General features: G+C 37.1%; 3 protein-coding genes across 6 annotated transcripts; all 3 read left to right on the top strand.

The window, feature by feature from the left end:
* The first annotated feature begins 59,493 nt into the window (after positions 1 to 59,493).
* On the top strand, positions 59,494 to 62,943 carry psme1 (proteasome activator subunit 1). Its single transcript, XM_072680285.1, has 11 exons — positions 59,494 to 59,700; positions 59,956 to 59,988; positions 60,103 to 60,165; positions 60,249 to 60,350; positions 60,485 to 60,539; positions 60,689 to 60,789; positions 60,904 to 60,972; positions 61,100 to 61,167; positions 61,343 to 61,397; positions 62,443 to 62,529; positions 62,679 to 62,943. Exons 1-11 carry the CDS (start codon positions 59,662 to 59,664, stop codon positions 62,757 to 62,759), a joined length of 753 nt encoding a protein of 250 aa, XP_072536386.1. The 5' UTR covers positions 59,494 to 59,661; the 3' UTR covers positions 62,760 to 62,943.
* Positions 62,944 to 92,272: 29,329 nt separating this feature from the next.
* pck2 (phosphoenolpyruvate carboxykinase 2 (mitochondrial)) lies at positions 92,273 to 111,442 on the top strand. Its single transcript, XM_072678989.1, has 10 exons — positions 92,273 to 92,924; positions 95,077 to 95,292; positions 96,972 to 97,156; positions 97,498 to 97,704; positions 100,951 to 101,138; positions 101,293 to 101,455; positions 106,610 to 106,825; positions 108,826 to 108,963; positions 109,794 to 109,889; positions 110,675 to 111,442. The coding sequence occupies exons 1-10, from the start codon at positions 92,887 to 92,889 to the stop codon at positions 111,148 to 111,150; spliced, it is 1,923 nt and encodes a 640-aa protein (XP_072535090.1). The 5' UTR covers positions 92,273 to 92,886; the 3' UTR covers positions 111,151 to 111,442.
* Positions 111,443 to 118,333: 6,891 nt separating this feature from the next.
* On the top strand, positions 118,334 to 136,743 carry pak1ip1 (PAK1 interacting protein 1). Of its 4 annotated transcripts, none has more exons than XM_072680274.1 (10): positions 118,334 to 118,552; positions 120,292 to 120,454; positions 122,417 to 122,537; positions 123,954 to 124,028; positions 124,117 to 124,169; positions 124,331 to 124,476; positions 130,192 to 130,289; positions 132,819 to 132,915; positions 136,118 to 136,232; positions 136,395 to 136,743. In XM_072680274.1, the coding sequence occupies exons 1-10, from the start codon at positions 118,475 to 118,477 to the stop codon at positions 136,514 to 136,516; spliced, it is 1,068 nt and encodes a 355-aa protein (XP_072536375.1). In that variant the 5' UTR covers positions 118,334 to 118,474; the 3' UTR covers positions 136,517 to 136,743. The 4 variants fall into 4 exon arrangements, 3 of the variants coding, with proteins under 3 accessions (XP_072536375.1, XP_072536374.1, XP_072536376.1); XM_072680273.1 differs by having other exon boundaries at positions 136,392 to 136,743; XR_011979727.1 differs by lacking the exons at positions 136,118 to 136,232; positions 136,395 to 136,743 and adding an exon at positions 130,419 to 130,835 and having other exon boundaries at positions 132,819 to 132,899.
* The last annotated feature ends 7,436 nt before the right edge of the window (positions 136,744 to 144,179 follow it).

Below are 144,179 nucleotides of genomic sequence, written 5' to 3'. Positions count from 1 at the left end.
AGACGGACCAAAACAACATTTCCATTAAAAAAAAAAAGGAAATGCATTCATTTTCTCTGGTTTTCTTTAAAACATGATCAAAATGCTTTTCCTTTGTTTAAAAACACGATTTAAACGTGGTAAACTTATTTCTGAAAGTAGTTGACCTTGTAAGATCAAAATACAGCACAAAGAACTGAAACGGTGATGTGAAGCGTTTTCTTGAGTTTCTGGAGTGCAGAAAAGCTTTCTTTGTGTGTTAGACGGACCAAAAAAACATTTCAATTTAAAAAAAAAGAAAATGCATTCATTTTCTCTGGTTTTCTTTAAAACATGATCAAAATTCTTTTCCTTTGTTTAAAAACACGATTTAAACGTGGTAAACTTATTTCTGAAAGTAGTTGACTTTGTAAGATCAAAATACAGCACAAAGAATTGAAACGGTGATGTCAAGCGTTTTGTTGAGTTTCTGGAGTGCAGAAAAGCTTTCTTTGTGTGTTAGACGGACCAAAACAACATTTCCATTTAAAAAAAAAGGAAATGCATTCATTTTCTCTGGTTTTCTTTATAAAATGATCAAAATGCTCTTCCCTTGTTTGAAAACACGATTTAAACATGGAAAATTTATTTCTGAGAGTATATGACCTTGTAAGATCAAAATACAGCACAAAGAACTGAAACGGTGATGTGAAGCGTTTTGTTGAGTTTCTGGAGTGCAGAAAAGCTTTCTTTGTGTGTTAGACGGACCAAAACAACATTTCCATTAAAAAAAAAGGAAATGCATTCATTTTCTCTGGTTCTCTTTATAACATGATCAAAATGCTCTTCCCTTGTTTGAAAACACGATTTAAACGTGGTAAACTTATTTCTGAGAGTAGATGACCTTGTAAGATCAAAATACAGCACAAAGAACTGAAACGGTGATGTGAAGCGTTTTGTTGAGTTTCTGGAGTGCATAAAAGCATTCTTAGTGTGTTAGACAGAGCAAAACAACATTTCCATTTAAAGCAAAGGAAATGCATTCATTTTCTCTGGTTTTCTTAATAACATGATCAAAATGCTTTTCCCTTGTTTAAAAACACGGTTTAAACGTGGTAAACTTATTTCTGAGAGTAGTTGACCTTGTAAGATCAAAATACAGCACAAAGAACTGAAACAGTGATGTGAAGCGTTTTGTTGAGTTTCTGGCGCGCAGAAAAGCTTTCTTTGTGTGTTAGACGGACCAAAACAACATTTCCATTTAAAGCAAAGGAAATGCATTCATTTTCTCTGGTTTTCTTTAAAACATGATCAAAATGCTTTTCCTTTGTTTAAAAACACGATTTAAACGTGGTAAACTTATTTCTGAAAGTAGTTGACCTTGTAAGATCAAAATACAGCACAAAGAACTGAAACGGTGATGTGAAGCGTTTTCTTGAGTTTCTGGAGTGCAGAAAAGCTTTCTTTGTGTGTTAGACGGACCAAAAAAACATTTCAATTTAAAAAAAAAAGGAAATGCATTCATTTTCTCTGGTTCTCTTTATAACATGATCAAAATGCTCTTCCCTTGTTTCAAAACACGATTTAAACGTGGTAAACTTATTTCTGAGAGTAGATGACCTTGTAAGATCAAAATACAGCACAAAGAAATGAAACGGTGATGTGAAGCGTTTTCTTGAGTTTCTGGAGTGCATAAATGCATTCTCAGTGTGTTAGACAGAGCAAAACAACATTTCCATTTAAAGCAAAGGAAATGCATTCATTTTCTCTGGTTTTCTTTATAACATGATCAAAATTCTCTTCCCTTGTTTTAAAACACGATTTAAACATGGTAAATTTATTTCTGAGAGTAGATGACCTTGTAAGATCAAAATACAGCACAAAGAACTGAAACGGTGATGTGAAGCGTTTTCTTGAGTTTCTGGAGTGCAGAAAAGCTTTCTTTGTGTGTTAGACGGACCAAAACAACATTTCCATAAAAAAAAAAGGAAATGCATTCATTTTCTCTGGTTCTCTTTATAACATGATCAAAATGCTCTTCCCTTGTTTGAAAACACGATTTAAACGTGGTAAACTTATTTCTGAGAGTAGATGACCTTGTAAGATCAAAATACAGCACAAAGAACTGAAACGGTGATGTGAAGCGTTTTCTTGAGTTTCTGGAGTGCATAAATGCATTCTCAGTGTGTTAGACAGAACAAAACAACATTTCCATTTAAAGCAAAGGAAATGCATTCATTTTCTCTGGTTTTCTTTAAAACATGATCAAAATGCTTTTCCTTTGTATAAAAACACGATTTAAACGTGGCAAACTTATTTCTGAAAGTAGTTGACCTTGTAAGATCTAAATACAGCACAAAGAACTGAAACGGTGATGTGAAGCGTTTTCTTGAGTTTCTGGAGTGCAGAAAAGCTTTCTTTGTGTGTTAGACGGACCAAAAAAACATTTCAATTTAAAAAAAAAGGAAATGCATTCATTTTCTCTGGTTCTCTTTATAACATGATCAAAATGCTCTTCCCTTGTTTCAAAACACGATTTAAACGTGGTAAACTTATTTCTGAGAGTAGATGACCTTGTAAGATCAAAATACAGCACAAAGAAATGAAACGGTGATGTGAAGCGTTTTCTTGAGTTTCTGGAGTGCATAAATGCATTCTAAGTGTGTTAGACAGAGCAAAACAACATTTCCATTTAAAGCAAAGGAAATGCATTCATTTTCTCTGGTTTTCTTTAAAACATGATCAAAATTCTTTTCCTTTGTTTAAAAACACGATTTAAACGTGGTAAACTTATTTCTGAAAGTAGTTGACTTTGTAAGATCAAAATACAGCACAAAGAATTGAAACGGTGATGTCAAGCGTTTTGTTGAGTTTCTGGAGTGCAGAAAAGCTTTCTTTGTGTGTTAGACGGACCAAAACAACATTTCCATTTAAAAAAAAAGGAAATGCATTAATTTTCTCTGGTTTTCTTTATAAAATGATCAAAATGCTCTTCCCTTGTTTGAAAACATGATTTAAACATGGTAAATTTATTTCTGAGAGTAGATGACCTTGTAAGATCAAAATACAGCACAAAGAACTGAAACGGTGATGTGAAGCGTTTTGTTGAGTTTCTGGAGTGCAGAAAAGCTTTCTTTGTGTGTTAGACGGACCAAAACAACATTTCCATTAAAAAAAAAGGAAATGCATTCATTTTCTCTGGTTCTCTTTATAACATGATCAAAATGCTCTTCCCTTGTTTCAAAACACGATTTAAACGTGGTAAACTTATTTCTGAGAGTAGATGACCTTGTAAGATCAAAATACAGCACAAAGAACTGAAACGGTGATGTGAAGCGTTTTCTTGAGTTTCTGGAGTGCATAAATGCATTCTCAGTGTGTTAGACAGAACAAAACAACATTTCCATTTAAAGCAAAGGAAATGCATTCATTTTCTCTGGTTTTCTTTAAAACATGATCAAAATGCTTTTCCTTTGTTTAAAAACACGATTTAAACGTGGTAAACTTATTTCTGAAAGTAGTTGACCTTGTAAGATCAAAATACAGCACAAAGAACTGAAACGGTGATGTGAAGCGTTTTCTTGAGTTTCTGGAGTGCAGAAAAGCTTTCTTTGTGTGTTAGACGGACCAAAAAAACATTTCAATTTAAAAAAAAAGGAAATGCATTCATTTTCTCTGGTTCTCTTTATAACATGATCAAAATGCTCTTCCCTTGTTTGAAAACACGATTTAAACGTGGTAAACTTATTTCTGAGAGTAGATGACCTTGTAAGATCAAAATACAGCACAAAGAAATGAAACGGTGATGTGAAAAGCGTTTTCTTGAGTTTCTGGAGTGCATAAATGCATTCTCAGTGTGTTAGACAGAGCAAAACAACATTTCCATTTAAAGCAAAGGAAATGCATTCATTTTCTCTGGTTTTCTTTAAAACATGATCAAAATTCTTTTCCTTTGTTTAAAAACACGATTTAAACGTGGTAAACTTATTTCTGAAAGTAGTTGACTTTGTAAGATCAAAATACAGCACAAAGAATTGAAACGGTGATGTCAAGCGTTTTGTTGAGTTTCTGGAGTGCAGAAAAGCTTTCTTTGTGTGTTAGACGGACCAAAACAACATTTCCATTTAAAAAAAAAGGAAATGCATTCATTTTCTCTGGTTTTCTTTATAAAATGATCAAAATGCTCTTCCCTTGTTTGAAAACACGATTTAAACATGGTAAATTTATTTCTGAGAGTAGATGACCTTGTAAGATCAAAATACAGCACAAAGAACTGAAACGGTGATGTGAAGCGTTTTCTTGAGTTTCTGGAGTGCAGAAAAGCTTTCTTTGTGTGTTAGACGGACCAACACAACATTTCCATTAAAAAAAAAGGAAATGCATTCATTTTCTCTGGTTCTCTTTATAACATGATCAAAATGCTCTTCCCTTGTTTGAAAACACGATTTAAACGTGGTAAACTTATTTCTGAGAGTAGATGACCTTGTAAGATCAAAATACAGCACAAAGAACTGAAACGGTGATGTGAAGCGTTTTCTTGAGTTTCTGGAGTGCATAAATGCATTCTCAGTGTGTTAGACAGAACAAAACAACATTTCCATTTAAAGCAAAGGAAATGCATTCATTTTCTCTGGTTTTCTTTAAAACATGATCAAAATGCTTTTCCTTTGTTTAAAAACACGATTTAAACGTGGTAAACTTATTTCTGAAAGTAGTTGACCTTGTAAGATCAAAATACAGCACAAAGAACTGAAACGGTGATGTGAAGCGTTTTCTTGAGTTTCTGGAGTGCAGAAAAGCTTTCTTTGTGTGTTAGACGGACCAAAAAAACATTTCAATTTAAAAAAAAAGGAAATGCATTCATTTTCTCTGGTTCTCTTTATAACATGATCAAAATGCTCTTCCCTTGTTTGAAAACACGATTTAAACGTGGTAAACTTATTTCTGAGAGTAGATGACCTTGTAAGATCAAAATACAGCACAAAGAAATGAAACGGTGATGTGAAGCGTTTTCTTGAGTTTCTGGAGTGCATAAATGCATTCTCAGTGTGTTAGACAGAGCAAAACAACATTTCCATTTAAAGCAAAGGAAATGCATTCATTTTCTCTGGTTTTCTTTAAAACATGATCAAAATTCTTTTCCTTTGTTTAAAAACACGATTTAAACGTGGTAAACTTATTTCTGAAAGTAGTTGACTTTGTAAGATCAAAATACAGCACAAAGAATTGAAACGGTGATGTCAAGCGTTTTGTTGAGTTTCTGGAGTGCAGAAAAGCTTTCTTTGTGTGTTAGACGGACCAAAACCATTTAAAGCAAAGGAAATGCATTCATTTTCTCTGGTTTTCTTTATAACATGATCAAAATGCTCTTCCCTTGTTTGAAAACACGATTTAAACGTGGTAAACTTATTTCTGAGAGTAGATGACCTTGTAAGATCAAAATACAGCACAAAGAACTGAAACGGTGATGTGAAGCGTTTTGTTGAGTTTCTGGAGTGCAGAAAAGCTTTCTTTGTGTGTTAGACGGACCAAAAAAACATTTCAATTTAAAAAAAAAGGAAATGCATTCATTTTCTCTGGTTCTCTTTATAACATGATCAAAATGCTCTTCCCTTGTTTTAAAACACGATTTAAACGTGGTAAACCTATTTCTGAGAGTAGATGACCTTGTAAGATCAAAATACAGCACAAAGAACTGAAACGGTGATGTGAAGCGTTTTGTTGAGTTTCTGGAGTGCAGAAAAGCTTTCTTTGTGTGTTAGACGGACCAAAAAAACATTTCAATTTAAAAAAAAAGGAAATGCATTCATTTTCTCTGGTTCTCTTTATAACATGATCAAAATGCTCTTCCCTGGTTTGAAAACACGATTTAAACGTGGTAAACTTATTTCTGAAAGTAGTTGACTTTGTAAGATCAAAATACAGCACAAAGAATTGAAACGGTGATGTCAAGCGTTTTGTTGAGTTTCTGGAGTGCAGAAAAGCTTTCTTTGTGTGTTAGACGGACCAAAACAAAATTTCCATTTAAAAAAAAAGGAAATGCATTCATTTTCTCTGGTTTTCTTTATAAAATGATCAAAATGCTCTTCCCTTGTTTGAAAACACGATTTAAACATGGAAAATTTATTTCTGAGAGTAGATGACCTTGTAAGATCAAAATACAGCACAAAGAACTGAAACGGTGATGTGAAGCGTTTTGTTGAGTTTCTGGAGTGCAGAAAAGCTTTCTTTGTGTGTTAGACGGACCAAAACAACATTTCCATTAAAAAAAAAGGAAATGCATTCTTTTTCTCTGGTTCTCTTTATAACATGATCAAAATGCTCTTCCCTTGTTTTAAAACACGATTTAAACGTGGTAAACCTATTTCTGAGAGTAGATGACCTTGTAAGATCAAAATACAGCACAAAGAACTGAAACGGTGATGTGAAGCGTTTTGTTGAGTTTCTGGAGTGCATAAAAGCATTCTTAGTGTGTTAGACAGAGCAAAACAACATTTCCATTTAAAGCAAAGGAAATGCATTCATTTTCTCTGGTTTTCTTTATAACATGATCAAAATGCTTTTCCCTTGTTTAAAAACACGATTTAAACGTGGTAAACTTATTTCTGAGAGTAGTTGACCTTGTAAGATCAAAATACAGCACAAAGAACTGAAACAGTGATGTGAAGCGTTTTGTTGAGTTTCTGGCGCGCAGAAAAGCTTTCTTTGTGTGTTAGACGGACCAAAACAACATTTCCATTTAAAGCAAAGGAAATGCATTCATTTTCTCTGGTTTTCTTTATAACATGATCAAAATGCTCTTCCCTTGTTTGAAAACACGATTTAAACGTGGTAAACTTATTTCTGAGAGTAGATGACCTTGTAAGATCAAAATACAGCACAAAGAACTGAAACGGTGATGTGAAGCATTTTCTTGAGTTTCTGGAGTGCATAAATGCATTCTCAGTGTGTTAGACAGAACAAAACAACATTTCCATTTAAAGCAAAGGAAATGCATTCATTTTCTCTGGTTTTCTTTAAAACATGATCAAAATGCTTTTCCTTTGTTTAAAAACACGATTTAAACGTGGTAAACTTATTTCTGAAAGTAGTTGACCTTGTAAGATCAAAATACAGCACAAAGAACTGAAACGGTGATGTGAAGCGTTTTCTTGAGTTTCTGGAGTGCAGAAAAGCTTTCTTTGTGTGTTAGACGGACCAAAAAAACATTTCAATTTAAAAAAAAAGGAAATGCATTCATTTTCTCTGGTTCTCTTTATAACATGATCAAAATGCTCTTCCCTTGTTTCAAAACACGATTTAAACGTGGTAAACTTATTTCTGAGAGTAGATGACCTTGTAAGATCAAAATACAGCACAAAGAAATGAAACGGTGATGTGAAGCGTTTTCTTGAGTTTCTGGAGCGCATAAATGCATTCTCAGTGTGTTAGACAGAGCAAAACAACATTTCCATTAAAAGCAAAGGAAATGCATTCATTTTCTCTGGTTTTCTTTAAAACATGATCAAAATTCTTTTCCTTTGTTTAAAAACACGATTTAAACGTGGTAAACTTATTTCTGAGAGTAGATGACCTTGTAAGATCAAAATACAGCACAAAGAACTGAAACAGTGATGTGAAGCGTTTTGTTGAGTTTCTGGCGTGCAGAAAAGCTTTCTTTGTGTGTTAGACGGACCAAAACCATTTAAAGCAAAGGAAATGCATTCGTTTTCTCTGGTTCTCTTTATAACATGATCAAAATGCTCTTCCCTTGTTTGAAAACACGATTTAAACGTGGTAAACTTATTTCTGAGAGTAGATGACCTTGTAAGATCAAAATACAGCACAAAGAACTGAAACGGTGATGTGAAGCATTTTGTTGAGTTTCTGGAGTGCAGAAAAGCTTTCTTTGTGTGTTAGACGGACCAAAACAACATTTCCATTAAAAAAAAAAGGAAATGCATTCATTTTCTCTGGTTCTCTTTATAACATGATCAAAATGCTCTTCCCTTGTTTGAAAACATGATTTAAACGTGGTAAACTTATTTCTGAGAGTAGATGACCTTGAAAGATCAAAATACAGCAAAAAGAGCTGAAACAGTGATGTGAAGCGTTTTGTTGAGTTTCTGGAGTACAGAAAAGCTTTCTTTGTTTGTTGGACGGACCAAAACAACATTTCCATTAAAAAAAAGGAAATACATTCATTTTCTCTGGTTCTCTTTATAACATGATCAAAATGCTCTTCCCTTGTTTGAAAACACGATTTAAACGTGGTAAACCTATTTCTGAGAGTAGATGACCTTGTAAGATCAAAATACAGCACAAAGAACTGAAACGGTGATGTGAAGCGTTTTGTTGAGTTTCTGGAGTGCATAAAAGCATTCTTAGTATGTTAGACAGAGCAAAACAACATTTCCATTTAAAGCAAAGGAAATGCATTCATTTTCTCTGGTTTTCTTTATAACATGATCAAAATGCTTTTCCTTTGTTTAAAAACACGATTTAAACGTGGTATACTTATTTCTGAGAGTAGTTGACCTTGTAAGATCAAAATACAGCACAAAGAACTGAAACAGTGATGTGAAGCGTTTTGTTGAGTTTCTGGCGCGCAGAAAAGCTTTCTTTGTGTGTTAGACGGACCAAAAAAACATTTCAATTTTAAAAAAAAGGAAATGCATTCATTTTCTTTGGTTCTCTTTATAACATGATCAAAATGCTTTTCCCTTGTTTAAAAACACGATTTAAACGTGGTAAACTTATTTCTGAGAGTAGTTGACCTTGTAAGATCAAAATACAGCACAAAGAACTGAAACGGTGATGTGAAGCGTTTTCTTGAGTTTCTGGAGTGCAGAAAAGCTTTCTTTGTGTGTTAGATGGACCAAAACAACATTTCCATTAAAAAAAAGGAAATGCATTCATTTTCTCTGGTTCTCTTTATAACATGATCAAAATGCTCTTCCCTTGTTTCAAAACACGATTTAAACGTGGTAAACTTATTTCTGAGAGTAGATGACCTTGTAAGATCAAAATACAGCACAAAGAACTGAAACAGTGATGTGAAGCGTTTTGTTGAGTTTCTGGCGCGCAGAAAAGCTTTCTTTGTGTGTTAGACGGACCAAAACAACATTTCCATTTAAAGCAAAGGAAATGCATTCATTTTCTCTGGTTTTCTTTATAACATGATCAAAATGCTCTTCCCTTGTTTGAAAACATGATTTAAACGTGGTAAACTTATTTCTGAGAGTAGATGACCTTGTAAGATCAAAATACAGCACAAAGAACTGAAACGGTGATGTGAAGCGTTTTGTTGAGTTTCTGGAGTGCAGAAAAGCTTTCTTTGTGTGTTAGACGGACCAAAACAACATTTCCATTAACAAAAAGGAAATGCATTCATTTTCTCTGGTTCTCTTTATAACATGATCAAAATGCTCTTCCCTTGTTTCAAAACACGATTTAAACGTGGTAAACTTATTTCTGAGAGTAGATGACCTTGTAAGATCAAAATACAGCACAAAGAACTGAAACGGTGATGTGAAGCGTTTTCTTGAGTTTCTGGAGTGCATAAATGCATTCTCAGTGTGTTAGACAGAACAAAACAACATTTCCATTTAAAGCAAAGGAAATGCATTCATTTTCTCTGGTTTTCTTTAAAACATGATCAAAATGCTTTTCCTTTGTTTAAAAACACGATTTAAACGTGGTAAACTTATTTCTGAAAGTAGTTGACCTTGTAAGATCAAAATACAGCACAAAGAACTGAAACGGTGATGTGAAGCGTTTTCTTGAGTTTCTGGAGTGCAGAAAAGCTTTCTTTGTGTGTTAGACGGACCAAAAAAACATTTCAATTAAAAAAAAAAGGAAATGCATTAATTTTCTCTGGTTCTCTTTATAACATGATCAAAATGCTCTTCCCTTGTTTTAAAACACGATTTAAACGTGGTAAACCTATTTCTGAGAGTAGATGACCTTGTAAGATCAAAATACAGCACAAAGAACTGAAACGGTGATGTGAAGCGTTTTCTTGAGTTTCTGGAGTGCATAAATGCATTCTCAGTGTGTTAGACAGAGCAAAACAACATTTCCATTTAAAGCAAAGGAAATGCATTCATTTTCTCTGGTTTTCTTTAAAACATGATCAAAATGCGTTTCCTTTGTTTAAAAACACGATTTAAACGTGGTAAACTCATTTCTGAGAGTAGTTGACCTTGTAAGATCAAAATACAGCACAAAGAACTGAAACAGTGATGTGAAGCGTTTTGTTGAGTTTCTGGCGCGCAGAAAAGCTTTCTTTGTGTGTTAGACGGACCAAAACAACATTTCCATTTAAAGCAAAGGAAATGCATTCATTTTCTCTGGTTTTCTTTATAACATGATCAAAATGCTCTTCCCTTGTTTGAAAACATGATTTAAACGTGGTAAACTTATTTCTGAGAGTAGATGACCTTGAAAGATCAAAATACAGCAAAAAGAGCTGAAACAGTGATGTGAAGCGTTTTGTTGAGTTTCTGGAGTACAGAAAAGCTTTCTTTGTTTGTTGGACGGACCAAAACAACATTTCCATTTAAAGCAAAGGAAATGCATTCATTTTCTCTGGTTCTCTTTATAACATGATCAAAATGCTCTTCCCTTGTTTGAAAACACGATTTATAAGTGGTAAACCTATTTCTGAGAGTAGCTGACCTTGTAAGATCAAAATACAGCACAAAGAACTGAAACGGTGATGTGAAGCGTTTTCTTGAGTTTCTGGAGTGCATAAAAGCATTCTTAGTGTGTTAGACAGAGCAAAACAACATTTCCATTTAAAGCAAAGGAAATGCATTCATTTTCTCTGGTTTTCTTTGTAACATGATCAAAATGCTCTTCCCTTGTTTGAAAACATGATTTAAACGTGGTAAACTTATTTCTGAGAGTAGATGACCTTGTAAGATCAAAATACAGCACAAAGAACGGAAACGGTCATGTGAAGCGTTTTTTTTTTTAGTTTCTGGAGTGCAGAAAAGCTTTCTTTGTGTGTTAGACGGACCAAAACAACATTTCCATTTTAAAAAAAGGAAATGCATTCATTTTCTCTGGTTTTCTTTATAACATGATCAAAATTCCCTTCCCTTGTTTGAAAACACGATTTAAACGTGGTAAATTTATTTCTGAGAGTAGATGACCTTGAAAGATCAAAATACAGCACAAACAGCTGAATCAATGATGTGAAGCGTTTTGTTGAGTTTCTGGAGTGCAGAAAAGCTTTCTTTGTGTGTTAGACGGACCAAAACAAAATTTCCATTTATAAAAAGGAAATGCATTCAATTATCTCTGGTTCTCTTTATAACATGATCAAAATGCTCTTCCCTTTTTTCAAAACACGATTTAAACGTGGTAAACTTATTTCTGAGAGTAGATGACCTTGAAAGATCAAAATACAGCACAAAGAGCTGAAACAGTGATGTGAAGCGTTTTCTTGAGTTTCTTGAGTGCAGAAAAGCGTTCTTTGTGTGTTAGACGGACCAAAACAACATTTCCATTAAAAAAAAAGGAAATGCATTCATTTTCTCTGATTTTCTGTGTAACATGATCAAAATGCTTTTCTCTTGTTTGAAAGCACAATTTATACGTGGTAAACTCATTTCTGAGAGTAGATGACCTTGTAAGATCAAAATACAGCACAAAGAACTGAATTGGTGATGTGAAGCGTTTTGTTGAGTTTCTGGAGTGCAGAAAAGCTTTCTTTGTGTGTTGGACGGACCAAAACAACATTTCCATTAAAAAAAGGAAATGCCTTCATTTTCTCTGGTTTTCTTTATAACATGATCAAAATGCTCTTCCCTTGTTTCAAAACACGATTTAAACGTGGTAAACTTATTTCTGAGAGTAGATGACCTTGTAAGATCAAAATACAGCACAAAGAACTGAAACAGTGATGTGAAGCGTTTTGTTGAGTTTCTGGCGCGCAGAAAAGCTTTCTTTGTGTGTTAGACGGACCAAAACAACATTTCCATTTAAAGCAAAGGAAATGCATTCATTTTCTCTGGTTTTCTTTATAACATGATCAAAATGCTCTTCCCTTGTTTGAAAACATGATTTAAACGTGGTAAACTTATTTCTGAGAGTAGATGACCTTGTAAGATCAAAATACAGCACAAAGAACTGAAACGGTGATGTGAAGCGTTTTGTTGAGTTTCTGGAGTGCAGAAAAGCTTTCTTTGTGTGTTAGATGGACCAAAACAACATTTCCATTAAAAAAAAGGAAATGCATTCATTTTCTCTGGTTCTCTTTATAACATGATCAAAATGCTCTTCCCTTGTTTGAAAACACGATTTAAACGTGGTAAACTTATTTCTGAGAGTAGATGACCTTGTAAGATCAAAATACAGCACAAAGAACTGAAACGGTGATGTGAAGCGTTTTGTTGAGTTTCTGGAGTGCAGAAAAGCTTTCTTTGTGTGTTAGACGGACCAAAACAACATTTCCATTAAAAAAAAGGAAATGCATTCATTTTCTCTGGTTCTCTTTATAACATGATCAAAATGCTCTTCCCTTGTTTCAAAACACGATTTAAACGTGGTAAACTTATTTCTGAGAGTAGATGACCTTGTAAGATCAAAATACAGCACAAAGAACTGAAACGGTGATGTGAAGCGTTTTCTTGAGTTTCTGGAGTGCATAAATGCATTCTCAGTGTGTTAGACAGAACAAAACAACATTTCCATTTAAAGCAAAGGAAATGCATTCATTTTCTCTGGTTTTCTTTAAAACATGATCAAAATGCTTTTCCTTTGTTTAAAAACACGATTTAAACGTGGTAAACTTATTTCTGAAAGTAGTTGACCTTGTAAGATCAAAATACAGCACAAAGAACTGAAACGGTGATGTGAAGCGTTTTCTTGAGTTTCTGGAGTGCAGAAAAGCTTTCTTTGTGTGTTAGACGGACCAAAAAAACATTTCAATTAAAAAAAAAAGGAAATGCATTAATTTTCTCTGGTTCTCTTTATAACATGATCAAAATGCTCTTCCCTTGTTTTAAAACACGATTTAAACGTGGTAAACCTATTTCTGAGAGTAGATGACCTTGTAAGATCAAAATACAGCACAAAGAACTGAAACGGTGATGTGAAGCGTTTTCTTGAGTTTCTGGAGTGCATAAATGCATTCTCAGTGTGTTAGACAGAGCAAAACAACATTTCCATTTAAAGCAAAGGAAATGCATTCATTTTTCTCTGGTTTTCTTTAAAACATGATCAAAATGCGTTTCCTTTGTTTAAAAACACGATTTAAACGTGGTAAACTCATTTCTGAGAGTAGTTGACCTTGTAAGATCAAAATACAGCACAAAGAACTGAAACAGTGATGTGAAGCGTTTTGTTGAGTTTCTGGCGCGCAGAAAAGCTTTCTTTGTGTGTTAGACGGACCAAAACAACATTTCCATTTAAAGCAAAGGAAATGCATTCATTTTCTCTGGTTTTCTTTATAACATGATCAAAATGCTCTTCCCTTGTTTGAAAACATGATTTAAACGTGGTAAACTTATTTCTGAGAGTAGATGACCTTGTAAGATCAAAATACAGCACAAAGAACTGAAACGGTGATGTGAAGCGTTTCTTTTTGGGTTTCTGGAGTGCAGAAAAGCGTTCTTTGTGTGTTAGACGGACCAAAACAACATTTCCATTTAAAAAAAAGGAAATGCATTCATTTTCTCTGGTTCTCTTTATAACATGATCAAAATGCTCTTGCCTTGTTTGAAAACACGATTTAAACGTGGTAAATTTATTTCTGAGTGTAGATGACCTTGTAAGATCAAAATACAGCACAAAGAACTGAAACGGTGATGTGAAGCGTTTTCTTGAGTTTCTGGAGTGCAGAAAAGCTTTCTTTGTGTGTTAGATGGACCAAAACAACATTTCCATTAAAAAAAAGGAAATGCATTCATTTTCTCTGGTTCTCTTTATAACATGATCAAAATGCTCTTCCCTTGTTTGAAAACACGATTTATAAGTGGTAAACCTATTTCTGAGAGTAGCTGACCTTGTAAGATCAAAATACAGCACAAAGAACTGAAACGGTGATGTGAAGCGTTTTCTTGAGTTTCTGGAGTGCATAAAAGCATTCTTAGTGTGTTAGACAGAGCAAAACAACATTTCCATTTAAAGCAAAGGAAATGCATTCATTTTCTCTGGTTTTCTTTGTAACATGATCAAAATGCTCTTCCCTTGTTTGAAAACATGATTTAAACGTGGTAAACTTATTTCTGAGAGTAGATGACCTTGTAAGATCAAAATACAGCACAAAGAACGGAAACGGTCATGTGAAGCGTTTTTTTTTTTAGTTTCTGGAGTGCAGAAAAGCTTTCTTTGTGTGTTAGACGGACCAAAACAACATTTCCATTTAAAGCAAAGGAAATGCATTCATTTTCTCTGGTTTTCTTTATAACATGATCAAAATTCCCTTCCCTTGTTTGAAAACACGATTTAAACGTGGTAAATTTATTTCTGAGAGTAGATGACCTTGAAAGATCAAAATACAGCACAAACAGCTGAATCAATGATGTGAAGCGTTTTGTTGAGTTTCTGGAGTGCAGAAATTCTTTCTTTGTGTGTTAGACGGACCAAAACAAAATTTCCATTTATAAAAAGGAAATGCATTCAATTATCTCTGGTTCTCTTTATAACATGATCAAAATGCTCTTCCCTTTTTTCAAAACACGATTTAAACGTGGTAAACTTATTTCTGAGAGTAGATGACCTTGAAAGATCAAAATACAGCACAAAGAGCTGAAACAGTGATGTGAAGCGTTTTCTTGAGTTTCTTGAGTGCAGAAAAGCGTTCTTTGTGTGTTAGACGGACCAAAACAACATTTCCATTAAAAAAAAAGGAAATGCATTCATTTTCTCTGATTTTCTGTGTAACATGATCAAAATGCTTTTCTCTTGTTTGAAAGCACAATTTATACGTGGTAAACTCATTTCTGAGAGTAGATGACCTTGTAAGATCAAAATACAGCACAAAGAACTGAATTGGTGATGTGAAGCGTTTTGTTGAGTTTCTGGAGTGCAGAAAAGCTTTCTTTGTGTGTTGGACGGACCAAAACAACATTTCCATTAAAAAAAGGAAATGCCTTCATTTTCTCTGGTTTTCTTTATAACATGATCAAAATGCTCTTCCCTTGTTTCAAAACACGATTTAAACGTGGTAAACTTATTTCTGAGAGTAGATGACCTTGTAAGATCAAAATACAGCACAAAGAACTGAAACAGTGATGTGAAGCGTTTTGTTGAGTTTCTGGCGCGCAGAAAAGCTTTCTTTGTGTGTTAGACGGACCAAAACAACATTTCCATTTAAAGCAAAGGAAATGCATTCATTTTCTCTGGTTTTCTTTATAACATGATCAAAATGCTCTTCCCTTGTTTGAAAACATGATTTAAACGTGGTAAACTTATTTCTGAGAGTAGATGACCTTGTAAGATCAAAATACAGCACAAAGAACTGAAACGGTGATGTGAAGCGTTTTGTTGAGTTTCTGGAGTGCAGAAAAGCTTTCTTTGTGTGTTAGATGGACCAAAACAACATTTCCATTAAAAAAAAGGAAATGCATTCATTTTCTCTGGTTCTCTTTATAACATGATCAAAATGCTCTTCCCTTGTTTGAAAACACGATTTAAACGTGGTAAACTTATTTCTGAGAGTAGATGACCTTGTAAGATCAAAATACAGCACAAAGAACTGAAACGGTGATGTGAAGCGTTTTGTTGAGTTTCTGGAGTGCAGAAAAGCTTTCTTTGTGTGTTAGACGGACCAAAACAACATTTCCATTAAAAAAAAGGAAATGCATTCATTTTCTCTGGTTCTCTTTATAACATGATCAAAATGCTCTTCCCTTGTTTCAAAACACGATTTAAACGTGGTAAACTTATTTCTGAGAGTAGATGACTTTGTAAGATCAAAATACAGCACAAAGAACTGAAACGGTGATGTGAAGCGTTTTCTTGAGTTTCTGGAGTGCATAAATGCATTCTCAGTGTGTTAGACAGAACAAAACAACATTTCCATTTAAAGCAAAGGAAATGCATTCATTTTCTCTGGTTTTCTTTAAAACATGATCAAAATGCTTTTCCTTTGTTTAAAAACACGATTTAAACGTGGTAAACTTATTTCTGAAAGTAGTTGACCTTGTAAGATCAAAATACAGCACAAAGAACTGAAACGGTGATGTGAAGCGTTTTCTTGAGTTTCTGGAGTGCAGAAAAGCTTTCTTTGTGTGTTAGACGGACCAAAAAAACATTTCAATTAAAAAAAAAAGGAAATGCATTAATTTTCTCTGGTTCTCTTTATAACATGATCAAAATGCTCTTCCCTTGTTTTAAAACACGATTTAAACGTGGTAAACCTATTTCTGAGAGTAGATGACCTTGTAAGATCAAAATACAGCACAAAGAACTGAAACGGTGATGTGAAGCGTTTTCTTGAGTTTCTGGAGTGCATAAATGCATTCTCAGTGTGTTAGACAGAGCAAAACAACATTTCCATTTAAAGCAAAGGAAATGCATTCATTTTCTCTGGTTTTCTTTAAAACATGATCAAAATGCGTTTCCTTTGTTTAAAAACACGATTTAAACGTGGTAAACTCATTTCTGAGAGTAGTTGACCTTGTAAGATCAAAATACAGCACAAAGAACTGAAACAGTGATGTGAAGCGTTTTGTTGAGTTTCTGGCGCGCAGAAAAGCTTTCTTTGTGTGTTAGACGGACCAAAACAACATTTCCATTTAAAGCAAAGGAAATGCATTCATTTTCTCTGGTTTTCTTTATAACATGATCAAAATGCTCTTCCCTTGTTTGAAAACATGATTTAAACGTGGTAAACTTATTTCTGAGAGTAGATGACCTTGTAAGATCAAAATACAGCACAAAGAACTGAAACGGTGATGTGAAGCGTTTCTTTTTGGGTTTCTGGAGTGCAGAAAAGCGTTCTTTGTGTGTTAGACGGACCAAAACAACATTTCCATTTAAAAAAAAGGAAATGCATTCATTTTCTCTGGTTCTCTTTATAACATGATCAAAATGCTCTTGCCTTGTTTGAAAACACGATTTAAACGTGGTAAATTTATTTCTGAGTGTAGATGACCTTGAAAGATCAAAATACAGCACAAAGAGCTGAAACAGTGATGTGAAGCGTTTTGTTGAGTTTCTGGAGTACAGAAAAGCTTTCTTTGTTTGTTGGACGGACCAAAACAACATTTCCATTTAAAGCAAAGGAAATGCATTCATTTTCTCTGGTTCTCTTTATAACATGATCAAAATGCTCTTCCCTTGTTTGAAAACACGATTTATAAGTGGTAAACCTATTTCTGAGAGTAGCTGACCTTGTAAGATCAAAATACAGCACAAAGAACTGAAACGGTGATGTGAAGCGTTTTCTTGAGTTTCTGGAGTGCATAAAAGCATTCTTAGTGTGTTAGACAGAGCAAAACAACATTTCCATTTAAAGCAAAGGATATGCATTCATTTTCTCTGGTTTTCTTTATAACATGATCAACATGCTCTTCCCTTGTTTTAAAACAAGATTTAAATGTGGTAAACTTATTTCTGAGAGTAGATGACCTTGTAAGATCAAAATACAGCACAAAGAACGGAAACAGTGATGTGAAGCGTTTTTTTGAGTTTCTGGAGTGCAGAAAAGCTTTCTTTGTGTGTTAGACGGACCAAAACAACATTTCCATTTAAAGCAAAGGAAATGCATTCATTTTCTCTGGTTTTCTTTATAACATGATCAAAATGCTCTTCCCTTGTTTGAAAACATGATTTAAACGTGGTAAACTTATTTCTGAGAGTAGATGACCTTGTAAGATCAAAATACAGCACAAAGAACGGAAACGGTCATGTGAAGCGTTTTTTTTTTTAGTTTCTGGAGTGCAGAAAAGCTTTCTTTGTGTGTTAGACGGACCAAAACAACATTTCCATTTTAAAAAAAGGAAATGCATTCATTTTCTCTGGTTTTCTTTATAACATGATCAAAATTCCCTTCCCTTGTTTGAAAACACGATTTAAACGTGGTAAATTTATTTCTGAGAGTAGATGACCTTGAAAGATCAAAATACAGCACAAACAGCTGAATCAATGATGTGAAGCGTTTTGTTGAGTTTCTGGAGTGCAGAAAAGCTTTCTTTGTGTGTTAGACGGACCAAAACAAAATTTCCATTTATAAAAAGGAAATGCATTCAATTATCTCTGGTTCTCTTTATAACATGATCAAAATGCTCTTCCCTTTTTTCAAAACACGATTTAAACGTGGTAAACTTATTTCTGAGAGTAGATGACCTTGAAAGATCAAAATACAGCACAAAGAGCTGAAACAGTGATGTGAAGCGTTTTCTTGAGTTTCTTGAGTGCAGAAAAGCGTTCTTTGTGTGTTAGACGGACCAAAACAACATTTCCATTAAAAAAAAAGGAAATGCATTCATTTTCTCTGATTTTCTGTGTAACATGATCAAAATGCTTTTCTCTTGTTTGAAAGCACAATTTATACGTGGTAAACTCATTTCTGAGAGTAGATGACCTTGTAAGATCAAAATACAGCACAAAGAACTGAATTGGTGATGTGAAGCGTTTTGTTGAGTTTCTGGAGTGCAGAAAAGCTTTCTTTGTGTGTTGGACGGACCAAAACAACATTTCCATTAAAAAAAGGAAATGCCTTCATTTTCTCTGGTTTTCTTTATAACATGATCAAAATGCTCTTCCCTTGTTTGAAAACACGATTTAAACGTGGTAAACTTATTTCTGAGAGTAGATGACCTTGTAAGATCAAAATACAGCACAAAGAACTGAAACGGTGATGTGAAGCGTTTTCTTGAGTTTCTGGAGTGCAGAAAAGCTTTCTTTGTGTGTTAGACGGACCAAAACAACATTTCCATTAAAAAAAAAGGAAATGCATTCATTTTCTCTGGTTCTCTTTATAACATGATCAAAATGCTCTTCCCTTGTTTGAAAACACGATTTAAACGTGGTAAACTTATTTCTGAGAGTAGATGACCTTGTAAGATCAAAATACAGCACAAAGAACTGAAACGGTGATGTGAAGCGTTTTGTTGAGTTTCTGGAGTGCAGAAAAGCTTTCTTTGTGTGTTAGACGAACCAAAACAACATTTCCATTAAAAAAAAGGAAATGCATTGATTTTCTCTGGTTCTCTTTATAACATGATCAAAATGCTCTTCCCTTGTTTGAAAACACGATTTAAACATGGTAAATTTATTTCTGAGAGTAGATGACCTTGTAAGATCAAAATACAGCACAAAGAACTGAAACGGTGATGTGAAGCGTTTTCTTGAGTTTCTGGAGTGCAGAAAAGCATTCTCAGTGTGTTAGACAGAGCAAAACAACATTTCCATTTAAAGCAAAGGAAATGCATTCATTTTCTCTGGTTTTCTTTAAAACATGATCAAAATGCTTTTCCCTTGTTTAAAAACACGATTTAAACGTGGTAAACTTATTTCTGAAAGTAGTTGACCTTGTAAGATCAAAATACAGCACAAAGAACTGAAATGGTGATGTGAAAGCGTTTTGTTGAGTTTCTGGAGTGCAGAAAAGCTTTCTTTGTGTGTTAGACGGACCAAAACAACATTTCCATTAAAAAAAAAGGAAATGCATTCATTTTCTCTGGTTCTCTTTATAACATGATCAAAATGCTCTTCCCTTGTTTGAAAACACGATTTAAACGTGGTAAACTTATTTCTGAGAGTAGATGACCTTGTAAGATCAAAATACAGCACATAGAACTGAAACGGTGATGTGAAGTGTTTTGTTGAGTTTCTGGAGTGCAGAAAAGCTTTCTTTGTGTGTTAGATGGACCAATACAACATTTCCATTAAAAAAAAGGAAATGCATTCATTTTCTCTGGTTCTCTTTATAACATGATCAAAATGCTCTTCCCTTGTTTGAAAACACGATTTAAACATGGTAAATTTATTTCTGAGAGTAGATGACCTTGTAAGATCAAAATACAGCACAAAGAACTGAAACGGTGATGTGAAGCGTTTTCTTGAGTTTCTGGAGTGCAGAAATGCATTCTTAGTGTGTTAGACAGAGCAAAACAACATTTCCATTTAAAGCAAAGGAAATGCATTCATTTTCTCTGGTTTTCTTTATAACATGATCAAAATGCTCTTCCCTTGTTTGAAAACATGATTTAAACGTGGTAAACTTATTTCTGAGAGTAGATGACCTTGTAAGATCAAAATACAGCACAAAGAACTGAAACGGTGATGTGAAGCGTTTTTTTTTGGGTTTCTGGAGTGCAGAAAAGCGTTCTTTGTGTTTTAGACGGACCAAAACAACATTTCCATTAAAAAAAAAAGGAAATGCATTCATTTTCTCTGGTTCTCTTTATAACATGATCAAAATGCTCTTCCCTTGTTTGAAAACACGATTTAAACGTGGTAAACTTATTTCTGAGAGTAGATGACCTTGTAAGATCAAAATACAGCACAAAGAACTGAAACGGTGATGTGAAGCGTTTTGTTGAGTTTCTGGAGTGCAGAAAAGCTTTCTTTGTGTGTTAGATGGACCAAAACAACATTTCCATTAAAAAAAAGGAAATGCATTCATTTTCTCTGGTTCTCTTTATAACATGATCAAAATGCTCTTCCCTTGTTTGAAAACACGATTTAAACGTGGTAAACTTATTTCTGAGAGTAGATGACCTTGTAAGATCAAAATACAGCACAAAGAACTGAAACGGTGATGTGAAGCGTTTTGTTGAGTTTCTGGAGTGCAGAAAAGCTTTCTTTGTGTGTTAGACGGACCAAAACAACATTTCCATTAAAAAAAAGGAAATGCATTGATTTTCTCTGGTTCTCTTTATAACATGATCAAAATGCTCTTCCCTTGTTTCAAAACACGATTTAAACGTGGTAAACTTATTTCTGAGAGTAGATGACCTTGTAAGATCAAAATACAGCACAAAGAACTGAAACGGTGATGTGAAGCGTTTTCTTGAGTTTCTGGAGTGCATAAATGCATTCTCAGTGTGTTAGACAGAACAAAACAACATTTCCATTTAAAGCAAAGGAAATGCATTCATTTTCTCTGGTTTTCTTTAAAACATGATCAAAATGCTTTTCCTTTGTTTAAAAACACGATTTAAACGTGGTAAACTTATTTCTGAAAGTAGTTGACCTTGTAAGATCAAAATACAGCACAAAGAACTGAAACGGTGATGTGAAGCGTTTTCTTGAGTTTCTGGAGTGCAGAAAAGCTTTCTTTGTGTGTTAGACGGACCAAAAAAACATTTCAATTAAAAAAAAAAGGAAATGCATTAATTTTCTCTGGTTCTCTTTATAACATGATCAAAATGCTCTTCCCTTGTTTTAAAACACGATTTAAACGTGGTAAACCTATTTCTGAGAGTAGATGACCTTGTAAGATCAAAATACAGCACAAAGAACTGAAACGGTGATGTGAAGCGTTTTCTTGAGTTTCTGGAGTGCATAAATGCATTCTCAGTGTGTTAGACAGAGCAAAACAACATTTCCATTTAAAGCAAAGGAAATGCATTCATTTTCTCTGGTTTTCTTTAAAACATGATCAAAATGCGTTTCCTTTGTTTAAAAACACGATTTAAACGTGGTAAACTTATTTCTGAGAGTAGATGACCTTGAAAGATCAAAATACAGCACAAAGAGCTGAAACAGTGATGTGAAGCGTTTTCTTGAGTTTCTTGAGTGCAGAAAAGCGTTCTTTGTGTGTTAGACGGACCAAAACAACATTTCCATTAAAAAAAAAGGAAATGCATTCATTTTCTCTGGTTTTCTTTATAACATGATCAAAATGCTTTTCTCTTGTTTGAAAGCACAATTTATACGTGGTAAACTCATTTCTGAGAGTAGATGACCTTGTAAGATCAAAATACAGCACAAAGAACTGAATTGGTGATGTGAAGCGTTTTGTTGAGTTTCTGGAGTGCAGAAAAGCGTTCTTTGTGTGTTAGACGGACCAAAACAACATTTCCATTTAAAAAAAAGGAAATGCATTCATTTTCTCTGGTTCTCTTTATAACATGATCAAAATGCTCTTGCCTTGTTTGAAAACACGATTTAAACGTGGTAAATTTATTTCTGAGTGTAGATGACCTTGAAAGATCAAAATACAGCACAAAGAGCTGAAACAGTGATGTGAAGCGTTTTGTTGAGTTTCTGGAGTACAGAAAAGCTTTCTTTGTTTGTTGGACGGACCAAAACAACATTTCCATTTAAAGCAAAGGAAATGCATTCATTTTCTCTGGTTCTCTTTATAACATGATCAAAATGCTCTTCCCTTGTTTGAAAACACGATTTATAAGTGGTAAACCTATTTCTGAGAGTAGCTGACCTTGTAAGATCAAAATACAGCACAAAGAACTGAAACGGTGATGTGAAGCGTTTTCTTGAGTTTCTGGAGTGCATAAAAGCATTCTTAGTGTGTTAGACAGAGCAAAACAACATTTCCATTTAAAGCAAAGGATATGCATTCATTTTCTCTGGTTTTCTTTATAACATGATCAACATGCTCTTCCCTTGTTTTAAAACAAGATTTAAATGTGGTAAACTTATTTCTGAGAGTAGATGACCTTGTAAGATCAAAATACAGCACAAAGAACGGAAACAGTGATGTGAAGCGTTTTTTTGAGTTTCTGGAGTGCAGAAAAGCTTTCTTTGTGTGTTAGACGGACCAAAACAACATTTCCATTTAAAGCAAAGGAAATGCATTCATTTTCTCTGGTTTTCTTTATAACATGATCAAAATGCTCTTCCCTTGTTTGATAACATGATTTAAACGTGGTAAACTTATTTCTGAGAGTAGATGACCTTGTAAGATCAAAATACAGCACAAAGAACGGAAACGGTCATGTGAAGCGTTTTTTTTTTTAGTTTCTGGAGTGCAGAAAAGCTTTCTTTGTGTGTTAGACGGACCAAAACAACATTTCCATTTTAAAAAAAGGAAATGCATTCATTTTCTCTGGTTTTCTTTATAACATGATCAAAATTCCCTTCCCTTGTTTGAAAACACGATTTAAACGTGGTAAATTTATTTCTGAGAGTAGATGACCTTGAAAGATCAAAATACAGCACAAACAGCTGAATCAATGATGTGAAGCGTTTTGTTGAGTTTCTGGAGTGCAGAAAAGCTTTCTTTGTGTGTTAGACGGACCAAAACAAAATTTCCATTTATAAAAAGGAAATGCATTCAATTATCTCTGGTTCTCTTTATAACATGATCAAAATGCTCTTCCCTTGTTTGAAAACACGATTTAAACGTGGTAAACTTATTTCTGAGAGTAGATGACCTTGTAAGATCAAAATACAGCACAAAGAACTGAAACGGTGATGTGAAGCGTTTTCTTGAGTTTCTGGAGTGCAGAAAAGCTTTCTTTGTGTGTTAGACGGACCAAAACAACATTTCCATTAAAAAAAAAGGAAATGCATTCATTTTCTCTGGTTCTCTTTATAACATGATCAAAATGCTCTTCCCTTGTTTGAAAACACGATTTAAACGTGGTAAACTTATTTCTGAGAGTAGATGACCTTGTAAGATCAAAATACAGCACAAAGAACTGAAACGGTGATGTGAAGCGTTTTGTTGAGTTTCTGGAGTGCAGAAAAGCTTTCTTTGTGTGTTAGACGAACCAAAACAACATTTCCATTAAAAAAAAGGAAATGCATTGATTTTCTCTGGTTCTCTTTATAACATGATCAAAATGCTCTTCCCTTGTTTGAAAACACGATTTAAACATGGTAAATTTATTTCTGAGAGTAGATGACCTTGTAAGATCAAAATACAGCACAAAGAACTGAAACGGTGATGTGAAGCGTTTTCTTGAGTTTCTGGAGTGCAGAAAAGCATTCTCAGTGTGTTAGACAGAGCAAAACAACATTTCCATTTAAAGCAAAGGAAATGCATTCATTTTCTCTGGTTTTCTTTAAAACATGATCAAAATGCTTTTCCCTTGTTTAAAAACACGATTTAAACGTGGTAAACTTATTTCTGAAAGTAGTTGACCTTGTAAGATCAAAATACAGCACAAAGAACTGAAACGGTGATGTGAAAGCGTTTTGTTGAGTTTCTGGAGTGCAGAAAAGCTTTCTTTGTGTGTTAGACGGACCAAAACAACATTTCCATTAAAAAAAAAGGAAATGCATTCATTTTCTCTGGTTCTCTTTATAACATGATCAAAATGCTCTTCCCTTGTTTGAAAACACGATTTAAACGTGGTAAACTTATTTCTGAGAGTAGATGACCTTGTAAGATCAAAATACAGCACATAGAACTGAAACGGTGATGTGAAGTGTTTTGTTGAGTTTCTGGAGTGCAGAAAAGCTTTCTTTGTGTGTTAGATGGACCAATACAACATTTCCATTAAAAAAAAGGAAATGCATTCATTTTCTCTGGTTCTCTTTATAACATGATCAAAATGCTCTTCCCTTGTTTGAAAACACGATTTAAACATGGTAAATTTATTTCTGAGAGTAGATGACCTTGTAAGATCAAAATACAGCACAAAGAACTGAAACGGTGATGTGAAGCGTTTTCTTGAGTTTCTGGAGTGCAGAAATGCATTCTTAGTGTGTTAGACAGAGCAAAACAACATTTCCATTTAAAGCAAAGGAAATGCATTCATTTTCTCTGGTTTTCTTTATAACATGATCAAAATGCTCTTCCCTTGTTTGAAAACACGATTTAAACATGGTAAATTTATTTCTGAGAGTAGATGACCTTGTAAGATCAAAATACAGCACAAAGAACTGAAACGGTGATGTGAAGCGTTTTCTTGAGTTTCTGGAGTGCAGAAAAGCTTTCTTTGTGTGTTAGACGGACCAAAACAACATTTCTATTAAAAATAAAAGGAAATGCATTCATTTTCTCTGGTTCTCTTTATAACATGATCAAAATGCTCTTCCCTTGTTTTAAAACACGATTTAAACGTGGTAAACCTATTTCTGAGAGTAGATGACCTTGTAAGATCAAAATACAGCACAAAGAACTGAAACGGTGATGTGAAGCGTTTTCTTGAGTTTCTGGAGTGCATAAAAGCATTCTTAGTGTGTTAGACAGAGCAAAACAACATTTCCATTTAAAGCAAAGGAAATGCATTCATTTTCTGTGGTTTTCTTTATAACATGATCAAAATGCTCTTCCCTTGTTTGAAAACATGATTTAAACGTGGTAAACTTATTTCTGAGAGTAGATGACCTTGTAAGATCAAAATACAGCACAAAGAACGGAAACGGTCATGTGAAGCGTTTTTTTTTTGAGTTTCTGGAGTGCAGAAAAGCTTTCTTTGTGTGTTAGACGGACCAAAACAACATTTCCATTTTAAAAAAAGGAAATGCATTCATTTTCTCTGGTTTTCTTTATAACATGATCAAAATGCTCTTCCCTTGTTTGAAAACACGATTTAAACGTGGTAAATTTATTTCTGAGAGTAGATGACCTTGAAAGATCAAAATACAGCACAAACAGCTGAATCAATGATGTGAAGCGTTTTGTTGAGTTTCTGGAGTGCAGAAAAGCTTTCTTTGTGTGTTAGACGGACCAAAACAAAATTTCCATTTATAAAAAGGAAATGCATTCAATTATCTCTGGTTCTCTTTATAACATGATCAAAATGCTCTTCCCTTTTTTCAAAACACGATTTAAACGTGGTAAACTTATTTCTGAGAGTAGATGACCTTGAAAGATCAAAATACAGCACAAAGAGCTGAAACAGTGATGTGAAGCGTTATCTTGAGTTTCTTGAGTGCAGAAAAGCGTTCTTTGTGTGTTAGACGGACCAAAACAACATTTCCATTAAAAAAAAAGGAAATGCATTCATTTTCTCTGATTTTCTGTGTAACATGATCAAAATGCTTTTCTCTTGTTTGAAAGCACAATTTATACGTGGTAAACTCATTTCTGAGAGTAGATGACCTTGTAAGATCAAAATACAGCACATAGAACTGAATTGGTGATGTGAAGCGTTTTGTTGAGTTTCTGGAGTGCAGAAAAGCTTTCGTTGTGTGTTGGACGGACCAAAACAACATTTCCATTAAAAAAAGGAAATGCCTTCATTTTCTCTGGTTTTCTTTATAACATGATCAAAATGCTCTTCCCTTGTTTGAAAACACGATTTAAACGTGGTAAACTTATTTCTGAGAGTAGATGACCTTGTAAGATCAAAATACAGCACAAAGAACTGAAACAGTGATGTGAAGCGTTTTGTTGAGTTTTTGGAGTGCAGAAAAGCTTTCTTTGTGTGTTAGACGGACCAAAACAACATTTCCATTAAAAAAAAAGGAAATGCATTCATTTTCTCTGGTTCTCTTTATAACATGATCAAAATGCTCTTCCCTTGTTTCAAAATACGATTTAAACGTGGTAAACTTATTTCTGAGAGTAGATGACCTTGTAAGATCAAAATACAGCACAAAGAACTGAAACGGTGATGTGAAGCGTTTTCTTGAGTTTCTGGAGTGCATAAATGCATTCTCAGTGTGTTAGACAGAGCAAAACAACATTTCCATTTAAAGCAAAGGAAATGCATTCATTTTCTCTGGTTTTCTTTAAAACATGATCAAAATGCTTTTCCCTTGTTTAAAAACACGATTTAAACGTGGTAAACTTATTTCTGAAAGTAGTTGACCTTGTAAGATCAAAATACAGCACAAAGAACTGAAACGGTGATGTGAAGCGTTTTGTTGAGTTTCTGGAGTGCAGAAAAGCTTTCTTTGTGTGTTAGACGGACCAAAACAACATTTCCATTAAAAAAAAAGGAAATGCATTCATTTTCTCTGGTTCTCTTTATAACATGATCAAAATGCTCTTCCCTTGTTTGAAAACACGATTTAAACGTGGTAAACTTATTTCTGAGAGTAGATGACCTTGTAAGATCAAAATACAGCACAAAGAACTGAAACGGTGATGTGAAGCGTTTTGTTGAGTTTCTGGAGTGCAGAAAAGCTTTCTTTGTGTGTTAGACGGACCAAAACAACATTTCCATTAAAAAAAAGGAAATGCATTCATTTTCTCTGGTTCTCTTTATAACATGATCAAAATGCTCTTCCCTTGTTTGAAAACACGATTTAAACATGGTAAATTTATTTCTGAGAGTAGATGACCTTGTAAGATCAAAATACAGCACAAAGAACTGAAACGGTGATGTGAAGCGTTTTGTTGAGTTTCTGGAGTGCAGAAAAGCTTTCTTTGTGTGTTAGATGGACCAAAACAACATTTCCATTAAAAAAAAGGAAATGCATTCATTTTCTCTGGTTCTCTTTATAACATGATCAAAATGCTCTTCCCTTGTTTGAAAACACGATTTAAACATGGTAAATTTATTTCTGAGAGTAGATGACCTTGTAAGATCAAAATACAGCACAAAGAAATGAAACGGTGATGTGAAGCGTTTTCTTGAGTTTCTGGAGTGCAGAAAAGCTTTCTTTGTGTGTTAGACGGACCAAAACAACATTTCCATTAAAAAAAAAAAGGAAATGCATTCATTTTCTCTGGTTTTCTTTATAAAATGATCAAAATGCGCTTCCCTTGTTAAAAACACGATCTAAACGTGGTAAACTTATTTCTGAGAGTAGATGACCTTGTAAGATCAAAATACAGCACAAAGAACTGAAACGGTGATGTGAAGCATTTTCTTTAGTTTCTGGAGTGCAGAAAAGCTTGCTTTGTGTGTTTAGACGGACCAAAACAACATTTCCATTAAAAAAAAAGAAATGCCTTCATTTTCTCTGGTTTTCTTTATAACATGATCAAAATGCTCTTCCCTTGTTTGAAAACACGATTTAAACGTGGTAAACTTATTTCTGAGAGTAGATGACCTTGTAAGATCAAAATACAGCACAAAGAACTGAAACGGTGATGTGAAGCGTTTTGTTGAGTTTCTGGAGTGCAGAAAAGCTTTCTTTCTGTGTTAGACGGACCAAAACAACATTTCCATTAAAAAAAAAAGGAAATGCATTCATTTTCTCTGGTTCTCTTTATAACATGATCAAAATGCTCTTCCCTTGTTTAAAAACACGATTTAAACGTGGTAAACTTATTTCTGAGAGTAGTTGACCTTGTAAGATCAAAATACAGCACAAAGAACTGAAACGGTGATGTGAAGCGTTTTGTTGAGTTTCTGGAGTGCAGAAAAGCTTTCTTTGTGTGTTGGACGGATCAAAACAACATTTCCATTTTAAAAAAAGGAAATGCATTCATTTTCTCTGGTTTTCTTTATAACATGATCAAAATGCTCTTCCCTTGTTATAAACACGATTTAAACGTGGTAAACTTATTTCTGAGAGTAGTTGACCTTGTAAGATCAAAATACAGCACAAAGAACTGAAATGGTGATGTGAAGCGTTTTGTTGAGTTTCTGGAGTGCAGAAAAGCTTTCTTTGTGTGTTGGACGGACCAAAACAACATTTCCATTAAAAAAAAGGAAATGCCTTTATTTTCTCTGGTTTTCTTTATAACATGATCAAAATGCTCTTCCCTTGTTTGAAAACACGATTTAAACGTGGTAATCTTATTTCTGAGAGTAGATGACCTTGTAAGATCAAAATACAGCACAAAGAACTGAAACGGTGATGTGAAGCGTTTTGTTGAGTTTCTGGAGTGCAGAAAAGCTTTCTTTGTGTATTAGACGGACCAAAACAACATTTCCATTAAAAAAAAAAGGAAATGCATTCATTTTCTCTGGTTCTCTTTATAACATGATCAAAATGCTCTTCCCTTGTTTGAAAACACGATTTAAACGTGGTAAACTTATTTCTGAGAGTAGATGACCTTGTAAGATCAAAATACAGCACAAAGAACTGAAACGGTGATGTGAAGCGTTTTGTTGAGTTTCTGGAGTGCAGAAAAGCTTTCTTTGTGTGTTAGACGGACCAAAACAACATTTCCATTAAAAAAAAGGAAATGCATTCATTTTCTCTGGTTCTCTTTATAACATGATCAAAATGCTCTTCCCTTGTTTCAAAACACGATTTAAACGTGGTAAACTTATTTCTGAGAGTAGATGACCTTGTAAGATCAAAATACAGCACAAAGAACTGAAACGGTGATGTGAAGCGTTTTCTTGAGTTTCTGGAGTGCATAAATGCATTCTCAGTGTGTTAGACAGAGTAAAACAACATTTCCATTTAAAGCAAAGGAAATGCATTCATTTTCTCTGGTTTTCTTTAAAACATGATCAAAATGCTTTTCCCTTGTTTAAAAACACGATTTAAACGTGGTAAACTTATTTCTGAGAGTAGATGACCTTGAAAGATCAAAATACAGCACAAATAACTGAAACGGTGATGTGAAGCGTTTTGTTGAGTTTCTGGAGTGCAGAAAAGCATTCTTAGTGTGTTAGACAGAGCAAAACAACATTTCCATTTAAAGCAAAGGAAATGCATTCATTTTCTCTGGTTTTCTTTAAAACATGATCAAAATGCTTTTCCCTTGTTTAAAAACACGATTTAAACGTGGTAAACTTATTTCTGAAAGTAGTTGACCTTGTAAGATCAAAATACAGCACAAAGAACTGAAACGGTGATGTGAAGCGTTTTCTTGAGTTTCTGGAGTGCAGAAAAGCTTTCTTTGTGTATTAGACGGACCAAAACAACATTACCATTTAAAAAAAAAGGAAATGCATTCATTTTCTCTGGTTTTCTTTATAAAATGATCAAAATGCGCTTCCCTTGTTAAAAACACGATCTAAACGTGGTAAACTTATTTCTGAGAGTAGATGACCTTGTAAGATCAAAATACAGCACAAAGAACTGAAACGGTGATGTGAAGCATTTTCTTTAGTTTCTGGAGTGCAGAAAAGCTTGCTTTGTGTGTTTAGACGGACCAAAACAACATTTCCATTAAAAAAAAAGAAATGCCTTCATTTTCTCTGGTTTTCTTTATAACATGATCAAAATGCTCTTCCCTTGTTTGAAAACACGATTTAAACGTGGTAAACTTATTTCTGAGAGTAGATGACCTTGTAAGATCAAAATACAGCACAAAGAACTGAAACGGTGATGTGAAGCGTTTTGTTGAGTTTCTGGAGTGCAGAAAAGCTTTCTTTCTGTGTTAGACGGACCAAAACAACATTTCCATTAAAAAAAAAAGGAAATGCATTCATTTTCTCTGGTTCTCTTTATAACATGATCAAAATGCTCTTCCCTTGTTTAAAAACACGATTTAAACGTGGTAAACTTATTTCTGAGAGTAGTTGACCTTGTAAGATCAAAATACAGCACAAAGAACTGAAACGGTGATGTGAAGCGTTTTGTTGAGTTTCTGGAGTGCAGAAAAGCTTTCTTTGTGTGTTGGACGGATCAAAACAACATTTCCATTTTAAAAAAAGGAAATGCATTCATTTTCTCTGGTTTTCTTTATAACATGATCAAAATGCTCTTCCCTTGTTATAAACACGATTTAAACGTGGTAAACTTATTTCTGAGAGTAGTTGACCTTGTAAGATCAAAATACAGCACAAAGAACTGAAATGGTGATGTGAAGCGTTTTGTTGAGTTTCTGGAGTGCAGAAAAGCTTTCTTTGTGTATTAGACGGACCAAAACAACATTTCCATTAAAAAAAAAAGGAAATGCATTCATTTTCTCTGGTTCTCTTTATAACATGATCAAAATGCTCTTCCCTTGTTTGAAAACACGATTTAAACGTGGTAAACTTATTTCTGAGAGTAGATGACCTTGTAAGATCAAAATACAGCACAAAGAACTGAAACGGTGATGTGAAGCGTTTTGTTGAGTTTCTGGAGTGCAGAAAAGCTTTCTTTGTGTGTTAGACGGACCAAAACAACATTTCCATTAAAAAAAAGGAAATGCATTCATTTTCTCTGGTTCTCTTTATAACATGATCAAAATGCTCTTCCCTTGTTTCAAAACACGATTTAAACGTGGTAAACTTATTTCTGAGAGTAGATGACCTTGTAAGATCAAAATACAGCACAAAGAACTGAAACGGTGATGTGAAGCGTTTTCTTGAGTTTCTGGAGTGCATAAATGCATTCTCAGTGTGTTAGACAGAGTAAAACAACATTTCCATTTAAAGCAAAGGAAATGCATTCATTTTCTCTGGTTTTCTTTAAAACATGATCAAAATGCTTTTCCCTTGTTTAAAAACACGATTTAAACGTGGTAAACTTATTTCTGAGAGTAGATGACCTTGAAAGATCAAAATACAGCACAAATAACTGAAACGGTGATGTGAAGCGTTTTGTTGAGTTTCTGGAGTGCAGAAAAGCATTCTTAGTGTGTTAGACAGAGCAAAACAACATTTCCATTTAAAGCAAAGGAAATGCATTCATTTTCTCTGGTTTTCTTTAAAACATGATCAAAATGCTTTTCCCTTGTTTAAAAACACGATTTAAACGTGGTAAACTTATTTCTGAAAGTAGTTGACCTTGTAAGATCAAAATACAGCACAAAGAACTGAAACGGTGATGTGAAGCGTTTTGCTGAGTTTCTGGAGTGCAGAAAAGCTTTCTTTGTGTGTTAGACGGACCAAAACAACATTTCCATTAAAAAAAAAAGGAAATGCATTCATTTTCTCTGGTTCTCTTTATAACATGATCAAAATGCTCTTCCCTTGTTTGAAAACACGATTTAAACGTGGTAAACTTATTTCTGAGAGTAGATGACCTTGTAAGATCAAAATACAGCACAAAGAACTGAAACGGTGATGTGAAGCGTTTTGTTGAGTTTCTGGAGTGCAGAAAAGCTTGCTTTGTGTGTTAGATGGACCAAAACAACATTTCCATTAAAAAAAAGAGGAAATGCATTCATTTTCTCTGGTTCTCTTTATAACATGATCAAAATGCTTTTCCCTTGTTTAAAAACACGATTTAAACGTGGTAAACTTATTTCTGAAAGTAGTTGACTTTGTAAGATCAAAATACAGCACAAAGAATTGAAGCGGTGATGTCAAGCGTTTTGTTGAGTTTCTGGAGTGCAGAAAAGCTTTCTTTGTGTGTTAGACGGACCAAAACAACATTTCCATTTAAAAAAAAAGGAAATGCATTCATTTTCTCTGGTTTTCTTTATAAAATGATCAAAATGCGCTTCCCTTGTTAAAAACACGATCTAAACGTGGTAAACTTATTTCTGAGAGTAGATGACCTTGTAAGATCAAAATACAGCACAAATAACTGAAACAGTGATGTGAAGCATTTTCTTTAGTTTCTGGAGTGCAGAAAAGATTGCTTTGTGTGTTAGACGGACCAAAACAACATTTCCATTAAAAAAAAGGAAATGCCTTCATTTTCTCTGGTTTTCTTTATAACATGATCAAAATGCTCTTCCCTTGTTTGAAAACACGATTTAAACGTGGTAAACTTATTTCTGAGAGTAGATGACCTTGTAAGATCAAAATACAGCACAAAGAACTGAAACGGTGATGTGAAGCGTTTTGTTGAGTTTCTGGAGTGCAGAAAAGCTTTCTTTCTGTGATAGACTGACCAAAACAACATTTCCATTAAAAAAAAAAGGAAATGCATTCATTTTCTCTGGTTCTCTTTATAACATGATCAAAATGCTCTTCCCTTGTTTAAAAACACGATTTAAACGTGGTAAACTTATTTCTGAGAGTAGTTGACCTTGTAAGATCAAAATACAGCACAAAGAACTGAAACGGGGATGTGAAGCGTTTTGTTGAGTTTCTGGAGTGCAGAAAAGCTTTCTTTGTGTGTTAGACGGACCAAAACAACATTTCCATTTAAAGCAAAGGAAATGCATTAATTTTCTCTGGTTTTCTTTATAACATGATCAAAATGCTCTTCCTTTGTTTGAAAACATGATTTAAACGTCGTAAACTTATTTCTGAGAGTAGATGACCTTGAAAGATCAAAATACAGCACAAAGAGCTGAAACAGTGATGTGAAGCGTTTTGTTGAGTTTCTAGATCACAGAAAAGCTTTCTCTGTGTGTTGGACGGATCAAAACAACATTTCCATTTTAAAAAAAGGAAATGCATTCATTTTCTCTGGATTTCTTTATAACATGATCAAAATGCGCTTCTCTTGTTATAAACACGATTTAAACGTGGTAAACTTATTTCTGAGAGTAGATGACCTTGTAAGATCAAAATACAGCACAAAGAACTGAAATGGTGATGTGAAGCATTTTGTTGAGTTTCTGGAGTGCAGAAAAGCTTTCTTTGTGTGTTAGACGGACCAAAACAACATTTCCATTAAAAAAAAGGAAATGCATTCATTTTCTCTGGTTCTCTTTATAACATGATCAAAATGCTCTTCCCTTGTTTTAAAACACGATTTAAACGTGGTAAACTTATTTCTGAGAGTAGATGACCTTCTAAGATCAAAATACAACACAAAGAACTGAAACGGTGATGTGAAGCGTTTTCTTGAGTTTCTGGAGTGCAGAAAAGCTTTCTTTGTGTGTTAGATGGACCAAAACAACATTTCCATTAAAAAAAAAAGGAAATGCATTCATTTTCTCTGGTTCTCTTTATAACATGATCAAAATGCTCTTCCCTTGTTTTAAAACACGATTTAAACGTGGTAAACCTATTTCTGAGAGTAGATGACCTTGTAAGATCAAAATACAGCACAAAGAACTGAAACGGTGATGTGAAGCGTTTTCTTGAGTTTCTGGCGCGCAGAAAAGCTTTCTTTGTGTGTTAGACGGACCAAAACAACATTTCCATTTAAAGTAAAGGAAATGCATTCATTTTCTCTGGTTTTCTTTATAACATGATCAAAATGCTCTTCCCTTGTTTGAAAACACGATTTAAACGTGGTAAACTTATTTCTGAGAGTAGATGACCTTGTAAGATCAAAATACAGCACAAAGAGCTGAAACAGTGATGTGAAGCGTTTTGTTGAGTTTCTAGATCACAGAAAAGCTTTCTCTGTGTGTTGGACGGATCAAAACAACATTTCCATTTTAAAAAAAGGAAATGCATTCATTTTCTCTGGATTTCTTTATAACATGATCAAAATGCGCTTCTCTTGTTATAAACACGATTTAAACGTGGTAAACTTATTTCTGAGAGTAGATGACCTTGTAAGATCAAAATACAGCACAAAGAACTGAAATGGTGATGTGAAGCGTTTTGTTGAGTTTCTGGAGTGCAGAAAAGCTTTCTTTGTGTGTTAGACGGACCAAAACAACATTTCCATTAAAAAAAAGGAAATGCATTCATTTTCTCTGGTTCTCTTTATAACATGATCAAAATGCTCTTCCCTTGTTTTAAAACACGATTTAAACGTGGTAAACTTATTTCTGAGAGTAGATGACCTTCTAAGATCAAAATACAACACAAAGAACTGAAACGGTGATGTGAAGCGTTTTCTTGAGTTTCTGGAGTGCAGAAAAGCTTTCTTTGTGTGTTAGATGGACCAAAACAACATTTCCATTAAAAAAAAAAGGAAATGCATTCATTTTCTCTGGTTCTCTTTATAACATGATCAAAATGCTCTTCCCTTGTTTTAAAACACGATTTAAACGTGGTAAACCTATTTCTGAGAGTAGATGACCTTGTAAGATCAAAATACAGCACAAAGAACTGAAACGGTGATGTGAAGCGTTTTCTTGAGTTTCTGGCGCGCAGAAAAGCTTTCTTTGTGTGTTAGACGGACCAAAACAACATTTCCATTTAAAGTAAAGGAAATGCATTCATTTTCTCTGGTTTTCTTTATAACATGATCAAAATGCTTTTCCCTTGTTTAAAAACACGATTTAAACGTGGTAAACTTATTTCTGAGAGTAGATGACCTTGTAAGATCAAAATACAGCACAAATAACTGAAACGGTGATGTGAAGCATTTTCTTTAGTTTCTGGAGTGCAGAAAAGCTTGCTTTGTGTGTTAGACGGACCAAAACAACATTTCCATTTAAAAAAAAAGGAAATGCATTCATTTTCTCTGGTTTTCTTTATAAAATGATCAAAATGCGCTTCCCTTGTTAAAAACACGATCTAAACGTGGTAAACTTATTTATGAGAGTAGATGACCTTGTAAGATCAAAATACAGCACAAATAACTGAAACGGTGATGTGAAGCATTTTCTTTAGTTTCTGGAGTGCAGAAAAGCTTGCTTTGTGTGTTAGACGGACCAAAACAACATTTCCATTAAAAAAAAGGAAATGCATTCATTTTCTCTGGTTTTCTTTATAACATGATCAAAATGCTCTTCTCTTGTTTGAAAACACGATTTAAACGTGGTAAACTTATTTCTGAGAGTAGATGACCTTGTAAGATCAAAATACAGCACAAAGAACTGAAACAGTGATGTGAAGCGTTTTCTTGAGTTTCTGGAGTGCAGAAAAGCTTTCTTTGTGTGTTAGACGGACCAAAACAACATTTCCATTAAAAAAAAAGGAAATGCATTCATTTTCTCTGGTTCTCTTTATAACATGATCAAAATGCTCTTCCCTTGTTTTAAAACAAGATTTAAATGTGGTAAACTTATTTCTGAGAGTAGATGACCTTGTAAGATGAAAATACAGCACAAAGAACTGAAATGGTGATGTGAAGCGTTTTGTTGAGTTTCTGGAGTGCAGAAAAGCTTTCTTTGTGTGTTGGACGGACCAAAACAACATTTCCATTTAAAGCAAAGGAAATTCATTCATTTTCTCTGGTTTTCTTTGTAACATGATCAAAATGCTCTTCTCTTGTTTGAAAACATGATTTAAACGTGGTAAACTTATTTCTGAGAGTAGATGACCTTGTAAGATCAAAATACAACACAAAGAACTGAAACGGTGATGTGAAGCGTTTTCTTGAGTTTCTGGAGTGCAGAAAAGAATTCTTAGTGTGTTAGACAGAGCAAAACAACATTTCCATTTAAAGCAAAGGAAATGCATTCATTTTCCCTGGTTTTCTTTAAAACATGATCAAAATGCTTTTCCCTTGTTTAAAAACACGATTTAAACGTGGTAAACTTATTTCTGAAAGTAGTTGACTTTGTAAGATCAAAATACAGCACAAAGAATTGAAACGGTGATGTCAAGCTTTTTTTTGAGTTTCTGGAGTGCAGAAAAGCTTTCTTTGTGTGTTAGACGGACCAAAACAACATTTCCATTAAAAAAAAAAGGAAATGCATTCATTTTCTCTGGTTTTCTTTATAAAATGATTAAAATGCGCTTCCCTTGTTAAAAACACGATCTAAACGTGGTAAACTTATTTCTGAGAGTAGATGACCTTGTAAGATCAAAATACAGCACAAATAACTGAAACGGTGATGTGAAGCATTTTCTTTAGTTTCTGGAGTGCAGAAAACCTTGCTTTGTGTGTTAGACGGACCAAAACAACATTTCCATAAAAAAAAAGGAAATGCCTTCATTTTCTCTGGTTTTCTTTATAACATGATCAAAATGCTCTTCCCTTGTTTGAAAACACGATTTAAACGTGGTAAACTTATTTCTGAGAGTAGATGACCTTGTAAGATCAAAATACAGCACAAAGAACTGAAACGGTGATGTGAAGCGTTTTGTTGAGTTTCTGGAGTGCAGAAAAGCTTTCTTTGTGTGTTAGACGGACCAAAACAACATTTCCATTAAAAAAAAGGAAATGCATTCATTTTCTCTGGTTCTCTTTATAACATGATCAAAATGCTCTTCCCTTGTTTCAAAACACGATTTAAACGTGGTAAACTCTTTTCTGAGAGTAGATGACCTTGTAAGATCAAAATACAGCACAAAGAACTGAAACGGTGATGTGAAGCGTTTTGTTGAGTTTCTGGAGTGCAGAAAAGCTTTCTTTGTGTGTTAGACGGACCAAAACAACATTTCCATTTTAAAAAAAGGAAATGCATTCTTTTCTCTGGTTCTCTTTATAACATGATCAAAATGCTCTTCCCTTGTTTGAAAACACGATTTAAACGTGGTAAACTTATTTCTGAGAGTAGATGACCTTGTAAGATCAAAATACAGCACAAAGAACTGAAACAGTGATGTGAAGCGTTTTGTTGAGTTTCTGGAGTGCAGAAAAGCTTTCTTTGTGTGTTAGACGGACCAAAACAACATTTCCATTAAAAAAAAGGAAATGCATTCATTTTCTCTGGTTCTCTTTATAACATGATCAAAATGCTCTTCCCTTGTTTTAAAACACGATTTAAACGTGGTAAACTTATTTCTGAGAGTAGATGACCTTGTAAGATCAAAATACAGCACAAAGAACTGAAACGGTGATGTGAAGCGTTTTGTTGAGTTTCTGGAGTGCATAAACGCATTCTCAGTGTGTTAGACAGAGCAAAACAACATTTCCATTTAAAGCAAAGGAAATGCATTCATTTTCTCTGGTTTTCTTTATAACATGATCAAAATGCTCTTCCCTTGTTTGAAAACACGATTTAAACGTGGTAAACTTATTTCTGAGAGTAGATGACCTTGTAAGATCAAAATACAGCACAAAGAACTGAAACAGTGATGTGAAGCGTTTTGTTGAGTTTCTGGAGTGCATAAATGCATTCTCAGTGTGTTAGACAGACCAAAACAACATTTCCATTTTAAAAAAAGGAAATGCATTCTTTTCTCTGGTTCTCTTTATAACATGATCAAAATGCTCTTCCCTTGTTTTAAAACACGATTTAAACGTGGTAAACTTATTTCTGAGAGTAGATGACCTTGTAAGATCAAAATACAGCACAAAGAACTGAAACGGTGATGTGAAGCGTTTTGTTGAGTTTCTGGAGTGCATAAACGCATTCTCAGTGTGTTAGACAGAGCAAAACAACATTTCCATTTAAAGCAAAGGAAATGCATTCATTTTCTCTGGTTTTCTTTAAAACATGATCAAAATGCTTTTCCCTTGTTTAAAAACACGATTTAAACGTGGTAAACTTATTTCTGAAAGTAGTTGACCTTGTAAGATCAAAATACAGCACAAAGAACTGAAACGTTGATGTGAAGCGTTTTCTTGAGTTTCTGGAGTGCAGAAAAGCTTTCTTTGTGTGTTAGACGGACCAAAAAAACATTTCAATTTTAAAAAAAAGGAAATGCATTCATTTTCTCTGGTTTTCTTTATAACATGATCAAAATGCTCTTCCCTTGTTTGAAAACACGATTTAAACGTGGAAAACTTATTTCTGAAAGTAGTTGACCTTGTAAGATCAAAATACAGCACAAAGAACTGAAACGGTGATGTGAAGCGTTTTGTTGAGTTTCTGGAGTGCAGAAAAGCTTTCTTTGTGTGTTAGACGGACCAAAACAACATTTCCATTTTAAAAAAAGGAAATGCATTCTTTTCTCTGGTTTTCTTTATAACATGATCAAAATGCTCTTCCCTTGTTTGAAAACACGATTTAAACGTGGTAAACTTATGTCTGAGAGTAGATGACCTTGTAAGATCAAAATACAGCACAAAGAACTGAAACGGTGATGTGAAGCGTTTTGTTGAGTTTCTGGAGTGCAGAAAAGCTTTCTTTGTGTGTTAGACGGACCAAAACAACATTTCCATTAAAAAAAAGGAAATGCATTCATTTTCTCTGGTTCTCTTTATAACATGATCAAAATGCTCTTCCCTTGTTTTAAAACACGATTTAAACGTGGTAAACTTATTTCTGAGAGTAGATGACCTTGTAAGATCAAAATACAGCACAAAGAACTGAAACGGTGATGTGAAGCGTTTTGTTGAGTTTCTGGAGTGCATAAATGCATTCTCAGTGTGTTAGACAGAGCAAAACAACATTTCCATTTAAAGCAAAGGAAATGCATTCATTTTCTCTGGTTTTCTTTAAAACATGATCAAAATGCTTTTCCCTTGTTTAAAAACACGATTTAAACGTGGTAAACTTATTTCTGAAAGTAGTTGACCTTGTAAGATTAAAATACAGCACAAAGAACTGAAACGTTGATGTGAAGCGTTTTCTTGAGTTTCTGGAGTGCAGAAAAGCTTTCTTTGTGTGTTAGACGGACCAAAAAAACATTTCAATTTAAAAAAAAAGGAAATGCATTCATTTTCTCTGGTTTTCTTTATAACATGATCAAAATGCTCTTCCCTTGTTTGAAAACACGATTTAAACGTGGAAAACCTATTTCTGAGAGTAGATGACCTTGAAAGATCAAAATACAGCACAAATAACTGAAACGGTGATGTGAAGCGTTTTGTTGAGTTTCTGGAGTGCATAAAAGCATTCTTAGTGTGTTAGACAGAGCAAAACAACATTTCCATTTAAAGCAAAGGAAATGCATTCATTTTCTCTGTTTTTCTTTATAACATGATCAAAATGCTTTTCCCTTGTTTAAAAACACGATTTAAACGTGGTAAACTTATTTCTGAGAGTAGTTGACCTTGTAAGATCAAAATACAGCACAAAGAACTGAAACAGTGATGTGAAGCGTTTTGTTGAGTTTCTGGCGCGCAGAAAAGCTTTCTTTGTGTGTTAGACGGACCAAAACAACATTTCCATTTAAAGCAAAGGAAATGCATTCATTTTCTCTGGTTTTCTTTATAACATGATCAAAATGCTCTTCCCTTGTTTTAAAACAAGATTTAAACGTGGTAAACTTATTTCTGAGAGTAGATGACCTTGTAAGATCAAAATACAGCACAAAGAACGGAAACGGTGATGTGAAGCGTTTTTTTGAGTTTCTGGAGTGCAGAAAAGCTTTCTTTGTGTGTTAGACGGACCAAAACAACATTTCCATTAAAAAAAAAGGAAATGTATTCATTTTCTCTGGTTCTCTTTATAACATGATCAAAATGCTCTTTCCTTGTTTGAAAACACGATTTAAACGTGGTAAATTTATTTCTGAGAGTAGATGACCTTGAAACATCAAAATACAGCACAAACAGCTGAAACAGTGATGTGAAGCGTTTTGTTGAGTTTCTGGAGTACAGAAAAGCTTTCTTTGTGTGTTGGACTGACCAAAACAACATTTCCATTTAAAACAAAGGAAGTGCATTCATTTTCTCTGGTTTTCTTTATAACATGATCAAAATGCTCTTCCCTTGTTTGAAAACACGATTTAAACGTGGAAAACTTATTTCTGAAAGTAGTTGACCTTGTAAGATCAAAATACAGCACAAAGAACTGAAACGGTGATGTGAAGCGTTTTGTTGAGTTTCTGGAGTGCAGAAAAGCTTTCTTTGTGTGTTAGACGGACCAAAACAACATTTCCATTTTAAAAAAAGGAAATGCATTCTTTTCTCTGGTTCTCTTTATAACATGATCAAAATGCTCTTCCCTTGTTTGAAAACACGATTTAAACGTGGTAAACTTATTTCTGAGAGTAGATGACCTTGTAAGATCAAAATACAGCACAAAGAACTGAAACGGTGATGTGAAGCGTTTTGTTGAGTTTCTGGAGTGCAGAAAAGCTTTCTTTGTGTGTTAGACGGACCAAAACAACATTTCCATTAAAAAAAAGGAAATGCATTCATTTTCTCTGGTTCTCTTTATAACATGATCAAAATGCTCTTCCCTTGTTTTAAAACACGATTTAAACGTGGTAAACTTATTTCTGAGAGTAGATGACCTTGTAAGATCAAAATACAGCACAAAGAACTGAAACAGTGATGTGAAGCGTTTTGTTGAGTTTCTGGAGTGCATAAATGCATTCTCAGTGTGTTAGACAGAGCAAAACAACATTTCCATTTAAAGCAAAGGAAATGCATTCATTTTCTCTGGTTTTCTTTAAAACATGATCAAAATGCTTTTCCCTTGTTTAAAAACACGATTTAAACGTGGTAAACTTATTTCTGAAAGTAGTTGACATTGTAAGATTAAAATACAGCACAAAGAACTGAAACGTTGATGTGAAGCGTTTTTATGAGTTTCTGGAGTGCAGAAAAGCTTTCTTTGTGTGTTAGACGGACCAAAAAAACATTTCAATTTAAAAAAAAAGGAAATGCATTCATTTTCTCTGGTTTTCTTTATAACATGATCAAAATGCTCTTCCCTTGTTTGAAAACACGATTTAAACGTGGAAAACCTATTTCTGAGAGTAGATGACCTTGAAAGATCAAAATACAGCACAAATAACTGAAACGGTGATGTGAAGCGTTTTGTTGAGTTTCTGGAGTGCATAAAAGCATTCTTAGTGTGTTAGACAGAGCAAAACAACATTTCCATTTAAAGCAAAGGAAATGCATTCATTTTCTCTGGTTTTCTTTATAACATGATCAAAATGCTTTTCCCTTGTTTAAAAACACGATTTAAACGTGGTAAACTTATTTCTGAGAGTAGTTGACCTTGTAAGATCAAAATACAGCACAAAGAACTGAAACAGTGATGTGAAGCGTTTTGTTGAGTTTCTGGCGCGCAGAAAAGCTTTCTTTGTGTGTTAGACGGACCAAAACAACATTTCCATTTAAAGCAAAGGAAATGCATTCATTTTCTCTGGTTTTCTTTATAACATGATCAAAATGCTCTTCCCTTGTTTTAAAACAAGATTTAAACGTGGTAAACTTATTTCTGAGAGTAGATGACCTTGTAAGATCAAAATACAGCACAAAGAACGGAAACGGTGATGTGAAGCGTTTTTTTGAGTTTCTGGAGTGCAGAAAAGCTTTCTTTGTGTGTTAGACGGACCAAAACAACATTTCCATTTAAAAAAAAGGAAATGTATTCATTTTCTCTGGTTCTCTTTATAACATGATCAAAATGCTCTTCCCTTGTTTGAAAACACGATTTAAACGTGGTAAATTTATTTCTGAGAGTAGATGACCTTGAAAGATCAAAATACAGCACAAACAGCTGAAACAGTGATGTGAAGCGTTTTGTTGAGTTTCTGGAGTACAGAAAAGCTTTCTTTGTGTGTTGGACTGACCAAAACAACATTTCCATTTAAAACAAAGGAAGTGCATTCATTTTCTCTGGTTTTCTTTGTAACATGATCAAAATGCTCTTCCCTTGTCTGAAAACACGATTTAAACGTGGTAAATTTATTTCTGAGAGTAGATGACCTTGAAAGATCAAAATACAGCACAAAGAGCTGAAACAGTGATGTGAAGCGTTTTGTTGAGTTTCTGGAGTACAGAAAAGCTTTCTTTGTGTGTTGGACGGACCAAAACAACATTTCCATTTAAAGCAAAGGAAATGCATTCATTTTCTCTGGTTTTCTTTATAACATGATCAAAATGTTCTTCCCTTGTTTGAAAACACGATTTATACATGGTAAACCTATTTCTGAGAGTAGCTGACCTTGTAAGATCAAAATACAGCACAAAGAACGGAAACGGTGATGTGAAGCGTTTTTTTTTTTGAGTTTCTGGAGTGCAGAAAAGCTTTCTTTGTGTGTTAGACGGACCAAAACAACATTTCCATTTAAAAAAAAGGAAATGCATTCATTTTCTCTGGTTTTCTTTATAACATGATCAAAATGCTCTTCCCTTGTTTGAAAACACGATTTAAACGTGGTAAATTTATTTCTGAGAGTAGATGACCTTGAAAGATCAAAATAAAGCACAAACAGCTGAATCAGTGATGTGAAGCGTTTTCTTGAGTTTCTGGAGTGCAGAAAAGCTTTCTTTGTGTGTTAGACGGACCAAAACAACATTTCCATTTAAAAAAAAGGAAATGCATTCAATTATCTCTGGTTCTCTTTATAACATGATCAAAATGCTCTTCCCTTTTTTCAAAACACGATTTAAACGTGGTAAACTTATTTCTGAGAGTAGATGACCTTGAAAGATCAAAATACAGCACAAAGAGCTGAAACAGTGATGTGAAGCGTTTTGTTGAGTTTCTTGAGTGCAGAAAAGCGTTCTTTGTGTGTTAGACGGACCAAAACAACATTTCCATTAAAAAAAAAGGAAATGCATTCATTTTCTCTGATTTTCTTTGTAACATGATCAAAATGCTTTTCTCTGGTTTGAAAGCACGATTTATACGTGGTAAACTCATTTCTGAGAGTAGATGACCTTGTAAGATCAAAATACAGCACAAAGAACTGAAACGGTGATGTGAAGCGTTTTTTTGAGTTTCTGGAGTGCAGAAAAGCTTTCTTCGTGTGTTAGACGGACAAAAACAACATTTCCATTTAAAGCAAAGGAAATGCATTCATTTTCTCTGGTTTTCTTTATAACATGATCAAAATGCTCTTCCCCTGTTCAAAAACACGATTTATACGTGGTAAACCTATTTCTGAGAGTAGATGACCTTGTAAGATCAAAATACAGCACAAAGAACTGAAACGGTGATGTGAAGCGTTTTCTTGGGTTTCTGGAGTGCATAAAAGCATTCTTAGTGTGTTAGACAGAGCAAAACAACATTTCCATTTAAAGCAAAGGAAATGCATTCATTTTCTCTGGTTTTCTTTAGAACATGATCAACATGCTCTTCCCTTCTTTTAAAACAAGATTTAAACGTGGTAAACTTATTTCTGAGAGTAGATGACCTTGTAAGATCAAAATACAGCACAAAGAACGGAAACGGTGATGTGAAGCGTTTTTTTGAGTTTCTGGAGTGCAGAAAAGCTTTCTTTGTGTGTTAGACGGACCAAAACAACATTTCCATTTAAAGCAAAGGAAATGCATTCATTTTCTCTGGTTTTCTTTATAACATGATCAAAATGCTCTTCCCTTGTTTGAAAACATGATTTAAACGTGGTAAACTTATTTCTGAGAGTAGATGACCTTATAAGATCAAAATACAGCACAAAGAACGGAAACGGTGATGTGAAGCATTTTTTTTTGAGTTTCTGGAGTGCAGAAAAGCTTTCTTTGTGTGTTAGACGGACCAAAACAACATTTCCATTTTAAAAAAAGGAAATGCATTCATTTTCTCTGGTTTTCTTTATAACATGATCAAAATGCTCTTCCCTTGTTTGAAAACACGATTTAAACGTGGTAAATTTATTTCTGAGAGTAGATGACCTTGAAAGATCAAAATACAGCACAAACAGCTGAAACAGTGATGTGAATCGTTTTGTTGAGTTTCTTGAGTGCAGAAAAGCTTTCTTTGTGTGTTAGACGGACCAAAACAACATTTCCATTTAAAAAAAAGGAAATGCATTGAATTATCTCTGGTTCTCTTTATAACATGATCAAAATGCTCTTCCCTTTTTTCAAAACACGATTTAAACGTGGTAAACTTATTTCTGAGAGTAGATGACCTTGAAAGATCAAAATACAGCACAAAGAGCTGAAACAGTGATGTAAAGCGTTTTGTTGAGTTTCTTGAGTGCAGAAAAGCGTTCTTTGTGTGTTAGACGGACCAAAACAACATTTCCATTAAAAAAAAAGGAAATGCATTCATTTTCTCTGATTTTCTTTGTAACATGATCAAAATGCTTTTCTCTTGTTTGAAAACACGATTTATACGTGGTAAATTTATTTCTGAGAGTAGATGACCTTGAAAGATCAAAATAAAGCACAAACAGCTGAATCAGTGATGTGAAGCGTTTTCTTGAGTTTCTGGAGTGCAGAAAAGCTTTCTTTGTGTGTTAGACGGACCAAAACAACATTTCCATTTAAAAAAAAGGAAATGCATTCAATTATCTCTGGTTCTCTTTATAACATGATCAAAATGCTCTTCCCTTTTTTCAAAACACGATTTAAACGTGGTAAACTTATTTCTGAGAGTAGATGACCTTGAAAGATCAAAATACAGCACAAAGAGCTGAAACAGTGATGTGAAGCGTTTTGTTGAGTTTCTTGAGTGCAGAAAAGCGTTCTTTGTGTGTTAGACGGACCAAAACAACATTTCCATTAAAAAAAAAGGAAATGCATTCATTTTCTCTGATTTTCTTTGTAACATGATCAAAATGCTTTTCTCTGGTTTGAAAGCACGATTTATACGTGGTAAACTCATTTCTGAGAGTAGATGACCTTGTAAGATCAAAATACAGCACAAAGAACTGAAACGGTGATGTGAAGCGTTTTTTTGAGTTTCTGGAGTGCAGAAAAGCTTTCTTCGTGTGTTAGACGGACAAAAACAACATTTCCATTTAAAGCAAAGGAAATGCATTCATTTTCTCTGGTTTTCTTTATAACATGATCAAAATGCTCTTCCCCTGTTCAAAAACACGATTTATACGTGGTAAACCTATTTCTGAGAGTAGATGACCTTGTAAGATCAAAATACAGCACAAAGAACTGAAACGGTGATGTGAAGCGTTTTCTTGGGTTTCTGGAGTGCATAAAAGCATTCTTAGTGTGTTAGACAGAGCAAAACAACATTTCCATTTAAAGCAAAGGAAATGCATTCATTTTCTCTGGTTTTCTTTAGAACATGATCAACATGCTCTTCCCTTCTTTTAAAACAAGATTTAAACGTGGTAAACTTATTTCTGAGAGTAGATGACCTTGTAAGATCAAAATACAGCACAAAGAACGGAAACGGTGATGTGAAGCGTTTTTTTGAGTTTCTGGAGTGCAGAAAAGCTTTCTTTGTGTGTTAGACGGACCAAAACAACATTTCCATTTAAAGCAAAGGAAATGCATTCATTTTCTCTGGTTTTCTTTATAACATGATCAAAATGCTCTTCCCTTGTTTGAAAACATGATTTAAACGTGGTAAACTTATTTCTGAGAGTAGATGACCTTATAAGATCAAAATACAGCACAAAGAACGGAAACGGTGATGTGAAGCATTTTTTTTTGAGTTTCTGGAGTGCAGAAAAGCTTTCTTTGTGTGTTAGACGGACCAAAACAACATTTCCATTTTAAAAAAAGGAAATGCATTCATTTTCTCTGGTTTTCTTTATAACATGATCAAAATGCTCTTCCCTTGTTTGAAAACACGATTTAAACGTGGTAAATTTATTTCTGAGAGTAGATGACCTTGAAAGATCAAAATACAGCACAAACAGCTGAAACAGTGATGTGAATCGTTTTGTTGAGTTTCTTGAGTGCAGAAAAGCTTTCTTTGTGTGTTAGACGGACCAAAACAACATTTCCATTTAAAAAAAAGGAAATGCATTGAATTATCTCTGGTTCTCTTTATAACATGATCAAAATGCTCTTCCCTTTTTTCAAAACACGATTTAAACGTGGTAAACTTATTTCTGAGAGTAGATGACCTTGAAAGATCAAAATACAGCACAAAGAGCTGAAACAGTGATGTAAAGCGTTTTGTTGAGTTTCTTGAGTGCAGAAAAGCGTTCTTTGTGTGTTAGACGGACCAAAACAACATTTCCATTAAAAAAAAAGGAAATGCATTCATTTTCTCTGATTTTCTTTGTAACATGATCAAAATGCTTTTCTCTTGTTTGAAAACACGATTTATACGTGGTAAACTCATTTCTGAGAGTAGATGACCTTGTAAGATCAAAATACAGCACAAAGAACTGAAACGGTGATGTGAAGCGTTTTCTTGGGTTTCTGGAGTGCATAAAAGCATTCTTAGTGTGTTAGACAGAGCAAAACAACATTTCCATTTAAAGCAAAGGAAATGCATTCATTTTCTCTGGTTTTCTTTATAACATGATCAACATGCTCTTCCCTTCTTTTAAAACAAGATTTAAACGTGGTAAACTTATTTCTGAGAGTAGATGACCTTGTAAGATCAAAATACAGCACAAAGAACGGAAACGGTGATGTGAAGCGTTTTTTTGAGTTTCTGGAGTGCAGAAAAGCTTTCTTTGTGTGTTAGACGGACCAAAACAACATTTCCATTTAAAGCAAAGGAAATGCATTCATTTTCTCTGGTTTTCTTTATAACATGATCAAAATGCTCTTCCCTTGTTTGAAAACATGATTTAAACGTGGTAAACTTATTTCTGAGAGTAGATGACCTTATAAGATCAAAATACAGCACAAAGAACGGAAACGGTGATGTGAAGCGTTTTTTTTTTGAGTTTCTGGAGTGCAGAAAAGCTTTCTTTGTGTGTTAGACGGACCAAAACAACATTTCCATTTTAAAAAAAGGAAATGCATTCATTTTCTCTGGTTTTCTTTATAACATGATCAAAATGCTCTTCCCTTGTTTGAAAACACGATTTAAACGTGGTAAATTTATTTCTGAGAGTAGATGACCTTGAAAGATCAAAATACAGCACAAACAGCTGAAACAGTGATGTGAATCGTTTTCTTGAGTTTCTGGAGTGCAGAAAAGCTTTCTTTGTGTGTTAGACGGACCAAAACAACATTTCCATTTAAAAAAAAGGAAATGCATTCAATGATCTCTGGTTCTCTTTATAACATGATCAAAATGCTCTTCCCTTTTTTCAAAACACGATTTAAACGTGGTAAACTTATTTCTGAGAGTAGATGACCTTGAAAGATCAAAATACAGCACAAAGAGCTGAAACAGTGATGTGAAGCGTTTTGTTGAGTTTCTTGAGTGCAGAAAAGCGTTCTTTGTGTGTTAGACGGACCAAAACAACATTTCCATTAAAAAAAAAGGAAATGCATTCATTTTCTCTGATTTTCTTTGTAACATGATCAAAATGCTTTTCTCTGGTTTGAAAGCACGATTTATACGTGGTAAACTCATTTCTGAGAGTAGATGACCTTGTAAGATCAAAATACAGCACAAAGAACTGAAACGGTGATGTGAAGCGTTTTGTTGAGTTTCTGGAGTGCAGAAAAGCTTTCTTTGTGTGTTAGACGGACAAAAACAACATTTCCATTTAAAGCAAAGGAAATGCATTCATTTTCTCTGGTTTTCTTTATAACATGATCAAAATGCTCTTCCCTTGTTCAAAAACATGATTTATACGTGGTAAACCTATTTCTGAGAGTAGATGACCTTGTAAGATCAAAATACAGCACAAAGAACTGAAACGGTGATGTGAAGCGTTTTCTTGGGTTTCTGGAGTGCATAAAAGCATTCTTAGTGTGTTAGACAGAGCAAAACAACATTTCCATTTAAAGCAAAGGAAATGCATTCATTTTCTCTGGTTTTCTTTATAACATGATCAACATGCTCTTCCCTTCTTTTAAAACAAGATTTAAACGTGGTAAACTTATTTCTGAGAGTAGATGACCTTGTAAGATCAAAATACAGCACAAGAACGGAAACGGTGATGTGAAGCATTTTTTTTTGAGTTTCTGGAGTGCAGAAAAGCTTTCTTTGTGTGTTAGACGGACCAAAACAACATTTCCATTTTAAAAAAAGGAAATGCATTCATTTTCTCTGGTTTTCTTTATAACATGATCAAAATGCTCTTCCCTTGTTTGAAAACACGATTTAAACGTGGTAAATTTATTTCTGAGAGTAGATGACCTTGAAAGATCAAAATACAGCACAAACAGCTGAAACAGTGATGTGAATCGTTTTGTTGAGTTTCTGGAGTGCAGAAAAGCTTTCTTTGTGTGTTAGACGGACCAAAACAACATTTCCATTTAAAAAAAAGGAAATGCATTGAATTATCTCTGGTTCTCTTTATAACATGATCAAAATGCTCTTCCCTTTTTTCAAAACACGATTTAAACGTGGTAAACTTATTTCTGAGAGTAGATGACCTTGAAAGATCAAAATACAGCACAAAGAGCTGAAACAGTGATGTGAAGCATTTTGTTGAGTTTCTTGAGTGCAGAAAAGCGTTCTTTGTGTGTTAGACAGACCAAAACAACATTTCCATTAAAAAAAAAGGAAATGCATTCATTTTCTCTGATTTTCTTTGTAACATGATCAAAATGCTTTTCTCTTGTTTGAAAACACGATTTATACGTGGTAAACTCATTTCTGAGAGTAGATGACCTTGTAAGATCAAAATACAGCACAAAGAACTGAAACGGTGATGTGAAGCGTTTTCTTGGGTTTCTGGAGTGCATAAAAGCATTCTTAGTGTGTTAGACAGAGCAAAACAACATTTCCATTTAAAGCAAAGGAAATGCATTCATTTTCTCTGGTTTTCTTTATAACATGATCAACATGCTCTTCCCTTCTTTTAAAACAAGATTTAAACGTGGTAAACTTATTTCTGAGAGTAGATGACCTTGTAAGATCAAAATACAGCACAAAGAACGGAAACGGTGATGTGAATCGTTTTTTTGAGTTTCTGGAGTGCAGAAAAGCTTTCTTTGTGTGTTACACGGACCAAAACAACATTTCCATTTAAAGTAAAGGAAATGCATTCATTTTCTCTGGTTTTCTTTATAACATGATCAAAATGCTCTTCCCTTGTTTGAAAACATGATTTAAACGTGGTAAACTTATTTCTGAGAGTAGATGACCTTATAAGATCAAAATACAGCACAAAGAACGGAAACGGTGATGTGAAGCGTTTTTTTTTTGAGTTTCTGGAGTGCAGAAAAGCTTTCTTTGTGTGTTAGACGGACCAAAACAACATTTCCATTTTAAAAAAAGGAAATGCATTCATTTTCTCTGGTTTTCTTTATAACATGATCAAAATGCTCTTCCCTTGTTTGAAAACACGATTTAAACGTGGTAAATTTATTTCTGAGAGTAGATGACCTTGAAAGATCAAAATACAGCACAAACAGCTGAAACAGTGATGTGAATCGTTTTGTTGAGTTTCTGGAGTGCAGAAAAGCTTTCTTTGTGTGTTAGACGGACCAAAACAACATTTCCATTTAAAAAAAAGGAAATGCATTCAATTATCTCTGGTTCTCTTTATAACATGATCAAAATGCTCTTCCCTTTTTTCAAAACACGATTTAAACGTGGTAAACTTATTTCTGAGAGTAGATGACCTTGAAAGATCAAAATACAGCACAAAGAGCTGAAACAGTGATGTGAAGCGTTTTGTTGAGTGTCTTGAGTGCAGAAAAGCGTTCTTTGTGTGTTAGACGGACCAAAACAACATTTCCATTAAAAAAAAAGGAAATGCATTCATTTTCTCTGATTTTCTTTGTAACATGATCAAAATGCTTTTCTCTTGTTTGAAAGCACGATTTATACGTGGTAAACTCATTTCTGAGAGTAGATGACCTTGTAAGATCAAAATACAGCACAAAGAACTGAAACGGTGATGTGAAGCGTTTTTTTGAGTTTCTGGAGTGCAGAAAAGCTTTCTTTGTGTGTTAGACGGACAAAAACAACATTTCCATTTAAAGCAAAGAAAATGCATTCATTTTCTCTGGTTTTCTTTACAACATGATCAAAATGCTCTTCCCTTGTTCAAAAACACGATTTAAACGTGGCAAACTTATTTCTGAGAGTAGGTAAACTTTTAAGATCACAATAAAACTCCATGCATTTAAATGACGATGAGAACCGTTTTGTAGAGTTCGTTGACTTAAAAAAAAGCTTTCTATGGGTGTTAGACGGACCAAAACAACATTGTTATTCATTACAAATTAAATGCGTTCATTTTCGCTGTTTTTTTTTTATAACATGATCAAAATGCTCTTCCCTTGGTTCTGGCACGATTTAAATGTGGAAAACTCATTTCTGTGAGATGATGAGCTTGTAAGATCAAAATACAGCACAAAGAACTGAAACGGTGATGTGAAGCGTTTTCTTGAGTTTCTGGATTAGACGGACCAAAACAACATTTTTTTCATTTAAAAATAAAAGGAAATGCATTAATTTTTTTCTGGTTTTATTTATAAAATGATCAAAATGCTTTTCCTTTGGTTCTGGTAGGATTTAAATGTGGAAAACTCATTTCTGTGAGTTGATGAGCTTGTAAGATCAACATACAGAACAGAGAACTGAAAGGGTGATGTAAAGCGTTTTCTTAAGTTTCTGGAGTGCAGAAAAGCATTTTTAATGTGTTAAACGGACCAAAACAACATTTCCATTTAAAACAAAGGAAATGCATTCATTTTCTCTGGTTTTCTTTATAACATGATCAAAAAGCTCTTCCCTTGTATCAAAAAACGATTTAAACGTGTTATATCTGAGAGTAGTTGAACATTTAAGATTACAATAAAACTCCATGCATTTAAAAGGCTACGTTTTCTAAAGTTTGTTGACTGAAAAAAAGCTTTTGCACAGTGTTAGAATGACCAAAACAACATTTCCATTTATATCAAAAGAAATGCATTCATTTTCATGTTTTCTTTATAACATGATTGAAATGCTCTTCCTTTGTTTCTAAAGATCAAAATACAACACAAAGAACTGAAAGGGAGCTGCTCTTCCCTTGGTTCTTGTACGATTTAAATGTGGAAAACTCATTTCTGTGAGTTGATGAGCTTGTAATATCAAAATACAGCACAAAGAACTGAAAAGGTGATGGGAAGTGTTTTCTTTAGTTTCTGGAGTGCAGAAAAGCATTCTTAGTGTGTTAGACGGACCAAAACAACATTTACAGTAATTTCAAAGCAAATGTATTCGCCAGAAGTTGGTGTGCCGAGGTGAGTCTCTTGAGCTGAATGAGCTCATGGCACTCGCCTTCAGGCTCGACCAGCTCTCAGGTCGCCCTACCCCACCAGGCACCAGGGTGCTGAGGGGCCAGTAGCTGGTGGAGAAGGGCCAACCGAACCTGTAGCTCCTAGCCATGCCACGTTCCCTAGCCATGCCACGTTACATTTAGCAGACGCTCTTCTCCAAAGCGACATACAAGGTTACTCGTATCACAGAGGTGTGCCAAAGTAGTGTTAGGAGTCTGGCCCAATGACTCTTATTGGTGTAGCGCAGGATAGTCACCCAGACCGAGAATCGAACCCTGTCTCCCACATGGTGTTTTAACTCAGTGGTAGGTAGTGGTGTTTTCTGTTACGCTCCTTAGCCATGCCACGTATTCTAGCCATGCCCCATATCCAAACCATGTACCCGTGTCCTAGCCATGCCCCGTATCCTAGCCATGCCTCGTTCCAGAGCCATGTCACCCAGCCCACAGCCACCTCCGTGATGGGACCACAGGACAGCGAACCCATGGAGGTGGACCACTCCCGAGTCCAAGAAGTTCAAGGTCGTCAGAGAGGTTACCTTCCGATATCTGGATAGCGTTAGTGATACCATTCATGGGCAAGCCTCGATGCCAGGTCTGTTCGGCATTGCCACTTAGGTCTGCAGCTGGTCCCCCAGCTCTTGTTTCCCTATCTCCTAGCTTAGCTCCCGGAGTCCCACCAGTCTCAGGTGTGTTTTGTGTTGTCCCTTTGAGTTGTCACGGTTGTGTTTGGTTTATCATTTGCCCTTTTCTTGCTACCTTTTGCTACATTCTCCCCTGTTTCGTTTTCTTATATTCTGTTAATAAAAATATACTTGCATTGGTCCATCTCTGCGAGTGTTCATCCCTCTGTGTCTGGCCTAGCCCGTCATGACAACTTTCTACTCCTTACATTTTAAAAATAGCCTTGTTACTCCTCTTTCATTTCAGTTAGTTTTCATTCTGGCTTGTCAGAATAAAAAAAAAAAAACCTATCCAGATAAATCACACCATCTGGAAAATGTGAATTTGATTGTGGTTGAATGAGAAGTATAAACATGTACCATTCTGACATCCTATTGGTTTGATCCATCTCATCTGCACATGTCACATCACACTCTAGCAAGGACATAACAGACGTATGTAGCCTAGTATGAAGATTTACGTGGCAGAGACTCAAGAGAACTCAAGTGAAATGTCCTAACTAAGCTCATATTTACATTCCAATAAAGGTTTTGATAAAGTTTGACTTTTTCACCAGTACAATACTTCATGCTTCATGAAACATATGTTAATGCTCAGTAGTACACTTAGATGGTCCTTTAACATATTTGATATTACTAAAATGTAATGGGCATATATGCTGCTGAAACAGGTAGCTTAGTTTATCCCAATAGTGCATTTTCAACATTAACATTTTAATATAACATTATAGTCATTATGGCTTTTAGAAAAAGGTTTTTTGGGGAGGTGGGGTAGTGCACTATAGGCCCCTGTGGTGCAGCCTAAGCTTTTGGCATTTGTTTTTCTTACATTACTTTTACTTTTATACTTTAGGTAGTTTTGAAACCAGTACTTTTACACTTTTACTTGAGCAAAAAGTTTAAGTTGATATTTCAACTGCTATAGACATCTTTTAAAACCTAGTATCTAGTATCTACACTTCTATTCTTTATTAATCTCAGATCAACAAATGTAACTTTTTTTGATAAGGAATATACAGACAACAAAAAAACACCTTCTGAGACTAGATTCTATCTAAAGGAGTTCCCCAAGCAACATATGGTGGATTCCTTTCCTACTTTAGCTTTTTTTTCCCCCTCATGCTAGGTTTTCCTAAGTGTCATTTCCTAAGTGACAGCTGTACTGAAGACCCACAGTGCAGCCAAAAAAAAAGATTGTACATTTTTATGCTTTGACGTTTGCAAGAAACATAATATGGTATAAATTTCCATAAACCAGCTGTTGATCTCTGTCACATGTGAATTGTCCCCACTGTAGCTTTTGTAGGGGAATTTAAAATACATAAAAATGATGTGAGGAACATAATAAACAAAATGACAGCATGCAGAAAAACAAAGCAGGAACAGTAGCAGCCACATTTTCTATTTTTCCCCAACATCAGGCTTTCATTAGAATTCTATACAGGGATGCAGCAGCCTCTTCACACTAATTACTAAACTCCTCTGTGTGAAAATAACGAATCAACGCTTCAAAGGTATTTTTGGAAAGATAGGTGGATGAAGATTCTTCAGTCGTCAAATCATCTTGCAGGTGGCTGTAAAACTTTTTCAGGATATTCATTACAAATCCATCCGGCTGGTCGGTAACTCCAAACTCCAGATGCATGGCTTTGCGAAGGATGGTCTGGCATTTCGTCCAGAACACTGAACCACTTTTGTTTGAACACATCTAGGAAACGAACCGGCACACCTTCCACACAGGTGTGTCGATTCTGTGATGGTCAGTTTAACACACCTCACACTGTTGCTCATTCCATTCTCTGATCATATCCTTGAGAGCTCGTGCACAGATCGTTTCCAAAAGCTTTGACATTTCTGTCATTTTATAATTTCTTGGTTCTCTGTTTTACTCTCCAGACATGTTTCAGAAACTTTCTCTTTTTCGTCTTCTTCTTCTTCTCCTTCTTCTTCTTCTTCTTCTTCTTCACGTCGACCAATCTCTTCATCCTTCACCTCATCATCATCATCAACCTTCGATTCTTTAACATCCACAATTTCTATGTTCTCAGATCCGTCGCTCAACAGGGTTTCATCATCACCATCGCGCCTGGAGGATGTGAGGTCTGTCATCTTTACGTATATCATATCGTGTTCACAACTTTTCTCGTCCGTAAGGGGTGAACCGCCCCCCCACCACACACACACACACATACTCTCAAACACACATACTGGGGGAAATTTGTATTAAATTCTATACCTATGGTAGGAAAAAAAACAGAAAAAAACACTGTCTCGGGTTTGTTTCTGCTTTTTGTGTCTAAAATGTGGCACATTTTTATGGGTGGGTGGGTCTTCACCTTGAATCTTTATTGGTGAACTGATTTTGGAGTGACAGGTGCTCTAAAACCAGCTTTCACATGTCTTTCAATATGGAGATGCGTATTCATGTACAAAGCAATTTCTGTATTTTAAAGTTGACTAAAAGATTGTGCATAATTGCTGGATTGCTTGATCTAGCCATCTAGTGTATAAAGTCTGCCTACCAAAGTACAACGTTCAAGGAACCCCTAGAAAGGCACGTTGACCAGAATTGTGTCAAAAATGTGGACCTGGTGGCTGCCTTCTTCAGCTATTCTGCTGATAGTGTAATCAGTGCTATACATGATTTGCATGCCTGTGACTCTAAGTCTGAGCCCCCGCCTTCCTCCTCTCTACAAAATAGCCATTGATGGGAACTGGGTACTCACTTTCTGTTTGTGACCAGCGTAAAGTAATGGAGGTGTCAGTTTTGTTACGCATGACTGGGTTGAATGGGGGTTCTGGAGGATGTTTCCGTGGTGCTGAGAGAATTAATATAATCATTTCAGGGACAAGGCTAGATCAGATTCAAAACCTTGATGCTGGCCTACAAAGCCAAGAACGGACCAGCCCCTCCATACTTGATGGCAATGGTCAAAAGCTGGTCTGCACCAAGAGCCCTTCAAGCTTCAAGTATGGCTCGGCTTGACCCACTATCCCTCAAAATCCATGGAAGACAAGTGTCCAGGCTTTTTTCTGTCCTGGTACCAAAGTGGTGGGTGTCTGAACGGCAGAGTCACTCGCTGTCTTCAAAAGCAGACTGAAGACCCATCTCTTCTGAGAATACTTGGGTGAATAGCAGAGTGGTCACCTTATTGACTTGTGTTTAGTAGTGTCTAAACTTTGAGGTATCTTGGAATTTTTAGCCTATTCAAACTAGCTGAGGTTATCCTTGGGTAAATAGCAAAGCACTTTTGAAAGTCACTTTGGATAAGAGCGTCTGTTAAATGCCTTAAATGTAAATGTAAATGTTGTTTCCCCCTGGTCACCCTGGTATTCACTCCTATTACCTGCCTACTTAAATGTTTTCACTGCATTCGAATGTAACTTCAGTTGAAGTTTAAACGGTTCACGTTAGGTGGGTGTTGTAGGTTACAGCCACAATAATATATATTTTTACACACACACACACACACACACACATACATATATATATATATATATATATATATATATATATATATATATATATATATATATATATATTATTGTGGCTATAACACAAATGATTTCAGACACAGCCACAGTTCTCTGATTCAAACCCTAATCATACACATTTTATGAGACTTGTCACATTAACAAAAAATAGTTGCCTGAAACTACATTTTGAATATTTTGACTGATTAGCTCATTTGTTGCTTTAAAGCACACTGGGACACAGAGTGGCTGTGTCAGAGACTTGAGAATTGGTTACTACAGACAAAAGTCAGAGCATGAAGTCAGTGATGCTGCCAAAAAAATCATGGTATACGAGCTGCACGATTAACAAAACATGGCTGTATTGCATAATCAATAAATCCATAAGGCACATGAGATGTCCTGTAGCCCTCTAGCAACGCACCCCAAACCGCTTCAAGTAAATCACAAATACAGCCTGTGTCGCCCCATTGTAGACTTCATTTCACAAATTTTTGTATTAACTATATTAACATTTAATAATATAATACTATATATAATAATATAATATATTTAGAGTGTACACTGACACATTTCCTTCAATAAAAATACACAAATTATAAGTGGACATAATAAATAGCAATAATATGTATAATTGTGTATAATAAATTCCACAAGCCTTTAGCACTGACAATTGCAATGTATTTGTACATTTAGGTTTCCTGGATAAGCAACGGCAAGGAGAAGTGAGACCTCAAGTGTGGAACGTACCCTGATCAATCCTCATGTCACATTTTCGCATGAATATGGCCTCTCCTGCCATCTAGGGGCCGTTAAACAAAAAAGAAGTAATGACACAAATCTATTAAATAAATAAAATTAAATAAACTCTCTTACAAATTTACCTCATGACATCAAACTAGCTTTGAAAAAAAAAACTCTTGAAAGATGTGACCTCATGATTTTAAACTAATTTAGGTTTATTGATGGTTTTATTATCATCACTACTTACATTAGTTATGTTATATTATAATTAAATCAGCACACTTGAGAATAACAGTTATGTGGTGGTATGGTGACTTTTATCAGTAAATTATAACTAGTTCTGACCAGAGGAGGATGGTTCCCCTTTGAGTGAATTTTTCCTTGCTCAATGGGGGTGGGGGGTGGGGGTAGGTTTTTACATGTTGTTAATCTCTTGTCTTATTACTGATTCCTGTAAAGCTGCTTTGTGACAATGCCAGTTGTAAAAAGATATATACAAATAAATGTAATTTGATGATCTAGTTTTATTGTGGAACTGTTGTGGCATTATAGGAAAATAATGAGAAATGCAAATAAATTAAATAACACTTTAATTAAAAATATGTACAGTAAAATCCATACAAATTTGCACTGGTGATAGCTAAATAGCATGTCTCAAATGATTGTGGAATTATTGTGGCATTATTGAAAAATAGTGATACATTTGAATAATTAAAATAACATTTTAATGATTCAATTAAAATTTAAATGTAATAACAATTAAAATGGAATTTTAAAGCCAGTGTACAGTGACATTTTTACAATCGAGCACTGGTGAGAGCCATGAACTGCCTTTCTAAAGTCCATTAAGTATTACATTTTCTGTGCTAACTCATAAAATTATCAGGATGTGTCATCAGCTATTAAAGAAACATACAAGTTTCAGCACTAGCATTTCTTGACAGCAGTGCTTCAGCCTGACAGATGTGGTCATATTTCTTTAAGTTAAACAATGTACACTTTTTTGTGTAAATAACTTGATTAGGGTATATTCCTTTTAGCTTTAAATGTCCAAGCACCTCCACCCCTAGTAAGAGGCAGTGGAAGAAGCATCATTTTACTGCCCCTGCACTGTCCAGTATTGGGTGTCCATCAAGTGAAACATGGATCTGATTTCACCACTGTGCATTGACAGCCTGCCGATAATTGAAGCTAATGTGACGGTTCATAATATCCCTGAAATAGATCCCCCCATCAACTGACCCACCACCATCCACTCAACTGCCTATCTTTCCCACTCCACCTCAGGTTGTCACTAAGGATGACCTAATAGGAAAACAGGCATCCATAACATATGAGGATTGCCTAAAGCAACATTCTTCATGCTGCAATTGCAGCAGTGCCTGTACAGATGCATTGTCTCTCATGTGGAGTCCCAATGCGTTCTCCAGGAGTACAGCAAGTGTCATGGAATGGGTGGTAGGTGGAAAAACACCTGTTTATTATGTTTTTCTTGGGCTAAATAAAACACTCTCTAAAAATCATTCACACTTGATCATTTCTTTGTCCACAAAACAATAATTACACTTTTTGTGTAACAACGCCAATTATTCTCCACAATGCCAGCATTCCAGACAGACCAATGAGACCAAAGTTTGTAAACTGATCGGTTTAAGAAAATTGTTTAAGAAAATTGTTAATTTTCATTGTCTTTCATTGTCATTCTTGTCTTTCATCAACTCATAAGTCACATTGATTAATGTATTTTTAAAGACACAATTGTTACACACCATTGTTCATTAACAATTGTACTTTATTTTAAAAACAAACAACAATGTTATAAATGTAAATAAGGGTAAACACAATCTGAAATAAACTTCTGTATAACTAAGTCATCCCTTGCTTCGCCAATCATCCACATATCCTTCCTATACTGTCAGTGCAGACGCAAAAAACAATCTTCAAGATGGTAGAGGGTGAAATGTGGCAGCTGGCTAATACAATGGTCAGGCCCCTGGCCACTGCATTTTCCTTCAAGGTCTGTTGTCATAATAATGGTATCCTTTTTTGGAGGACCTGGATTCTCTCTTTCTGCATCTCTGGCACCTCTCCCTTCTCTGGTTCCCCAGCCACCACCTCTCTCATTAGAATTCTAGAATAGTATTCTATTCCTAACCAGCTTCTGCTACTTGTACCACTAGGACCTGCACTCTCCGTTTCCTCCCCTCCACCTTTTTCACCTTGTTCACCTCTCTCTGCCACTCTTCCTCTAGCTCGCCCCCTCCGTCCTCTGCCTCTCCTACCAGCGGCACCTGAACAGCCCTCACTGTCTTTGCTTGACACTAGTGAGGGCACACAGAACTGATATCCACATCAGGCTGCAACAAGGAAAACATCAGGCTACTACTCTGACAAAATATATATACGTTATCTGTTCAACTGAGCAGTATGTTGTCGGAAACTGTAAAGTTGTTACTCCAACTCCAGAGTGTATTTTAGGAGCAGTGTTTTTTTTATTCAGGATAACAGGCTTGGCTCTGGCTAGTTATATAAAATCCACTTGAGCTGCTTTATAATGTGCATTATTTCAAACGGATACAGTTGCTGATCAACTTACAGAGTATGACTGGTTGCCTGCCATTGTAAAAACTCATCCCACGCTCCTTTCTGCAGGTGCAGTGAAGAAGGCCCTCAACCTGGCAACCCGCTTGTGCTGCGCGTGTGGGGAGGCGGGGGCGAGGCAGACAACTCTTCACTGTTTTGAAATTGGACTGTGGGAGCCATTTTAAACGATTGCTGTCATTTAGTAATTATTGGACCCTTAAATATAGTGTACAGTGAAATTTCTCTAAAGTTGATGTTGAAAATGTTGTGGCATTATGGAAACAAATATTTATATTAATTAAACAACACTTTACAGTTTTTATTTACGTATGCATTGAAATTCCCCCAAATTTGCACTGGTGATAGCCATGGACTGTCTCTCTCACATGATGTTGGAACTGCTGGGGCATTTAGGGAAAATTAAAATAATTTAACTAAATGAATTAGCAAATCAGTATGGATTTATATATACAAATGCTAAACACCTTACAAAACAGCTTGCTGAGTGCTTACAAAGCCGTCCAAACACATCATTTTTACTTTATAACGCTCCTCCATGTACTTCGTTACGAGGTATGTCAATCCTTTGCTTCCCGTTTTGACAGTGCGTGTGAATTAAAATATATTAACGCTAAGTCAATTTGTCATAGTCTCCTCTTTGCTTTCGGGGTGTAGCTTTAGTCTACGAGTGCATTTACCGTAATATCATGCGTATACGCGCATATTACTTTAAAGCGCGGATGACTTGCCTGCAGTGCTTTGCGAATCCTTCCTTACTATCAAAGCAGATATTTGTTGAGTGAAAGTGTGTGTGCCTGCGTGTACTGCCTTCGCAGTTCGGTAACTTGAGTGAAAGTTGTTCTCGACTTTTATTTTGTATTCGTATGGAAGTCATTTTCCCTCTTGTGACTGAGTTGGGAATTACCGATTAAAATATTATTCAATTCAGTTTCACTTTCACCCTGTGCTGTCTGTGACGCGTCTGGTCGTTTAATCATCTAGAATAAATTACCCTTTTACTTAATTTGACAGGACAAGCGTTCACGATTGTAAAAAGGGTGTACCTATAGGTAAACAGAATATATTTCTGTGCAAAAATGACTTCTATAGACATGAGCCCTGCGTCAAAAAAAGAGGTAAGCGTCTGGTTTTTGTTTGTCACTGTAGGCCTGAAACATCGAGCTACCTGATTTTCAGAAAAGCCTTTTTGTGCTGCACATTTTGACTTTATCTTCCTACACAGTAAATGCGCTAGTGTTAAATCAACAGTAATAGTGTTAAATCAACAATGTGTTAACACTTGCAGTGTTGATTTACAAATTTAGTATATAGTAATGTGTGTATGTGTATTTATGTCAGAACAATGTCACATACATGTTTTTATTTTATAGGTTGATGGATTCACAAAGAAGGCCATTAAAGAGGTAAGCTTTTGATGTCCTTCATAATTATTTCATGGTTTGTAGAATTTCCTAAAAGAGTACTAGAATACCTTGTGCAGTCTCTATCTCAGACTGGACATTTCTGCTTTGTCATAGGCAGAGCAGCTGGTCTCAACTTACTTTCCCCAGATGATTGCCAAGATGGACAGCTTGTTACAGGTAAAAAAAAATGTGCTAACATTTTAACTTTTGAAAAATTATGCTATGATAATATAACTACAGATGTCTGTTATTGTCTTCAGGCCTCCCTGATTTTCGAGGACCTTTCTGCTCTCAGGGCTCATTTGGACATCCCTATCCCAGACCCCGCTAAAGAGGAACTTAAGAGAAAGAAGAAAAATGAGGTAGTTACTGAGTCTTTTTATACTATATTTGATTACATCTAATCACCAAAATGAGTCAGTTCCTCAGATATACTGATCACTGTATAAAATATTAAATATGAAATTGTTAGCATTGTGAATTTCACCTTCAACAGAAAGAAGGTAAGGGCGGAAAGAAAGACAACAATGAAGATAAAGATGAGGAGGAAGGTAATAAATGGTATTGAATGCAAGTTAAAGCCATACTTGCACATGCCCAGCTATTACATATGTAAATGCATATGTTTTGGTACGTATAATGGCAGTAGACACACTGAAGTAAACTGTGACTCAGTTGAAATGGGTATTTTTTAATCCAGGAAGTCCTCCCTGTGGGCCAATTATCATTAATGAGAAAGTAGAGAGTCTCATCAAAGAAATTAAGCCTCATCTTCAGACACTGAAAGAAAATCTTAACACAGTAAGTGACTACATTTACAGAATTAATAATCTGTTAGGTGTATGATTTTGCCAAGCTACACCAATACATTCAGTATTCATAACTGTTTAATAATGAAAACTCAATTGTGTTAAGGTGTCAATGTGGGTACAGCTACAGATCCCCAGGATTGAGGATGGGAACAACTTTGGTGTGGCTGTACAGGTCTGCCCTTTGTGATCTGATATCTGAGAGTGTTGTCTTTTGTTTTTGGGTGGACCAATATGCTGTATAGTGAAATACTGTAAAATTAATTTACTTAATTTCAATTTCAATTTACTTTGTTCCTCAGGAGAAGGTGTTTGAGCTACTCACCAACACACGCACCAAGATTGAAGGATTCCAGGCACAGATCACAAAGTAAGAAATAAACTGTCCAAACAAGCCTAAGATGCAATAACAGTTGCTTCTTCTTTAAATTAAGACATTATAAAGAAAAAAAAATTCTGTTCGGAAAATCGTCCTTTACTTTACTGCATCATGTCCAGGTAAATGTAGACATTCTTCTGCATATAATGTGTTTCATTGTATTCAGGTATTACAGTGAGAGGGGAGATGCTGTAGCCAAGGCCTCCAAACAACCACATGTGGTCAGTAATTTGTTAATAAACATTTTTGATTCTATACAGTGGCCTCAATCATCACTTCACAACATCCTAATTCAAATTCAGTGGAAAAGGAATACACTTACAGACATTTCTACATGAAAGGTTTTACATTGAAACATTTTACAGATGTTTCCTGAATGATTACGATCAAGTACATTTTTATACAGATTTTCCTGAATTAGTACAAACACCTTCAATAAACTGACAACACTAAAAGCTTTGCAGCTAAATTAACCATTTGCCTGGCACTGACAGAATAATTCTGTGGTAAACTAGAATACTGCCTGCACACTCACAGCACAGACAAATAGTAACAGCCAACAACACTAAGGCCAGACAGTCAAACATGGATATAAAACATATAAGGACACCCAAGAGAAGGTTGCCCTGGGGAAAAGACAACATATTGGTGATGTGTGTACTAAAACAGCACAGCTTACTTAGTTATCTGGGAGTTATTCAGAAATAATTAAATCCAACAGTAGTGCAGTTTCTATATGAAACCCTCACCTTTCCCATTGGCTTTTTGCACCAGCCATTTGTATACTGGCCTTGACCTTCCCCCTTACTTGACATCAGTGTGTTGTTGCTTCCTCCAGGCTACATCTTATAATGCATCTTATATTTTATATTTTAAACAATTGTTTACTGTCTGGCCTCAATGTTGTAGGCTGTAATAGAAAGCTACCAGTTTCTCTGTTGTTGCATGTGACTATATGCAGACTGTTTTTTTATTGGTGTTTCAATAACGTTTTGAATTACAATGTTTTTAATATTGAATTATTTCATATTGAATGTAATAATTATGGGAAAATATTTTAAAAGTTAACCCTTTAATGAAAATTTATTTTTAAGAATTTAAGAAAGCAGAAGAATATTGTATGAATAATCTTGTTTTCTCTGTCTAAGATTGGCCTGTAAATGTAGAGATAATCTCTGTAGACATTAAACAATTAATTAGCAGCTATCACCAATACTTATTTTCAATTTTATTCAATGCTTATTATGCCTTTGCTATGTGTTACAGGGAGATTACAGGCAGCTTGTTCATGAGTTGGATCAACACCAGTGTTGTGAACTACGCATAGTGGTTCTGGAGATCCGCAACACATATGTGAGTTCTGCTTCTAAATTAGTAGCGGTTCTATATATTAAATCTTTTGTTGTTTCTTACATAATTGTGTGACTAATGTTTGAAGTTTGATTCTGTGCAAAGAATGGTCTATTGTAGATTTGATTTTCTTCTGTTTTTTTTCCTTCTAGGCTGTGTTGTTTGATGTCATTAACAAGAACTATGACAAGATTAAGAAACCCAGAGGAGACTGCAAAGCTCTTATTTACTGAAAAAAAAATCCTATCTGTGCTGTCAATCCAGACACATATAAGAAGAGATACATGTCATATTGTATTTCATTTGAGATGCTTTCTCAGCTTTACTCACAGTGCACAGACAAAAATCTAAGATTTCATTAATGAAAACATGTATTTTTGTTCATATTCAAATAATTAAAACAACAATGTATAACAATGCTATTTTTAGTTATTTTGAAATATTACATTATATTGTACTTGGATTAACATACACACAACATTAAGATGTCAGTCATAAACATACACTTTATTGCAGAAAGTATTCACTCATCCATCCAAATAATTGGATTCAGGTGTTCCAATTAATTTCACAGTCACAGGTGTATAAAACCAAGCATGTAGGCATGCAGACTGCGTTTACAAACATTTGTGAAAGAAGGGGTCGCTCTCAGGAGCTCAGTGAATTCCAGCGTGGTACCGTGATAGGATGCCACCTGTCCAGTCGTGAAATTCTCTTGCTACTAAATATTCCACAGTCAACTCTCAGCAGTATTATAACAAAGTGGAAGCGATTGGAAACGACAACAACTCAGCCATGAAGTGGTAGGCCACATAAAATGACAGAGTGGGGTCAGCGGATGATGAGGTGCATTATGTTCAGAGGTTGCCAACTTTCTGCAGTGTCAATTGCTTCAAACCTCCAAATTTTATGTGGCCTTCTGATTAGCTCAAGAACAGTGCGTAGAGAGCTTCATGGAATGGGTTTTCATGTCCAAGCAGCTGCATCTAAGCCTTACATCACCAAGTGCAATGGAAAGCGTCGGATGCAGTGGTGTAAAGCATGCCTCCACTGGACTCGGGGCAGTCAATTTCATGCTTCCAACTTTGCAGGAACAGTTTGGAGATGGTCCCTTCCAACATGACTCTGCAACAGTGCACAAAGCAAGGTCCATAAAGACATGGATGAGTGAGTTTGATGTAGAAGATCTTGACTGGCTTGCACAGAGTACTGACTTCAAACTGATAGAACACCTTTGGGATGAATTAGAGCAGAGTCTGCGAGCCAGGCCTTCTCGTCCAAGATCAGTGTTTGACTTCACAAATGCACTTCTGGAAGTATGGTCAAAAATTCCCATAAACACACGCCTAAATCTTGTGGAAAGACTTCCCAAAAGAGTTAAAGCTGTTATAGCTGCAAAGGGTGGCCCGCATCATATTAAACCCCATGGATTAAGAAGGGGATGTCACGCATGTTCATATGCGTGTGAAGGCAGGTGAGCAAATAATTTTAGCAAAATAGTGTACATTCCCAGATAGGAAACAGTCATTAAATACATGTTAGATCAACGTTAAACTGTCAACATTAACTTCATTGATTCAACGTTCCAGTCTCATTTGGCGTAATTTTTGCACCCTGAATTAATACTGAATGAATAATCTTTAAACCTAAAAATTCTATTTTCACAGTAAAAAAAGTAAAATGAACCCTACTTTATGTACAGCAATGATCATTTTGTGAAAAGCAGAATATGGAAAGAAAAGTGAAAAGAAAGAGAATGTAGAAATTTTATTTTTCAGAAAAAACAGCACAGCAGAAATACCAAAACATCAGCACAGTGAAATAGAAACACATTGCTTACATATGTGCATAAATATAGTGGTATAAATAAGTACATACATGTATGCATACAACCTCAGAAAAGCTATTTTAATAATATGATCAAAATCACAACGACATGCTTACTAAATATGTTATATTTGACCCTGCATGTGGTTGTTTCCTTGTATCCCCTCTGTTAGCTATTGTTCATGCCCTCAGTTCATGTTCCAAATCATTGGTGCAGCACTTGTTTGGCCACCTGTTCCACCTAAGCAATCCAGTGCATAGCAGAGCCTACAGCATATCAAAGGCAAGAAAGTAATTATTGTATTAAAAAAGTTTGTTTTAAAAACTTTTCAATGTGAAAAAGGTTAAAATATTTTAAACTCATTTTAAAACATTGTAACCTAGCCAGTTACATTTCCCGCATGATAATTAAAATCGTCCCATTGATAATGTCCATTAACAGCTGAAGACATACAGTTGGGAAAAAAGTATTTAGTCAGCCACCAATTGTGCAAGTTCTCCCACTCAAAAAAATGAGAGAGACCTGTAATTGACATCATAGGTAGACCTCAACTATGAGAGACAAAATGAGAAAAAAAATTCTGGAAATCACATTGTCTGATTTTTAAAGAATTTATTTGCAAATAATGGTGGAAAATAAGTATATGATCACCTACAAACAAGCAAGATTTCTGGCTGTCACAGACCTGTAACAATGTCTTTAAGAGGTTTATCTGTCCTCCACTAATTACCTGTATTAATGGCACCTGTTTGAACTCGTTAACAGTATAAAAGACACCTGCCCACAACCTCAAACAGTCACACTCCAAACTCCACTATGGTGAAGACCAAAGAGCTGTCGAAAGACACCAGAAACAAAATTGTAGACCTGCACCAGGCTGGGAAGACCTACAAGACCACTGCTAATCTCCCTCGATCAGGGGCTCCACCCAAGATCTCAGCCCGTGGGGTCAAAATGATCACGAAGAACGTTGAGCAAAAATCCCAGAACCACACGGAGGGACCTAGTGATTGACCTGCAGAAAACTGGGACCTGAAGATTGCTAGACAGCATTTGGATGTTCCGGAAGAGTATTGGGAGAATGTCTTGAGGTCAGATGAAACCAAAGTAGAACTTTGTAGAACCAAAGTTTGGTACAAACACAGCATCCAAAGAACACCATACCAACTGTAAAGCATGGGGGTGGCAACGTCATGCTTTGGGGCTGTTTCTCTGCAAAGGGACTAGGACGACTGGTCCGTATACATGAAAGAATGAATGGGGCCATGTATTGTGAGATTTCTTTCCATCAGCAAGGGCGTTGAAGATGAAACGTGGCTGGGTCTTTTAGCATGACAATGATCCCAAGCACACTGTCAGGGCAACAAAAGAGTGTCTTCGTAAGAAGCATTTCAAGGTCCTGGAGTGGCCTAGCCAGTCTCCAGATCTCAACCCCTAGAAAACCTTTGGAGGGAGTTAAAAGTCTGTGTTGCCCGCCAACAGCCCCAAAACATCACTGCTCTAGAGGAGATCTGCATGGAGGAATGGGCCAACATACCAGCAATGGTGTGTGCCAACCTTGTGAAGACTTACAGAAAACGTTTGACCTCTGTCATTGCCAGCAAAGTATATATAACAAAGTATTGAAATAAACTTTTGTTATTGACCAAATACTTATTTTCCACTATTATTTGCAAATAAATTCTTTAAAAATCAGACAATGTGAGGTGAGTTTATTTGTCAGGGTCTGGTGTTAAAAGTGGATGTGAAGTCCACAAAGAGCATTTAGACCAGGTGGGTAAAGGCAGTGTTGAACATTTCTACAGAGGAAAAGGCATCTTCTGTGGATAAATTTTTCTGGTCCACTGGTGTGGATCCACAGTGACATCGATGGTAGCTTTGATGTGGGTCATAACCAGTCTTTCAAAGCATTTTGTAACTATCGACATGAGGGCTATTGGCCGTTAATCATTCAGACCTGTCACTGTGGAACTCTTGGGGACCGAGATGATGGTGGCAGTCTATTACTTGCAGTGCCACCCCTGCAGACTATAATTATGTTATATATATGTTACATATATATTAGTATATTATATTAATTTTTAGGCAAAGGAGGTTTAGTACGTGCAATCTACTTATCTTGAGTATTATAAAACATTGAAATGCTTTTTTTCTATTAACATAACTAATCTAGTCACAAATAAGAATGCAACTAATATTTACAGACAAACAGGACTTATTCATAATTTTCAAAAGAATTTAGTTACTTTGCTGCAAGCTTAGCAGTGTGTAGTGATAAACTAACAATTGAAGGAGATCTTAAAATTTATTTTGAGGCAGACGATCCACTAAAAAAGGCATTTATATCAATCCTAGACTCTGTCAGCATTGTCCAAAATGTAACAGGGCTGTCTATACATTATTGTAACCGTACCATAAATTTAGTTTTGACCCTGGGTGTTAGCAAATATAACCTAAATATTGTTCCTCAAAATTCAGCAATCTCAGACCACTATCTAATTCAACTTAGTCGTATTGTATGCATGATTTTAAAAAACTTTTTCAGTTCTAAAGACGAAATAATAGATAAAAAACTGTCTGTCATCTGGTGTCACCTTGTCAAATTGTACAACTTGCACACTCATTGGAATTCCCTCAAACCTGCCTGAAGAAGTAATACCAGTTATAAACCTCTTTTAGCAATAGTAAACTTATTCTTTAGCATGTATTTAAGCATTACAGTTCACTACTATTTTTCTTATCTGACTGGTATATATTATCTCACAAAACACTAACTTAACTCTTGTACAATTCTCTTGAATAGGTCTGCTTCTATCAGTAGTATTAGTGCTCAAAACTTTTCTGATGGTGGAGCAAATCATAAGTTGTATCTGAAACTGCACCCTATTCACAATTCCCTACATGCGAAAATCCTAATCACTATATAGAGCACTATTATATAGGGTGACATGCAAGCGTCAGTCGTGGTTTGGATGTTGTGGCTGGGGGGCTTCGAGTTGTAGGACCGTAGCGGTCTGTATGTATTTACTTTTAAATATCTTTAAAATCATGCAACTATGTTAATGAACATCAATGTACATACATTTACCAAAACTAATGAATTGGCTCAATAGTCTATATGGTCAAATCATGTCCTTTCAGTACAAGTGTCTCGCAAATAAAATCATTTTAAAGCAAAGCTTTACTTTCACGTTTTACATCACATTTATTATTTTTATGCCAATATTAACAAATACATAACAGTCGAAGTTGAAAAATAAAAAAACATTCGAAAAAAAAGTTAACAAAAAAACCATTGTGTTCATTTACATTTTTTAGGCTGTGGCCAATCGACTGTGATAAGAAGCAGTTTGGAGTATGATTGATGTAGATGCAGGTACATGTCGGCCAGCAGTGGTGTTAAGATGAGACCTAGAAATTAGAAATCCCGAACAGATACATTTTTAACATCCCAAAAAGAGGACATCTAGTCACTCTAGTATCATAGGGAACAATATACGGAATCCTTTTATATATTTTTTTTACCTCAGTATATTGTGGGGACATGTTGTGTCGTTTTGACCAGAGGAGGATGGGCCACCTTTGAGGCCTGGTTCCTCTCATGGTTTCTTCCTTCAGCCTAGTGGGAGTTTTTTCTTGCCACTGTCATCCCTTGGCTTGCTAATCAGAGGTTTTATGTTTTATCAATCTTTTTGTCTAATTACCAGATTCCTGTAATATTGCTTTGTGGCAACACTTGTTATAAAAGCGCTATGCAAATAAATTTCATATTTATATTTGACAATTTGTCAAATCTAAGGTATGTTTTCTCTTGTTCAGTGGGTGCATAAGCGGTTTTATCCAATCAGCAGCAAGAGGCAGGCAGACAATAGATCATAATAAAGTCTACAGATGAGTCGGCCTCAACAGAATGTTAAAAGAACCACTGTTTCTGTTTAAGTATACATTTTGCTACATTGCTGTCTGTGCTAAATGCAGTCCAGTTGTTGCAGCGACAAGGCAGGACTTTAAGACGTGTTTAAAACTGTGAAAACGTACACAAAATGTAGACGCAAACATCAAAATAAATGCGAAATACTGGACATTTTGCGTCAAACTTCAAGGGCCATATCTACCACCCTGTATGGCAAATAGACCCACTTAGATTTTGATTTTTGCAAAACTTTTTGAGCACGATCTAGTCTCTGAATTTTTACCTAACTCATACTAGAAGTACTTTGACCAATTGTTCCGAAACTTCACAGACATGTAGAGAGGTCATAGACAATATGTTGTTTGGTGGAACTGCATCGCAAGGTGGTGCAACCAAAGGTTTGTATGGTGCTATTATGTGCTCTCCTGGATCAGTATTTATGAGTCTAATGTCATAGTTGAAAAAACAAGACCACCCAGGTACTTGACAGCATTAGAATTGGCCAATCACCACAAAACCTTATACATATCTTCAGGTATGGCTGTGTGCTAAGCCATGCAGATGATACATCAGTAGTGGGCCTATTCACCAGGAACAAGAGATAGCATACAACAGCATACCCCCATGAACATCCATGGCTCTGTTGTGAAAATGGTCCAGAGCACCAAGTTCCTCAGAGTCCACATCACAGAGAACCTCATGTGCCAGCTCCATTGCCAAGAAAGCCAAGCAGGGCCTGTATGTTCTGCGGAGACTAAGGAAGGCTCATATTCCTCTTCCAATCCTCACCATGTTCAGCATTGTGAAGGACCCCACTTATCCCTCATATGGACTTTTTTCACAGCTGCTGTCTGGCAGAAGGTACAGGAGCATCTGTGCTGTCACTGCACGGTTCCGCAACAGCTTTGTCCCACAGGCAGTCAGACTTTTAAACTCACAGAGACTAAACCCCCCACCTCCACTAACCACATGTCATAGCATGTGTAATATGTCTGCAATTTATTTATTTTATTCATAATGGTAGTGGTGGCTCAGCAGTTAGGTTGTGGGTTCGATACCCAGGCTCGGCAAGCTGCCACCGTTGGGCCCTTGAGCAAGGCCCTTTACCCTCTCTGCTCCCCGGGCGCTGAAATTGACTGACCACCGCTCTGTGTGTGTGTGCTCACTGCCCCTAGTTCATTAGTGTAATCAGCTAATGCACCATAGTGAGACTGACAAAATGTATCTGGACTAAGCTTTTGGTTACATCTTAGCCACACTCAGCCATACTCCTACCAAGACCAAATTTGAAAATTACATACGCGTGACACTGCATAAATCCACCACTGGGAGGTGCTACAAACACTTCCGATAAAACATCAACGGTAAACATGGTAAAAACTAATTGTAATATAAAATACAACAAATTAATGTAATTCATGTAAATTTTAGAAAGCTTGTAAAATTTGCTGATTTAATACCTAGTCTTGCTATGCTAGAGTTTTGTTTGGCACAGCTACTCCTGCTTAAATTTAATACAGCTATAAGAGAAAGTTTGTGAACCCTTAGAATTACTGCACTCATAATAACTTGTTATTTTATAAAACACATGTTGCTTCAAAAACTGCAGTGTTCAAACAGGCAATGGACAAGTTGTAATTACACTGATGATGTAATTATGGCCAGGATGCACTAAAACATAAAACATACTGTAAACAAATTAAGTGTGTGTGTTTATGTATATGTAAAATATATGTAATGACTGTCATAAAATTTTCCTTCCTTATTTATTTATTTATTTATACTATTTATTTATGGTATTGTAAAACATCCACTTGTGTCAATATTTCAGTTATGCCAAAAATAATGGTCCAAATATATTTAAAAAATGAATCTGTCATGTCAGGCCCTCGTTATCGCGCCCTTCCCCGGGGTGAAGATTGCCTTTCTGGTCTCCTATCTCACGGGTAAAGCTCTAGATTGGACCACTGCCACTTGGGAGGAGCTTCATGAGAAGCACTTATTGGAGTACCTGCAATACTTCCAAGCAGTGTTTCAGCACCTCCGGGAGGGGCTTACGAAGTAGGGGCTGACTGCTGCGGTTGGAACAGGGCAACGGTTTGGCCTCTCACTATGCGTTAGAGTTCGGTGGAACCGAGCCGCTCTGGTGGTCCTGTTCCGCAACCGGTTGAGCCTCCGTCTGCAGCGGGACCTTGTGTGCCGAAGCGAGTCTCTTGAGCTGGACGAGCTCATCGCACTTGCTATTCGGCTCAACCAACTCTTGGGTCGCCCTGCCTCCATCCGGTCCCATGGTGCTGGGGGGCCAATAGCAGGTACTAAGGGGCCCGCCTATCCCGTAGCCTATCGCCTCGTCTGCGTCCAAGGCCCCGGCTCCAGTGTCTGCGCCCTGGCCCCCGGTCTCTGTTCCTGTCTTGCCGGTTTAGCCCATCTCTGTTCTTGTCTCGGCGGCCTAGCCCGCCTCTGTTTCTGTCTTGGCGACCCTGTCCGCCTCTGTTTCTGTCTCGGCGGCCCTGTCCACCTCTGTTTCTGTCTCTGCAGTCCCGCCCACCTCTGTTCGTGTCCAGGCAGTGGCATCTGCGCCTACTACCAGGCAAGCAGTGCCAGCTGCCCCTGTTTCAAGGTCTGTGCAGGCAGTGGTGCCTGCGACTGCCCCAAGGCGAGCGGTACCGGCTGCCACTGGTCCGGTTCCAGTGTGCCGTAGAATGGCCGCACTGGTGAGAGCTCCGGGTAAACTCTACAGCTTTTTGTGTTTTACTGTATTATTTGTTATTCTTTGTGTACAAACCGCCGTTGGGATCATCCAATTTGATCGACAAACTTTTCTGGACATCCGATCATCGCTGGAAACAGACTTTGTGAACTTTAACAATCACTCATGCACAGATGCGAGCGGCTGCCCCTTAACGACCCCATTGCTTCTTTATTTACCAGCACGTGCGCCAGCGGAGCAGGAAGAAGCGCCAGAGAGGCAGACGTTCCGGAGTTCTCTGCAGGACTGGGAAAAGGTGCTTCAACCCTCCGCTTCCTAGCATCCTGCTCGCGAATGTTCAATCGCTGGAGAACAAAATAGACGAGCTGAACGCACGGATCAAGTTTCAGCGCGACATTGAGAGCTGCTGTGTGTTAGCGCTCACAGAGACGTGGCTGTCCACGGCTACACCGAACACAGGCATCACACCGGCGGGCATCTCCATCCACCGCCAGGACAGAACGCTGGACTCTGTCATCCTCACTACAGCTTATATCCCTCCTCAGGCGGACAAGTCACATGCATTAAAGGCTCTGTATGAGACAATCAGCAGGCTGGAGAACTTCCATCCAGAGGCTGTTTTTATTGTGGTTGGGGATTTTAACAGGGCAAACCTGAAAATGGTTCTGCCTAAATACTACCAGCACATTAACTTCCCCACCCAAGGAGAACAGATTCTTGATCACTGCTACATTGCACTTAAAGACTGTTACAAACCCCTCCCCCATCCTGCCTTCGGGAAAGCTGATCACACCTCCATTCTTCTCCTGCCTGCATACAGACAAAGCCTTAAACAGGCCAAGCCAGTCTTCAGATCAGTCTACCAATGGAGTGAGGAGGCCATCTTCACACTTCAGGACTGCTTTGAAACCACAGACTGGCAGATGTTCCATGATGCAGCTGGCACTGACATCAATGAATATACGGACTCGATAACAAGCTACATCAGTAAATGCACTGATGACATTGTACCAAAGATCAATGTAAGAACATTTCCCAACCAGAAGCCCTGGATCAACACTGAGGTCCAAGCCAAACTAAGAGTTCGGACCACAGCCTACAACACTGGTGACCTGGAGAGTTACAAGAAAGCCAGATATGACCTTCAGAGGAGCATCAGGCTGGCCAAAAGAAGCTATAGGGACAGAGTGGAGTCTAACTACTGTGGGTCTGATCTTAGACGCATGTGGAATGGTCTCCGCCCTATCACAAAGGTGGTGGGATCTGTGATATGGGGTTGTCCTTCTCATTTGCAGATGAGCTAAATGCACATTATGCTCATTTTGAGGCAAACAACACCTCCCCAGCTACGAAACTCCCAGTAGATCAGGAAAGCTGTGCTCCATCCATTTCTGTGTCTGAGGTGGTCAGATCCTTCAAGGCAGTTAACCCACGCAAAATACCTGGTCCTGATGGCGTTCACAGTCGGGTGGTAAGAACATGTGCCATCCAGCTGGCTGAAGTTTTCACTGACATCTTTAACCTTTCCTTAAGACTGTCAGTGATTCCCACATGCTTCAAGAGAACCACAATTGTTCCAGTTCCCAAGACACCGGCTATCACCTGCCTGAATGACTACCGCCCTGTTGCACTGACATCAACAGCTATGAAGTGCTTTGAGCGGCTGGTCAAAACCCACATCTGTTCCTCGCTTCCAGCCACCATGGACCCTCACCAATTTGCATACCGCTCCAACAGATCCACAGATGATGCTATTGCACTGACAGTGCACTCTGCCCTCACACACTTGGACAGGAAGAACACCTATGTGAGAATGCTGTTCATAGATTACAGCTCAGCATTCAACACCATCATCCTGGCTAAACTCATCCCCAAGCTCACAGACTTGGGTTTGAACTCTCATCTGTGCAACTGGGTCCAGGACTTCCTAACAGGTAGACCCCAGGTGGTGAGAGTAGGAAACAGCTTCTCATCCATGCTGACTCTGAGCTCAGGGGCTCCTCAAGGCTGTGTCCTCAGCCCCCTCTTGTATTCCTTGTTTACACATGACTGTGTAGCCAGACACACATCCAACATCATCTTCAAGTTCGCTGATGACACCACCATCCTAGGCCTCATCACAGATGGAGACGAGACTGCCTACAGAGACGAGGTCAGTGCCCTGTCAGAGTGGTGCTACCACAACAACCTCAGTCTTAACATCAGCAAAACTAAGGAGATAATTGTGGACTACAGGAAGCTGCAGAGGGGTGGTCACTCTCCCTTATACATCAATGGAGCTGAAGTGGAGAGGGTCAGCAGTGTTAGGTTCCCCGGGGTACACCTCACCGATGACCTCTCCTGATCACTCATATCTCATATCATAGATGGAGACGAGACTGCCTACAGAGACAAGGTCAGTGCCCTGTCAGAGTGGTGCTACCACAACAACCTCAGTCTCAACATCAGCAAAACTAAGGAGATGATTGTGGACTACAGGAAGCTGCAGAGGGGTGGTCACTTTCCGATGACCTCTCTTGGTCTCTCCACACCAACAAAGCAATGAAGACTGCCCGTCAGCACCTTTTCTTCCTGAGAAGGCTCAGGAAGTTTGGTCTGCCTCCTGACATCCTCACCAACTTCTACAGATGCACCATAGAAAGCATCCTCACGGCCTGCATCACTGTCTGGTACGGCAGCTGTACTGCCTACGACCACAAAGCCCTGAAGAGAGTGGTGAGGACAGCGGAGTCCATCATAGGCAGCAAACTTCCAGACCTGCAGGACATCTACTGGTCCCGCTGCCTGAGAAAAATCCAGAAGATCCGGTTGCACTGTAGCCACCCAGCACACAGCCTGTTCACCTTACTTACCACAGCATCCAGGCCAGAACAAACTGGCTAATGAACAGTTTCTACCCACAAGCCATCAGGTTACTGAACAAGCTGTGAACCCTTCACCAACATCACTGCATTCGGACACTTTATTATTAATACTGTATACAGTGCCCTCCACACTGTACACAGTTTTTTTCTAAATAATATAGGACCATGATGGAAAAAAAAGTAAAATCCAACCTTTAACAAAAAAAATCCCACATTAAGAAATAATTGTTTAATATCAAATCATGTGTGCCACAATTATTGGCACCCCTGATGTTAATACTTTGTACAACCCCCTTTTGCCAACAAAACAGCACCTAATCTTCTCTTATAATGTTTCACAAGATGAGAGAATACAGATAGAGGGATCTTTGACCATTCCTCTTTGCACAATCTCTCTAAATCATCCAGCGACCTGGGTCCTCTGCTCTGCACTCTCCTCTTCAGCTCACCCCACAGGTTTTCAATGGGGTTGAGGTCTGGGGACTGAGATGGCCATGGGAGGAGCTTGATTCTGTGTGTGGTGAACCATTTCTGTGTAGATTTGGCCATATGTTTGAGTCATTATCTTGCTGAAAGACCCAGTAACGACCCATCTTCAGCTTTTGGGCAGAACCCACCAGATTTTGTTTTAAAATGTCCTGGTATTTCAAAGCATTCATGATGCCATGCACCCTAACAAGGTTCCCAGGGCCTTCGGAAGAGAAACAGGCCCACAGCATCACTGATCCTCCCCCATATTTCACAGTGGGCATGAGGTGCTTTTCTGCATACTCAGCTCTTGTGTTATGCCAGACCCACTTAGAGCATTTGTTGCCAAAAAGCTCTATCTTAGTTTCATCTGACCAAAGCACACGGTCCCAGTTGAAGTTCCAGTACTGCTTAGCAAACGTTTGCGTTTATGATTGTGAATGAGAAAAGGTTTTTTCCGTGCATGCCTCCCAAACAGCTTGTTGGCATGCAGACAGCGCCTGATGGTTGTTTTGGAGACTTTGTGACCCCAAGATTCTGTAACAGTGAGCTTTGGAGACCTTTTTATTTCTCTTATCATCCTCCTCACTGTGCGTGGTGGCAAAATAAACTTCGTCCTCATCCAGGCTTGTTTACCACTGTTCCAGTTGTTTTAAACTTCGTAATAATTCATCTGACAGTAGATATGGACAGGTGTAGGTGAGTGGCTATTTTCTTGTAGCCATTGCCTGACTTGTGGAGGTCAACACACATCTGCCTTACTTGAATGGTATGTTCCTTTGTCTTTCCCATGTTGAAGAGAAATGGCCTCTGTGTCAAGTCATATTTATACCCCAGGGAAACAGGAAGTTGTGAATTACTAATTAAATGTTCCTACATACTCTGATCAACTTCGTAAACTACTGTAGAATTGACAGAAATACTTTAATTACATTTATTTCCTAAGAAATGTTAGGGGTGCCAATAATTGTGGAACATGTGATTTTATGAAGAATAATTATTTCTTAGTCAGGGATTTTTTTCCCCTAAAATTCACTTGAGTTAAAGGTTGGATTTTATCGTGGTCCCATATTATTTAGAAAAAAACTCAATTTATTAGAAGCTAAAGAACACATCTTAACCAGGGGTGCCAATAATTATGGAGGGCACTGTATATCACTGCTATGGACAACATCACTAAGTCACTTTATATAACAGGAATAGACATAAATATACATATTTATATTTAGCTCCACTCTCTCTCAGACTATACCTGTATCATAAATGTACACATCAGAGAATTTCTACAGATTCCTTCTGTCTTTGTATATTCTGTATTTTGTGTATATTTTGTGTGTATTTTGTATTTATTTAATATATATTTTTATATATAACTTTATTTTAATATGTTTAGTATGTATATAGTTTTGTCCTCCTGTAGAGCATCAACCTGAGCCTCACCACAAGCATTTCAATGCATAAATGTCCTGACATGTGCAAATGACAAATAAACCTGAAACGGTGCTTGCCACCCCCGTTCCTGCAATGCCGGCGCCCTCTGCGTCGGTCCCGGTGACGCCCACCACGTCCGCACCTGCGACGACGGCGCCCTCCACGTTGGTTCCAGAGTCTGTGGCCCCTCGGATTGAGGCTACCTGGGGTACCGATCATTACCGGCCCCCGGGTAGGCCGCAATGGACTCATTAGACTCTCGATTAATTGAGTTAAGTAGTTATGGTCCTTGTTTGGTTTCTGGTTTTTATGTCACATTCATGTTCACAGGTTCACCCCAGTCACTTTGTGTTTTTCATGTTTTCATGTATGTTCGGTTCAGTGTTTTGTTCATGTTCATGTGTTCAATTCAGGTTTATCACATCTTGTTTAGTTAATGTGCTGCACCTGAGGCTGGGGGTACTTAAGGAGCTCGGCTACAGAGCTCCTCGCCGAGAAATAAAAGGATAAATGCACAGGAACCTTGAAGTAGCGCGAGAGGTTCCCATCTCAGACCATGTAATGTTTAGGCCAGCTTCGAGGTTCACTCGCTATCTGCTGAAAGATACCCACGACTCTCGTTCCCTCTGCCACGCAGCAGTTCCAGGTTGGGTTGGCCTAGCCGCTCTTGCCAAGTAGCTGGTTCCACAGCTAACCCCCTGGTCTCAGGTCTGTTTGTTTTCACCCTCTTGTTTGCCATGTTCTGGTTATGTTGATCACTGTATTCATGTTTATGCCCTTTAGCTGCTGCATATTTTGTCTCACTTGCCCCCTTTTGTTTGTCTTGTTTTGGTTAAACAAACGACTTGCATTGGACCCATCTCTGCTAGTGTTTATCCCTCTGTGTTTGGCCTAACCCGTCATGATAACCACAATGTGAAGCTTTAATAAATTTGACATTTTATATGAAAATAAATCATTCAACCACTGGCACCATAAATTCTTTTAGAATAGGAAAAAGCTGTGAGTTTATGACAAAATGGTGATAGTATCTATCTTCAGACTAGTGTGGCTGAGAAACATTATGGTCACTTTTTACAATATAATCTTTATCGGGACACACAAATGTTTAATAAAAGTGGTATTATGCAGGAAAACATGTAGCTTTCAGCCACTGGCACCATGTTTTATACTAGGCGAATACATAAAATCACTGGATTTAATGTTTGTACTAAAACTATCAGTGAATTGGATTTCAGACATTTTGGCTGTAATGCCTGTACTAAAACTAATGTTGCTGGGAAATACAGTTTTGTGCTGGTACTTTAAGAATATAGTCTTATTCAAGACACACAAATCTTTGATAAGTCATTATGAAGGAAGAAAGGAAAATATACAGCTTTCAGCCACTGTCACCATGTTTTATACTAGGTGAATACACAAAATCAATGGATTTCAGACATTTTGGCTGTAATGCCTGTACTAAAACTAGTATTGCTGGGAAATATAGTTTTGCACTGGCACTTATGAATATAATCTGACACAGATAACATAAATCTTTAATAAAAGTGGCATTATGAAGGAAAATGTACAGCTTTCAGCCACTGGCACCATGTTTTATTCTGGGGGAATATACAACACCAGTGGATTTCTGACATTTTGGCTGTAATGCCTGTACTAAAAATAATTTAAAATCACTTGTTTTGCTTCAGAATTCCATGAAGATATATTTTATAGATATGCATATAGACAACACTGATACTTATTTAGAGAGATGATGGATGATTTTCAGTAAAACAAACACAAATCATGCAGAAATCATTTAATGAAGCAAGCAAGTGAAATCACATGACTGGTTTTAAAACATTTCTCGGTGCGACTTCAGTGATGTTACCTTCAGTGATCATCAGTGATGTTACCTGGGGTCATTGGGTGTTTCGGGTCTTTCAACATCATACACCCTCGCCCAGGCGACCCAAGCAGGGATGATCCGGCTTGTGTCTAAATAGCTTATTAAGTCCAGTGGCTGAAAGCTGTATATTTTCTTTCATAATGACACTTTATTATTAAAGATTTGTGTGTCCTGAATAAGATTATATTCTTAAAGTACCAGCACAAAACTGTATTTCCCACTGCTTGATCCACTGCCATCTCGCTGCTTTCTCTGCAGCATCAGAGATCTTCCCAATGGCTTCCCTCTGATCCCCAACCTCTTGAGGGCCCTGCAGAGTGCTTGGCCCTACGAAGCCTCTGCACCCGAATTCGATAGGATCACACCTGGTCTTCTGTCCTCTGCTTCGGTACACGCTTACCATCACCTTATACTTGTCCCTCTTCCTCTCAAAAGCCTCCTCCATCCTAGCTTTAGCAGTTAGCTTCTTTAGGTTCACTTGTCTTGTTGTTTCAGACATCAGTACCATATCTGGCCTGAGCATGTTTCTGTGATGGCGGTAGGAAATTTGATCCCATGTGGCTGTGCCCTCCAGATCTCTGACCATGTGGTCTTCCGGTCCTGCTCCTATTGCATCCATGCCCCCTGTTGTTGCATCCCCACCATTTGACTAGAGGGAACATCCTCCACTCCCACTCTGACCTCCTCCTGGACAAAGTGACGGCTTTCTTTCCCCTGGATTTGGTTGCAGCAAGGTCCTACCCAGCCTGTCCTGACGCCACTACTCCCACCAGAACACTGTACCTCTTTTTGAGCTCTCTACTTCCTTCCAGTCCTCACTTCAGTGCCCGCCACAGCGATTTTGCTGTTAGTTATAGTCAAGTCAAATTTATTTGTATAGCGCTTTTTTTTACAACTGTTGTTGTCGTCATAAAGCAGCTTTACATAATTAGTAATTAGTAAAAGACAGAAAAAAAATAAATAACATAAGAAGACATTCTAGACCCCCAGTGAGCAAGCTAACGGCTAGGAAAAACTCCCTCAGAGCTGGAGGAAGAAACCTTGGGAGGAACCAAAACTCACCAGGGGGACCATCCTCCTCTGGTCAGAACTATTTATAAATTATTGATAAAAGTTACCAAACCACCTACAGTGGGGAAAAGGCATTTAGTCAGTCACCAATTGTGCAAGTTCTCCCACTTAAAAAGATGAGAGAGGCCTGTAATTGACATCATAGGTAGACCTCAACTATGAGAGAGAAAATGAGAAAAAAAATTCTGAAAATCACATTGTCTGATTTTTTAAGAATTTATTTGCAAATAATGGTGGAAAATAAGTATTTGGTCAATAACAAAAGTTCATCTCAATACTTTGTTATATATCCTTTTTGGCAATGACAGAGGTCAAATGTTTTCTGTAAGTCTTGACAAGGTTGGCACACACCGTTGCTGGTATGTCCTCCATGCAGATCTCCTCTAGAGCAGTGATGTTTTGGGGCTGTCGGCGAGCAACACAGACTTTCAACTCCCTCCAAAGGTTTTCTATGGAGTTGAGATCTGGAGACTGGCTAGGCCACTCCAAGACCTTGAAATGCTTCTTACGAAGCCACTCCTTTGTTGCCCTGGCAGTGTGCTTGGGATCACTGTCATGCTGAAAGACCCAGCCACGTTTCATCTTCAATGCCCTTGCTGATGGAAGGAGGTTTGCCCTCAAAATCTCACAATACATGGCCCCATTCATTCTTTCATGTACACGGACCAGTCGTCCTAGTTCCTTTGCAGAGAAACAGCCCCAAAGCATGATGTCGCCACCCCCATGCTTCACAGTTGGTATGGTTTTCTTTGGATGCAACTCAGCATTCACTCTCCTCCAAACACAACAGCTCTTTGGTCTTCACCTTAGTGGAGTTTGGATGTGACTGTTTGAGGTTGTGGGCAGGTGTCTTTTATACTGTTAACGAGTTCAAACAGGTGCCATTAATACAGGTAATGAGTGGAGGACAGAGAAGCCTCTTAAAGAAGAAGTTACAGGTCTGTGACAGCCAGAAATCTTGCTTGTTTGTAGGTGACCAAATACTTATTTTCCACCATTATTTGCAAATAAATTCTTTAAAAATCATGTGATTTTCAGAATTTATTTTCTCATTTTGTCTCTCATAGTTGAGGTCTACCTATGATGAGCTTTAATGAGTGCCTTTCTATATTGACTAAGGCTGTCCTTCCACGCAAAGTGGAACATCTCTAGTTTGGACGTCCACCATTTACGCTCTAGTGTCCGCACTGTTTGTTTTAAGGTGCGAGTTTGATCAAACATGGTGCCAGTGGCTAATAGCTGTATATTTTCCATCATAATGCCACTTTTATTAAAGATTTTTGTGTCCTGTGTCCAGATTATTTTCAGAAAGTGCCAGCCTAAAACTGTATTTCTCAGCAACACTAGTTTTAGTACAAACATTACATTCAGTGATTTTATGTATAAAACATGGTGCCAATGGCTGAAAGCTGTATATTTTCCTTTATAATGACTTTTATTTAAGATGTATGGGTCCTGAATAAGATTACATTCATAAAGTGCCAGCGCAAAACTGTATTTCCCAGCAACACTAGTTTTAGTACAGGCATTACAGCCAAAATGTCTGAAATCCATTGATTTTGTGTATTCACCTAGTATAAAACATGGTTGTGGGAGTCTGAAAGCTGTATATTTTCCTTCATAAAGCCACTTTTAATAAAGATTTATGTGTTAAGATTATGTCAGTAAAGTACCAGAGCAAAATTGTATTTCCCAGCAACACTAAGTATTGAATAATTTCTCCCTAATATCTGATATTATTTGTAGTTATTCATTTAAGTTCATTTGAGCTTTTAAATTGTTGTTAACACACTTTTTGTCTTAAACTAGTTTATCATTTTCAATTCAGATAGTCAAAAATATTTGTACTTTGAATTTTAGAATTTCGTTTGTGCATCTGACCAAGTCTTGCTAGAATTACAATGCTGCTGCCTGCTTATCTGCGAACGGTTTTGCCTGATTTCATTACTCACGGGTTTGCCCATTGAATATTTTATTAAACAGCCTCAGCATACACAACCATCCATAGATTATATATTACAGTTTAAACAATAAATGTTCACTATGCATTAATATTATACTGTATATAATAATAATAATAATAATAATAATAATAATAACATACCTTTTAGAAACCCTCATCCAATGCCAGAGACAATTTTTCATCCCTCCATCCAACCATTTTTTGAAATTGTATAGTAATCAAAATGTAATAAAATGCTAATACAAATGTTTATTGAAAGGTAATTTAAAATTACCCAGCTGGGTAGGTACATTTTAATGTTTTATTAATTGCAAATAATATTGTGATACTCAGGCAGTGATTATTGTATACATTTAATTAAAGATCATATTTCCATTTTCAAAGTGAGTGGTTTGTATTTTTGTGTGTGTGAATAGGGTACACTGAAGACAGAACATATGGTAAGTTCCTAAAAGCACTGCATAGGTAAGTCTTGATTAATGTAAATGCCAATTCCAATTAGGAAAAAATAAATTCACTCATCTCTGAAGACAACTTAAGGCTATGTTTAGTATCTGAATGTGTACCTGCCATACATTTTTACAAGTTGGCTTGTACTTGTATATATTGATTGACTGGAAGGACAAAGAGTGCAAAAATCTGATGAAGTCTCGAAGACGCAGAGAAATGTTCAAATGAGAGAGATTAATGCAAACTACATATGTATTGTGTCATAAGCAGATCATTGTTAACGACCCAATAAAACCGGTCAAGGATTTTCTACAGAATTGGCCTGCCCTTCGACTGGAGTCACAAGTAATATCATTGTAAAAACATTTAAGTTGAAGGTAATCTAAATTGAAAATCACTGTATTTTTGTACAGGATCACAATTTGCAAAAACTGTGCAGAGCTAGACAAGTGTACACCATGACTGTTGCATGTCTTGAGGCAGAAGGCTGTACTTGCAAGACGGCTGAGGCTATGAGGGGCGACTTTACTGATAATGTATAAAACCTTTTTATGTGTAATTTCGCATGTGATTCCAGGAGCAATGTGATATTAACAACCGACGTACTGCTGCACGTTGAGCCCTACCTACGTGAAGATAACGCTAGGTTTTTTAAGGACTTGGAATGTAAGTTACCAAATGTGTTTTTTTTTTTTGTATTTTCTATGTATTGTTCTGTAACCCAGTTAAAAGAAACATATGATGTGATCATATTTTCAATGACATTCCATCAAATCCTGATACATTACTTCAGTATTTTATGTTTATGGATTTGCTTAGTTCTAGAATGTAAAACATGTATTGCTACTTTAAGAGACAGGGAAATGCAGACTGACACAGACACACCCAAAACTTTGGGACATTGAGGAAATGTTTCTTAAAACGATAATGACAAGGTTTCAGTCACTTTGTGCTTATTCCTGTCCAAACAGCATTAACAAAATCTACTTCATAATTTTTGAATTGCAAAAAGAATCAAATTACATTCGAAATATTTGAAAACACTTCACCAATTCGACTGTGTCTGGGATACCTGTACAAGTTCTTTGTTGGAAAGAGAGTGAAAGGTGACTGAATGAGGGAAATAAATACTGTGCAGGATGTTTATAATGTATATGTGTATGCAGTTTTTTCAGACAGATCAAGAGGATGAGCTGCCTAATTTGGCTAATGCTTCTCTTGTGATGTTTGGCTTAATGTATGCTCTGCGCCTTGACTATCCAAAAGAACTTTCCCGCACGTTCAACTTCATCCAGAAAGTCCTTAGATGACTTTATCACAGACCACCATCACCCCATTTACTGAATATAAAAAATGATCTGCTGGTGAAAATGTTTATAGGCAAGAAATATGCTTCCTCTAGATAGAACTGGTTGCAATTTTATTTTTCTCTCTCTCATTCCTACCCCTCCAAGTCAGTGTTTGGTTTTTGAATTTATGGGGAGTTAGTTCCCTAAAGTACAAATGTAATGTGTGTGGTAGTCGTAAGTGCTTCTGTGTCCATATGCTGATAATGCTAATTTTCTGAGCCCCCAGTGAGGCTGGTGTGTAGTTAATAGACCCCATTGTTTCAAGATAATGAAGTTACTGCTCCTATTCCCCAGACAGTTCCATACGTAATAGTCAAGTCAAGTCAAGTCAAATTTATTTACAGCTTTACATAATTAGTACTTAATAAAGGACAGAGACAGAGAAGAAAGAAGGAATAACATGAAGGGTCAAAGACCCCCGTGGACAAGCCAACGGCGACAGTGGCAAGGAAAAACTCCCTCAGAGCTGGAGGAAGAAACCTTGGGAGGAACCAAGACTCACAAGGGGGACCCATCCTCCTCTGGCCAGACTATTTTAAACATTAATGATAAAAATTACCAAAGCAGATACAACAGAAAGTTGATAGTGGTGATATTAATAGTGTCAGACAGGCACGAGTCCATCTAGGTTTCAGCACGGCCACCAAACAGGCAGCAGCGGCAGGCGGGTGAGCCATGGGTGGTGGCGGGTTGGGGGGGACCCGCTGGCCGGACTGGTAGGTGGCAGCTGGTTAGATGCAGGTAGAGGGGACCTCAGCGGGCAATCTTCCTGCAGGTCGGGCTGGGTGGCCATTTACTCGAAGAAGGTAAAGAGAGAAAAGTTAGTTCTAAGAGAAATCGCGTGTAAGCAGCGAGATGACAGCTCCAGCATCTCAGTGTACTACAATTCCCTGGGTCCGCGAACCCCTGGACCTGCAGCCCTTATCTAAGAAACATTAATTACCAAAAGCTAAACTAAACATATAAGTTTTCAGCTTAGATTTAAAGATTGAGACTGTGTCTGAGTCCCGAACATTATCTGGAAGGTTATTCCAGAGCTGGGGGGCTTTATAAGAAAAGGCTCTTCCCCCTGCTGAGGTTTTCTGAATTTTGGGAACGAGTAAGAGGCCAGCACCCTGAGATCTAAGTAGTCTTGATGGTTCATAATATACTATAAGATCCTGCAGGTACTCAGGAGCGAGGCCATGTAGGGCCTTATATGTTAATAGAAGAATTTTGTATTCGATACGGAATTTAACTGGGAGCCAATGAAGTGCTGATAGAACTGGACTGATATGGTCAAATTTTCTAGTTTTAGTAAGGACCCTGGCTGCAGCATTTTGCACCAGCTGAAGTTTATTGAGGTTCCTGCTGCAACAACCTGACAGTAGTGCGTTACAATAATCTAGCCTTGAGGTAATAAAAGCGTGTACTAGCTTTTCTGCGTCTTGTAGTGATAAGGAGTTTCTTAGTTTGGAGATGTTCCTAAGCTGCATAAAGGCTGTTCTACTAATATTGGCTATATGTTGCTCAAATGATAAATCTGAGTCGAATGTGACGCCAAGATTTTTAGCTGCTAAACCAGGAATGATGGAAGAATCAGCCAAGTCTAACATTAAGTCTGATAGTTTATTTCTAGAGTCTTTTGGACCTAAAAGGAGAACTTCGGTTTTGTCACTGTTGAGGAGAAGGAAGTTCATGTGACATCCAGAGTTTTATATCCTTTACACAGTCCTCCATTTTCTGTAATCTAAATTTATCGTCAGGTTTGGCTGATATATAGAGCTGTGTGTCATCTGCATAGAAATGGAAATTAACGCCATGTCTGCTTATAACTGAGCCCAGTGGTAACATGTATAATGTAAATAATAGCGGTCCTAAAATTGAGCCTTGCGGAACTCCATATCTTACTTCTGCGTAGTTTGAAGATAAATCTTTTATCTTTACAAATTGAAAGCGTCCCGTTAGATATGATTGGAACCATGATAGGGCTGTCCCTGTGATTCCAACCATTTTCTCTAATCTTTCTAGTAATATAGAATGATCTATTGTATCAAAGGCTGCACTAAGGTCTAGTAGGACTAATAAAGATACGTAGCCTTGATCAGAGGCAAGAAGGAGATCATTCGTAATCTTCACTAGGGCTGTCTCTGTGCTGTGATTGAGTCTAAATCCAGACTGGAATTTCTCATACATGTAATTTTTACTCAGGTATAAGCAGAGTTGTTGGGCCACAGCTTTTTCTAATATCTTAGATACGAATGTTAAGTTTGAGATGGGTCTATAATTAGATAATACGCTAGGATCAAGATTTGGTTTCTTGATTAAAGGTTTTATAACTGCTATTTTAAGGGTTTGGGGTACATGCCCAAGGCTAAGGGATGAATTTACAATTGTTAAAAGAGGTCCGATTATAATTGGGAGAATTTCTTTTAGCAATTTAGAGGGAATCGGGTTGAGTGTACATGTTGTACAATTAGCTGAAGATATAATTTTTTCTTGTTCAGGCTGTGGAAGTGGGTAGAAGGCTTCCAGCCTTTGTTCTACAACTAAGTTATGTTCTAAAGCAACTACATCAGGTGACGGCCATGTTTGATTTAATAAGCAGGGTTGGATTTGTTGTCTAATATTTTATTATTAAAATAGTCCATAAAAACATGACTGGTTAAAGATAATAGCATGTGGTAAAACAAAAATGAATGAAATTAAAATAATCTATACATACAATACTGAAATTCCTGAAAAAATCCCCCACATGTGATTGTGGGTGAGTAATGTTCCATGATTTAGATTCTAATAATTTGATTTAGAATCTTTCACCTGTTCAATCTTTTATTTAGCAAATTTGTTGAATGGGATTTAGCTTCCTAAAGTATGGATTGATGGAAGTAAATATTCAGTTAATTAAATCAAACTGTTCAAAAGAAAAAACATATGGTTCTGTAAAAAGAATTATACTTCCCCTCACAATCAGCCCCACCAATTTTTTTGACTTTACTCATTTCGATGGATGTTCTACTGTTCATTAAACTTGTTTTAGAAAGTTTTTTTCTAATATCAAAAATTGACGATTTAAGTTTAGCATATACGTAATTATGTCTAAGGTATTTAAAGTGCTTTGTTATTTATAAACAGATACAGAAACATGTACACAGAACTTTACATGAGCACCAAAGCACATTTTTGTGCTTGTGTAAAGAGGATTTCCCCCTTTCTTCTGAGGTTTTGCACTTTTCTTTCTTGTGTTTAAAAATAGTAAAATGTGTGCTTCTGATGTTGTATTTTAGCTTCAGTAAAAAGCATTACTGTACCTTGTTAAAAGCCCAACCGATGAGCCTCTCCCGAAACTCACTGGGGACGTAAACCTGGTCCCGAGGGCACACAGCGGGAATGGCGGTACGTGAAAGGGCCTCAGCAATCTCCGTGTCGAGGTTCCACTGTATCGCCATGACTGAGACGGTGGATGGCAGGATAGGCGCCGGGTCGATCTCTCTCTTATCCACCGATTGGTGGATCCGAGAGAGAGCGTCCACTTTGGTGTTACGTGAGCCCGGTCACGTAAGAGATGTGAAACTGGAACCTGGCGAAAAACAGGGACCACTTAGCCTGCTGGGGGTTCAAACACTTGGCCTGACGTAAAAAAAGTTCTTGTGGTCGGTAAGGACTAGAAACGGGTGGGCAGAGCCATCTAACCAATGACGCCACTCGGATAGCGCCATCTTCACTGCTAGGAGCTCCCCACTACCCTGTAGTTCCGCTCAGCACCCGTTAGCTTCTTGGAATAGAAAGCGACTGGGTGCAGCTGGTCACTCCCCTCCTGTCTTTAGGATAGGATTGCCATCACCCCCATATTGGAGGCAACCACCTCCACCACGAACGGCCTATGGGGATCGGGGTGGCGCAACAACTGGGCCGACGTGAAAGCACGTTTGAGTGCTAGAAACGAGTCCTCCACAGCTGGCGTCCACGTGATGCGCCACGGGGCTCCCTTGAGTCCCGAATGAACCTCCTATAGAAATTGGCGAACCCTAGAAAACGCTGGACCTCCTTCACGGAGCCAGGTGATGGCCACTCTAGGACCGCTTGGACTTTTGCCTGATCCATTTGAACCCCCCGCTCGCTGATGATACAACCCAGAAAAGGGATCTCTGAGACGTGAAACACACATTTCTCTAGTTTAACATACAGCAGGTGGGACCTGAGTCTCGCCAGAACCAGGCGAACGTGACGCACGTGAGAGATCAGGTCGGGGGAGTGCACCAATATGTCGTCCAGAAAGACCACCACGAACCGTCCGAGGTAGTCTTTCAGGACATCTGAACTGGAAGATGAAGGGGGTGTTAGCTAACCCATACGGCATTACCCGGTACTGATAGTGCCCCCTGGTGGTCATGAATGCCGTCTTCCACTAGTCCCCCTCCCTGATATGCACGAGATCATACGCACTACGCAAATCAAGCTTACTGAAGACCCGGGCTTCCCGTAGTTGTTCTAGAGTGAACGGGACCAACGGCATAGAATATGGATCCCCTGTATGGCTTGGCTGGTCTGCCTCACTAGTTGGGTAACCTGTTGCTGCTGGCCCACCTGTTGCTGCGCCAGGTGGCCGACAGTCTCTGACACGCTCTGCAGAGTGTGTTGCTGTTGCCCCAAGAACTGACCTTGGGTGCGAACAGCCTGATTCAAGGCTTCCATCCCCGCTGTTCGGAGGCTGTCGGCCGAGGCTGACTGGCTAGGTCTGACAATGACTGGGGAACACTCGCAGGGACGGTGCAATGCAAGATCTTTAATAAACAAAACAGGGGTTAACAGAAACCAGAAGCAGGGAGCAGGGGAAAAAACATAAGCAGTGGAGAAAACATAAATCGCGCTCATTAGGCGCAACAAAACTTACAAAACGTAAACGCGAGACTTAGGGATCAGTCTCGTGTTTACAGAGGTGACTCAGAACCAACCAGAGCAGTAGTACTCTAATGAACATGGATAGTCCAGCAGGACTCTTTGAACCGTGACGGACTCTCGTAAACGTTCTCGTGAAGCACTAATAAGATCCTAGATCTCTTGGACGGACACCAACACTCCAGGTTAGCTCATTGGCAAATTCTCGGCACGGGGTGTTCGCATTAGCTCCCTAAATACCCCAGTCTCAGGTGAACCAAATCAATGAATGAAAATCAGACACACGTGAACACAACATAAAATATGGCGTGGTACATGAACAACTGTCAACATAAAAGTCTGTGGCAAGTGACGTGAACTTAAAGTCCGTAAATCAACCGAACATCAACTTAAAAGTCCCAAAGAGCCTGTGGACAGCGGACCGGAACCACCCCCGGGGCGGGCACGGCGACGCGGACCTGACACAGTGATCCAAATCTCTCATCATCAATACAAGATCTTGGGGGAAAAACTAATGCAACATAAACAAATGTAGTGACACTGCAGAAACTTGTGGAAATTATGCCACAGTGAATGCATGCCATAATCAAAGGCACACAAAACGCTTTCCCCACTGCCAGGCCAAAATGCAAGTCTACTGCCAGGGATCCAACATGGAGTAGAGGCACCAGAGAATGAACAAGAGGAACCACAATCATTTGTTGTTTAGAGGTTCTTTTGAAGAATGAACAACTAAACTTTGCATAAAAAGTAAGGACATTTGTGTTTGGTAGATTTGTTGTAACAATGCTTCTTGGCAAAAAATCTTATGCCATTGGAAAGCCTGTTAATTCCCCTTTAAATCGTGCCACATTTATAAGGAACAAGGGCCCCAACAGTGACAGCTTGCCAAGCATCAAACCCACAACACTGTCATCAATAGCCCAGAGCTCTAACCACTGAGCCACCACTGCTTTTCCATCCTTTTTTTGCCAGGAAGCATTGATAAAACAAAGAAATAATCGACCTTACTTTTTGTGCTAAGTTTATTAAAACTTCAAGGAATTCATCAGCAAATGAAATGGTTGGAGTGAGATCATATCTTGAGGAGCCCCTTTTGCAGTTCCACTGAGCTGGTGGAAGACCAAGTGGTTAGTCTACTGCTCTAGTCTAGTGGTTTCCCCAGCTAACTCCCTGGCGATCCAGGGCCTAACATACACTCCCCTAAAAGTATCTAGAGAAGCCTCCACAGGATTACAAACAGTCTCAAAGAGGTCCAAAAACGGACTAAAGAGGTAAGTAGCCTTGCTATGTTGGTTGTATAAATGAACCACCCATTCCAGTCCCTCGCAGAAGCAGTACACAATTTTATTAGCTCAAGACTAGATTACTGTAATGCACTTTTGTCAGGTTGTTCCAGCAGGAACCTCAATAAACTCAGCTAGTTCAAAATGCTGCAGCCTTACTAGAAACTAGACTTCTAGAAAACTAGAAAATCTGACCATATCAGTCCAGTTCTATCAGCACTTCATTGGCTCCCTGTTAAATTCAGTATTAACTACAAAATTCTTCTCTACATACAAAGCCTTACATGGCCTCGCTTCTAAGTACCTAGGAGATTTTATTACATATTATGAACCATTAAGAATACTTCAATGGGGTGCTGGCTTCTTAGTAGTTCCCAAAATTCAGAAAACCTCAGCAGGGGGAAGAGCCTTTTCTTATAAAGCCCCCCAACTCTGGAATAACCTTCCAGATAATATTCAGGACTCAATCTTCAGTCTCAAACTTTAAATCCAGGCTGAAAAGTTTAGTTTAGCTTTTAGTAATTATTGTTTCCCCTTAGATAGGTAGTAGGTCCAGGGGTTGGATGCGATCACTCAGGTTTGTGGACAGTGGAACAGATGAACGCTAGCATTTCAGGGTGCTCAAGTGTATCTCTCCTTTTAATTAGGCTATTATAGTCAGACCTGCCGGAGTCGTCTGACACACTCTGATACTACTTAACATTCCAGCCCAACCAGCTGGAAGACTGCATGCTGAGGTCCCCTCTACCTGCGTCAGACCAGCTGCCACCTACCAGTTAGACCAGCAGGCCCGCCCCCCACCATCAACCATGCCAGACCAGCACAAGCTCCTACCACTGCTACCTGCCTAATGACCATGTTAAGACCTAAATGGACTCTTAACTATCTGCCACTATTAATATTACTAATATTTACTATCATTACTCTCACTATTTTTACCATCATTGCCACGACTACATTGAGTTATACTACACGATTATTATATTATGATTATGAAAATGTTGCACACCAGAGCAGTTCAACAGTATAGATGGTTTGGTAACTTTTACAAATAATTTATAAATAGTTCTGACCAGAGGAGGATGGGTCCCCCTTGTGAGTCTTGGTTCCTCCCAAGGTTTCATCCTCCATCTCTGAGGGAGTTTTTCCTCGCCACTGTCGTTGTTAGCTTGCTCACTGGGGGTCTTAGATTTTTCATGTCTTTTTATTTTATTTATTTTTCTGATTTTTGGCTGTTACTTTCATTTGTGAATGTGAACTGTCAGCCCAATCCAATCTGAGCAAAAGAATCTTTGTTTTATCTGTTTTAGGGTTGTTTAGCTACTTCTGGCACTAGATGCTTTGGCTGTGTGATGCCATTTTGAAATCTAAATACAACCAAAAAATACTGAGCACAATATATGGGGACAAATGTCAGAAAGCTGAGTTTCCATCAGAAGTCGAGCACTAGAGAGTTCTGAGGTGGCCAGCAATGAGTTCTAAATCCTATGTAACCCCTGTGAAGAGATCTCAATGCAACATTTGGAGAAAGCACCCTTCACATCTGAGAAACCTGAATCAATTGGTAAAAGGATTGCTTCAAATGTTTAGTATAGAGGTGTAAGAAACTCATTCATGGTTACAGGAAGCTATTGAATTCAGTTATTGTTTCCAAACAGCGTGCTACCAAATACATAGTTAGGGGTGCCAATAATTTTGGTGGAGTTATGTTTGGAAAGATATCAGATTTTATTTATTTTCTATTTTTTGTGATGTTTCAATACAAAACAAAATAAATAAATATATGAATACCAAAGAATTTTTAATTGCAACAATGTTCTGGGAGAAGGGGTAAATTCTCTGAAAGAAGTGCAGGGATGAAAGTATTTTTGACCATAACTGTAGGGGTATCATTGCAGCTAAATGTGCATTGGCTAAAGCTTGACAGAGCTCTTTTTAATTATATATTAAGTGGTCATGAACAATAATATTGGTACAGGATAGAAATAGTTTCAGAAAGAATTAGCTAAGAAGCTAAGATAGTAATCCGATTTAGTATGTTCAATAGTGGCTATATATCTATTCATTAACTGTCCCCAGTGCATCTGGTCCAAAATGTATTTATTTTTCTTAGCAATTAGGTAATATCTCTAGTAAGAAACTGAAACTGTAAAAAATGAGATGGGGCATCTTATAAAGGATCTTATTAACACCTAAAATATTTGATCCAAAGAGATTTTTTACTGAGGGATAGGTCTAAAAGGAAAGCGTGTTCATTAAAATATATATTTTTATTCTATTTATTTATTAATTAATTTAGGACAGATTGTGGAGTCCTTCAAATGTGGACTTTTTCATTCAATAAAAATCTCTGTGGGGAGGGTGTGGTTGCAGCATTTCCCCTGTAAAATACTGAAGACATAAGCAACCAGATTTAAATCACTAGCATTTTTGAAGCAGTGTAATGATAAAGATTTTTTGAATGCAGCTTTTTTATTGCAGAAAAAGGAGGAAAGGCAGTTGGAAAATAATGTTCTCTGGGTACACTTTAAAAGAACATTTTGCTTTTCTGACATTACTTTGCATTTTCCCTGATATTTATTCTGATGCAAATAGCTACTCCACTGTCTCCCGGGCAGCACTTGTGGAGTGTCTAAGTGTCTGTAGCATAAGAGAAAAGAGGTGGTAGAGAAGACTCAAAGAAGAAATTGTCTTGGTTAATGAAACCTTTAAAATTGTGTTTCCTTATGATTTCTCATGAGGGGAGCACCTAGTGGTGTCTGGTTTATGGTGATGTTCTTTCTACCTCCAGATTATGGCCCACTGTGCTCACTGGAACCTTCAGTAGTTTAGAAATTCTTCTGTAACCAGTATCAGTATGTTTTGCAACCATAAGGTTGCAAAGGTCTTGTGAGAGCTCACTGGTTTTACCCACCATGAAATGTTTCTTGTTTGGTATCTTGGTAATAAGACACCTTTTTATAGGTCATCAGTTCAACCAGTTGATATTAATTTGCACTAAGTGGCATGATTGCTTAGATAGATTTGATAGATAGATTTGATTGATAGATTTCAGCTGGTGTCACAACTTCCCATGGCTTTTTACACCTCATTCTCATTATTTTTTATACTTTTTCCCCTGTGTAATTTTCTCATTATTGCACATAACGTAACTAACATAACTAATTTATGGACATGGTTTGATTTCTTTGCATATGTGGATTTGATGGGTTGTTACTAACATCTAGTGAGAATTACATGCCAATAGCACTTTTAGAGGTGGTGACGTTGGTGACGTGTTCAACACTTATTTCACCTGCTTATCTTACGCAAATACTGTAACCTACTATACTGTCTGATGTTGATGGCATCTACAAACCAGTAGGAAAGCCTGGGTGTATGCTTGCTTAATAATAATAATAATAATAATAATAATAATAATAATCATGATTATTGATAATTCAATAGAGTAAATTAGCCAACTGAACATTTAAATACTGGCACAACAATACAAAACACAGCAGCAATTAATTACATAGATTTAATTACAACACAAACACAAAACGTCGGAGCGAAGGAGGCGGACCACGGACGCTAAGGCGGGGCTACTTGCGCTAAGCATTGTTAAACTTTTAAACGTGCGTAACTGCCATAGGTTAGCCGGGCATAAGAGTTACATCTATGAACTGTTTAAAAAATTGAGATGAGAAACCTTACAGCTTCAATGAAAAAACATCAAGGTGGTTGTCCTGTATATGTAAAATATACCTACGGATACAGGAACAGGAACAAACCCTAACAAAGAGAGAGTTGCGTCAGCCGGTGTTAGGGGATTGTTGTCCCTGTATAGCTGGCTAGGTGTACGACGAAAATGAAGTTGTTCCTGCGAAATAAGAACCTAAAAACAGAAGAAAGACTCATATTAGTCAGACCTGAACTGTCGATTTTTCTGAACCTTTTTGCACGTAAAGACTAGTCCAAGAGCTGACGTGGCGGTCGGCGATTATAGATCGAAGAACTTTTATTTGCAAACACAATTTGATTCATGTTTAGTATCCTTTGCACATGATTGGAAGAAGAGCAACGTACGGAACTTGTGCAAGAGGCGTGTGCAGTCAAGATAAGTTACACGTGTGCAAGTGCAAGGGTCTCTCAGTTAACCTCTACATTTCAGCTGCTAGCTCCGAGATCAGTCATATATGAGAGGTGGTTGGAAGTGAAGCGTAAAATTGAGATACTCTCAATTCACTCCTTATTTTTGGATCACTTCATTTCATCGATGAAGATGTCTCGCCTTTTATTAAGAGTGCTGAGAAGGTAAGTCTTTTTTACCTTGTTGGTATTGAACTTAAACATTAAGAGACCCTCTAAAATTTCACAAAAGAAGGATCTTGTAAATTGTTTTTATTTAGAGGAAAGAATGACTGACACCAGTAATGTATTCTTTCTTGAGCATTACAGTCTCACATGGATGTGGGACGTCTTGACAACTTGTAGAACTTGTAAAATGTTTTAAAATATCAATCTCAAGGATTTATTTGTTGTAAAAAATACAGTAACGTAGAACTTATAAATATACAATTTCACTTGTACGCCACTTGACAACTATTCTGAAAAAATGGAATGTGTGAATGTGTATGTTTTTTTTAGCTGTATCCATGGGAAATAAAAACTCAGCCCTAATGTGTAAACCCAGCCCTAATGTGCTCTTGCAGAGAGATGGGGGTTCATAACAACTACATTATAAGATTTGCTGAGAAATTCTAACCTAATTTGTGACTATTGCTGGAACTAGACAGGTATCTCTTCTGAGTGCTTTTAATAGCATTCAAAACAGAGCCCATTTTTAATTTAAATACATTTATGAATATACTTGGCTCTCTTTGGCGTTACTATATGGCATCTTTGACAAATTATGTTATGGTTTTGGAGGGACAGCATATGATGTATGCATGCACTTAATACTGACTGTGCTTGGACAACGATTAAACCAAGGAGAGTGGGTGTAGGGGGAGTAAATGTGTTTTCCCTTGCCTGATTGGCCCACTTTTGAGGAGGTGTATGTTTGACTTCTAAGGAAAGCAAAGCTCAGCAACTATTGATGATAGTCAATGAATAAGAGAAAAAGTTAATACAATCAGCTTGCTGAGATACTGACAGCTTATCTTTGTTCTCTGGTCTCAGTTTATCACTCAGTAAATTACTGTTACTCAGTACTGACTACTCAGTGCACTCAATTTTATAGCTCTGTAAAAACCATCCTACAGATTAATCATATAGCCTACATGTTGCTTGATTGAATATGTGTAGTTTTTTCCCCCAGTATATGGGGAAACTACACTAATATATGTAGTTCCCCAGAAAAGTCAATAAGAGAAGAGGGAACAAAATGAATATACTGTGATTGAAAAAATAATATGCCAATGAAGGAGAGCATGTTGCAATATCTTCCTCAAACTTTAGCACTCCATTCAAAAGGAGTTCTTGAAATCAGCACATTCCATAGTTAAATATGGCAGAGAATGATAAAGCAAAGCTGACACAATGATTTTTGAGCCATGTATACATTTGTGAACAGAATGAAAAGCCATTCAGTGTCTAGTTTTTTGCTGTAACTAGGATCGACTAGAAGTGAGTAGACATTTTGAGCAGCTGAGCAAAAGTCTTACAAATTATTTAGTGTATTAATTACTTTTAATTCTCTGAAAAACTATTCACTAACACTCATTACGTAGTAAATTACAGTTTAGTTGGAAATTACACTTTGGTATAAATGTCATGGCATTATTGAGCCTTCAGTGATTTCTTTGAACAGTTCTTTGGGCCAAAATGATTGTAGAACTCATACATCCACACAGCACAGTACAAAGGAGCTTGGTACTGATCTGACCAAGATGATCATCGATTCAGAAACTGGAAGTTCCTGAAACACGGGTGTCACAGTCAAGTTTTGTATCAGTGGACTGAGAGGCTGTCAACACCTTTGATTTTGACTAAAGTTTGCAGCTGACCACATGGACAATGTTTAATTTTGACTGACATCCATGTCCATTTCATTGAAAAAACACAATTATTATTTGTAAATACATTAAAGCCACTTTTTGAAAAGAATTGTCAGCAAATGATATCAGCACTTTTAGGTTATCCAATATAATATGAAATGTGTGTTGGCCAATTTATAGTATTCTCATCCAATGGCTAGTAGGTAATGTGTTTTGTACAGTTTTAATGTTTTGGTCTTTTGATGTTGACAAAGTTCCCATTAAAGTTTATTATGATTATGAACGGAATGAGGGGAAAAATAAAAAATGATCACAATTCATACTACTTGCTGCCAAACTTTATATTGATTTTACATACAATGCACACATTTTATATGCTTTTTTTTAACCAAAAACACAGCATCATTCATATCTCTGTAACAAGTAAATCATGAGAAGTTACTAACATTTGATGTTTATCTTGAAAGGCAGAACGGATTTGGCACAGCTCCAGTTGGGCTTCGATCCCTGGCTTCAATTCCCACTCTCCCCCAAGCTGTGGCAGAATTTGTTTCTGATGCGGTGGCAGAATGTAAGCCTGCTAAAGTGCATGTGGTGACGGGCACACCTGAGGAGACAGCAGACCTTTTGGCTGGCATGGAAAAAGATGGCATGGTAAAAAAATTGCAGAAATATAAGAACTGGTAAGTGAAGTAGTGAGCAAAAATCTATTTCTTTGTAATAAATTTGTTTTTTTAATAAATAAGTTTTTTTTTTAGTTTTTTTTTACCCAATTTGATACTACCATTTAAGCCACCCGTTCGTAGCTCCTCCTAGCACTAGCAATGCTCCTGACACAGGAGGATAAGGACTTTCAATATGTTTTGGTTTACAAACCACAACAAAGATGATTCCATACTTTGTTAAACAGTGAATGTTCTTTATCATTAATATTAGGAGTTTTTTTATTGTTTTATTGTTAAAGTATCTGTCAATTAAAAAATAAATGTCTATAAGCAATCTTTGATAAACCTAGGTTTCAGATTTACACAGGACTTTCAATGCTTGTAGTCCCTATTGAGTGTAGAATTGTCTTAAAGCTAGTTAATGAGTTGCACACCCAGTTGGTGTAATTTCATTGTGATTTCCCAAAATATAGATGAGAGTAATACAAGTAGAAAATGGAGAAACTCAATTTTAGAAATGATTGAAATGAAAGATTGATGATTACTGAGGCAATCCTAATCCCTATCCTGGGGACCCAAATCATGAACATGACAAATGTTAATATATATTTTTTATATTTGTACAAACAACTTGAATTGTCCCCATAGAACAGTGTAAAAAAAAAAGTAGTGTGTAATTGAGACAGTAGCTTTTAGAGTTCACACAAATACAATGCTTATCAAGTGTTAATGCATTTGTTGCTAATGTGTTTATTTCAGTGATCTCTCAATAGATCTTAGGAATGCTGAATGGTGACACTGGTTTATCAAGTACTCCTACCTTAGCAGGAGTGTTATTTTTCAAAGAAGCTCTTTAGTCTAAGTGGGGTGGTATCTGCATATTATATACCATTAAACTTTCTCAAAATGTCACTGGGATATACGGTATTACTAGGCAGGTAATAGCTAGACTGACTACAGAGCCAACGAGTGACAAACAGCACTGCACAGCTGTAATCCTGAAAAACTGCTGTTCTACTGACACAAGCAGAGTTAAGAAAGACCAAACTAAAATGCAACTTATTTTATGTTTGGACCCGGGTAGGTTTAGAATAGCTTAGTTAACTAGTTTATTTAGGATTGCTTAGTTTCCCTGCCCTGTGGTCGTACTAAATGTACATGATTTACAGAAAGTTGGCACACCATACATGTCATAATTTTTAAGTTATCATTTGAAAGATTGCTGCCATTTAGTAAACATGATCAGAACAAAATGTAGCCAAACCTGCCAGTTAATAGTCTATTTGGAAAATCCTATAAACACATGCAGTTTTTTTTCTTGATTTAAGTAAATTGTCATTGCTTAAAGCTGTACATAAACATATGCTTTGAAACCATTTAATGTGTCTGATTTTTAGTGCACATTAACATAATTTTCAGACATACAAAAATACATATACAACCAGAACACCATATATTAATCACAGTATAGACCAGATTTGGCAGACCTGCTTTAATTATATTATGTTAAATTATATAATGCTAAATTTGCTGCATAAAACTGAGCTGCAACCAGTCCAGTTGTGTGCTGTTCACATCTAAGTACTAGCAAATGACAAATAATGTACTTTGTGTGTAGTTTTGACTGTGCATTAAAAAATAGGACAATTCACATATTTACCAACACTAATTATATGATACTTATTTGTTATATGTAGCTGGCTGGCCCGTACTGACCCTAAAGATGTTGCTCGCGTGGAGAGCAAGACAGTGATTGTGACCAAGCAGCAGAGAGACACTGTTCCCATTCCAGGTAACAATGTCAAGAGCCAGCTTGGCAACTGGATGAGCGAGACCGAATTCCAGAAGGCAAGAGAAGATCGTTTCCCTGCCTGCATGACCGGTTTGTTGTCTCTCATAGTTGAACTCTTGGAGGTATTCTTGTGAAGGAGCTTAAATGTTAATGTAATCTTTACTTTAACTGTGTTTCTGTTTTAGGTTTGTAGCTAAAAGTAATAAATGTTTTAATAACACTTTACAGTAACTAAATGTATGAAAAGCATTTGTAACATATTCATGAACAGTTCACTACATTTAATAAACTATGCCCCTGTATAAGGAGTTTTAATTCAAATTCTGTTTCTACTTAATTGTTCAATTGTTGTTAGCAGTGACATTTGCAAAAATCAATTGACAAAAACAATTGTACATGCCATTTTCTTTTCTTTTTTTGTCTCCTTATAGGTCGCACAATGTACGTTATCCCTTTCAGTATGGGTCCAGTTAACTCCTCATTGGCTAAATTTGGTGTTCAGGTCACGGACTCCCCATACGTGGTGGCCAGCATGGGAACTATGACCCGCACAGGCACAGATGTCATGAAGAAACTTGCACAGGGGGAAGAGTTTGTGCGTTGCCAACACTCATTGGGTAGACCTCTGCCACTTAAAGGTACTAACCTTGTGTTCAAATGATTCTAAGCTCGGAAACAGTGCCCTAATTGGAAGTCTTTGTAAAGATGCATAAAAAGGGCAATGTAACTTTGGGGAAAACATTCTTAAATCACATGTAAGAATAGTCATTCCTGACATTTATGAAAAAATAAATATATTCAGTATCAGTAAGTTTGGATACACTACAGTGTCAAAACACTGGCAACAGTGTAAAAGTCATTGTGGGTTTCCAATCATTTCTAAGTTGCGGCCCACATAACCAAGCACAAAAGCTTTTGTGGCTTACAAGATTGAACTGACCCAATTGTTTAACGTGAAAAGAACATTAATCCATGTTGCCTGTTTGCTTAATTGTTTAAACATGCAACATAAAAAATATCAGAAACATTTATATTTGGATCCATATATCAACAATGGGTGAATTCCATGTCATCAAAGGAGCAATGTTTTATACTGATGTGCACTGAAAATCTAAACATAACTGAATTATGTGTGTTTTTAATCCTGCCATGTCCTAAATATGTTGTTTCTTCTCTGCTAGTAATTAAAAAAATATTATTTGTAGTTTGTGTATGAATGGGCCCATCCCATAAAGGGGGAGGGCATACTAACATGAATGCAAACATGGAGAAGAAAAGGATAAAGCAAAAACAAATCTCAATAGTATTATATTAGTGTGTGTGTGTGTGGGGGGGGGGGGGGTACTATTATTTCAGAACAGTACAAATGACATACATGTTCTAGTTGTTAAAGCATATTTTAATTCTAATTTGTATATTTTTGAACCCCTGATAATTGAGAGAAAATTGGCATCTCTATGGTGGGTCAATTTTAGTTGTACTACTTTTTAAATTTGAACAATCAGTATAAAAGAATATAAGCAGATGATATGATGAAAGGAGCAAATTAAGATTTAATTAGTAAGAAGAAACAAAATTAAATTAAAAACAAAAAGTTCCCCAGTAAAAAAATCTCGGTACCTGGCAGTTGATCCAACCACTGGAGCAAGTCTGATAATTACCATTATTTATAGACATAATTGAAGTAATATATGCTGACTGGGAAGTGTTTATAAATGGGAAATAAACCTGTGTTTTCTGATGTGCTGCTGTTGTACTGCAGACCCAGTGTGTAAACCTGAGCTCAAAAAGGTATGGATGCAGACATGTTGCCATCTTGGATTCTTGAGTTACCATTAACTGTAGGACCATCCTGGATGCTTTACTTCACCTGTCAGTGGTACTTATGTTATGGCTAGTCAATGTATATACCTTTTTGAAAAGAAGCATGCTCTTAGATTAGTAATGGAGAATTGTATGTTGTTTAGGCTAAATTGTGCTGCTAGAGGAACAGTGGCTGACTGACAAATGACAATTTTCTCTGACTGATAAATAACTGGGTCAGTGACAATTCCAATCAACCTGTTAATTAACTGATTTATATGCTGGGTCTGCATTTGGGGGGAACTTTAAGTTTGTTTGGACAAGGATTTAGCTGATCCTTGATGTTGAACATTCATGGAAGTATATTTGTAATGGGTTGAGTAAACATTTTAATAGACATGCACTTTTTAAAAACAGAGTTTTAAATGTCATAAATTCATGGTTTAACTGCAACTTAGCTAGTATGTTACATACATGTAGCTTAGGTGTATGCAAAACATACTGGTCACAAATCTGGTTGATTTATAGGCAAATGAGTGCACAATTGCAATTAGAAAATCTCTGTGAAATTTGTCAATTCTCAGGGATTTGGGGAAAAAACATTAAATCCTTATTTGGTTATAAAGATGCTACAGAATTCTCCCCATTATGAAAAATGGAAACACAAATTCAGATGAAGTTCAAACGATAAATTGCTTTAGTGAGCAATTTATTTAATAAGTAAATTTAACAATGTAAATACAAGCAGTGGCTATAGAGTAAATTTGTCATTTAATTTTAAGCAGATTTTTAGTTCTGAAGTGCATAAAGTTTTGAATTGTTTAGGTAAATCATCAGGACCTGATAAGTGAGATCCATTGTTTTTAAAGCTGGCAGCTGTTTTTTTTGCATTACCTTTATCTTATATTTTTAATCTTCAAATTGCTACACATGTAATTCTTTTAGTCATTGTTCGTCTGGAGGAGACCCTATATAAATAATTAAACCCTAAATATAAAAATTAAACAATCTCTAAACAATCTCTAAATTTTATGTTTTAGCAAATATGTTCTTTTGTGAGTGAGTGAGAAGATGTTCTTAACAGTGAATAATATTTTTATAGGCTATTGACACAGTGGAGCATACAATAATAAAATCTAAATATAAATATTGGGTTATCTGAAGATACCATTTTGGGGCTTGAGAATTTTATATCTGGTTGAATGCAGTGTGTGTGTGTTGTCTGAAGGTTTTAGATAAGAACACGCCAACGGTTTGCCAAAGATCACCAAAGATCTTTTTGGTTTAAATGAGAAGGGGGGGGGGTAACTTCATACCAGCATAAAAAACACTGTGAAGGTAGGATCATGGTTTGGGCCTGCTTTGCAGCTTCTGGGCCAGGATGGCCGTTATTGATGGAACAATAAATTCTGAATTATACCAGCAATTCTACAAGTAGTTTTACCAAAGAATGGTTAAAGTCAAAGCAAGTAAAGCAATTAATGGGAAGAAACGAATCAGCATTACAGAGTTGAAGCTGCTTTGTACAGAGGAATGAACTGAAATATCTCCAAGCCGATGTAGAGAACTAATCAACAGTTACCAGAAACATTTAGACCTGCATTATGGTTTTACTTGCGAGAAGAAAATGTCACTCTGAAATGATACAGGTTCTACAATAGGACAATTATTTAACACATGCTTCAAAATTGACCATGAACATCTAAATGACCCTCACAGTCCCCCAAAACTGTTTCTAGATCTGAACATGCTGTGCATGCAAGATGCCATTATTGACGATCTAGACGTTTTCTGCAAGGAAAAGTGGGATAAAATTCCTAAATTAAGAATTTAAACTTACAAACTTAAAAAAGTACTGATTGCCCTGATTTGATATTTTGTAATGTTGAAGTTTCATTATCTTTGCAGATTACACAGAAGTGATTGTGTACACCTCTCGTTAATTAGCTCTCTTGGTGGTCTAAATATGACTCACTGGTGATTAATCTACTGGTGATTGAACTAAATGTGCCTTAAGCATACTGGACCCAAAGTACTTCTCTAATAGGTTAATAAGTAAAATACTTCTCCTAACATCTCAGCTCCGTTGGTGAACCAGTGGCCTTGTAATCCAGAGAAGGTTTTGATCGCGCATCTCCCAGACAGCAGGCAGATCTTATCTTTTGGAAGTGGCTATGGTGGAAATTCACTGCTTGGAAAGAAGTGTTTTGCCCTTCGCATTGCCTCTCGAATTGCCAAGGATGAGGGCTGGCTGGCTGAACACATGCTGGTAAGAGTGATTGTAGAGAGTGTGTTCTGAGAAACCAATGATCAGCCAAGTATCTAGTAATCAATATTGTTAAAAAAATGAGTTAAGCATTTACTTCTGTGCACATATGCCTAGTGATTCAACTTTCACTTTCATTACTCTGTCTATCACTCAGATTTTGGGAATCACAAATCCTCAGGGTGTGAAACGGTATATTGCAGCAGCTTTCCCAAGTGCTTGTGGAAAAACCAACCTTGCCATGATGAAGCCAGCACTTCCAGGCTGGAAGGTGGAATGTGTTGGAGATGATATTGCCTGGATGAAGTTTGACAGTCAAGGTAAGAAATCTCTGTTAAAGAACTGTTAATCCTAAATTGTTGTTTTAATACAGATACTAATTTGGCAGAGTACTTAACACAAAAAAGTTAAATTGCATGCTTCCAACAATGTGGTGGAATTTGTTTTTATAATAAGGCTGTGTTTCCCCAACTCTGGTCCTAGAGGCACCCTGTCCTGCACATTTATTCCTTTCCCTGCTCCCAACACACCTGATTCAACTAATCAGCTTAATAACAAGTTCTTTCAGGGTTGCAGGGGTTTATCAAAGCAGACAAGGGTGCCTCCAGGACCAGGGTTGAGAAACACTGTGATAGAGTACGTGCCAGCTCCTAAAAAGATGGTCGAACTGGTAGGTGGCAGCTGGTCTGACGCAGGTAAAGAGGACCTCAACGGGCAGTCTTCCAGAAAGTCGGTCTGGATGAGTGGGTGACCATTTACTCTGAGAAGGTAGAGACAGGTAGAGTTAGTTCTGAAGGGATTTATAGAGAGCAAAGAATGTTGAGCAGTATCAGAGTGTGTCTGACGACTCTGGCAGGTCTGACTATAATAGCCTAATTTAAATTAGAGAGAGCCAGAAGGTAACACTGGTATGGGAGCACTCCGAAACAGAAAGTGTCTGTCTGCTCCACCATCCACAAACCTATAAAAGCGTGCAAGCAGCGAGACAACAGCTCCAGCATCTCTGTATACTACAATTCCTTGTGTCCGTGAACCCCTGGACCTACAGCCTTTCTCAATCTAATGGGAAACATTAATAACCAAAAACTAAACTAAACAGATGAGTTTTCTGCCTAGATTTAAAGATTGAGACTGTCTGTGTCCCGAACATTATCTAGAAGGTTATCCCAGAATGGCGGGGTTTTATAAGAAAAAGCACTGAGGTCGAGTAGGGCTAATAAAATACGTAGCCTTGATCAGAGGCAAGAAGGAGATTGTTTGTAATCTTTACTAGGGCTGTCTCCTTGCTATGATGGGGTCTGAATCCAGATTGGAATTTCTCATACATGTCATTCTTACTCAGGTATAAGCAGAGTTATTGGGCTACAGCTTTTTCTAATGTCTTGGATATGAATGTTAAGTTTGAGATTGGTCTGTATTTAGACAATACACTAGGTTCAAGATTTGGTTTCTTGATTTTTTTTTTTATGACTGCTGGTTTTGGGTACATACATTAAGCTAAGGGATGAACTTACTATTGTTAAAAGAGGTCTGATTATAATTGGGAGTATTTCTTTTAGTATTTTTGAGAGAATTAGGTCAAGTGTACAGTTTATGCAATTTGCTGAGGAAATCATTTTTTCTAGTTCTGGCTGTGGAAGTGGATAGACGTTGTCCAGCCTTTGTTCTACAACTAGGTTGTGTTCTAAAACAGCTATACCAGGTGACAGCCATGTTTGATTTAATAAGCAGGGTTGGATTTGTTGTCTAATGTTTTCTTTTTTATTATTAAAATAGTCCATTAAACATTACTGGTTAAAGAAGCTGGAATCTGGGATTAAGTATCTGCCTGGCTTTTAGTAAGTTTAGAAATCTCACTAAAAGTAGCGAGGCCAAATACGCTGAGCAAGCTTTAATGAGTGCCTTTCCAGAGTGTGTGCAGAATTATTAGGCAAGTTGTATTTGAGAGGATTCTTTTTATTATTGAACAACAACTGTTCTCAGTCAACCCAAAAGACTCATAAATATCAAAGCTTAATATTTTTGGAAGTTGGAATGGGTTTTTTTTAGATTTGGATATCTTAGGAGGATATCTGTTTTTGCAGGTAACTATTACTGTGCAGAATTATTAGGCAACTTAATAAAAAACAAATATATACCCATCTCACTTGTTTATTTTCACCAGGTAAACCAATATAACAACACAAAATTTAGAAATAAACATTTCTGACATTCAAAAACAAATCAGAGACCAATATAGCCACCTTTCTTTACGATGACACTCAAAAGCCTTCCATCCATAGATTCTGTCAGTTGCTTGATCTGTTTACGTGCAGCAGACACCACAGCCTCCCAGACACTGTTCAGAGAGGTGTACTGTTTTACCTCCCTGTAGATCTCACATTTTATGAGGGACCACAGGTTCTCTATGGGTTCAGATCAGGTGAACAAGAGGGCCATGTCATCATTTTTTCTTCTTTTAGACCCTTACTGGCCAGCCACGCTGTGGAGTATTTGGATGCATGTGATGGAGCATTGTCCTGCATGAAAATCATGTTTTTCTTGAACGATACCAACTTCTTTCTGTACCACTGCTTGAAGAAGGTGTCTTCCAGAAACTGGCCGTAGGTCTGGGAGTTGAGCTTCACTCCATCCTCAAGCCGAAAAGGTCCCACAAGTTCATCTTTGATGATACCAGCCCACACCAGTACCCCACCTCCACCTTGCTGGTGTCGGAGTCGGAGTGGAGCTCTCTGCCCTTTACTGATCCAGCCTCTGGCCCATCAAGAGTCACTCGCATTTCATCAGTCCATAAAACCTTAAAAAAATCAGCCTTAAGATATTTCTTGGCCCAGTCTTGATGTTTTATCTTATGTTTCTTGTTCAAAGGTGGTAGTTTTTCAGCCTTCCTTACCTTGGCCATGTCCCTGAGTATCGCACACCTTGTGCTTTTTGATACTCCAGTAACGTTGCAGCTCTGAAATATGGCAAAACTGGTGGCAAATGGCATCTTGGCAGCTTCACGCTTGATTTTCCTCAATTTATGGGCAGTTATTTTGCGCCTTTTTTTTTCAACACGTTTCTTGCGACCCTGTTGGCTATTTGCCATGAAACACTTGATTGTTAGGTGATCACGCTTCAAAAGTTTGGCAATTTCAAGACTGCTGCATCCCTCTGCAAGACATCTCACAATTATTGACTTTTCAGAGTCTGTCAAATCTCTCTTCTGACCCATTTTGCCAAAGAAAAGGAAGTTGCCTAATAATTAAGCACACCTTATATAGGGTGTTGATGTCATTAGACCACACTCATTACAGAGATGCACATCACCTGATTTACTTGATTGGTAGTTGGCTTTTAAGCCTATAGAGCTTGGAGTAGGACAACATGTATAAAAAGGATGATGTGATCAAAATACTCATTTGCCTAATAATTCTGCACACAGTGTATATTCACTTAGGCTGTGCTTCCAGGCAGAGTGAAACACCTCTAGTTTGGTTGTCCGCCATTTCCACTCTAGTTTCTGCACTGTTTGTTTTAAGGTACAAGGTTGATCACTGTACCACGGTGCAAGTTTTTTTTGTTTTTTCTTGTCATTTTACATTTAAGTGGTGCCACTTTGTCTAAGGTTATACCGTTGAAGAGCCTGTCAATTTCCCTTTTAAATGGTTTAAAAGGAAGTAACATGCATTTGTGGGATGAGAAGTAGAGCTGAGTATGTGGGTTGCGCACAGAAAAAAATTGCCAAATCTCCTCTGCCATTGTCAAACAGCTTATTTTGCTGTTTATATTGACACTTGTTTTGAGCTGCCAGTACCAACATGTGCTGCCAATCAAGTGCCTGACAATTCCGGAACAGACTGCACGCAGCCAATCTCTGGTCCCATCACTGTCAGTCTCGTTTGCGTTGGTGTCTGCAACACGTGCACTGGAACCTGAAGATGTGGAGGAACGTTATGTTCAGCGATAAGTCTAGATTCTGTCTACAGCAGTTGGATCGTAGGGTCAAAGTGTGGAGAAGACGCAGAGATCGCTATGCTGATTGCTGCACCGATCTTTTGTTGGAGGCAGTCTGATGGTGTGGAGCGACATCTTGGAAAACGAGGCTTGTCATCATTGGAGGCAATCTCAATGCAAAGAGATATCAAGATAAAATTCTGCAACCAATGGCAATCCCATATCCTGCACCCACAAAGCAAGGTTTATCATAGACTAGCTCCAGAATCTAGGAGTGGAGAGGATGGTATGGCCTGCCAGCAGTCCTGACCATAACCCCATAGAACACTTGTGGGATCAGCTTGGGTGTGCTGTTTGTGCGAGTGACCAACACAACCGCGTTGGCTGACTTGCAACAAATGCTGGTTAAAGAAGTGATGCCATCCTACAGCAGTGTCATCTGAATAGAGGACTACTGACCACTGGCCAACAGTCCAGTTCTTTTGTCCTTAGTCCAGGTAAAATGGTTCTGACATTGTCTCTGGTTCAGGAGAGGCTTGTTAATAATGCAGCAGTTGTAGCCCCTTCCAGACGACACCAGACACCAGTCTTAGTAAAAGTTCTTAAATTGACTCCCCGCGACAATCCCCTTAAGGATTCCTTTACAATCCTTGTTGTTCATGCAACTTTTGTCACATTTTTACCCTTAACCTCCCTGTGAGGATGTCAGTGACCATCTTCTGTACAACTTTCAAATCAGCAATGTTCCCCAATGATTGTGGTTGTATGCTGAAGCTTGCAAGGTATTTACAAAGCTACAAGGTATTTATACTGTTTGAATAGCTGTTTACACAAACTAAAAATGAAAGCAATAGTAAAAAGTAAAAAAGGCTTGAAATGTCTTTTTATGTATAAGAAACAGAAATATGTGACAGTTAATTTTTGAATTAAATTATAAACACAAAATATGCATGGTGTTCTAATATTTTAGGATGTACTAGAATGTATCAAAAACAATGCTATATTGTTCAAAACCTGATGTAACAAACAATTTAAATGTAGACTGAAATTACCCATACTGATCCGAACTAAATAAAGCTCAGCTTTAACTTCACTGGCATCATATAGAGACCCAGGCAGTAACTTCAGTATATTTTGTTCAAAGTCATCATATTTACTTGTGTAATCAGTTTTACTTCTAGGATCATTTAAGTAAACATCAGCTTATGTTAAATGTACCACATCTTATCCAGCTACGCGATACATTTAAGATACTTATTTTACAGTTTCAAAATGCAAAACAAGATATAATAAACAGTAATTATGATAATCTAGCAGAAAAAAGGCTCACGTTCACAAATACAATGTTACTCTTAGTTACTTCAGTTTTGTCAGATATGTTGAATACATGGGATTGGGTAGTTTTAAAAAAATAACTAAAGTCCAGGTATTGTTTTTCTGTAGAGTTTTTGAGCACAAAGAGCTTGGTAATTGGCCAATTAAACAAATTCAACAGCAAAGTTGATTTGTTGTGGTGTACACTTGTATTTATGTCCTAGGTAAACTCAGAGCTATTAACCCAGAGAATGGGTTCTTTGGAGTTGCTCCGGGCACTTCCCAGAAGACAAATCCCTATGCCATGGAAACCATTTCTAAGAATACAATATTCACAAATGTGGGTGAGACAGGCGATGGTGGGATTTGGTGGGAGGGTCTTGAACCCCCTGCACCTGACATTACTCTCACCGACTGGCATGGAAAGTCCTGGCAGATTGGTAAGATGTACTATTTCAACTATTTAAGACTATTGTAAAATTGTTGTCTGGCCTAAATTTGGATGGCAACAAGAAACTATTATTTCATCTGTCTACATAGATAAATTAGAGACACATCACACATAGCATATTAGAGTTAAATAATGTTTAAAATGTTTAATGTGCAAATTTCAGCTTTAGTTTGTGAGTATTTATTGAGCGTATGATGTAGGAATGTCAACTATTTTAATACATAGCCTTAGGGCTTTGGAGCTTAAATTAATTGTAAATATACAATTGGAATTTGCTGTTTACCCTCAATATAAAGTTGTCACTGTCTAATTCAAGCCATTTTTTTTTGGCTAAAAAATGAAAACAAACCCAACTGTGAGAGGCACTATATGCTATGTAAAGTTGCACCCATTGCTGACACAGATGTGCAAATGCACACAATATTTATTTGTATAGTCCCTGTAAAGAAGTATTACAAATAAAATATTGAGGAGACAAATATGAACCTATTGGCTCCATTCCTAATGTCAGACATGGGCTAGATGAGGATAAAGCCCCCCAGCATTGAGCTATGGAGCAAGGTTACTGTGTACTTTGGAATGATTGTGCTCTATCCAACACTTTTGGGATGAGTTGGGGCCGAAGTGGGGCGGTGATCATTCAACATCCTGACCTCACTAACATTCTTGTTGTTGAGGATGAGTCACCAGATAAAGTCTGATAATTTGTGTTATTTTCTGTAAGCATTGTTATGATGAACGATGGCCAGTAAACAATGATCAATAGCTATTAGGAGATCATTTAAAGTTTGTAAACTACAGCTCGTCATTAATTAGGAATTGTAAAATTTTAGCTAAGCACAACAATGTTGAGATGGTTCTGTAGTTGTTTAGATCTGATGTCAAGTAAGCAAATGAGATTGAAATATGAACTGGGAAAGGCACAAAGTCGTTATAGAATAAGTTAACTGCCTTCTAGAACACAAACAAATTGGAAGATGGAAGGATTTACAGTGGCATGCAAAAGTTTGACAGAAAAGTCAAAATTCCTGTTACTGTCCTTTAAGTAAAAGATGAACTGATCACCAAAAAGCATACAACTAGAGATGAAACATTCTTTTTAACATTTTAAGCAATATTAGTGCATTATTGTTTTTGTTTATTAGTTTGTTTTTTCATAACTTTGATAAAATATGTCATATAACCTTTACCAGCATCACAGAGCTAAATTAGCTTATTGGGGCTATGACTTATTGACTTAAGAAAAGCTGGTTATTGTTACTTTGAAACTAAGATATTTTGAGCAGGGATGCAAGTAAAAACATTTGCCTGCCACTGTAGTTTGTTTTTCTTCAAAATGATAAGGTACAGTTATTCCTTAGCTACCTAAACAAAAGCAAATGGTCAATGTTCCACAGTTTGTCTGGCAAGGGTCTATGCTTTATTTTTTGCTTTCAGTAAAGAAATTTCAGTATCAAACCAAGGATTAGATCCATCTCTGATTCGTCTCTGAAGGGGCATATATATTGACTACCAAAAGAAGGTTTTGCTAAAATGATAGTCAACATCTGAATTTTGAATATATAGTACATCACTATAGATATGTTTTTACAAAAAAAAAAAAAAAAACACTAAATCAATTTTTTTTTTAAACTGTTCTTTAAAATGTCTTGACTGCCATCCAATAATATGTCATTTTCATACCAGTGTGTCCAGTGCATTTAAAATTATTTAGTGTTATTCAGTGTTCACTTTGGCAATTCAATTTGATTTTGGTTTGTCTAATTACTTTTGAGTTCCTAAAATACATGGCTATTTATGAAAATGGTATTCATTTTCATGTATAACCTCCTGATGCAATTGATTTGGATAATAATACCCTCAAATTACAGCTGAAGTTTGTTTACGAATTCATAGCATGTAATTAATAGCCAAACAGTTTGTCTGTAGAGTCTTTTTTGATGAAGACAATTTTTTTATACTTCTAATTAAATTCTGTTTGCATCTCAGGTGCTTCAACACCATGTGCACATCCTAACTCAAGGTTTTGTGCCCCTGCTGCCCAGTGTCCCATCATAGATCCTCTCTGGGAGAGTGAAGAGGGGGTACCAATTGATGCCATCGTATTTGGCGGCAGGAGACCAGAAGGTTGTTACAGCAAACTTGAGTTTGGTTTTTTTTTTGTGTGTTTGTTTTCCCCCCTTTTTAATACAAACAATAACACATTAAACTATATTTTCTCCTTTTCTCTTTGCAAAATACAAACATCTGTGTAACACCTTTTTCCACCTACTTCAGAAGTGATGCTTATGAGGCATTTTTAAATGGTTGAAGTGTTGATTTGTGGGACATTAAGGTATGTTAGTTTGTAATTAACTAAACTGTTAAAGGGGTGACATTTTTTTTTAGCAACTGTGTGGTAGTGGGAATGTAGCATACTAGATAACACATGTAAGGCCTGCCTGCCAATCTCACCTGTGAAGCTCACAGCAGTCTGGGACCCCCTTCATCTGTGGGGACGGAAATAGCGCATACATTATGCATGTGTACATATGTATATAGACTTGTGCACTGCATTTTTATGATTATTGCCGAGCAAGTAATATAAATGTAATGATCTGCAATGTTAGCTACGGAAACAGCACTTCTAACCAGGCTCAAAGGCTGCTAATCATTATAATCTTCTCAGACTGCTGCAAGCTGTACAGATTAGTTCTGCAGTGCCTTCCCCTTTTTGCAGACTAGGGTTAGATTCCCAGGTAAGCCAAGCAAACTGTGTTACACCATTAACAGTCCTTGAGCCAGAGTCCTAATACATTTGCCTACCTGTGCAACATCATTCCAATGCAAGTTGCTCTGGATAGGAGCATTATCCAACTGTCAAATGGCAGTTAGGACAAAGGCAAATTGTAATATGCCAATTATGTTCATTTGTTAAGATACAACGTTTAATATCCCTAATGTATTTTTTTTTACAGGAGTGCCTCTTGTATACGAGACTTTTAACTGGCGTCATGGAGTGTTTGTGGGTGCTGCCATGAGGTCTGAATCTACAGCAGCTGCAGAACATAAAGGTACTTTAGAGAAGTTTCAACAATGTTTGCATAATTCAGTTGTTTTGCATAATTGAGTTGTCTGTGAACAAAGAGTAGTTTAAAAAAGTGCCATTGTCTACAATGCAAATGTAGGTATTTTAAGTGTACAAAATGACCATTAAACCTACCTATGTCTATTTTTATATGAAATTTTGATACTTGTAAAATATTTGTCAATCTGTAAAAAAAGGTCTTCTTTAGGTACCATTTCGTACCATTTTACCATTAATGATTTAGGTCTAATCACATAACTAATGGCAATGTATGCATAGTCATCTTGCAACATCTTTCTGTGACGTAGCTTTTAAAGGTTTCCACTGTTGTAAATAATTTTGATGTTGCCTACATCTAAATGAATACATTATTTAGAAATGTTCAAAACTCCACTTTAAACCATACAGTATTCGGTGAACATGGTAGTACACATTAAATTAATGTAGTGCATAATGTATATATGGTGGTTTTATCAAGCAAGTAATAGTAATTAGGGGCAGTGGTGGCTCAGCAGTTAGAGCTCAGACCTATTGATGACAGGGTTGTGGGTTTGATACCAGAGCAAGCTGCCACTGTTGGGCTCTTCAGCCTCTCTGCTCGTGGCTCTGGGCACTGTGTGTGTTTCATTGGTGTGTATGTGTGTGTGTTTACTGCACAGATGAGTTAACGGCAGAGGTCAAACTCCATCTGTGTTCAACACAAATTATGTATATGGTTGTCTGGTCTTGTTGTCTAATGTGTTTCTGACTTTTGAAACTCCTGTTACACAGGTAAAATGGTCATGCATGATCCATTTGCTATGAGACCTTTCTTTGGCTACAACTTTGGTGACTACCTGGCCCACTGGCTAAGCATGGAGACAAGGAAGGGCCCCACTCAGCTCCCAAAGATCTTTCATGTCAACTGGTTCAGGAGAAATCCACAAACAAATTCATTCCTGTGGCCTGGTTTTGGTGAGAATGCACGAGTCCTTGAATGGATCTTTCATCGATGTGGCCGCACCAGAGAAGATGAAGCTGCTAAAAAAAGCATTATAGGTTGGCTGCCTGAAGAGGGTGCAATCAACACAGAAGGCTTGGAAAAGAATGTAGATCTGGGTGCACTCTTTGATCTTCCTAAACATTTTTGGGAGAAAGAAGTTCAAGAGCTACGAGCCTATTTTATCCAGCAGGTAGGGGCTGACCTACCTGAGCAGGTGGAGGGCGAGCTTAGAGCTCTGGAGGAAAGAGTGAGGAAGACAAGATAGTGCTTTAAAGTATATTACTTTAATTTATCCTGAGGGTTAAGTGAAAGTTTAATTCTGCACTAACATAAAACACTGACTAGTCACATAAACTAATGCATGGTATGACTTTTGCTTACTCAATGCAGGAAATCTATGTAAATGGTGTTTTTTAAGACCTGAACTGACTAAATAAACCACATTTTCACTTCATTTGTTGGTCAAGTCCACAAGTTGTTCAAAAATATATGCAATGTATGCATTAATGTAAAATTTGCATTAATGTTTATTATATATAATCAACAATACTGTACATGCTTTAGATGTATACATGAGTACACATTTCATAATAATCTATAATTTATAATAATAGATAATTATTTATAATAATGCTTTAGAAGTGTACAAATCTCTGGATGCCTAAAATGTTGGTTGCTGGTCATGTCCAAATACCAAGATTTGTTGTACGTTTTTTGTGGACTGACAAATACAGTTTGCCCTCTATAAAATGCATATGCTACTACCAGAGGTGTCAAGTAGAAATATTTTGTTACCTTACTTAAGTAGACATTTTGGTTAGCTATACTTAAATGCGTAATTACATCTTACAAAAATGACAAAAACATCTTACTTCCACTCCTTACATTTTCATGCAATTATCTGTACTTTTTTACTCATTACATTTTAAAAACAACGTGTTTCATTTTGATCACCACAGGTCATTTTGCAGCCATGCAGCCACACTGCTTTTTAAGGTTGAGCTCTTTGTTAGACACACATCAAGAATCTGCATGTGGAAAGACATGTCCAGGAGAGAGTTCAAGCCAGCTTGTTGTGAAAGGCATAAGCACCAGTTAATTTCAATGTTATTAATTAAATTTTCAGACATAATTTTCTACTTATAAAAAATTAATAGTTTTGTTCTTATAAACACTATACAGGATTTTTTCTGGACGTAACGCTATTGCTGAAGAGAAGACGTAAATGTGCAGTTTTTTGCTGTAACTGAGACTAATTACCAAACAGGTCATGGTCTTTAATAGTATTGTGAGGGATGAAGTCTTGCTGCTGAGTACCATGCCCAAGGCTGAACAACTGTTACATCTGACAGAACTGTTAACCCAGAGCATGGACCACAACCTGCTGATGAATATACACTGACACACTCTGTCTGAAGCTTGTCATGCTGGACTTTGTGTGTACTGTAGCTGGCTTGATGGATCATGGAATCTTCTCCAGCTGAGAGAAAGAGATCATAGTATGAATGATAAGAGAACTTCATACTTTTGCCAAAAGGATTTACCATGCTACTAGCATTTACAATTAATTTACAGCATTTTGACGCATAGGTCCTTATCCAGTGTGACATTGATTCTTTAAATATACAAAAGTGGTGAAAAGTTAGACCACTGGACTGCACCTGCATACAAAATGAAAGGACGAATTAAGAAGTGGAGTCCGACTCCAATGAAAGGGTCACATTACATGCCCCCAAATTAAAAAGCTTTAAGTGATGTGGAAGAATATATATAAAATGCACCAGACTCCTAAACATGTAACATGTGACTATCAAATGAGTTAAATCAGATTACTAGATGAAAATGCAGTCTCAAATTACTCTTTCAACTATGTGAGTAACAGACTTTTGCATAGGTGGTTAGGGAACTATCCATGACTCTGCACAATGACGAGGAAGATACTTGGACTAACAAACGTATGAAACTTAGTAGTACAGGGCTCTTCTTGAGGTTCAGCCCTCTTTCTCTTCCTACTGAAAAAATAAATTTTATAGGAATTAGTAAGAGGACAAGAGATCAACAAATCATAAAAATCTTAAACCTACAGTGAGTTAGCCAAAAGCAATAGTGGCAAGGAATAACTCCCTCAGAGCTAAAGGAAGAAACTTTGGGTGCAACCAAGACTCACATGGGGGACTATTTATAAATTAGATAGATAGATAGATAGATAGATAGATCACTTTATTTATCCCACGGGGAAAGTCAGTTTTTACAGCAGCAAAATCAAACAAGAGAGCAGCATAATAAAAGCACTTAAAATAAGAAGTACTAGAAAAAGTGATTGCAGTGCAGTAATTACTTATGTGTAATTATTACTTACATATACAGAATGAATTATGTGTAATGTAACAGTGCAGTAACTACATTAATATAATGTAGTGATGTAAGGCATCCTGGGGTATCAGTACAATATAAGTGATAAACAATAGAGTTTTAAAGTGGCAGTGCAGATGACAGAGCTGTGTGGCAGTACATAGTGATGAACAGAATAGTGTCCGATTGAGAAACAGCAGGACTGGGCGGTATGTGAGTGTCAGCAGAACCAGGTTGTGATCTGATCTCCCAGTGGAGGTAGGGCAGAGGACCTGTATGCCTCCTTAACATTTGCATACAGAAGATCTAGTACTCTGTTCTCCCTGGTAGCACAGTCAACATACTGGTGGAACTTTGGCAGCGTGGTTGAGAGTGAAACATGATTAAAATCCCCAGAAATGACAATGAAGGCGTTCGGGTGCTGAGTCTGGAGTCTCGCGATGGCCGAGTGTATGACACACGCCGCTTCCGCGTTGGCTGCCGGTTCGATGTAGACCAAAACAAAAATGGCGGCCGTCAGTTCCCTCGGCACATAGTATGGGCGTAAGCTGACAGCTAACAGTTCAACGTTCGGGCAACAGTGCTGTTCCTTCATGGTGATATGTCCCGGGTTACACCATCTGTTGTTCACAAACAGCACAACCCCTCCGCCCTTCTTCTTACCAAAGTCACCGTACCACCACATATGATCGTTCTACTGCTCAGGTGTGGTGATATAATCATAATATGTATAATGGTGTTAATAATTATAGTGCCAAAACGTTTGAGTCTGTCAATTTTAACACAGTCGCTAGGCAGATCCAGGGCTTGTGGGTTCGATTCCCGGGCTCGGCAAGCTGCCACTGTTGGGCCCTTGAGCAAGGCCCTTTACCCTCTTTGCTCCCCGGGCACTGGAGTTGGCTGCCCACTGCTCTGTGTGTGTGTGTGTACTCACTGCCCCTAACACATGTGAGTGTGTGTTCACTACCAGATGGGTTAAATGCGGAGGACACATTTCGCTGTACACTGTACAGTGACAAATACGTGCACCTTTACCTTTACCAGATAGTAGTGGCAGGAGGGTGGGCTGCTAGTCTGACACGGGTGGCAGGGGAGTCTGGTGATGGAAGGTCGTCTGACACATGATGCAGGGACTCCAGCTGTTAGTCTTTCAACAGGTCAGGCTCGATAAGTGGGTAGTCATTAACTCAGAAAAGGTAAAGAGAAAGAATTAGTTCTGATTGGATTTATGAAATACAGAGATGCAAACATCAGTGTGGGTAACAACTCCAGCAGGTCTGACTATAACAGCCTAATTAAAAGGAGAGAGCTCTCAGTTTGCTACAATTCCCACTCCAGTGTCCATGAACCCCTGGATCTGCAAACTTTATTAAAAACATTATTTCCAGAAGCAGATTTTTTTCGGAACTAGAAAGAAGCCAGCACCCTGTGATCTAACTAATCATGATGGTTCATAATAGGAAATAAGATCTTGGAGGAGCTCAGTCATGAAGGGCTTTTTTTATGTCAGTGGTACAATTTTAAAATCAATATGTAATTTTACTAGAAGCCAATGCAGCACTGATAGAACTAGACTGAAATGATTACATTTTCTAGTTTTAGTAAGGACCCTGGATGCAGTGTTTAGAACTAGTTGACGTTTACTGCTGGAACATGCTGACAATAGTCCTTTGCAATAGTCTAGCCCTGAGGTCATAAAAGCATTTTATTCATTTTTTTGCATCATGCAAAGATAAGGCAATTCTTAGCTTGGCAATGTCCCAAAGATGTTGAAAAGGTGTCCTACTAATATTAGCCATATGTTGGTCAAATTTTAGATCTAAATCAGTTATGTTTATCTGTTGAACTAGGAATAACAGGAAAGCAGCCAAATTTAACAATTAAGTCAGATTCTTGCGGCTTTAGGATACAAAAGGAGAAAGTCTGTTTTGTCGTTGTTTAGAAGAAGGAGGTTATGTGACATACAGAATTTTACACAATCCTTCATTTTCTTTATCTAGATTTGTTATCAGGTTTGGCTGATATATACTGCTGTGTATCCTCTGCATAACAATGGAAGTTAATGCCATGTTTGCTTATAACTGTGCCCAGTGGCAACATATAAAATAAATAATAAGCTCAAGACCATCATTGTTCGGGCCAATCAGAAGCTATGGCTGACAGAAAAGGTCACTGCGGCTAAGAAGCAGTATTCTAGGAGGATAGCTCATCACTTAAGCGACAGCAAAGCTGCACAGAGCCTGTGGCGGGAAATACAGACCATCCCAAACTACAAGCCTCCCCCACAGACCTGCAGAGGCTACTCCTCTAGGCTAAATGAGCTGGGTCAGCCCAACTGACTACTGTCCGGTGGCATTCACTCCCATCATTATGAAGTGCTTCGAACAGCTACTCATGCAACACATCAAGTCTGTACTCCCTGGTCCCCTTCCAGTTTGCTTATCGGCCTAATCATTCGAATGATGACGCCATCCTCACTGTCCTCCACACATCCCTCACACATGTAGACAAAAAATACTTGATTTCAGCTTAGCATTTAACAATATTATCCCCCAGCTGCTCATTCTCATACTGGACAGACTGGGGCTGAACACCTCATTGTGCAAATGGCTCATAGACTTTCTGACAGGCAGTACGGGTCAGCACTAACACATCCAGCAACATCACACTGAGGACGGGTGCCCCCCAAGGATGTGTGCTGAGCCCCCTTCTATTGACTCAACTGACCCTGTGGTGTGGACACAACAATCTCTCTTTGAACATTGAGAAGACAAAGGACTTTGACGTGGACATGGATTCCCAGCATGCTCCTCTGACCATCAATGGTACTGCGGTGAAGAGAGCAACACCAAGTTCCTGGGAGTGCACGTCTCAGATGACCTGTCCTGGAGCAACAACTCAGCATCACTGGCCAGAAAAGCTCACCAGCACCTCTTTATACTTTATACTATTACATTCCAACAAATTAGCGTAAATTCACATGTCTATGCTTAGTGTTATTTAATGTTTATTCAAATCAAAGTTTGATGTTTATTGTTGCACTATGGGTCTGAGAGTAACGTAATTTCAACCCTGTGTATGTCCTGTACATACTGCAGTTTTGGACAAGAAGCTGAGTTTGACTTTTTGACTTTGATATAAATGTTAGGTTAGAAATAGTTATTAATTTAACTAGGTTAGTAATTAGACGGTACACTAAGAACAAGATTTAGTTTCTTTGTTAATGGATTGTCAGTCTTTTCAAAATGAATGTTGAAATCTCCTACAATTAGGAATTATTACTTTGTCAATGCACACTGCTAAGCCACTAAATTCTAGAGTAGGGCCCTGGAGGCCTGTAAATGGGTCAATTATGTGACTCATTTTTGTGTAACATAGTTTTCATCAAACCCTAATAAAGTTTTGGATTTCTTACATTTTGAGAGAGTAGTAAAAGCATTTTAGTACAAATGTCAGTATGGTGTAACCACAAAAACATGAACCAAATAATTACACTTTATTTCTCCAAAATCCCTTCTAAAATAATTTGGCATGATCTTTCATAAAAACGTTTCTATAAAAAATAAAAGTAATAAAACCCCATTGTTCTGAATGGAGATGACCAAAATATTGGCCCTCTGGAACCTATAGTTAACCCTAATGATCATGACTATGTACAGGCAAATGTAGAGGTACTCTCTCCCTCACTCTCTCTCTCTTTGAAAACAATGGCTGTTATTTTACAAACTGAAATTGTATGAGAACTGAAATTAGAACTGAACAGTTAGAAGTTAATCCTGTTCATTCATTGATGTTGTAAAAATTTTTAATATGGAATTTGATGAATTACATCAATATATATTAAATTATCTAATTCCGTTTACCTTGACTATTTTCTGTGTCAATTTCTTATTAAATTGCTGTAGAAGTTTTATTGTCAGTTGGTGTAACCAGCAATCTAAAACACTAATATTGTATAAAAAATTTATATGGATAATAATTTAATGCTCTACTATACTGTAATAATGGTTGTTTAAACCATTTTTACTCAAATGGTCAAAGAATATACAAAACAACAAGATGTTAACAGCACATGGTCTTGTGCAGTACAATGCAAACCCATATAATCTACATTTAGAAATAAATATAATAAAACATATTCTCATAGGATATTACACAACAAACTACTCATTTTATGTGAGTAATTGCATGAACTCTAGAGTGTGTGAAATATTAGATATTTGTCAGGGTGTCAGTTCTATCTATCTATAGTATAAATGTCATCTTAAATAATATGAATATGACAAAAATACAAAATATACACTTTCACAAACCTCAGGCATGTTTTGTTTAAACGTTTAAAACATATTTTTAAATTGCTCAACTTGCCAAACCTTATCTGTCACTAACCCAAACACTAATTAGTCTGAATGCATTAACTATAGCCAAAACAAACAACCAAAAAAATAATAGTTCAAATATAGTAATGTCCCCTGTAAGACATCCTCAGTCATTAATTTGTCATTTTTTACATGTATTTTTTATTTAAATTATATTTTCTGCTTACACTAATATTGTATAAAACACAAATGTTTTATACAAATGTTGCTAGCTAACATTGGTGAATGATGTCCACTATTATGAACTAGCCTACTGAGAATGCCAGCTTTGTGGTTGCTGATACAACCATCTAATACAACCATCAATTTTTAAATTTAATTTTTAAAAACAAATTGCTACTGTGGAACATCCATATGACATATAGATCTAATGTCACTTGTAGTATTTCACTATGGAAAAACACTCCCTGTGTGACCAACCATGGAAGAACCGCTTTCCCAGTGACGTGCAGGAAGAGAACTGTGATAACTAGGATAAGAGCTTCAGGAGAGTTTTTTTTAAAATAGTTACTGAACATTTGATGAAATTAATGACGATGTAATCATTTGTAAGTGTAGTTAGCCAATATTGTATATGCTACAAAATAATGTGGTTTATTATTCAACTGAAAACTTTTTCTAAAAACAATTCTATTCTGTTTTGGGAATAACGCCTGACCTTTAGTTTGACACGCTTGTTTGAATGTGACCCGGAAGTAGTGCGCTTAGCGCTGCCATGTTTTAGTATAACGCATATGGTGTGAAGTAGTTTCCAGATGGTGTTCGTTTAAGTTGGTTAAAGTTTGTAACTGTAGTGTTTTGATATCACGAGAGGCACTTTGCAACGTTGTTGTGCACAGTCAATGAAATCATTTTAGCATGGGGGACCCAGTTGACGTAGTGGCTGGAAGTTACGAGCAAGTCGTGTTTGGTTACCGAGTGTACCCCGGAGAAGAGGTAGCTAATGTATCTGCTTTAATGAAAAATACATTTCTAATAAGATTTTGATATTTCTGTGTCGTTATGTTGAGGCGAGGACATCTGTGTCCTGTTCCCTATATAGTGAACAATTTCCGCCATTTTGTGGTGATGTGCGAAAAGTCGGCGCAATGTAAGCATTGCAATAAGTAGTGTACAAACATGCATGACAGACATTGTTTTATAGGTCATTACAAACGTATTGGTACATCAAAGCAGTGGAAATGACAAACTAAATAATAATGTACAATATAGGAATTGGAAATAGTCAGTACACACACCTTAAAACAGTGATTTCAACGATTGTAATAACACTTATTGTGTTAATATTTCCTGTGTTTTCTTTCCCATCTCTTTTGTCTCTTAACTAATTCCCTAAATTAGTAGCTAGGCTAATTCCTCCTTTTGTAACACATTCCGTTCTACTGTTCCATTGATATGTAGTTACGTCTCATTTGTTAGACATACATTGTGGCTGGATGGCAGAAATCAGAATCTCTATTTCGCCACGTATGTCACACTTGCGAGGAATTTTACTTGGTAGGAGCAACACAAGTATGACATGTAAACCCAAGGTAGACAAGTACACTAAACAACAAATAGAATAATACGTTAAAAAAGTACTTAAATTAATAAAGAGCTGAGGGAGCTAAATTACATTTTATGAATATTGCATATCCATATGTAGCCTGAGAAGACATACAGTATTTTGTAAACTATTATGTACAGAAAGTTACAGATGATAAAAACGTTTACAGAAAATAAACAACTGTACAGCAATGTTATGTAGCAGTACTGGGTTGCAGTTAAATCCAATTTGGTTCAGTGAAATTTGAACACTCAAATTTCAGTTACAGATTAGGTTTAGAGTGTGAGTTGTCCTCTGTGGTTTAAGAGCGCTACAGCTCTGAGAAAAAAGCTGTTAACAGGCTGCATTGTTCTGGTTTTGATTGTCCTGAGTCTTCTATTAGAGGGGAGTGTCTGGAAAAGGTGATATCCAGGATGAGAGGGGTCAGCTGTAATTTTGCCAGTGCGCTTTCTCGCCCTGCTGGTGTAGATCTGAAGTGCTGGAAATGATCCTCTCTGCTGTCCTAATGTGCTAGAGTTTGACTCGTTCTTGGTAGGTGGAGGAATCAAACCAGATGGTTATGGATGATGTGAGGATGGACAGCAGGTTGAATTTCTTGAGCTGTCTCCAGAAGATTTTTTTTTGTTGTTGTTGTGCTTTCTTTGAGATGGAGACTTCAGTGACTCCACAGGGAGGGATTGGTTGCATCGGAAATCCACAAGCATCTCCACAGTCTTTTCTGTGTTTAGCAACAGGTGGTTGTTGATGCACCAGGAGACCAGCTGCTTGACCTTTTTTCTGTAGACAGATTCATCCCCATTGGCTATGAGGCCCACAAGTGGAGTCATCTGCAAATTTCAAGATCTTTGCTGCTGATTTTATGGAGACAGTCATTGATGTAGATGCTGAAGAGAGATAAAAAGAAGTTGGCATTAATTCTTTGAACATACATGTTTTCTTGCATATTTACATATCCAAATAGGGGTTAGTTTATCAGTCAAATATAAGTTTTCATTTTAGATAGTCATTAATGCTGTGCCCTGATGAATGTACAGTGACTGATGTGCATACTTTGATTAACTGAGTTAACCTAAAAGCATTGAGTTGAAATTTAAGGTTTGTTTTTTTGTTGTGACATTGTCTCCTACAGGAATGGAGAGTAGAGCCTGTGTTTACACATCATGCTCACACAGCATCCCTGTCTGCAGTGGCAGCCAGTAAACAGTTCATTGCCACAGGAAGCAAAGATGAAACCATTCAACTCTATGACATGATAACAAAAACTGAACATGGATCCTTGCTGCACCATGGGGGTATGGGAATACAATCTTGGTTCTTAATATACACTGTGTGCAGAATTATTAGGCAAATGAGTATTTTGATCACATCATCCTTTTTATACAGGTTGTCCTACTCCAAGCTCTATAGGCTTAAAAGCCAATTACCAATCAAGTAAATCAGGTGATGTGCGTCTCTGTAATGAGAAGGGGTGTGGTCTAATGACATCAACACCCTATATAAGGTGTGCTTATTTATTAGGCAACTTCCTTTCCTTTGGCAAAATGGGTCAGAAGAGAGATTTGACAGACTCTGAAAAGTCAAAAATTGTGAGATGTCTTGCAGAGGGATGCAGCAGTCTTGAAATTGCCAAACTTTGGCGAACAAAAGGCTGTGGTGTCTGCTGCACGCAGTGTTGATCGAAAACAGATCAAGCAACTGACAGAATCTATGGATGGACGGCTTTTGAGTGTCATCGTAAAGAAAGGTGGCTATATTGGTCACTGATTTGTTTTTGAATGTCAGAAATGTTTATTTCTAAATTTTGTTATATTGGTTTACCTGGTGAAAATAAACAAGTGAGATGGGTATATATTTGTTTTTTATTAAGTTGCCTAATAATTCTGCACAGTAATAGTTACCTGCACAAACAGATATCCTCCTAAGATAGCCAACTTCCCAAAATATTAAGCTTTGATATTTGAGTCTTTTGGGTTGATTGAGAACATAGTTGTTCAATAATAAAAAGAATCCTCTCAAATACAACTTGCCTAATAATTATGCACACACTGTATATGAATTGATCTAACTGAAATTTAAAACAAACAAAACACTGAAAAGTTTATTTGCTGTTGTTAATGCAGCATTAGCTCGTGTTTGTGAATAAATTGGGACACCCATTGAAAATGTGAACATTTTGGACTATGATTTTCATTTGAACAATGTTGAGAGATGGTAATGTAACTATACTATACTAAAGAAATATAAAAATAACATGTTTAAGATTTGTAAAATGTAATTAATGCAAATAAAATTTTCTAGTGAGGAAAAAGTTAGGACAACCCTATGTATTATGATTAGAACATTGTTACGGTGCCTGTGTAATTTAATGTGAGAAAATTTAAGTTTGTTTTTCTTTTGGTTGTTGATTATATCCACTTACTAGTGATATCTCTGCCCTTTATAAAAAAGGATATATATTCACATGAGTCTGGAAAGGGATTTTTAAAAATCTCAAATTAATTAGAAATCAGACATTTCATTGTCTGCAAAAGAATACAGGTAGAGAACATTTTAAACAACTGTAAAGATGCTATTCTAGCAAGTTTAGCCCAACAGCAGAAATCTCCAGTAATAAGTCACCACAGGACTGACTGGTAGTTCTTGCCACAGTTCATGAATCTAAGATACTGCACATAAGATCATATAAGGTCATAGAATCCACTATGTTTGTTTTGTTTTTATTGTATCAGAGGGTGCTTGAGGAAAATGTCCATCTGTCAAAACGTTGGTTTATGGACCATGTCTCACAACATTCCAATAAATCCACCAAGGAATGACCCTAATAAAGAAAACGAGGCATTTTGTATTGAGTTGAATCATTTGAGTAGTTAATTGAGTAGATTACAGTTGACAATTGCATTTATGTGTATAACATTACATTTTTGAGAGATTTTTATTTGTATTAGAAGTTTTATTTCCTTAGTTATGTTACCTTAAAATAATAAATAAAAATCAAATGCCTATGTTTAAAATGTTGAACAAGGTCTACAGGGGTTGTCTTTTATTATTATTTTTTTTAAATTGTATTATTTTATTTTTTTCCTTTCCTTTCATTTTGTTTTTGTTTTTTCCATAAAAAAAGACATAAAAAGCTACTGTGTTGTGTAGTGTGTACTCTGTAGTTTGACATTTTTGGCTATTTTTATTTATTATATTGAAGTGTGTTTTTAGTGGGTTGGCAAATTTTGATTGTATTTGTTTTTTTGTTTTTGCAGGTACCGTGTCATGTCTGGAGTTTTGTGGCACCTCCCATTTACTCAGTGGTGGGGAAGATGGTCTTCTGTGTGTGTGGAGCACAAAGACATGGGAATGTTTGAAATCAATCAAAGCACATCTGTAAGTGTTCAAGATAATACAGGGTTCTATGCTAACTTGTTGCACTGGTGCGCCTACCTTTTTTCTTAGGTGCACCAGCCACCACCATAAAGTTAGTTGCACCCAAATTTAACAATGCAGTTTTACAGATTCCACTAGTGTAAATTCTTTACTGAGCTGCCATTTAAACTTAAAACATTTTAAGATGAATGAAATAAAAAGATTCAAATTAAACAAATACATAATACCATTTACTTCCCAGATCATGAGTTTATAATGCAGTCTACTTTTTAAATTTCATTTTATTATATTTATTTTTACATTTTCAGTGATGGGCAATATTTTTATGGTTAATGCTGTAACGAGACGGTAGGCATATTATTGACATAGGCTACATGACCTGGCTAAATGGAGCAATAGAAATGCTCATAAAATCTTTTTGCTCGACCTCAATATGTCCAATCATTATATTTACCGGTCTTCCTCTCCATAAGATCCGATCAGCAATGTCCTCTTTTTTAAGTGTATCTGCGATGACTCAATGAATTGGGTGCATGCGTCATAATTGCTGTACGTCAGGTTTACGTTTAAGCCAATTTTTTTTCTGAAGAATTATTTCGGACTTGAACTTAGTGAAGGGAAGTTTTTTCTTTTGCAATATTGTAGGCAACCTTAAACTTGATTATCATCTTTGCCTCGTTTGATGATCTGTTTGCTGCTGCCTGCTGCTAAATGGCAGCGGAGATTGGAGACACAAGGGCAGTAGGGCATGTAATGTGTTTTATAGATGCGTTGTGCTTTTTTAGCGTGTGAATGTGAATGTATTAGAACCACTCACAAAAGCACTGTAGCCAGCCATGATCATGCCACACTCTGTACATTAAATTCATTGCATTATGTTATCAACTATTTTGTATCTTAGTCAGTGAAACTGGTCAAGCCACTCTCTTCGATATGTATACACTATTTTTTTTGTTTCAGTGGAGTGAGGTTGATGGCGCCGTGTCAGAGTGTTGTTAATGAAGGTCGAACAGATCAGGCCTTAGCTTAACAAGCATTGTCGTTCTTTTCATCATCTCATAATCCGCTCTGTTTATTTGACGGGCCTAGGCTACTCACCTCTTTGTCTGACTGCAGTACACTTGTTTTCAAACGTACACACCCATACAGGAATATCTGGATCAAGACCAATCAGGGGGGTCCTGTCCGCCCTTCGCTATCTCTGATTGTTTTAGACCACGATATGGGACTAATGTGTGCCTGTTTTTGAACCACAGGGGGACGTTCAGAGACACAAAGACCTTTTTTACCCCCCCAAAAAAGGCAGGTGCAACCTAATTGGTTGCACACTAGAGCCCTGCAACAAAAAATGTTTTGCTTATTTATTTTTCTCTTTGTGCCATTGACTGAGGTTTTGTTTTTGCAATTGTTCAATAGGGGCCATGTATCCTCTCTGTCTGTGCACCCATCTGGAAAACTTGCACTGTCTGTTGGAACAGACAAGAAATTGAGGTATAGTGAATGTCACTGTGTATATATTTTATGTTCTATTAATTTCGGGGCTCAGTTGCCTCACTTCTGAAATCTTTTTTTTATGTAGAACATGGAATCTAATCGATGGAAGGTCAGCCTTTATCAAGAATATAAAACAGAGTAAGAATTTGACACATTTTACATTGTATTTATAATGACCAGGCTCTTTGTTGAATCAGATTTGTTTGTCATGTCCCTTTGACTTCTGCTTAACATTACAACTAGGCAGCTGCTTTGGACCCATGCCAAACAGTAATTGATTTTCTGTATTATTTGCCAAGATGCACACCTAGTGCTGTGGTCACCAGATGGGGATAAATATGCTTTGGCTGTACATGATAAATTGAACATCTACAGTCTGGAGACTGCTAGCATCGTAGCCACTCTCGTCTATCGAAAGAGGATTTCATCCGTCAAATTTTTGAAGGTATGTTTTCTTAACAAAAATAGTGCAACAAAACAAAATTTATAGGCTTGAAAAATAAGGTTTTCCTGATGCTTTAGATTCACTTACACAGCACACACACAGATTATGGTCCCTCTGTGTGAATCAGAATTCAGACCTGTACAGACAGTGTTTTGTAGCCTATGTAGCTACTCTCAACTCTGAGACAAATGTAACAAGATGTTAATTAATTAAACTGTATTACATGGTGGTTTTCCAAGATTGTATCAAAGCAAACCGTTGATTGATATGCGAGCATATTGGCAAGAGACATAAGAATTTTATTCTAGATTTAGTAGATTAAGATTAGTAGACTTCAATCAAGACACTATAAGCAAAATATTACACACAATTAAGCAATATATAAAAACAAAATATAATATAGTCTTTGCATGATATTATTGCCCGACAAGATTGCCTCTTGCTTTGTTCCGTTTTTAATAGAACACTTTAAGGGGGAAATGTGGTCACTTTTTTTTTTTTTTTTTTTTTTTTTTTTTTTAAGTCCCATTAGATTTTTTTTTTTGCAGCAGAGACTTCTAAAAACACTGGCACCTGCTGTATTAACCTGTACCAGATTGATAGGAAGATAAGATCAAAGCATACCACATCAACTGGTAAACATGGTCTAGGCAGTGACGTCGGCTACAGCTAGAGTGGAGCGCAAAAATTACCTCTGCCCAGGGACCTCGTATTTGGGTTTGAAGACTAATATTATTTTTTCTAAAGCTCATGTTTTCCACCATCCCAAATGGTGTTCTTTGTCATGTGGCATGAATGCAGCCATCTGTTGTTGCTGTGTGGGTTTCTCTTTACCAAACTCAGCTGCTGGTGGTGGTGCGATTGGTGACGTTTCAGGGACAGGTTGGCTTAAACTTTGTTTCCTCATCTTCAGACTCTCACTGGTTCAAGTGTTGGGACTGGTTTGATGTCTTGGTCCAAATTGAAATCTAAAGTTTTATCAGATCTTTGATAGCACAATCACTTTCACATCGCTGAATCAGTCTCTCGTCTATCAACCATTTTGTCTTTTATTATTACTTGTGGAAGCTTGTTCAGTCACATTTGTATTGCTGTCAGGGGTACTCATTTTGCAGCTATAACTTGCTGCGTTGGAGCGTAGCCTACTACTTCTCAAGACAGGCTTTGTGACTGTGATGTAATCACACACTGACAGCCAGGCTTTGGAAGCCTATAGTGTTGTACTCTTTCTGACTGGCTTGAATGCAGTAAAATGATGGGTGCCATCAGGTACCTTGTAATGAACGTCAGTCAGTGAAAGAGGCTGTAAATAATGAATATCAAAATGTTGGCAACGTGTTTAAAAATGTAATCACTGTTATCGAAACATTTCATTGCAATGTCTAAAACAATACAGTGAATGAAATCTAATTTGCATGATTGTTAATGTTTACAATTTAAGATATGTAGGAATTACAAATGTTCAAAATACTATTAACAGTAATAGTTGCCTTAAGAGTTCAGTACATGGAAGTGACATACAATTAATCCAGTATAAATTAATTAAAGTACTTTTCTCCTCAATGAAAATAAAATCCAGCATAACCAAAACATGGCTGTAAAGTGGCTCCACAGGCTTTGTTAATTTTATTTACGAGCTCAACATGTACATACACCTAGCCCACTAGCAAGAGCCTTTTAACACACAAAGCTGCAACACGGTGAAACAGCCTCTTTGAGAGAAGATGGTGTTCATACTCAGTTGACAGTCGTGCATCAGAAATACTGGGAAGCACGTACATCACCGCCAGATATTGGAATTACTATTGCCATAAAAACAGAACATGAACTGTTACACACTTGACTATTGAAAGGTGCAGCAATTTGGAATTAGAATATAAAATTGGTTAGATATCATAAAAAAGAAATAAAATAGACTGTTTTAAAATAAAGCTGACATACCAGCTCATTCACAATACTCATTCAGCTTAAAGCCAAAATGGTCCTCCCCCTGAGCTGTGGAAGTTAAAGACAGACTGGCGACACATTTTTTTTCAGTTAAAGTCCAGGCTAAGGCTGGCTGCCCAAGTCACACACTTGTCTATGCTGGCTAAACATGCGAGGAGTAGAGCGGTTGACTTGGCAGGTGAGGGCAGCACCACCACCGTAGACTTGGCACTGTTGCTACCCAATTCGTGTTTATTCCTTACCACCGACAGAAAGCAGACAAGAGTAAAGAGTAGCGTGACTGGGTATAGTGTATGCGAGTAAACATACACAACATTGGCAATATTGGCAATCATGTCCATATATTGTACAATAAGTCAATAACATAATTATCTTGAAAGGCCTAATGTTGGGACAGAAAGTCACATTTTCCCTTGTCTTGATGGGCATGAAAGTCATCGGTCCCTGGAAAGCCAATGCTAATCCCCTATGCACAACCACAGCCTAAGACACCAGTTTCTCAACAAGTAAAGTAAGTACAACCAGACGCTGTCACAAAGCAATTTTACTGAGTCTGAGTGCAAGTCTATAATAAGTGACTCAGTTGCGACAGTGGCAAGGAAAATGTAAAAAAACAAAAAACAAAGAGTGCTATGGGACATTTTCCTTGAACCTCAACGATACATATGATAAATATAATAAAGTGAACAGTGTCAGTTTTTCTTTTGCATGACGCAATTTTTTTTTGTTGTTTTAAAAGCCTATGCAGATGCGTGAGAGTGAGTGCTGGAGAGTGAGAGTTTGGACTGGAGAGCAGGTAGCATAGACACCAAATCAGTGTTGATCTTAAATTTGCATTAAACCAGACCAGAAAATTTTTTTATCTTTCTTTGTAGTGACTGGACACGTGGTGTAAAACAGAGTGCAGACAGTGACTTGAGCAGGCTATTACAGCTAAAAAGGTGGAGCCAGAACATCAACATTCCCCAACATCAACAAACCTGAATGATCAAGTGAGAGTGGTGGAATAACTGCACCACCTTTTATTTAATGGGGAAACTAGTTACCAAAAGCTTGACATAACAGTACACGTTTTCAGCCTAAACCTAAAATATTGAGTATGTGTCTGAGTCCTGAACAGTGAATGAAAAACTTTTTATTTTAAAGCTGGGTGACTTTAGATAAAAAGCACCAACAGGTAGATCAAAACCATAATTTAAATAGACATGACTGGAGATGAGGCTACTCTGGGACTGGGACATGAGGGTGTTTAACAGCTTTAACAACAGAATTTTATAATGAATATGGCATTTAACTGGTAGCCAAGGTAGTTTACTGGACTGTAGGGCTGCAACAACGAATAATCGATTATTAAAAGTTTGCAACGAATTTCATTATCGATTCGCAAGCCGGAGTGGAGGCGAAATCTTCAAAATAAGTTTTAACATCAAGAAGTAAATGCATTCCAAAAAAATTTAACCTGACTAACGCAGAAAAGAAGATTTGGCTCAAATCCCCAAAAGTGTCGGGGCACAGTCACTACAATAACAATAAGAGTTTGTTCGGTTTTGAAGTGAGGAAACGTAATAGTGCACTCACACCGGCATAGCACGGCACATGCTGTTTTTTTGCTTGTTAACTGGACAATGACAGTGATGGAGTGTGTGTGTGTTACTTTTATTGTCAGTTTAATTAGCTTAAGCGGTGTTTAAATGTGCTTTATAAAAAAATGTAACTTGTACGCAATGGTGGTAATTCATTAATTAATGATTAGGCTTTAAGTTTTAAGTATGAGTGAAGACACTACATACAAACTAAAGGTAATTCATCCTTTTTCACTCTACAATGCGCTAAATCCTCTTATCAATGCACTTATTTTTCTTTTAAATTATTTTATTTTTCATTTATGAATAAATTTGATTTTAATAATTGAATCTATTATTGAATTGTTGTACGCACTTATTTGCTCTGTTATTTAATGTTCTATGGAAATGTATTTTTAATCCGATTTGTTGATTAATCAAAAAAATAATCGACAGATTCATTGATTATTAAAATAATCGCTTGTTTCAGTTTTACTGGACTTATATATACTTCTTATAAGGACTCTGGCAACTGTTTTTGGACTAACTAGTTTGTTTAGGCTTTTAGTTGAGCAACCTGACAGCAAGGCTTTTCAGTAATCCAACCTTGATGTAATTAATTGAATATAAAATAATTTCATGTATCAGTATCATGTATATCAAATATTGCCTGTAATTAGAATTTATGAACTTCTATATATTTTGCACAATCCTGTTTTTTAAAAGTCAAATGTCTGTCTACTGTCCAGGGAAGGCTTTCTACTAGATTTTGCAGCATTGCTGTGAGGATTTGATTGCAACTCCCCAGCCCATCCTTAAAGTATTGGATGGAGTATTATTATTTAGTGGTGGCTCAACGATTAGAACACCAGGCTATTTATGACAGGGTTGTGGGTTCAATACTCTGGTTTGTCAATCTGCCTCTATACATCAGCTGTAAAAACCATCACACTTGTTGTGCAGATTGAATTTTGAATGTAAATGTTGTTTAATACACAACCCATTGCTGCTGTAGAATACTGGAATTTGGCTGCAGTAGCTGAAGTTCAGTTGTAACCTGAAGTTCTCCTGTGTTTTTAGTGTCTGATTCTCAGGTAGTTTGGACATTGCTAAATAGTAGTCTGGAATTATTCTTGTTGTGTTCAATTAAAGAGGAATGATCGATGATCGATAGAATGTGCCTCAGAAAATGCTCGTCTGGATTCTATAAGATTGTTTTTTTTAAACAGGCTAAAATGTTGGTCAGCTGTCATTTGCAGTCTAGCTTTAGGAGTGACTGTTTTGAAGCATGAATATGATTATTCCACGGGCAAGGTTGTTTCTGCCTAATTATTTTATTTCTTTGACACTACATTATTTAAATGTACTCTTTAAGCATTTGGTTATAATGTCCAGCACTGAGGAATCTGATGGAGAGCTGATTAAAGATGATGAATCTGGAAGGTTAATAATAAAACTATGAGCCATGGCCTAATATCCAAGTACTCTCAACACAAGTGGTGTAACGGATTGTAGTTGATTTGTGAGGAGTACAGTCTCATTGCGCATGTGAACCGTGGATTACTTGCCAAAATTTAACTAAAAGGTCTTTTCAAACATCGTCCAATTTTTGCCCAGAGACGGGAGCACCCTGAAACACTCCATCTGCTTCACCATTCACAAACCTGAGTGAACGCATGCAAGCAGCGAGACGACCGCTCCAGCATCTCAGTATACTACGGTTCCTTGTGTTCGTGAACTTCTGGATCTGCAACCTTTATCTAAGGGAAAACATTAATTGCCAACAGCTAAACAAAATGGGATTTTAAGATTGAGACCGTGTCTAAGTCCCGAACTTTGGATTATCTGGAGTTGGGGGCTTTATAAGAAAAAGGCTCTTCCCCCTGCTTGAGGCTTTCTGAGATTTCGGAACTACTACGAAACCAACATTCTGTGATCTAAGTAAACTTGATGGTTCATAATCAGTAATAAGATCTTGCAGGTACTCAGGAGCGAGGCCATGTAGGGCTTTGTATATTAATAGAAGGATTTAATAGTCCAAGTTGTAATGGTTCCACTACGTAGAAATAGCTGTTGCTTTTTAAAGTAATAATTAATTTATTCTTAATGCAGTGTTGTCACACATTAACGATGCATATGACTGAACCGTTATGGTATGTAGGGATTGTGCCACAAGAAAGAAATTTTATTGTTTTATATTTTTCAGAATACACTACTGGCTGTGGCAGGAGATGATGAATATGTGCAGGTGTATGATCTGGTCTCTGAAAAGTGCATTTGCGAGTTCAGAGCTCATGAAAACAGGTGAGTTGCTGTTTGTATTCCAGGTATTGTAGTATACAATATATGAAAGTATATGTACCCCAGGAAAAACAAATGCTTGTCTGCTTGGCATTGGCATGTCTGCTTGGCTTCCTCTTTTCATACTGCCAGACATGGGATAGCTTGCTTTGTGCACTGGTGCAAGGGGCCTAACCCAACTCCTGAAAAACAACCCCAAACCATAACACCCCACCAAACTTTCACAAGTACTGTCCTCCTGGCAACTCGTCCACCGGATGCGAGACGTAGAATCCGGATTCATCACTCGTCTCCACTGCTCTAGAGTCCAGTGGTGGCATGCTTTACACCACTGCCTCAGATGCTTTGCATTGCTCTTGGTGATGTAAGGCTCAGATGCACCTGCTCAGCCATGGAAACCCATTCCATGTAGCACTCTATGCACTGTTTTTGAGCTCATCAGAAGACCACATGAAGTTTGGAGGTCTGTAGAGATTGACTGTGCAGAAAGTTGGCGACCTCTGCGCAAGATGTGCCTCAGCATCCGCTGACCTCGCTCTGTTCACTTTCGTGAGTTGCTGTTGTTTCCAATCACTTTGTTATAATGCCACTGACTGTAGCGAGGAAGTAGCGAGGAAATTTCACGACTGGACTGGTGCACAGGTGGCCTCCTATCACGGTACCACGCTGTAATTCACTGAGCTCCTGAGAGCGACCCATTCTTTCACAAATGTTTGTGGAAGCAGTCTGCGTGCCTAGGTGCTTGGTCTAATAATAGGTTCATACTGCAGGTTAGAGTTGCAAACATACTGAACAAATAAGGGTAATTTTTTTTATTGTTATTAAAAGGACAGTATACTAATAAGTGGGTCTTGTCATGAAATATAACACTTATTGTGTTATATTATCTTTACACTTAGTGTGTAAAGTGTTCCCTTTATTTTTTTGAGCAGTGTGCTAAACTGTTACATGTTACACGAGTTCTTGATTATCTTCTAAACTATCATGACCGCTCTCTAGAGTGTCATTTTATCTCCGAAAGTCGTCGGAGCAGACAGCCTGCTTAGAAGCTTGAAAGAACATTTCGCATGACGCTATCTTGGGGGTGACCATCTAGGCTCACTGGTTCTGTTGGCTATTTCATCTGTCTATGGGAATAAGGGAAATATCCAAATAAAACAGGGGTGTTGTCATTAACAGAAAGTAAGCACAAAGAAAAAGATTTGGTCTCATCAACCTTCCAGATTTAGACTAATTTACACATGTAATGAAAACAGATCAAACAAACAGAAACATGTATAACATATTGTTATTCTGTCCTGTATCCAAGAACCTAACATATACATTATGTACAATTAAAGAGCTAATCTAAAGAAAATCTGAGCTGAAGATTTTATATGGGAAAAATGTTCTTTGGGTTTTAGGCTTACAAGATCCAAGAACTGGCAGATTTCTTCTGTTTAATGAACATGGGTTCCACAGATTGTTTATCTTGGTGATTATGTAAATGGCAAATAATATATATTTTTGTATATTAAATATTGATTTTGGATTTGAAAAGGCGTCCGTGGTTCACACAATCGTTCATTAGGTGAAGATGGTGATCTGTAATTTAGAAGTCTTGGTCCAGGGATGTTTTTGAAGTTTGCAGCATAATGGACTTCTGCTGATCCTGGCCGCACCCAAATTGTGAATAATGGTTCTGGCGATCATCCTGGAAATTGAGTCTTTATCCAAGGCTACACGTTCAACAATAAAAACTCAAATAAAATAAACTACAACAAATAAAAACATGCCCCATTAAGTCTAGACCTTTCTGTTTACAAAAACTCCACTGTAAATGAAAGCCACACTGGCAATCTGGAGTCCATACAGTATAATTTGTTTACATTAGAGCTGCAACGACTAATCAACTTCATTGACTAAAATCAATGACCAGATTAGTTGCCAATAAATTTAATAAGCCATTAGCCACCACACTGACTAAGAACCGTTTGCGAGTGCGTGTCAATCGGCCAAGTTCAACAATAACAGTGTGGAGTACAGTTTTATTTCCGCTTGTACTTTAAATTAAAGTAATTACTTCAGTCTGGAGGCCAAGCAGCTTGCTGGTTGCACCACAAAGGTTGATGCTCCAGCCAGACTGTATCAAAATAAGTCACTAACACAAACAAAGCACTAACTCAAAATACTCAAAAAACATTATGAACCAATGAATAAAATGGAGGCCAAAATTACTGTCTCATAGGGGTCTGCCTTATTCTTTTATGCTGATTTGAATAATGAGGGGAAACGATTTAGTAATATTTAGTTTAGTTCTATGTCTCTTGTTTTTCCGGAAAAGCTCATTAAAACATCTTAATTAGTTAGCCAACGTAGGAGGAAATTAAACGTAAATTGTGTGAAACTAAATGTGTATACTTAAAGATGTCACTGTAAATACATGTAGATGTAGTGACCATTGGTATTAAAATAAGTACTAGCTGTTGCTAATGTATGGTTATTAAAACTCTTGCATTAATTGTGCATGTATTGCATTGTTTTTATTTATAGAGTAAAAGCATTGGAGAGCTTAATGATGGGCGAGTTGTGTGTGCTAATCACGGCATCTAATGATGGATTTATCAAGCTTTGGAAGCTCACAATGGAGGTATGTTTACCAGTACACCATCACCCCAAAATTCCTTGCACAGTATCCACCCCCTTGCTTCTCATAGGTGTAATCATGTCAATGTTAATTGTTTTTTTATACAATAAACACTTTCATGAAGTAAACATAAAAAACACTCCATAACTGGGAAAAGGTTATTGAAGAGTATGAGTCAGGGGATGGATACATAATTTAGAAATGTAAGGAACATGGCATAAATGTAAATCTGCCTAGAGCAGACCGTCCTCACAAACTAAGGGACTGTGCAAGAAGGAGACTACTCAGGCAGGCCACCATTGACCTAATTTAACAGAAGTCACTTTAGTGAGTGAATATTTATGCAATCACTTATTTTACATTACATATTTTTTGATAAATTGCCATTACTTATTACTTACTTAAAAAGGTTTTCTTGTACATTTTGTTTAAACAAAGATTTGTTAGAGGTAAAGCCTAAATATATTGACCAAGATTCCATTTATAAAAGCAATTAAAGGGTAAAATATCCAAGGGGGTGAATAATTCTGTAATATGAGTAAAAACTGTAAATCATATTTGTGGACCCATATTCATAGTGTGTCTAGAACAAAGATGCATGTTCAGTTCCAGTCCAGGAGGGTGTGTTTTCACACCTGATTCAACTCACCCGTTTATAATCAGGTATAGTAGGTGTGTTTAGGCCTGTAACAATTGTTAGCGACTTATTGTATGATAAAAGGACATGATCTTAATCTTTTTGCTAAATTTAATATTTCCATTGGTGTACAATTTTAATGTCATAGAGATGTTGACTTTAACCAATCAGACATGAATGTGAAGCGAACTTCCAAAATCACAAGTGTGGAATACAGTTTTACTGCTGCTGTAGTCTTGCACAGTGTTTATTTAAGCGATACACAGTCTAGCTTGTCTCATATGCTGCTTCACTGTAAAACAAGTGCCACAAAAAAGCCCTGTGCGCAGCTTTTTTTTTGGATTTGACTTCAATCGGAAATATATGGCTTTTACCATATCTGACTCAAACTTGGCTCAAGTTACTGCAAAATGTGTAAAACTAACAAGCCTCATGGTGAAGCAGAGAAAATACTTTAACACCATAACTCCAGAATTCTGATTGCCAGAAAACAGCAGAGCTAGCAAACACCACCTATAGCACAAAATGCGTTCGGGCTATCTTTATTTGACAATCCCTTTTTTAATTTTTGTTGATCTGGGAAAATGGGAAATCTGTCTAAACAGTTGAGTTATTTTATCTTTTTGCTCTTTATTAGGGTGTAATAGCATTATCATAATATTAGTGGCATAAAATTGTCCAAAAATGAGTACATGGGGTGGAATGAAATTGAGATTGAGATCTCATGGTTCCAGTTACACCCAAAGAGCAATTATTGAATAAATAAAATAATAATAATAAAAAAACTAGAATATAAGAAGGGTAGACTAAGTACAAAAAGTGGCAAAGTGGGTTAAAATCCCTTGCCTCCACGTAAACGCCTCTAGATGCTTGTTCTGAAGCGAGCCGATGAGGTCATGTAGCTCCTTCGGTGCGTTGTTAGCATTAGCATCCGATGCTAACAGCACTGACAAATACCACCGTAAACTCATGAGGAAGATAGTGTGGCCGACACTTCAGTCAGCTGTTCTGTCGCCTCGGAGCAGTGGCTGTTTAAATTTAATGCACAATTCTACAAGAAAGGTAACTTACTGAAAGTGTTGGTGCTGAAAGTACCATACTGAGCTAATTGTAAACATCTCAAGATATATTAAATAAAAATAAAATAAAATTTAATAAATGTTGAAAATACCATTTACTTCCCAGATGAAGAGTTTATAATGTCTGCAATAATCTGCTTTTTTTATTTTTCATTTTATTGTATATATTTTTTTATTTTCAGTGACAAGAATATTACACATGGTTAAAGCAGTAACGAGATGGTAGGCGTATTATTGAGACAGGCTAAACGACATGGACATGACATGATCTGTTTTGCTGCTGCCTGCCTGCCGTTTCAAGAATTTATTAGAACCAGTCACAAATGCACTGTTGCTGGCCATGGTCTTTCCCTCACTCTACAGTATATGCAGTGCGTTATAATATCGGCTTTATTGTATGTTAGTCAGGGAAACTGGTCAAGCCACTCTCTTCGAAATGTATAGCAGTTTAGCAGTGACATGTTTTTCTGTGTATGCTAAGTTCTGACTTTGCTCTTATAGTTATTGACTGCTTTAATTCTTTGACACAAACTGTTTATTCAAGGTTTTTGGTTTGGATGTGTGAATTAGCTTTGTCTGTTGCATCATCCACACACTACTTGATGAACCAAGACATGTTGCTTATTCGTTTACCAGATATTTCGCTGGTGGCTGCCAGTTTAAACACGTCTGTCGGCACACTCAAAGCAGTCTTGTTACACTAACTCTACCCCTTCAGGCCACACACGCACTGTTCTCATTGTTGCTTTAACACGTTTCAACTGCTGCCGGTATGTGATCATCAGTAGAGAGATGTGATCACTTAATGAATGGAGGCAGGGGCTGGTGTTCCCACTAGTGTCCCCACAGTTGCGTTGCCTTGTTTTGAGCAACGCGGCTATGCAGTCTGCATGATGCGCTGTTGGCCCCTCTAGCATGATGGCAGAGCTTGGAATGCTGCTATGAAGCTATAATTTTATTAAAATAAAAACAACAGTTACTGCTTTGGCGATCTGTTGTAAGCTGTCGTCCAGCTTTAGGACATAGCTGCATATCTCTTGCATGCAGTGATTGCTTAAAATCAGCTTCTTCCCCTGGGCAAATGGACTCCTCCACACACAAGGACTAAAGTAAACCACTCCTCACATACACCACATACCCAAAAATATTTACCCCCCCCCCCCCCCCCCCCCCCCACACGTCATAGCATGTTACATATCTTTGCATCTTTTTCTCACCAACACACATTTGCTACAGAGTGCTGTCCTTCTTGTTTATTGTACACGCAAGTATTGTATATGTATATTGTAAGAGGTAGGTGTTGAACAAAGAGCATGAAGTGGACCATTGTGGTGTTTTAGATTTGTGTCTGGATGATTTCTCTTGCCCAGAAGAATGTGTATCTGAGCTTCAGTATCTAAAGGTGGTATCTTGATAGCTGCAAATCACACAAGCAATGTTCATGTTTAATGTAAAAAATAAGAAATAACAATTCTTATGGTTCCCCTAGAAGCCAGAGGTGGTATGCTTGTTGGGCCAGATGAACACCACAGCTCGTCTCACCTGCCTGTCGGTGTGGAAACCAGGTGCAGTAGGACAAATCGCACAGCCAGCAGCCTTGCTATGTAAGTTGAGCACACACCCATCAGTACATAAGCTGCATTTTGGCAATACAGTATATTTAAAAATAATTGTATTAGAAGACAAATAGACCAAGTAATTCAGTCCAAAATTAGATTGAATTGAATCATTGATTGTATTTGTCTGTTTTGTATTTCTTCCAGCAGCTCATAAGGAGCCTCTACTTTGCCCTACAAACAAGAGAGTGAGGATCATTACAGAGGAGGTGATTTTAGAAGACCTCTCACGAAAGCAATCTAAAAAGAAGAAAAGGCAGAAAGTGCATTAAACAAAAACTTGTATAAACTGCTTGTTAATTATTTCTGTTTGCGTAGAAGATTAGAATGTTTAGCATTCTATAAAATGACTAGTTTACAAAAACCATCTTAAGCAAGCATTTTGTGTGATGATCAAAAAAAATCTATAGGAAGACTAAACTCTGTAAAGTGTTTTTTTTTTATTCATTGATTAAATTTTACTCCCAATTGTCTCAAAATAAAATGTATCTGGGTTTAAGTGTCTGAGTCGGGTTAAATTGCTGCACTGTTTCTGTGTTCTGCTTATAATATTTTTTTATTCAAATACATTTTCTTGATATAGTGCATTTTACAAAATATATAGAGGGTGTAGAAGATTAGCACATATTCATGGTTGTGGCCACTCCTGAATAGGGGGGGGGGGGGGGGGGGGGGGGGGGTTGTGTGTGTAAGCAGAAAGGTTTGTTTTTTTTTAGGTAAGTGAGCGACTGAGAATGTAAATGAAGTGCAGGGGTCAGCGGCTGCTTTGGGCATGCGCAGTTCATTTGCAGTGTATACGTGGAGCGGTGTGGTTATGCTCTGACTGTGAGTGTTGTGTGACAGCAGCACCCGCTGCTGAGGACAGTAACCGAACAACATGTGTGTTCACCTCAAAGTCTCCTGCTGGAGATTCAGTTCCTAATTGGGATCTGGCACCAGGAAGTGGCCACTGCGCCGTCTGGAAAAGACATCCACTGACACATGCCACTACACGAATGGTACTAGGTAGAAACTGGTACGCGCCGCTTTGGAAAGATACTTGCCAACAACTCTCGTGACTAAACCAATGACTCTGCACATCGGCTCTTGCTAACTATCGGCCATCAAAAGCTGTGAAAAGTGTGTAGTTTACTGTATAGCTGTGTTGTTAGTTTTTTTATCATTTAGGCGGACATTTAACAGGCCATTATGGATGTATTTGTGCTAATTCTTGAATGAATGGGATCGATTGCTGTAAAAGTAAAGTAGGGAGTGGCAGGCTTTCCCTACTTTACCTTGTTTTTATTTATTCACTGTTCTTGGACATTGATGTACAAACAATGTATTAAGTACTGATAACTCCCTCATTGGCACCTGCCGTTCAGCAGAGGAAAAAGGCTTCCTCCAGTGGCACCAGCCATTTAGACCACTGGCAGCTGCTTTTCAGTACAGGAATTACAGGCAGCTCTGGATTAAAAAAATAAAGAGAATCATAAAATGGAGTAGGAATCTGCTTACCTCTGGAGCCATGATAGTTCTTAAATAAATTAGGTGTTCTGCTTCAGCACTGTAAAGGCCCTTTCTATTTTGGCAATTGTTGGTACCCCTCGGTTAATGAAAGAAAAACCCACAATGGTCACAGAAATAACTTGAATCTGACAAAAGTAATAATAAATAAAAATGCTATGAAAATTAACCAATGAAAGTCAGACATTGCTTTTCAACCATGCTTCAACAGAATTATTTAAAAAATAAACTCATTAAACAGGCCTGGACAGAAATGATGGTACCCTTAACTTAATATTTTGTTGCACAACCTTTTGAGGTAATCACTGCAATCAAACAATTCCTGAAACTGTCAATGAGACTTCTGTACCTCTCAGCAGGTATTCTGGCCCACTCCTCATGAGCAAACTGTTCCAGTTGTCTCAGGTTTGAAGGGTGCCTTTTCCAGTCGGCATGGTTCAGCTCCTTTCAAAGATGCTCAATAGGATTTAGGTCAGGGCTCATAGAAGGCCACTTCAGAATAGTCCAATGTTTTCCTCTTAGCCATTCTTGGGTGGTGGGCGGGTGGGGCCCCTGATGGTCGGACTGGTAGTGATCGTGTGTAAGCAGTGAGACGACAGCTCCAGCATCTCAGTGTACTACGATTCCCTGTGTCCGCGAACCCCTGGACCTACAACCTTTATCTAAGGGGAAACATTAATTACCAAAAGCTAAACTAAACAGATGAGTTTTCAGCTTAGATTTAAAGATTAAGACTGTCTGAGTCCCCAACATTATCTGGAAGGTTATTCCAGAGTTGGGGGGCTTTATAAGAAAAGGCTCTTCCCCTTGCTGAGGTTTTCTGAATTTTGGGAACGAGTAAGAAGCCAGCACCCTGAGATCTAAGTAATCTTGATGGTTCATAATATGTAATAAGATCCCGCAGGTACTCAGGCGCAAGGCCATGTAGGGCTTTATATCTTAATAGAAGAATTTTCTATTCAATACAGAATTTAACTGTGAACCAATGAAGTACTGATAGAACTGGACTGATATGGTCAAATTTTCTAGTTTTAGTAAGGACCCTGGCTGCAGCATTTTGCACCAGCTGAAGTTTATTGAGGTTCCTGCTGGAACAATCTGACAAAAGTGCATTACAGTAATCTCGCCTTGAGGTAATAAAAGCGTGTACTAGCTTTTCTGTGTCCTGTAGAGATAAGGAGTTTCTTAGTTTGGCAATGTTCCTAAGCTGCATAAAGGCTGTCCTACTAATATTAGCTATATGTTGCTCAAATGATAAATCTGAATCGAATATGACGCCAAGATTTTTACCTGCTACACCAGGAATAATGGAAGCATCAGCCAAGTCTAACATTAAGTGTGAGTTTATTTCTAGTGTCTTTTTGGACCTAAAAGGAGAACCTCGATTTTGTCACTGGTAAGAAGGAAGTTATGTGACATCCAGAGTTTTATTTCCTTTACACAGTCCTCCATTTTCTGTAATCTAAATTTATTGCCAGGTTTGGTTAATATATAGAGCTGTGTGTCATCTGCATAAAAGTGGAAATTAACACTGTCTGCTCATAACTGATCCCAATGGTAATATGTATAATGTAAATGTAAATAATAGTGGACACACCAAAAATCTGTGGACACACCTTGATTTAACATGTCCCTTTGGTCACATTATTTTCAGGGGTACCATCATTTTTGTCCAGGCCTGTTTAATGAGTTTACTTATTAAAATAATTATTATTATTTATTAGTATTAGTTATTAGTATTTATTATTACTTCTGTCAAGTTATTTCTGTGACCATTGTGGGTTTTTCTTTCATTAACCGAAGGGTTCCAACAATTTTGTCCACGTGTGTACATCCTATTGGACCGTTTAGTGATCTTGATTTCAAGTCATCACTGTCATGACTGGCTAGGACAATGACGGGTGAAAGCACGCAGGGACGGTGCGATGCAAGATTTTAATAAAACACACAGGGGAAAACACAAGAACGCAGCAATAACAAGGGATAATGAATAAACTAAACAAACGTGACAAACTAACATGGGCAAAACATGAACGCCACCTGAGGCTAGTTGGTAGCCAGGGAGCCAGGCGAGATAGGGAAGATAAACTGGGAGACAATGCTAGAACCAAAAACCACTGGCAGGGCCAGTAAAAGATAACCAACTGCTGAACGTGATATACTCCTGAACGTGAACGGACTCTCTCAGACGTCCTCGTGAGAAACACCAATGACAACCACGAATCTCCTGAACATAAAAACCAACCCTCCAGGTTGGCATAGCAAGTGTCGGTCGGCTAACGAACCGTACACAGCCGCCGACACTACCGGTCGACTTGCGAACCTTCATTCTCGGCGAGGGGAAGATCGCCTTTGCTCCCTATATACCCCAGCTCTCAGGTGACCCAAATCAAAACATGCAATAAACGTAAATGAAACACACGTGAATAAACATGGCGTTGTGCATGGAGAGTTGTCAACATAAAAGTCCAGTGAGTGACGTGAATGTGAATCCAGAACTAAAAGTCCGTGACATGAACATGAGTCCTTGACCCTGAAGCCTGTGGACCGCGGCTCTGGACCGCCCTCGGGGCGGGCGCGGCGACGCGGACCTGACAATCACCAGTAAGCGGAAAACAAATTATTTAACATATTGTGTAATGAAATTGTAAAAAATACTCCTTACCAGAATTTATCATTAGTAATATGTAGTTTTGCATTTCAATTTGAATTTAATATGTTTGAAAAACAAAAAACAAACAAACAAAAAAACAAGAAACCTTTAGAGATTCTGAGTGTCTGTTAGTTTGCCATTCTCAGTACTAAACTAGCGTGCTGCCAGGGCCACAGTCTAATGTCACAGTCTATAGTCTACAGTCTTAAAACATTAAAAAACATTATTTAGAATAGTGCAAATGCAATCATTTTGGACCCCCAGCCAATGAACATAGGCTCCCCATACAAAAAGGTGAGAAATGTTTTGTGTGAAGAGTTTATTTACTCTGTGACTTTGTTACATGCAGAACTCAAAATACTTTTTGTTTGTCCTTGGCAATCTGAGCATGATAATAAAATAATTGAAAACTTGTCAAAGAAAAACACTGGAAAAAAGTGTTCTAAATTTAAGTAATACGAATTTAAGCAAGAACTGATAAAAATATAATATAACTGATATATAATATTTCACACTTAAATCATCAGTAAGCCAGGGAAGCTAAGACACTGGATACACTGTAGCTTCAATGACATTCTGTAGACAGATGCTCATCAGGTCTCTTATAATCAATGCAGCATTGTCAGTGAACCTGCGAATCATCTGCTGATAACTCATCTTTTCCATTTTTTATTGAGGTTGTCCTAGGTTTTTCAAAATAAAATAAACCATACCATTAAAATACAATATGACTACAGCAGTTATAACTACAGCAACCATAAACCTAGTATACAAATACATTTTAAAAACATAATTACCAAGTTACCAAGTGGAAACAATGCCACGGAAAATGTTCTTCCAGGAGAACTGTGGGGATCTGCTTATCTTTGTTGTTAGACGGTTGGAAATGGATTTGTCTTCTTTCTAAATAAAAACACTTATGTGTAATGTCAGAATGATGAAGACATTAATAATTCTAAATTAATTTATTAATCGTTTTACACAACAAAATAAAAAGAAAATGAAAGAGATGAATAACTTGCTTTCTTTAAAAATTACTATTCATATACTTTTATAAACATCTAGAAGCACTGATAAAAAAAAACAGTGTTTAATTTTTGAGGACTGCTCCAGAAGATTCACAGATCTCGCTATTGCCTCTACTTTAACAGAAGGTGCCACTGGAACTGGAACTGGAAAAGGAGAGTGCCAAAAGATACCACGGCCATGAGAGCACCCTGAATTACCTGTGAAAGGTAATTTCCTGAGATCTGGTTTGGACGGTGTGACATGTTGTACAGCTAATCTACCATCAGAAAGAGACTACACACATTTGATTTTCATGGGATGAAAAAAACCTTGCTGTCAAAAACACAAAGTTTTCAAGAGAACACAGAATAAAACTGTAACAATCTGTAACAATGTGCTTTGGACAAATGAATCCAAAGTTGAAATTTGGACACAGTAACAGAGGACATGGGGTACAACATAAATCAGACGCAGCATTTGAGTACAAGAACATATATGAATTGTAAAGCGTGGAGATGGACATGTCATGGTTTGGGGCTGCTTTTCTGCAGTAGGGACTGGAGAGTTTTCCAACATTAAATACACTAGGAATTCAGAGGACGCTTGAGGAAAACGTGAGATCATCACAGATGAAATATTTCTGTAAGAAAGTGTGGGGAAAATGGTAGATCATTATAGACTATATACACTACACTGTTTAAAATGTACAGGTTTAATATCTGTGAAATTGTTGTATTACTATTTACATATAGACAATGGAGAAGATGTGAAATTAAATGATGTGCTGGCTTGTGTGCACCTTCTGCAGAGCTTTTTGATCAAGGGCAGTCCATTTCCCGTACCAGGTGAAAAATACTCTCCACACTGCAGGTGTAGAACGTACTGAGGATGCGGGGATTCATACCAAACCTCCTTAGCCATCTGAGGTAGAGGAGGCACCATTGTGCCTTTCTCACCACCCGTGTGGTGTGTTCTGTTCCATGTAAGTTCCTCAGTGATGTGAACTTGAAGATGCTGACCCTGCTTTAAGTGCAGGGTATGCCATCTGGGCCAGCTGATTTGCTTGATTTGCTGTGTTGACATACTCAAAGGATCTGCAAAAGTCAATGGCTTTATCTTACATATTTGTGAGCACTCCCCTTACTGACCCAAAATTTTAAACTGTACCCACCAACTGTGTCCCCCACCTCATAGACTAGTAAAATGCAGTGTTTTTTGTTATTATTTCATGTAAAAACTGAATTGTTTCTCTGTATTACACAAGGCTGTAATCAAATCTGATTATAATACTGATTCCTATCGATGAAACCAATTATTACAGAATCATTTTCATTTAATATTTATTTTTACATTCAGTCAAGTTAAGTCAAGTCATGAGCCTTTATTGTCATTTCAACTATATACAGAGTACACAGTGAAACGAAACAACGTTCCTCTAGGACCATGGTGCGACACAACACAGTGCAGACAGAACACAAGTGCAACACAGAACATACAGAGCATACAGACACAGAGTGCAGACTAGAAAGTGTAAATAAATAAAACATAGACTAAGTAGTAGAGACAGTAGTGGGAAGTAGGGTTGTGCCATAAAATGTGCATACTATGTTTAAAACAGTAGAGTGCACAGTGCACAGGTTAGTGCGGTACTCTAGCAGCTATTGTTAAATAAAAAAATGAATAAATAACAGGTATGTGCAAAGAGTCCAGTGACGTAGTTCATTGGGTGAATGAATGTGTGTGTGATGGATGGAGGAGTCTCTGGAGTTGAGAGGTTGGATTGCTTGTGGGAAATACAGTGGGGAAAAAAGTATTTAGTCAGTCACCAATTGTGCAAGTTCTCCCACTTAACAAAATGAGAGATGCCTGTAATTGACATCATAGGTAGACCTCAAAAAATCTGAAAATCACATTGTCTGATTTTTAAAGAATTTATTTGCAAATAATGGTGGAAAATAAGTATTTGGTCACCTACAAACAAGCAAGATTTCTGGCTGTCACAGACCTGTAACAACTTCTTTAAGAGGCTTCTCTGTCCTCCACTCATTACCTGTATTAATGGCACCTGTTTGAACTTGTTAACAGTATAAAGGACACCTGCCCACAACCTCAAACAGTCACACTCCAAACTCCACTATGGTGAAGAGCTGTCGAAGGACACCAGAAACAAAGTTGTAGACCTGCACCAGGCTGGGAAGACTGAATCTGCAATAGGCAAGCAGCTTGGTGTGAAGAAATCTACTGTGGGAGCAATAATCAGAAAATGGGAGACCTACAAGACCACTGCTAATCTCCCTCGATTAGGGGCTCCACGCAAGATCTCAGCCCGTGGGGAAAAATCCCAAAACCACACAGGGGGACCTAGTGAATTACCTGCAGAAAGCTTGGACCAAAGTTACAAAGGCTACCGTCAGTAACACACTATGCCGCCAGACGTGTTCCTTGCAGTGCCAGACGTGTTCCCTGCATACATACACATATCCGGACGCGTCTGAAGTTTGCTAGAGAGCATTTGGATGTTCCAGAAGAGTATTGGGAGAATGTCTTATGGTCAGATGAAACCAAAGTAGAACTGTTTGGCACAAACACAACGAGTGAGTAAATGCTAGTTGCATCCAAAGAACTCCATACCAACTGTGAAGCATGGGGGTGGCAACATCATGCTTTGGGGCTGTTTCTCTGCAAAGGGACTAGGACGACTGGTCCGTGTACATGAAAGAATGAATGGGGCCATGTACTTCAATGCCCTTCCATCAGCAAGGGCATTG

The sequence above is a fragment of the Salminus brasiliensis genome, chromosome 5 (assembly GCF_030463535.1).
Source record: "Salminus brasiliensis chromosome 5, fSalBra1.hap2, whole genome shotgun sequence".
Classification (NCBI taxonomy): Eukaryota; Metazoa; Chordata; class Actinopteri; order Characiformes; family Bryconidae; genus Salminus; species Salminus brasiliensis.
The sequence above is the reverse complement of the archived record's forward strand: the minus strand, read 5'-3'. Positions and strand labels throughout refer to the sequence as shown.

Bases quoted from the DNA above. Each gene is read 5' to 3' on its own strand.
- psme1 (XM_072680285.1), top strand. From the start codon at position 59,662: ATGACTTCTATAGACATGAGCCCTGCGTCAAAAAAAGAG. The intron at 59,701-59,955 runs GTAAGCGTCTGG...TTTATTTTATAG, and splicing joins GCCCTGCGTCAAAAAAAGAG to GTTGATGGATTCACAAAGAA. The intron at 62,530-62,678 runs GTGAGTTCTGCT...TTTTCCTTCTAG, and splicing joins TGGAGATCCGCAACACATAT to GCTGTGTTGTTTGATGTCAT.
- pck2 (XM_072678989.1), top strand. From the start codon at position 92,887: ATGAAGATGTCTCGCCTTTTATTAAGAGTGCTGAGAAG. The intron at 101,456-106,609 runs GTAAGAAATCTC...TTTATGTCCTAG, and splicing joins GATGAAGTTTGACAGTCAAG to GTAAACTCAGAGCTATTAAC. The intron at 109,890-110,674 runs GTACTTTAGAGA...CCTGTTACACAG, and splicing joins AGCAGCTGCAGAACATAAAG to GTAAAATGGTCATGCATGAT.
- pak1ip1 (XM_072680273.1), top strand. From the start codon at position 118,475: ATGGGGGACCCAGTTGACGTAGTGGCTGGAAGTTACGAGCAAGTCGTG. The intron at 122,538-123,953 runs GTAAGTGTTCAA...ATTGTTCAATAG, and splicing joins AAATCAATCAAAGCACATCT to GGGCCATGTATCCTCTCTGT. The intron at 130,290-132,818 runs GTGAGTTGCTGT...TTTTATTTATAG, and splicing joins TTCAGAGCTCATGAAAACAG to AGTAAAAGCATTGGAGAGCT.